Here is a 144,179-nt window from a genome sequence, read left to right on the forward strand (position 1 = left end):
GGACTCAGAAACATACTCAGGAATCCCAAAATAGCTGCTGGCTGGCTAGCTGGCTGGCCGGCTGGCTGGATGGATGGATAAAACTATGAACAAGTCAGTCAATTCCAGGGACCTGCCTATTTTCCCAGACTGAGCTTAAGTATCATTTCCTTGGGGAAGCTACCTTCATCCCAAGCTACACACATTTTCTCACTTAATAGTGTAGGTTTCCTACCAAAGGCAATGAGAGTAGCACAATTATATATGTATTTTTCCCCCAAATTAAGAACAGGGCCTTGCATATAGTATATGCACAACAGATGACTGTTGACTAAAGAAATGAATGGAGATGATCAGATGGAAAGTGATTTCTGACCACTAACAGTACTACATCAAAGGGGCAAAAAGAAGAGATTTAGGAATATTCCAGTTTATAAACTTTTTATTTAAAAAATAAAATTATAAACAAAGTACAGAAAAATATTGACACCTGTGATAACAAGGAAATGACTCCTAATCTTTTAGGGCAGCTGTTATCCTGGAAGAGCAAAATCATGAGTTTTACAAAGAAATTTTGTGCAAAGGAGGAATGTACTTTTAAAGGTTCATTTGTAATAGGTATTTGGCATTGACAAAAAAAGTATTTCTATCTATATAAACATTCTGCAGCATATTTACATTCAAGTTACATTTCCAAACTCTATGCCAAATACAGTCTAACTCACCATCAAAAATTCCTAAGATATTACTAAAATTCTGTTTATTTGGTGGGAGTGCAGTATGACTTTAATAGAAAATAATTTTATGTTCCTTCTAGATCAATTATATTTTAACTACTTCAACAAAATTCACTGGCCCTTTCTTCCCAGTTGAAGCCAAGCCTCTTCCAGACAAATTAAACACAAATTGAAACTTGGCTAGAAATGAAGTTATATAGTAATGTTTTTCTTTCTTCCTTATTTAAACTTCCAATGGAAGGACATTGGCTCTGATAAATTTCTTTTCCAGTAGTTAGGACATATTATGGATACAACTTGCAGAATTTTAACTTCTTTTTCAAAGACGGCAAAAGCAATTTTCCCTTTCAGTTGTTACCAAATTCCTCATCAAAATATTAAGAAACCCACATAGTTTTCTGAAAACTTTTCTCCATTTTCCCCATACATTCCTCGAATCAGATGACTTACTCATTAACAATTTGTTCAATTTCTTGCTTAGTTTCTCTAAATTACACTAGGATAGCTATCCTAACTTCCCGATATTCTTACCATTTCAATTTTCTAAATTATGATTTTATTAAAATCAACATAAATTATACATAGCTTCCACCTTTACTACAGTTCTCAGAGAAGTTTATCTGAACTTCCTGGGGGGGAGGTGTGGTCAAGGCTCCACGGGGCCTGTCCGTCTAGGCTGGCCAAACTAAAATGTCAAGATTTGAACATTCTCAGGCCTCCAAGTGATCCCAGATAAATCGAATATACTCATAATGTATCAATTCTTCCTCAATTCTCTCAAGTTCATTTTTTACGTCTAGTAAGATAAATGAATGACAAAACAAAGGAGACCCATGAATGTCATTTAGTGAAGCTCATTCTAACTGACTTCAGGTTGTAACTTCTCCTCCAGTACATGAGGGCTGGCAGTTGGCAGCAGGTTGCTGAGTTGACACCACTTCTAATTCAGATTCACGAACAAAAACCACTGCATCACCACTTACGTTTATAAGACACTGTGCCTATAAGAACAACAGGACATGTTCAGTCACAAACTCAACAACACGCTCATACTCTTCTGGCTACCCTGGGGGCAGTGCCGTAGAGCTGAAAAAGCGTACAACCCAAGAGAAAAATGAGCAAAGGATAAGAAGGCAATTCACAGGAAACAAAGAAACTCATTAATATAGTTATTTAATTTTTTAAAGGGATCTTTAACAATTGTGAGTGAGTTATTAACAAACTGATAAAAGAAATTTATTCTAAGATTTAACCTAAGCAACATTCCCTTGTCCCCATTAACAGAATTATATTACTTATTAGAAATAAACAAACAGTGTGGCCCCATCATGATGTACTCTTCACCAGCACGGCAGTTAGAACTGGACAGCATCATTCCAAACCAGACGGCGTCTTTAATTGTCCTGCATTAGCCATCACTGGATCCCAAAGACCCACCAAGAAGGTGGAGGAAACAGTAATTTAGGAGCAAAGCTTCCAGAGGTATTTAAGACTAATAACTAGTCACTGGGGATGTGAAAACAGCATCTGACCTGTGCAGGACCATGGTTACCAACATATTCATTAAAACATGTTTTAAGCCTCTAGAATCAAAGAGCTTTGAAGAGCAATTCTCTTTTTCGGGGGAGGGTGGGAGGTGAAAAGGCCATGGGATACATTCACAGGTTCCCGCCATCAGAGGTTTTTAACCCCATCTCACCTGGTTTTTATTTGGATTCTCCATGAAGACACACTGCTTCATTATGTAGGAGACAACAGCATTCCCTCCCAGTGCAGCCACGTGAGCTCTCACCATCGCAAACACTTCAGCAATAAAAGCATGGAGAAAACCACTGACACCTCCTTCCTAAATGATGACGCGCAAAAAACCAAACTGGATACATGTGTAAACTAACGTACATAAAACATCAAAGAATACATATTAAAACATCTTAAGTGATCTTAATATAACGGACAATCATTTTAATTCCCTCCATAATGGGGATTTGTTCCATGAATGAACAAACAAACCTTTACTGAGCACATGTCTACGACAGGGATTACTATCTTCATTTTACAGATGATGAAACTGAAGCTCAGAGAATCTGTGACGTGCCCATGACGAGCCAAGACCACAGAGCTAGCGGACAGATGGCAGAGCAAGAGTTCTAACTGTCCCTCCATCTTCAGCACCTCCCTCTATCAAGTCGTTCCCATCATCATTCAAATAAATTGATGGTAAATATAAACAACGAGACTTCCCTGCTATCCATATCTCCTATTCTGAAAATGAACCAGGTTCCAGTCGCACTTGTCTTTTTCAGTTTCTCAAAGGTGTGACATCTTTTCCTGCCTCGGGGTCATTGCACATGAAGGTTCCACACCCAATTTTCCACCAGGGTAACTTTTACTCAATTCTTCAGGTCCTGGTTTCCATGTGACTTCCTCAGAGAAACCTTCCTTATCAGATCTAAATTAAGTTCTCCCATTATATTCTCTGACAGGCCCTGTTGTATTTCTTTAAATGACTTACTATTACTAGGAGTTACCTATTAATCACATGATTATTTATTTACTGTCCACCATGCCCAAGTTCCACTAGACTAAATCCCATCAGGTCAGGAACTGACTCTGCTGTGCTCACAACTACATATGCTAACACCTACTTCAACAGATGCACGTACTAAGTGGTCCATACATATTACTTAGGGAATGAAATCCAATAGTTTGGGGAACTTTTTCAGTGTTCAAAAACAAACAAAACAGAAACCAAAGGCTAAATGAGAGCTTAAAATGCTTTTCAACCTAAGTTTTCCACAAATTTTACTGGATGTTATTTATAGTCTAGGAAGAAATTTCCAACTTTAAACTGGAGGTTAAGGGCAAAATTTAATACACTGTTAGAAGAACCATTCATCCAGGTCACATCTTTCTGAAAAGTCACAGGATCCTATATAAAGTTTTGTACAGGTATCTCTCTTTGTAATTAAGGAATTAAGTGAGTTTTGTCAGCCTGCCTCTGACTCAATCATCACCTGGGACAGATTTTTCTTTTACTTTTATCAGTTTTCCTCCTCCATCTCAAATCAAGGAGTTCTGATAGCAGAGTAAAAGAGACTACAGAGGGGTAATTTTTAAAAGATTATATAATTGTAAGCAAATAATTCATCAAACAATGAATAAATTTGGGCTATTATACCATACAGTTAATATTACAAATCTCTGTTGAAAGGAGGTCTACTGTGGAGTAACATTTTGGGGTATGGTTGCTTAAGCAGTAGAGAAGGCACTTAAGAAATAAAATTTTATGGATTCAATAGTACAATCTCCATGTGCTAGTAAGAGCAACCGGAAAAGGTCAATTCACCAATCTATGCCAGCTTCTCACACCCAAATTTCTTTGTCAAACTTAAATGGACTTAAAAGTGTCTCCTATTTTAATTCTACACTAAAAGGTTTTTGAGAGTATCTTAAGATAGTTTCTTTCCGGGGCTTCCCTGGTGGCGCAGTGGTTGAGAGTCCGCCTGCCAATGCAGGGGACACGGGTTTCTGCCCCAGTCGGGGAAGATCCCACATGCCACGAAGCGGCTGGGCCCGTGAGCCATGGCCGCTGAGCCTGCGCGTCCGGAGCCTGCGCTCTGCAACAGGAGAGGCCACAACAGTAAGAGGCCCATGTACCACACACACACACAAAAAAAAGATAGTTTCTTTCCCATCTCAACACAATTAGAATATGATTTTTAAAAGTAATTTATCTTAAAGGAAACATCTATCTAATTAGTTAATCTATCAGAAGTCACTCCCTCATTTATACAAAAACAACTTATGTTTACTCTGCACCAGGCACTGTACTAGGTGCAGGAGGGTGAGCATGATATCAAAAATTAATAAGCAAGCTGTTATTTCCAAGAAAGTACAGAAACACTGCTAGTGAAGCAATGGGGAAAAAGCATAGTTAAGTCATGTTTATAATGAAAATACTTTTGAAAAATACAAAGTACCGCTGAAGTAAATTTTGAAGAGTTTATTGGGTTTCACACCTAAATAATTAAAAATTTTCCCCATTCACAATAATTTGCTTAGCAGTCCTGCTCCAAAACATGACAAATAGAAATATAATCTTTTCTTGAGTTTAAACTCCTCTGTAATGCAAAATATAATAAGCTGACTCTGATTCTTAACTTTGACTACATCAAGTAGAGATTAGAACTGCTGTTACTTAAAAAACAAATTAAAGTTTAATGATACCCAGCCAGTGTGAGGTAAGAACTTGAACATTTTTACACACTGACGGCGAGAGGGGAAGAAAACAAGTGGCCTCAGTCTTTTTCAGAGGAAGAAAATGATAGAGCTAAATGACATAAACAATCCCCAAGACATCTCTCCATGATACAGTCCCTTACTATTTCTAAATGTAAACCCTTAAAAATTGCTATTTAAATATATCTCAGGCAAATACCTACTGAGAAGACTAAGCTGTTCTTTCAGGGCTGTTTTAAACCTCTAATCAAACACGATACATTTATTTGTTTTTCTTACCACATGATAAGGACCTGGAGTTTCTAATAACAAATGGGATTAAACCCAACACAACTCTTGTGATAATATTAGCTGCTAGAGACAATCCAGACAGGTTATGAAAAAAAGGGTGTGTGTGTGTGTGTTACTTCTGGCAAATAACCAATTTGAAACTTGTTTGGTTTTGGTACTAATATCTTCAACCACAGAAAACGCACAAAAACAATGAAATAACAACTATAAAATTACCTCACGAAGAGAAGTGGTTTCTCGAATAAAAAACATGTTAATTATCCCAAGATATTTCGTTATTTTTGCCCCCGGAATGAAGGAAAGAGGTGTCATCTTAACTACGCCAACTGTAGAATTTGCACAAGGTGGAGAAGAACGATTCCGGAAATTTCCTTCACCCACTGGACTTGCTTTTTCGACTGTCACAGCTAAAATTGGAGAAAGAAGAGAAAGCATCAAGATCATATGCTGGTGACTCAATTATTCCCTAAGGTTTCCAAATAAGTGGTGACAACATTCAGCTGTCTGTGAGGCTAAGCCATGTCATGAAAGAAATTATCATGCACTGCATGCAATTAAAAATAGAGAGAGAAAGAAAAACATAAGAGGAAATGCTGGAATGGAATCTTTTGGAAGAAAAATGGCATTCCTGCAAAAGAAAATGTTGATGAGGTGGAGCTACACACACAATGATCGTTATAAAGTGAAGAAAAAGCGGTAGAGCATTAAAAATTAATCTGCTGTAGGAACAAATTATTATAAGGAGAGTGTGAAAGTTGTTACATTTCCCAGTGCAGTTTTTTCCATCTTTTTTTCAGTCGACTTCATCATTGTCAACTTGTAGATAAACCATATCTTAACTAGTTGTAGTAGGTTTCTTTTCCAAACCTTCTCGATCAAACTCGTAATTTAAAAAATTCAACAAATGACCTTGGCTGTCTAAAAGTTGTTTAACAAATAATAGCTACCACTTATCAAATAACTACTATAAACCAGACATATATACATATACACACACACACACACATATATGTATATATATAATCCTTAAAACAACCCAGCAACGTAGGTGTTATCTCCATTTTACACGAGGAAACTGAGGCTCACAAAACTTAAATAACTTGCCCAAGGTCACACAGCTATTAAAATGGCACTACCAGGATTCAAAACCAGATCTGGCTGGTTCCATATCTTGTGATCTTCACCCTCAAACACAGTTCCTTCCCTTTAATGTAAAATCTTTCACTCAAATACCTCAAAGTCTACCAAAACACATGGAGTATAGACAAAGAACATGTAAGTACTGATCCTGAGTCTAGCAGTGAGATAAGAGTTGACCACTTTCTCTATGGAAATACCTCATTCTTTTATCACTCTGGATATCGCTCTTAGTAAACTGACAAATACCATACATTACCTAGTACCTTGGGTCCTGGAAGTGTCTCTTCAGTAAGAGAGCTCATCATTTCCTTACACTAGATTATATAATATCTATTTATAAACTTTCAAGAATACCTTCACAGAAATAAAATACTAAAAACACAACCCTACATTTAAAGTTAAAAAAATCTAAAGGCTCTTCAGTAGCTTTTGCTAAATGACCTTTAGAGTCTGCAGCTTTCACACTCCAATACATGATTGATTGGCAGTTATAACTGAGTAGTCAGGTCTAGCCTTCACCACTGGGAAATCAAGGATATGCTTCTCAGATTGTAACATGGTAGAAACATCCGCCTACTTGTCTTAATTGATCCACGCCTTATGGTCTGAGCTTTCAGTTTAATGAGCTCTATCCAGCTGCTGCATCTGTCTGCAAAGGAACTGTAATCAACTGACGTTGCTGAAAACACAGACAGAAAAGAAAAGAAAAAACAAAGAAAAAATATGGATGACGTCTCTTACTCGTCATAACACTCCTTCTGATGACGTAATTTAACTGTAACTTAGGGGAAAAAGTGGTCCTTTTCAAGTCAGGTAAGAGAGATAGTAAAGAGTCAAGCTTTAGACAATGATTTGTACAAAACCAATTTCTCGGCTGGCTGAGCATCTTTGGTGATGTCACAGCTGTGTGGTCCTCTTAGGGGGAATGGAAGCAGGTCTAACAGAGAGATCAGGGAAAGGACCATACGCTGTGTTTTAACTAACTTCATTTCCCATTCTTTTTACTTCACACTGTTTTAGCTGTTTAGATTCAGGACTTTAATTTACAATCAGAACTTTGTGAATAATTCCTTGCCCTACTTTTACCCTGAAATCAAAAATAAAAATAATGAGAATCAAACGGTGAAGAATACATGAAAAAAAATCACTAGTTAATCTATCTTTTATTAAAATATCTTCTTTCTACCAATAGTAACAGGAAAGCCAAAGGGTCATTTTTGTCAATATTCTATTTCCACGTCTGATTTTGGCGACAAAGCTTCTGATAACGTGGGTTGAGGGGCAAGTGTGAGCCTAACAAGTTCTCATTTGAAAAAGAATAACTTTTACTACTGCTGAGCTAAAAAACAATGTTAAAAAGCTAAAGCCTTATTTTTAGAAAGTGGGACCCTATTAAAATTCTAAAAATGTAAATATTCGTTTAATTACTATTTTGTAAGACACATTCTAACTACAATAAAGCCACATTTTGGTGTCTATTCCATCGTCCAGTGCATTTCTCTGATGTCTGTATGGTTATGAATCACCACACTAGAATTTCACACCTTTGGAGACTATTTGCTTAATTAGACAAACTCACCTCTCTGTGCAGCTGGTATACCTGAGTTAGAACTTGCACTCTCCAGGTGTTCTAATAAGACAATATGAACAACATTAGCTTGGGTGCTAAGTATAAGCCAGTATCTCTTCTTTGCTCTTGGTTAATACTCTCTAAAAGTCAGACTAATAGGAGGAAATCTTTATGGCTTCATTATAAAAGTAAACCAAATAGAAGTATTTAGGTTTAAAACACAGTTTCTATAGATATATGAAAACTAGCTCCATTAATAAATACCATGCCAAGAAAGATTACTTGTTACTATAACACAAAAAAAGTTTCAGAAACTCTGCACACAAAATATCAACACAGTAACAAATGTTAGTGGGATGGAAGCAGGACGTGAGAAAACTGGACAGAGAAAAGGGTCAACCTACTGGGAAGAAAATCTGAAATGAAAAAAAGAAGGGAAATGTTTGTGGCGGAAGAGCCAGTAAGATTAAAAATTACAGACAAGGCAATGACCTATGTCTCACAGATAAACACAAACCTCAGCCTGACCTGCCAACTCACCACCAACCCCTTCATTCAAGGCCTTCGCTTTCAACAGCTCCTTCTGGAGCTATCAAGACTTTGTGGAACTAAAAGGTGACTACTCTCCACAGAAATAACTAGGAATCCCAAACTAGAATCCCCTTTAAAGTAAGCTCATAAAAGCAGCATCCTGCATTCTCCCTGATAGTTTATATTTTTACTATAGATATTTAAGTCATTGTACAAATTTAAACAGTACTATAAAAAAAAGAAAAATTCATAATCTATTTCTAATGTTCAGGCTCTATCCACACTACCATTATTTGAATTTTTGTTTCAAAGAATTTCAGAACTGAGAATATAGTGTGGCCAAGATAGAAATAACACATAAAAACACTAAGAATAATTTGGGTCAGCCAGTCTTTTTTAAAATTATAAACTAAGTAAATATATGTATTTTTGTCTCCGCTTAATGCGTTGATCTTCTGGTAATATTCTTAAATTAGCAGAAGCTATACTTTTCAAAAATCGGATTTATATAGAATGCTTCTAATTGGGTGCAATGGAAGTATCTCCCACACCCACCCCACCCCCCAATTTTTCAGGCAATGACCACAAGCTAATACTGGAGAGTGTACAGTGGCTGACAAGCCTCTTACAATACAGAACTGCCCAATAAAAGGGATCACTAGGTGAGGTCCATAAAATGGCTATGAGGAGATCACGCTGGATGCGCCCTGACCATCATGCCCTCAAACTGTAGTTCTAGAGGGAGTATCCTCCTGATTCAGGATCCTGAGGGGCAATGGAAGCCCAGGAAGCGATGGGACCACCTGTAGGAGGAAGACCAGAACAGAACTGACATTCAGAGGCTTACTAGATCTCTAGGGACAGCTCAGCCTGGAAACAGACCCAGTGCAGAACCTGGGACAGTAAATAGCCCACCCCAGGCTCATACATCCCAGGAGGGTCCCAGAGCTCTCGTATGCCCTGTGCAGTATAGCCTCGGTAAGTAGAGACACAGAAAATATAGTCGGCATTAGGTATTCTGTGAAAGTTTTTAAAATGTGGGGATGGCAAGGAGGGGGAGGAAACTAAAAGAAAAAGTGAAAATTACTAAAATTGTCCTCTATACCTTGATATTATCTTGGTAATATGGAATTCTCTAGTAGCAACTGTATATAATTTAATGGCAAGTACCCATGAAAAGAGCTTAAACATGTAGAAGGTATCTGTTCCCATCTCTAAATATGTCAGGTGGCAAAAAACAAAGGTATACAATGATCTATAGAATATTTGTGTTTTTAAAAAAGGATAGAGTATCTTTGCAAAGACAGACAATAAGTTGTTAAAGAGTATCTGCCTCTTGGGAAGGAAAACGAAGGGAGAAGGAAGCTTTATTTTGGACAATGTGATATTTTTTTTGTAGTATTTGAATTTTTCACCATGTACACTTACTACTTTTCCAAAAAAAAATTTACGAAAGGTAGAGAAGAGGAGAAACAAGTGAGGGAAAATATTTATTCCCTGCCCTCAAACATGTGTTTGAATTAAAATTTGAAAAGAACAAAACTTTTAAATTAGAGACATGGAGGGAAAGGCTGAGCCACGAGATTTTTGACCTCACTGAAGGAGAGCACGTTCATCTCCTCACAGGCCTGCCAGGATGCTCATTTCTTCTCTCAGAGAAAAGGCCCAAGAGGAGCTAGTCCTGGCAGCAGCTGGACATCAGCACCTCGGACCGGTCTGAACACCTCAAATACCTAATGACCTCAGACTCTCAGTCACTCTGCTCCTTCTGATTAGAGTTTGGCTTCCCAGGTAATAACAGGCTTTTCAAAAGAGAAGGTACTGCAGATATTAGCTGTCTGGCTCACTGACAAAGCAGTAATTCTGCTTAAGAAGAAATAAATTCGTACGCAATCTCTAAGCCAATACTTTCTGGGTATTTGTACATCTCTGTGGAAGAGTCTGACACAAATACTTCGTATGCGAGGTCCCCACTGTAGCTGCAAAGACAGTCTACATCAAGCCGCCCAGCAGCCCACTTCTCTTAGCATTTCCTTTCCCACTGAATACAATTTTGCTTTGTTAAAAAGCCACTGGTTACTGATAATCCCGCTATCCCTCAAAAAACAACCCTAGAAAGTTACTGAGGCAAACAGAAAATGCAGATTGACTACTTTCTTACTACACTTGAGCAATTTTTAACAGGCCTTAGTGGAGTGGGGAGGGGAATTAACCTAGATTAAAGCAGTTTAGTGGAAATGAGCATATAGATGAAAAACAGAAAACAAAATGTGGCAAGAATTCCTCCTCCCTCAATGATACACCTGCCAGTGCTTCCAAAGTTTGAGATGCTTCCATTCTCCTAAATAACCAATGACAAAGGTATGGGTTAGCTACGATAAAGCTTTACACTGACTACTCTTCTGACAACTTACTTTCTAGCATTAAAATTTACAGATCATCTTTGCTTTGAATAACTAAAAAGTATTTATGTCCTTTTACGCATTTCCATCAATCTATAATGCATTGATCAGCTATGTCTTCTAACTATAAAATCTGGCTTAATGACTGAGTTAAACAAATGGTGTATGTAAACATTCAGTATAAATCTGGTCCATAATGGTCTTTAAATATTGGTGGATTGATGATGAAATTGCCATATTATAGGTAAAAATTACTAAGGCATAGAGAAAGACACAAATTGCTTCGATCTGGATATTCCATTAGTTAAAAAAAAAAAAATTCAACTACACAGCTACACAGGTAATACACAGGTAATACATACAGTAGATGACAAAAGATATATTTGAGTCATTAAAGCTTCCAACCCCGGATGTGCAACATTCTAACTCACTTCCTTTTCTTCTTCAATCCCCATCATTCACTCTTCCTCTCACTCCCATCCTTTGTATCCTTGTTTTGGGTCAGTAACCCAATTCAATTTTCTTTGCTTTTCACTCCCTCTTCCTCTGACTCTGGATTTCACTGCTCTCAAGCTCTTGGAGAAGCTAAGATTCCTTATCTCTACTTCTCCATCAACTCTTTCTTTCCTTCCCACTTCTTGGATGAGGTTTTCACTTTTTCCACTCTTTAGTTTCTGTTTTCCTCTCATTCTCCTTCCCCTCAGCATTTTTCTCCTTTCAGGAGCCCTCACTCACTGCTGTAGCCATGGATAACATGAAGAAGTTTAGCTTTTTTTATAGTTGCTACCATTTGGTCACAGTGACAAAATATATCTTAAAAAAATAAGAGAGAAAACAGACATGCAATGAACTCTTAATACATAAAAACATTTTTAGTTAGCATAAAGAATTATATATACTTGTAAGAATTCAGAACCATTAGTTGGCAGGAAAAAGGAAAAGCTAACTTTTGTAGCTCTTACAGATTTATATTGCTAATTACAAGTTTAAAATAATGTGAGGCAAGTCATTTAAGTTTAAAAAATTAAACTATCTTTTAAAATCAAATTTGGTTTAACAAAAAGTAATTCTGATAGCCTACCATAAAAATAAAGAAAAAAGCTTCATATGTGGATACTTAATTATGGAGTATAATATATTGAGGGTGTAAGCAAACTTGTTTTCTTTTTTACTGAAATCCAGAATTTGACCTATATTTATCTTATTCGTCAGCAACTGCTCAGTGAAAAGAGAACTTCTCCCAGGCTATAGCTAATGCCACTGAACATGAGGATACCACCCCAGCATAAAGCAAAATGAACACAGAAACAAGGGTGGTATAAAAAACTTTTCCTCTATACAGTTTCATCCAACAGTATATAAACACTAAAACTGACTTAATTAAACCCTTTTATAGCCTTAATCTCTCAGAATTTTAATAAAGATTAAATTTAATGAAGATTAATTACAGTTCATGAGAAATATCTTATTTTTAAAACATTTTTACCCAGATTACATTCACTCAGATGCCCTATTTTTACTATATTTGCTCCATCTTTTTTCATTTTCATTTCATAAAAATATATATCATTTTTAAAGTCTCTTAAAAAACCATTTCAGAGTGAAGTGACAGATATTCAGAAAGCTGACATGTAGATATTAACGAGGAGGAAAACACATTATGAAGGTGATATAAAAAATTTGCTATAGTCATCTTTTTTCTTAACACAGTTTCATATTTTAAAAAAAGTAATTTATGGTGATGCCACATCATCTCTGTTCCTCACAGTATCCATCAAAGAATTTTGATGACCTTCACATGATAATGTCCTTTAAGAAATTACTTAGGCTCAGCACATTTTAATATTTCAAATCAGAAAAATCATGATAACTATCAAGGTAACACCAAATCAACCACAAATTTGAGACGTACATCAAACTATTCTGTTACCTTGAGAAACAAAATATGTAACAAATATAACAAAAGATGGAAGGAAAAAAAATTAAGCATGGATGGACAATTCAGGCCCAAGCTTACTCTACACTGTCAATTAGGAAACATGTTATTGAAGCATCTTTTCTTCACATAATACTCACTCATTTTCAATAACACAAAAAGATAAGGAAAGGTTTATCTACAAGTGAAAAGATGGAAGTATTAATAAACATACTGTGCATAGCTCTTGAGACTACTCTGTCAACATAAAAGGAAATAAAAAATTTTAATAAATTATCCCATTTGCGATAAGAACATGAAAATAAAATAGTATTCAAAGTTTTCAGAATTAAAAAAGATAAATCTCGACTGACCTAACAAAACTATAAAAACTATATATTTATTTACGTATCAGTACTAGTAGTTAACTTTTAAACCTCTTGTGGTTGCAGATAAGAAAGTAGAGAAGTTCTCTGAGCATTTTATTCCTCACCCTCACCTTTCTCTCTCCCACCTATTTCCTCTAAACTGCTAAGCTTAATTTTCCCCCAATATTTCTATTCTCTATTCAAAGCCTTCCTTCATGTTACAATGTTCAATTACTACATTCATGATATAACACTCTATTATTACACTTTTCAGACCTTTTCAAAACCCATTCTATCCTCAAATTTTCCAAAATACTTTGAGATAACTTTTTCTAATATAAACATCACAGCCCATGTTCTCCTGGCAAGACATGAGGAAGCAAAGACAATACATAAGCATGCAACATAAACCACAATTTACACAACTTTAAAAAAAAATAAACAGATAAACTTTTTAGTGTTCATTGATGATTTTAAAATGTAACATTCAAGGAAAGGCACATAGGTTTTATAGTTAAGCACTTAGTATTAAAGTTTTACATATATTAGTAATAGATGTGATGATATTGATCATTATGAAGCTGACAATGGTGATGATGATAAGGGTGGCATGATTTGATTCAGTGATTTTCAAACTTTTTGAAACCCTTCCTTCCAAAATCATATATAGAAAGCTGATACATAAAGCGTAGTGCATTGAAGCTGCTCTAGTTCAGAAGTAGGGGGTCTAGAGACCTATCTTCTCACCCCTCCAGCACCTTGCCTCCTGGAAGGCCATGAGGCACCTCTGAAGAAACTCTATGGTTTGGAGGAACAGAGTTTAAAAATCACTGGTTTAACTGATTTGAAGTTATTTGGAAAATTAATTAACAGAAGCTCAGTGTCACCTCAGGCATAATTTAGCTTTTATGTTTTTAATAATAGGGACATGTTAATAATTGAAGAACCATAAACTATAGAAACTCAAGAAATCAGAGAATTTTAAAGGCTAGAGAGAATCTTAATGCTTTCACATTTTACAAATGAGGAACTAAGACTTAAGTGGCTTAATTAGAGGTTACCTGGCCCAAGTTCTCAAACTTTATCAGTAGCAGAACTGAGAAGAAAAGCCAGGTCTCTTGATTTATTACTCCACCTATGGCCCCTCTCCATGCTCCTTAAAATAAATTGCAAATATTTTAGGAACTGTTCAGATATGACTTATTCTACTCAAATTCTTCTTTCCTTGTTTTTAAGTTCAGAGTATCATTTGTGCAAAATACACTAATGACTTCAAAAAGCACTAGTTCTCATTACCTTTGAAAATATTTTGAAACTATTGCAGAAACTGTAAGTTATCAATATAGATATGGTCAATTACAGAGTTTAAATCTAATCTTCTGCAGAATTCAGTAGCTATTAACAACATGGTAAAGTTGAGCTAACAGGGACCCCAAATCCACAAATAAATATTTGTATAGGTTAGCAACTGACCTTTTTGTCGTTGCTGATTGGGTTTTTGGTTTTGGTTTCCCCCTCACCACCACTGCTGGGTAAGGATAAATGAAGTGATATTTAAAAGTGGTTTGGAACAAACCCTGTGTTAAATATAAGTTTCTGTGGAAAATACGTATTTTTAAAAAATCCTATCTAGTCAGTTCAAGGAAGATTCTAGACTGTTCTGCTTTTTGTTCTGAAAGCTATGTTTAAGTTATAAATCTGAACTCAGATTGTCTTTGGATTTGATTTTTCCTCTTTATTCTTTCAAGAAATTCTCTATGGAGTTCTAAATTAGAATTTTAATTTAGACAAAAAGGAAAAAGAACCACAGTTACCATGTAAGAAAGTTCAGAATCTGAAAGTAGCTTCTTTTAAGCTTCAAAATATGAGACAAGATCTATTTATCTACACAGGCCTTGCACTGATTTAGTAAAGACTCCATTGACATATAGGCAATGTGAATATAAAACTATGCTGTATTATAACTAACACGGTATCAGATAAAGTAACTGACAAGTAGAAACCATAAAATAATGTCACTTGTATTATAAAACGGAAAAATTAGAAAAGCCAATTTGGTTTTAAATAACAAAAGCATCAATTCTAAGAATAAAAAATTTAGGAAAAAACACAAACTACATTTACTGTGTATGTAATGCTAAAAGGTACAGTAATTCTGAAATTTTTATAATAAAAATCACACTGAAATCAGAAGAGAAATGGAAAATACCACCTCCCACTTTTCTCCAAAGATTGTACAGATCTAAGTAGATCTACTGCTATTGAATTAAGGGACAATAATTTTGCATTTGAAAAGATGTTCCTCAAATATAACCAAGACACCCAAAAGACAGAAAGCTCATCCCTTTCTCACTTGTACTAACCTCCACCCAAAACCTCTCCACATAGCTTCTGAAGAAAATAAATATTCTGTTTGTCTATAAAAAAATCTAAAAATTTTTGCACGTTAGTGTTGCTAGAAGAAAATTTACCAGATATAATATAAATATCAAAATATACCATATGTGAATAGTTACTTTGGGAAATCCAAATCTCTGAAAATAAAACTTTAATACATTTGAGTTACAAGAATGGAATATCATACAAAAAATTACCTTAATAAGTTATGATGAGATTACTTGAGAAATTAAAATAAAAGGAACATTACTCTCTCCCCTTTCTGAACATGAAGAAACATACAATGAGGAAATGAAGAATAAATCTCCATCTCAAAATTAAGTTAAGATTACCTACAGTGAAGAAGCAAGCGAAAGGATCTAGAAAGTAGTATTTGTGCTTGCATTTCCCTTACTTAACCAACCTTTAGCCGGTGGAAAAGGATGAGAAGGAAGTGAATCTGAACAGAGTTCGAGGGGAAACTGCAGAAGCTCTTCATTATCTGTAGAGGCTTGAGAGGCAGGAAAAACACAAGTTAATTAGTAATGATCTCTTACTAATTTTTAAAAAATTACTCTGGGATAACATATAAATTTCCCCCCAACTCAGTTAATTCTGGTTGTTTTGTCCTTGCTTTCTTCCATGGGGGTCCTTCACCTGCAGACATTGAGAGTGGTTGATATCTTCTCTGGTGGGGCGGTTGTGAGATTTAGAAAGAGTAATGTATATAAATCTCTTAGCACAGTGCCTGGCAAAGAATAAGCACTCACTAATGATTATTATTATCCTACTTTTTGTACTATACTAGTTCTATGACACTTAAACCAGTTATTATCTATCTTTTTTGATAAATATCTGAACATATAATCATTTAATACATCTATATGACATTAATTCAATGCTAAAGATGTAGGATATATTCAACTTAAAATATTTTAGATTAATCATGAATATTTATTTAGCCAGTAAGTCATTAAACTTTAGAAAGTATACCATTTCCCTCTTCTTTTTTTTCAGAACACACAAATGGTTTCTAAGATTTTGCATTTCTTTGGAATATATTAAGCATGGTACTTCCTAAATTTTACTGGATAAAGAACAACTCTGAGAATCTGCTGAACACTATGGGACCTTTCCTGAGAAAAATCCATGGTGCTTGCTACATCAGTTGGTTCTCAGATGCCTTGAGGACCTCCCCAGAGTTCCTAGAATAGGAGCCTCTAAATTACTGCAGAACTAATGTTATAAGCTAACTCTAAAAAACAGCAGCATTTTCTATGTAAATAGCAGCCAACCACCTATTCATGTGTAAAAAATATCATCAGCCATATGCTTATCCACACAGTTATCTTGATAAAGAAAACAGAAAAACTGACAGTATCGTGTCAAGAAACAGGTCATTTATTTATTCTACCTATCCTCTATATTTTATCACTGAACTATAACACAGACAAACATGAACTATGCTCCCATCTACCATAGGTTTACCTCTTTGCAATGACTTCTCAGCATGTGTTTTTGTGGTCTGTAAAGCCTGATTTTTGTCAAAAGTTATTGCAACTGCTGTGACTGTAACCTAGAATCACAGAAACAATATGATTAGCAAAATAATCATTCCCCAAATAAGCTTCTTATAATTATTTTTCAGTACCATGGAACAACTTATACAAACTGGCTAATCTGCCTTTCCTGGTTAAGATTCTCAACCAGAACTGCACATAAACTCAGACATTCAGACTACAACTAAGCCCAACATGTATACCTAAACGTAGGTATTCCAGAAAGAGCTCAAAAACCTTCTCTAAGAGATGGGGCCTAGAGAAGTCGCACAGAAGCACACCTTCTAGTGTACATACGCTGGAACACACATTATGAGTACACCTTCAGATAACTAGAGTTCACAAAAGTGAAACAGACAGACAAGGTCTGACTCATACTAGTACGTTTAAAAATATTTTGAAGTAAAGCAGCTTATACTTCTTTAATTATGGCAAATGTATAATATTAAAACAGACCAAAGTTAGAACTCTTCTTTAATAACAGACTGAACCTTAGTTACCTGAATTAATTCATCTTCAGGGAGAGATACTGTAAAATTTACATGGCAAAGGCAGCAGGGTATCATAGACCGTAGTTTAAAATACAGGCTCTACACAAAAGAAAATATTAGTAATATCATTTCTTTTAATTTAAAAATTTATAAAAACTGATCTTTTAATGTACATTATACTATGGCAAATAAAGGTGAGAAGATTAAAACACTTGTTTCGTCTATTCTTTCATTAAGAATACATTTTTAATATCTAAGCAGACAATAAGATTTAATCATATTTCTAAGTAATAAAAAATAAGGAGTTTTTTAAATTTACAAATACAGATTTTTATGAAGTTTAACGCTATGAAATAACTTAAAATATATTCCTTTTATAGTGTGGCATATTAAGATGGAGAGGACATCTTTAGCATTTTACTTGATGGCAGGTTAAGACTGATAAGTAAATAAAAATAATTCGGCCTACAACTGTGTAAGGTATTCCAGAAAATATAAATACTTTTCTTCTTTAATTTCATGATCTTGAGGAGTTTTAGCTAAAGTATAGTTAGTCAAAAGGTTCCTACCTTGAGCAAGTTTTCACAGAGATCATTAAAATTCTTATTGAGGGCTTGATTAGTTAGATTAAGGCTGCTTAATCGGATTACTCTTACTGATGTGAACATCTAAATATAGGGAGATATAATGGCATGTCATTTCATTATTTTGAACTAAATACTGTAACAGAAAATAAACAATTATAACTACTGTGGTATTTTTTTAAAAGATAAGATTTTAACTTCAGTAAAGAGGCCGAAAAGAAAACATATATTAAGAAAAAACTTGCTAAAATCACATATGCTATATTTGCTTAAAATAAAGAATAAAAGGCTTACCTGTATTTCAGATGTCCAATTATTTATACCAGGCATAATTTCTGTATTACAACTATAAAAGCCTGTCAAAATAAATTACAGGGAAAACATATGATAACATTTCATTTATTTTTGTGTTAAAGCATAACATTTTTCGGGGCTTCCCTGATGAGGCAGTGGTTAAGAGTCTGCCTGACAATGTAGGGACACAGGTTCGAGCCCTGGTCTGAGAAGATCCTATATGCTGTGGAACAACTAAGCCCGTGCACCACAACTATTGAGTCTGCACTCTAGAGACCACAAGCCACAACTACTGAGCCCACGTGCCACAACTACTGTAGCCCACACGCCTAAAGCCCGAGCTCTGCAACAAGAGAAGCCACCGCAATGAGAACCCCATGCACTGCAGCGAGTAGCCCCCACTCGCTGCAACTAGAGAAAGCTGCATGCAGCAACGAAGATCCAATGCAGCTAAAAATGAGTAATAAATAAATTTTTTTAAAAAAATAACATTTTTCAATCATTACATGAAGTTCTAACTAAGATCCATTCATTCTTTTTCTCTAAAACTCTATACCTCTGGGAAACTTTAGACCATGTTAGTAAATTATCATGGTTTTTTTGTAATGCATAAACATAAAAGGATTAAAAATCAGTTCACCTAAGTGTTAATGTAAATTTGTTTTTAATAAATTTATTTATTTCTTTATGGCTGTGTTGGGTCTTCGTTGCTGTGCGAGGGCCTTCTCCAGTTGTGGCAAGCGGGGGTCACTCTTCATCGCGGTGCGCGGGCCTCTCACTATCGCTGCCTCTCTTGTTGCGGAGCACAGGCTGCAGACGCGCAGGCTCAGTAATTGTGGCTCACAGGCCCAGTTGCTCCTCGGCATGTGGGATCCTCCCAGACCAGGGCTCAAACCCGTGTGCCCTGCACTGGCAGGAAGATTCTCAACCACTGCGCCACCAGGGAAGCCCATGTAAATATTTTTAAACGATGTGTTTTCAGTCTTGGAGCAGCAAAGAACGTGACAGAAGGCAACAATGATAAAGCCGTTAAAATAAAGTTAGTGCTATAATAATTATGAACTGAAATACTGATATGCAAAACTCGTCTCATCTCCAGGTAATTTTTCTCTGTTCACCTGAAGGAGGTGGAACATCAGTGAGTAGAGAATGTACGTCTTCCATAGCATCTGTGTCATCAATCTGAAAATGAAAAGGTTGAACCTATCACATAAGTAGTAAATATATAATTGTTTCAAATTTTTTAAAATTGTTTTTATTATTTATTAAATAGAAAGCATAAGAGTCAAGGAAAAGTAGGGCCATTTTTCCCTAAGTTAAAATATAAAACTTGAAAAAATTTTTCTAGTATCTATAAATTTTTCCACAATAATTATAAATACTTCTAAATGAAATATTTTACATTATAAAGTATATTGAGTTTACAAAGAATCGAGCCTTTTCTCAAGTCTTTATGAGGGCATGTTTCAAAAGATTTACAAAGATGACAAGCAATCATTATCTCTTATTTGTTTAAATTAATAAAGTGCAATTAAAAAAATCTTTTGACTAAATACAGAACTGCTTTAAAATAAAATTACATAGGGGTAAATTTAAAGGCATGTCTTAAAAGAATAAGTACAAATTCCATTTTTCCTACATCACAATATTCTGTCGTGAATTATAAGTAATGAACATATCCAACTGGACATATACTGGCATTCATCTGTACATTGGGGATCTAAGTCCTGACTTACACCCAAGATGTCAAGAACCACTTTCACTTCCACTTTGCTTTAGCCACTCACAGTCATGGCCATAACTCAATTGGGGTATTACCCAAAACATTCTACACTCAGATCTCCAGCATTTTCCAACTATAACCCCCATCTCTCTTACTGAATCTACATCTTGCCCTCTTCTTCCCAGACTCCAAGCACTTCTGTTCTCTACTTAGCCAGGATCCCTGGATCAGAAAATATGAAAAATGCTCTGGATCAAAGTAAAAGTAATCCTCATCTGGAGGGTTTGTTAAACAGATTCCTGGGCCCCACCCTGAAATTTTCATTTACTAGGTCTGAAGTAGGGGCCCCAGAGTTTGCATTTCTTACAAGTTCCCAGCTGTTGCTGATGCCACCATCACAGGGCACTTTGAGTACAACTGCTCTAAACTGTACCCTGGAACTTTTTACTCCTTAACCTTTAATCGACCTCCTTTTTTTTTTTTTCTCCATTCTCAGACTGCAGAGATTATGAGAAAGAGGCACAAATTCATACAGTTTGAGTTTTCTACAAGGTAACACTCTCACCTCAGTTAAGCCTTGAGCATCTCCCACAGCTGACATCCTGATCACATCCAAGGGCACTATTCTAGACTCTTCAAACCTCCAGTCCCATCCCAATACAATTCTACTGTCACCTTCCTGCTTTACTGAGATCCAGGCATCTGATAGTTTTCTCTCAACTGGCACCTTACCAGAAAACATTCCTAAGTATCCTCATTTATTTTCCTTTCCTTCAATATCAAAGGAAGATCGTCTATCCTTTCAAAGCTAACCATTCTACAGGGGAGTGCATGGGAAGATCATCTGTGAGGGCACAGGCTCCATAAACCTTTCATGTCACATTTATTCTCCAAGAAACTTAGTTCATCCTGGATGCATTTTTACAATGAAAGTTCAATTACACCCTCTGAATTCAGTAAAAAAACATTACACTCAGAATTCACAGTGCTTGTGGGAGGGAGGGAGACGCAAGAGGGAAGAGATATGGGAACATATGTATATGTATAACTGATTCACTTTGTTGTAAAGCAGAAACTAACACACCATTGTAAAACAGTTATGCTCCAATAAAGATGTTAAAAAAAAAAAAAGAGTGGTGAGTGATTAAAAACATGGCCATGTTCATGCACAATCATTCCCACTAACAGTAGACAGAAAAAAAAAAAAGAATTCACAGTGCTTATATTATTGTGTTACATGTAAAAATGTTATAATTATAGTAACATGTTATGACATATAAAGCAGGTAAAAATTATAGTAAGTGAAAGAAGAGAACCTTCTTATTGAAATTAATCCAAGTTTACAAAAAAAGCTCCAAAAGTTTAATATTTTGATTATATTTCAACCCAAACACTAATTTTTCCAAAACAAAGTTTTCCAAAACTTTTTTAACTTTTGTTAAAAAAAAGATATGTTACCAAGTTTGTTGTAATTTCTATAATAAAATATTCTTTTGATATTTTTAACAGTTGTAACAATACAAAAATATCACACCAATTTAGCATCTGACTGTAAAAATATATATCTTATCTTCCAAAAACTTTAAGAAATTTGTCCAATGCAATAATACCTCCAAAACAAATGCATCTTTTTTCCCATGTGAAAGGTCCAATTCTGTAACTTCATCAGAGCTTTCTGATTGAGATCTCAAAAGTCTTGAGCGTTGTCTAGGTTCTGGAATGGGTGATCCTATAATCTCTTCAGATATCTCCTAAAAGAAATATAATTGCTTTATATCATACGACTGTCTTTTTCTGTTTGGGAATTTTTTTGTAAACTGCAGTCTTTTTTTTTTTTTTTTTTTTTTTTTTTTAACTGAGGTACAACTGACATGTAACATATTAGTTTCAGGTGTTCAACATAATGATTTGATATTTGTGTATGCTTCAGTCTGGTTTTACATTTTTATATTAACAGAAAACTACCAGGGAGGAGGGGAGTGTGTAAAATGTATTCATAGTCCATATTTAATTATAACCTTTATGACTAATTAACCTTTTATAGAGTACATAGCTATTTCCTTTAATTGATACTAGCAACCTTCATACACTAATCCAGAAACTGTCACAGATACAGCAAGGCAACACTGACATCTAGTGTACAAAGAGGACACTACAATTAGTAGGGAATTGGCGGTCCTTTCAGCTCAGAAGGTATTTTCTATTCAGCATTTAAAAGTCCTAATAACCTATAATGAATTAAAGATTTATTCACCCAAATAAGATTCTAATCTTTTGTATCTTATGCAGTGGTAATTTTTCAAAGCCTCACATAGTAAAATGTGGACTATGATATATGTATCTATGTATGTGTATATTTATATAATACACATATTATACATGTATTTGCTATGCAACTTATTTAGCTAAATAAACTTTGATAGTTACAATAATTATCTTTTTGAGGTCAGTGTAGGCTACAATCTTATATGGGTTAGTAAACTTTCACCCATTTTTTAGCCAAAGATCACAGCTGGGCTTCCCTGGTGGCGCAGTGGTTGAGAGTCCGCCTGCCAATGCAGGGGACGCGGGTTCGTGCCCCGGTCCGGGAAGATCCCACATGCCGCCGCGGAGCGGCTGGGCCCGTGAGCCATGGCCGCTGAGCCTGCGCGTCCGGAGCCCGTGCTCCGCAACGGGAGAGGCCACAACAGTGAGAGGCCCGCGTACCACAAAAAAAAAAAAAAAAAAAAAAAAAAAGATCACAGCTAATCAGAGGTTCTAAATATCTGCTGGCCACAAGGAATATCAAGAGAATGTGGGTATGTAAGCACAAATGTAAAAGACACAGCCTGTTGTTGGTGTAACAGAACTATCTTAAAAAAAAAAAAAGGATTATTTTTAAAAAGTTTTTTCAAAAATGTTTTCAATGTTCATTGCTAGGACATACCTTGCATAAGACGACTGCAACCACACAGTTTCATAACACAGCTACCTCTGCAGCACCTTCGCATCCCTTTATCTTACTTACACTCCACATTAACCTGCCCTAGATAAATCTGACAGGGTACCTATTACAGTGACTACAAAATGAGAAAGAAAAGACTCTATATTCTTGAACATTTTTACCACAGATAAGCAATCTTTCTTTTTACTAAAAAAGAACATTTAAGCCATTTCTTTAGTCATTCAACAAGTATTTATCAGGTGGCTACTACCAGAAGGAACTGGTTTAGCCATTAGGAATACAGCCCTGATGGAGCTTCATGCTATTGGGAGTATCAAGCAACAGACAAAAATCAAAAACGTATTTCACATACAAAAGACACACAGAGGTAAGAGAAACAGAAAATAATAAACACAGAAGTTGGATAGGAAGTACCAAAAATTGAGAGGAGAGTTAATTTTTTAAATAGGGTGGTCAAAGTCAGCCTCCCTAAACAATAAGACATTTGAGCACGGATGTAAGGGGAGGTGAGAAGAATGAGCAATGAGGAGAGCAAATCTAGATGAGTGGCAGAAGAATCTTTAAGAGAACCTAAAAATATACTAAAATCTAAATAGCAACCTATATATTCACAGTGGAGATTTCTTTCACTTACCGGAGGATTGATTTCATATAATTCTTTATTCTTAGCAATCGTGTCATTTATCTTCTTCTGCATATGTGATATATGCTGCTCATACGAGCCATCATTAGGAGTCTTCCCAGCAATCTGAATACCACCAGGCGTTGGTAAAGCTGCTAAATACACACCTGTGGCTGACTGGTAAAAAGAATGGGGAAAGAATCAGAAAAAATTATCTAAAGAATAATAGTCCTTAAGTTTTCATATTCAGGAATGTGGTCCCTGCCCTGAAGGAAAAAGATAATTAGCACCAGTGCTTGCATAGGACATACGTGGAAGGGCACAGAAAATCAGAACTGGTAACGGGTTGATTACTTCCAGCAAGAACTCTGGGTAGGTCGGGGACAGCAGTGAAAGGATGATTGACTTTTCACTGCACACCCAACTGGACTTTAAAGTTTTTTGTTATGATTGTAAAAAACTGCACTGAAAAAACAGCTTATAAAAATATGACTGAAAGTTGCTAAAAAGAAAATTTTTCATGAATGAGGAGTTTACATTTCAAGTGGCAAAAGTAAAAGGGAAACATGCAAAGCAAGTAAAGAAACAGTTCAGAAAGGATAGGAAACTTACTCAAGATCACACTGTCAATAAATGTGGGGAAGAGACTTGAATCTGTTTCCGACTCCAAATACCAAGAACTTTCCACTATACCATCCTGCCTCCATAATCACCAAGAGAGAAAACTTGATACAGACTTATTTTAAATATTTAATTAAATTACTACTAAACTGTGACTTTGTAACAGTACTACATGCCATTAGTACTGAAAAATTATTAGGGGAAATACAAAACAAGATAAAACACACACATGCACACACACACCTATGTGCATTTATGTTTAAATATGCTTCTGTAAGTAAAGCAAAGCAAAAAAAAAATGTATAAAAGTACAAACATCAAATTGTTAACATCAAAGGAGTGGAATGGAGAAAAGAATTCTTTTAACTCTGGATATTTGCATATTTTGAATTGTAAGAGTTGTTGTTGTTATTGTTATTACACAGTTGCCAATTTTGTAAAAGTCTTTCCTAGAAAGGGTATAGTACTCTATGATGAAGTCTGTGCAGCAGATGAAATTGATCCCCAGAAGCTCTTTCTCCCGGGTTGTTCATGTGTCCATGACTGCACTCACCACCCAGTCTCTGATGCTCAAGCTCAGAACGCCTTCTGCGCCATAGGGCCCCATCTCTTAACACTTTCTTAACTGCATTCACTAATGAGGCAACAGCCCAGGATGGCTGAGAACACAAACTCCGGAATTAGACAGGCCTGGGTTTGAAACTGAGTTCCGGTACATATAACCATATCACTCTGGACAAGTCTCAACCTATCACAGCATCCGTTTCCTCGTCTTATAAAGTGAAGATAATATTACATTCTTTCTGGAGCAGCCCAGTGCCGGACACGCAGGAGGCACTCGTCAGAGATTAGCTATCATGGAGGCTACTCTTGGGACCCTGAGATTTAACTGCACAGGCTAAAACAGCACAAAGATCAAAAGCTCAAACAGTTATAATGAGTGTCACTAGTGATCAAGAAGAAAAGATTAGTAAGAATCAAAAAAGGCGGTATTTGAGGCAGGCATTGAAGAATTATACCAGGGTCACAAACTAGTTTCCTGGGGCTCAACCATCAAAAGTGTTTGCTACAATTGGCACAATGTTCTTTAAACTTCTGAATCTAAACCAAGCTTAGTTCCCAAGACACACACCAATAACTACAGTTCTGTATTCAGCCTGACTACACATTTATGTTATGCCCTCGCTAAGCTTGTGAGTTTTTAGATGGATGAATTATAAAGAACACTCTTTTCCCCAAGTTAATCTAAATATCAAGTATTTTAATATGAATCATATTACCTTTATTAATCACTGCAAATTCCTCTTGTTAAAAAAGTGAGATTTCCTAATTAATCATCAACACACAATTATCCCCTACATACAGAAATTTGCATATTTGCCTTTATAGAAAGAACAGGTGAAGCAGGAAACAATTTAGTATTTTATCTACAAATGCATACTGAGAAAAAGAAACCAAATTCCATAAATTTCTTTTATTTATTTATTTATTTTGGCTGCAGTTGAGTCTTCGTTGCGGCATGCTGACATCTTAGTGTGGCACATGGGATCTAGTTCCCCAACCAGGGATCAAACCTGGGCCCCGTGCATTGGGAGTGCGGAGTCTTACCCACTGAAGCACCCCGGAAGTCCGCCATAAATTTCTTAAAATTAAATTTCTATGCATGTCTCAGAAAGATGACAGAGAATTCCAATTTGAAAAGTACTGGTGACATAGACAAAAATTCTGGCTGGCAAAGTGTGGAGAATATGGGAGAATTTCCATAAATATTTTGCAGGTATCTAGTTCTCTGGGTCTCAGGCTACTTAAAAAGGCAGTTCTCACTTTCCCCACTGATAACTTTCTAGTCAGAACTTATTTTCTAATAAGCCAAGGTGAACATGAAGCTAAGATCTTTATCTTAGCTTTCAATGCCTCACAATTTATTAGCACTTCAGAAACACACGTATTTTATTGCACATTCCACTGCTAAGCACTGGTGCACATGTCTCTCATGTATTGATTTTCTCCATTAAAACTAAAGATTCGGGCTTCCCTGGTGGCGCAGTGGTTGGGAATCCACCTGCCGATGCAGGGGACACGGGTTTGTGCCCTGGTCCGGGAGGATCCCACGTGCCGCGGAGCGGCTGGGCCCGTGAGCCATGGCCGCTGAGCCTGCGCATCCGGAGCCTGTGCTCCGCAACGGGAGAGGCCACAACAGTGAGAGGCCCGCGTACCACACAAAAAAAAACAAAAACAAAAAACTAAAGATTCTTTTAGCACAGTGGTCCTCCCCACTCAGGAGTGATTTTGTCCCCCAAAGGACATCTGGTAACGTCTGGGGACAGTTTTGGTTGTCACACTGCAGGGAAGCTGTTAGCATCTAGTGGACAGAGGCCAGGGATGCTGCTAAACATCCTACAATGAACAAGACAGCTCCATATAACAGAGTTATCCAGCCCCAAATGTCAACAGTGCCAAGAAGGAGAAACCGTGTTTTAGCAATGTACAAACAATAATAAAGTCCAGAACGGTGGTGGCCAACTTACAAACAAGCTAAACATGGCAATTCTTAGAAATGTGACCATAGGAATTATGATCAGAATACAAAAATATAATAATAGTATAAATATAAATAAATTTATATAATAGTTTATTAATTTAATTTCAAATAATAATCTTATAAAAACATTTGAAAGCCTATCACTAGATATTTTTTTTTACTTCTTATAATGTCCCTAAAGTCTTAAAAGCCTTAATGCCAGATCTTTAGATAAGTCTTTTTAGGAGACTCTTTGAATCACATAAAACAGAATCTACAGCTACAGGAATCACAAAACAAAACCAAAACATCAAAACTCACCGCTAAGCCCATCAACATATTTTCACCCACTGAGATCTGAATTCTCAGTCCAAATAAAGCATTCATTCCTTTGAGTTTTAGTTTATTCATTAGCTGAGTATGCACTTCATATTCCATAAATGGCAACAGATTACTGATAGCTGTGGCATTTGCTTCTGCTTGTGCCTTCTTTTTTAAGCGACACAACCTGTCAAGGAAAATAATTTAGTCAGTGGAGAGTGTTCTTGGTACAATCTTAAGAAATGTCCAATTTTTTAAAAGTTTCTAAAAGTGTGCTTGATAAAACATTTACTTGTTTCAAACAGCCTTCTTAAGTTTTAACAATAATCTTTCCTGCCATTTTTTTCACTGCATATACTTTTGCTAAAAGTCCTATTTGAATAAAAAGGAAAAAAAAATCTCAAAATCTCTAGAAATGAAATACTGATCAAAATCACTAGAGAATATAATTTTGCATCTTAGGTTTCATAACTCCCTGTGATCATATAATGGGTGGATAGCAAAGGAAAAAACTTAATTTACTCATTAGAAGAATACAAAGCCTACTTGAGTATACACCATGTGCCAGGCACTGTTCTAGGTGGTGAGCTCTGATCAATGAATAAAACTAAGTCCCTGTTCATGCTTATATTCCAGTGGGGGCAGAGGGGAGGGGAGTAGGAATAAACAAAGAAACAAAGCAACCACAGATAATGCTTAAGAATCCAGTCTGGGGCTTCCCTGGTGGCGCAGTGGTTGAGAGTCTGCCTGCCGATGCAGGGGACACAGGAAGATCCCACATACCACAGAGGGGCTAGGTCTGTGAGCCATGGCTGCTGAGCTGCTGAGCCTGTGCTCTGCAACGGGAGAGGCCACAACAGTGAGAGGCCCGCATACCGCAAAAAAAAAAAAAAAAAAAAAAAAAAAAAGAATCCAGTCTGTGCAGAAAATAAACCAGGTGAAGAAAAGTGAGAATAACTCGACATAAGGCCTCACAGCAGAGATGACACCTGAACTGGCTGGGATCTTAAAAGCACAATGGAATTGGGAACGCTGGAAAAAGACAATGACGGAATGGAGCTGGCATATTAGAAGAAACAAAAGAAGACCAGTGTAGGCCAAGTGAAGTGAGCAAGGGTGAGGGTAGCACAGATGAGGGTGCAGTGAATCATGGGCATGAGCATGTTAGGGGCTTCAGGTCATGGTGAGGAGTCTGATTTTATTCTGCCAGCATTGGGAACCCCCACATAGGTTTTACGTAGTAACACGACCCAAAGTATATTCTAGGACATCGTTTATACTGCTACACAGAGAATGGAGTAAAGATAAGAGAACCGATGTGGGGATGGCAGACAAGAGGCTTAAATTTAGGTAAGAGACAATGAGAGCTTGGACTAAAAAAGGTAGCTGTGAAGATGAAGGAAATTTCCCCAAACTGGCAAGCCAGGCTATTTAGGCCAATAGTTCTCAAACTCTGCCTTGCATCAGAACCACCTGGAGGGCTTGTTAAAAAAACAATTACCATCCCCAGAGTTTCCGATTCAACAGGTCTGGCATGTGACCTGAGAATTTGCATTTCTATACAGTCCCCCAAAGATGGTGATGCTGTTGGTCTAGGTACCACACTCTGAGAACTGCTGATGAAGACTAATCCCCTCTTACCTAAAACAGAAAAAAAAAACCTGAATAAACTATATATTTAAAAATCTTCCTAAAAACATCACAGGACCAGGGCAAGGAGCAATGCAGGGTACAAACATAAGGAGGTAGCATAAAGAAATTCTTTTGTGGTGGTGGGACAGTTCTGTATCTTGACTGCGGTGGTGGTTTACACAAATCTATTCATGGGATAAAACTGCACAGACCTATATATATATATATATATATATATATATATATATATATATATATATATATATATATACACACACACACACACACACACAAATACATAAATGAATGCAAGTTTTAAAAAGTGTAAAACTGAATAAGGTCTGTAGCATAGTTAACAGTATTATAACAATGTCAATTTCCTAGCTGATACTATACTACAGCTGTATGAGATGTCACCAATGGGGGAAGCTCACTGAAGGTTACACAGGACTCTATACAATTTTTGCAACTTTCTGTGAGTCAAAGCAAGTAAAAGACAATGAACAATAGCCAGCAGAAACAACAGAAAAAAAAGATTTTAGATATTAAAATCATCAGTTACAGAATCAATCATAGACTATAGTATATGATATATTTGAAAAAGAACAAAATAAAACTTCTGGGAATAAAAATAGATGATCAAAAATTTTAAAACCCTATTAGGTGTAATAGCATATTAAAGACAGCTGAAGAGAAAATTAAAGAATTGAAAGATAAATAAGAAAATATCCAAAATATAACATAAAGAAACAAAAAGATTAAAAAACATAAGACAAGAAAATAACAAAGAGGAGGCAGTGAAAAGGTCTAACATAATTTAATTGGAGTATGAAGAAGAGAGAACAGATGAAACACAGAACTAATCTAAATTTTTTTTTAAATTCATGAAAGACACCAATCTACAGATTCAAGAAGCCCAAGATATAACAATTAGGATAAAGAAAACTCCATACCTAACACTTCATAGGGAAACTGCATAAAACCAAAGACAAATAAAATAGCTCACACACAGCCTGAGGGGAAAAAATAGACAAAGTTCAAAGGAACAACATTTTGCCTAATAGGTTATTTCTCAACAGTCGCAATGAAAGCCAGAAGGCAGTGGAAGGGTATCTTCAGTGTGCTTAAAGAAAATAACTGCCAGCCCAAAATATCTTTTAAAGATAAAATAGACTCATTTTCAGACAAGTAAAAATAGACAGTTCACCACCAGCAGATCCACCAAAAAAAATACTCAAGGAGATAACTCAAGCAAAAGAAAAACAATCCTAAATGGAAGGTCTAAGAGGCAACAGGGAATGAAAGCAAAAGTAAATGGATTAGAAACATACTTTAGAAGAAGATGTAACATGCCTTTGTAATAACTTTGATATGGGGAGTAGAATACCATATCTGGAAGAAAGAACTAGACAGAGCAAGTATCACTTATTAAAACAGAAAAGACCAATATGAAAGAAATGGAGAAAATCAGCAGTTCAACTTGGAACAAGTATGAGAAGCCTAAGAAAATGATGTGTAAAGCAGACAGGAAAGTATATGGGTCTGAAACTCAGAAGAAAGTTCTGGACTAGAGCTATAAATTTTGGAGTCCTAGACTTACAGACAGCATACAGACCTATAGGAGTTGATGAGTTCAACTAGGGAGAGAGCTTTGAAAGGGGGTCCAAACTCACGGCTCTCAGGGAACAAGAAATGAGGAGGAATCAACAAGGAAACTGAAGACTATACATAAAGGTAGGAAAAAGGAGGAGGTGTGGCACTGTCAAGTCAAAAGTTTCAAGAAGGAGAAAATGATCAAGTGTGTGATTATTGCTGAGATGTTAAGTAAAATGAGGACAGAAATGCTCAATGGATTTGGTAGCCTGGCAGTTGTTGGTGACATAGATAGCTGCAGCTGTTTCCTGTGTGCCAACCACAATTTAGCATTTCCTATTCCAGTACACTTTAAAAGGAACTCTTAACAGCTAACTGAAGTTGTAAAGGAAACACCACAGAGCACTGTTCTTAAAAAGACGAAAAAGTCAATTTCCACAATGTATTAGATATTTAATGTCATTAAAGCATACTGAGTCACACTCCCAGCCTGCAACAGGTTTATTAATAATCCTCATAATAATACACACTTGTACAGAATTTCACTGTTTAAAATTGCTTTTGGGGCTTCCCTGGTGGCGCAGTGGTTGAGAGTATGCCTGCCAATGCAGGGGACAGGGTTCGTTCCCTGGTCTGGGAAGATCCCACATGCCGCGGAGCGGCTGGGCCCGTGAGCCATGGCCGCTGAGCCTGCACGTCCGGAGCCTGTGCTCCACAACGGGAGAGGCCACAACAGTGAGAGGCCCACGTACCACAAAAAAAAAAACCCAAACAACAACAACAAAAAAACTGCTTTTGCATACAAACTTATGTGAGTTTCATAAACAGGATATTTTTCCTCCATATTTTCCATACAGTAAAATAAGAGGTTCAGATAGAATTGCCAAGCCCACCCAGGATCACACAGGTAGGAAGGAGCAGATATTTGAAAATACGTCTATTTGACTCCATACCCTATACTCCTTCAAGGACGCCAAATACCGTCTTCACAAACATACCTTGCTTGAATGAGACAACCTTTTCCAATAACTGCTGCATCCACTGGGAGGTCTATAGTTGTAAAGAGAACATCAGGAACTTTTTGTTTCCTGCAGTTATAGCAATATGTGAGATGAGCTGGAAATGGCATATTCAGTTCATCATATGGTATATGGCAAAATCCACAGCCTGCAGGCAAATTTTCTTCTAGCCTATTAAGAATACATTAAGGGAAAAAAAAAAAGGTATTCTTGAAAATTCTATGCATTTTTTCAAAAACATATATTACATATCCAATACTTGTATACAAACTACACCACAAGTTCAACCATAGTAAGTACCACTATGACTGATAAGAAATGACCAGGAAATCAGAACCATGCACTGTGCTATGAAAGAAGAGGCTTATACAAGTAGAGTCATTTTGCATCAATTCTTATGTTTGATGACTTATCACCTGACAAAAACCACTATCATTCCAATGGTTTTTCCTTTGGGATACAACATAAAAACAAATGGCTAGACAATAAGCATGACGTTTTTCTACTGTGTGACAAAGATAACACAAATAAAATCACAAAATAATTCCTAAGAAAACTTTTTAACCAACCTAACAATTTGAAAAAAAATCTATGGTTAAAAACAAATCTATTTAAGAGGAAATAATGTAAGTTAAAGCTAGGCATACTCTAAAGTTTCTAATTTATGATGTCTGTTTTAGCATTTCTGCGAAACCAAAACACCTGTGTTTCAGAAATGAATATCCATCATACATAAAGCACAAATGAACAACCCACAACCTCCCCATTCATTGTAAAATGTCTGTTGTACTGTGCTGTTTATGAAATCATTTTAGAATGATTATATATTCAGTCATTAAATATGAGGAAATGAGGAGAACAGCAAGGGAAACAGAGGGAAGCTCCATGGAGAAATCCCAGCTTTCACACAGCCATATCTTCTATGGCTCTGGTAAGATGTGGGTCCTCAAATCCCTTTCATCTAAAGCAACCCTTTAAAAGTTGAAATTTGGCAAGTAGACACATTAAAAAGGGAAAAGAAAACTCATACAACACCTACCAGGAGTCAGGCTTTCTGTAGATTCTTTGTACTAATTATTTCACTGAATTTTCACAATAACCCTCTAAATCAAATTAAGTTTCTCCCAGATATTATTCTTTTACTGTTGAGATGGCATTCTCGCCTATCAGAAGTAACAGGGGAATCAGAGAGCTCTGGGCAGAGCCGTGTGACTCTGAGCAAGTCATTTAACCTCTCAGAGCCTCCTCTATAAAAGTGCAACAACAATATCTACCTAGAAAGGGTCTTTTTTGTTTTTTTTGAAGATTAAGTAAGAAAACTATAGCTAAATACTCACCCCCTGTAATATAACACCCAACAGAGAGCAACAAAAACTAGTTCCACTTGGCCTGAAACCAAGCTGAGATATTAAGTAACTTACTCAGTCACACGAAGTACTAAGTAGCAGACCTCAGATTTTTATGCCAGTTTGTTTGAATCCAAAGCCCATGTGTTACAAGGGGACACAGAATGAAAACGGGCAATTTTTAACTAAAACACCTCACAGAAATTTGAAGATAAGTGGTGTAACATCATAAGGCATAAAAAATAAAAGTGCTAAAATTTATGAAAGCATTTGAAATATGAAATGTACAAAAGGTATTATCTATGAATACTCATACCCTAGGGAATTTTTTTCTTCCTTCTACTCTCCTAAATTTTTCAAATTTTCTCTAGTAAGCACTAATAATTTCACAGCAGAAAGAAAAAGACATTTTCCTCTTTTACAAGTAGGGATGGTTATCTGTTGCATCAGACTGCCATTTGAGAGAGCTCACTGTGTCCATCCAAGCCACAATACTGAAACCACCAAGCTGGATGGGAAAGGTTGTTTGTTTAATTAGGCTTCTATCTAGTGAAGAATGGAATCTATTGACACGGGTGAGAACTATATGACAGGACTGGGACAACTCACTGGCAAAGTCAGTTTTCTCAAAGGAATATTCCAATTGTTCAATATACTTCACAATGTCCCACCTCCACTTTCCTATTTACCATGACTTTTAATGCTCAGAAATATATTATGGTCAAAACCCATTTTTAATACTAACAAAAGAAGAAACTGCCAAGGTCTTCTGTGTGCCTACCAGAGCTAGCATATCTTTCTTTGCTACACAGAGACTTGCAAATTTATACTAAATTTGATCATATACAGAATGTTTTTTGTTTTCTTCCTTAATATACACTAATACATTAATACTAGGGGAAAATAAATATGCATAGTGTAGGGAAAGGGGTATTTAAAATTTATATTATTTGGGCAAACTCTGGTACCAAACTAATAGCTTTTTGTATATATATTTGATAACTTCATCGTTCTTATGACGTTTATGGAAGCTAACATTAAAGAGACCAATAATCAAATAAACCAAAAAGTAATCTCATTTTATCTAATGCTATCATTTTTACTTTCTTTTCCACATATATTAGTTATATTTCATGAAGCTTTTATAACATAATTGAAGCTTTTATACATAATTTTCGGATAACATAGTGTTTTGTTTGTTTTGTAAATTAAGAATTTTATGAAAATTGTTTCATGACCTTTTCCTGTTTTGGAGGTTAGAGAAAGGAAAAGGAAAGGAAGAGAAAACTCAAATAAAATAAATTATTTCTACACTATAGCAAACAAAAAAATGTATACTTGAAATCCTTCAATTGGTAATCATATGTGTCATTATCACAATATTAGAAATAATGATGTGTCATACAGTGCAGAGCCCAACACTTCTTTGTTGCTATGGATTAAGTAAAAATCAGTAAAGTGCCTGGTCCTGATTTCAAAATTGCACGGCTATAACCCACCCTCATAGAGAAGGACTAGCCCAGCTCTGAGAGGAAGAAAGTCAACCTCTCCCTTCTCTGCCCTTAAGGAAAATAAACCAGGCTGTCATGACAACCTCTGTTCCAAACAGCCCTCCACGGTGCCATCCTGCAGAAATCTAGGGTTCAGTACAGCTGCTGTGCCGGATGCAGATAAAATACAGACCTCTTCACTACAAAAGAAAAAAACATAAACAAGTTAACATTTTCAGGGAATCTAACTTTGGAAAAAGTTAAATATCAAAGTGATTACAAGGGTGACAATTTAAATTTAAAGTTAGACTCTACTAAATATTAATATCACAGGATTACCTCCTAAACCTAGAATAGAAAACAGAGGTAATATTGTTAAAATGGAAAGGATAAGAATTCTTTCTTATTTAAAAATTGTAAAAGATAAAGCATAATATTAATGACAATTGATTCCTTTATTTTGTTTGTTTTTTATTTTTCCATGGAAAGGAATTTTATTTTAAATATAGCAGTGTGATTACTTTAAAATATGGTAAAGCTGATAAAGACTGGAATGTTTCAAAATAAAGGTGGTAATAAACTATATTGCTGAATCCAGCAATAACCCATCAAACTGTATTAAAATACTCTTTAATGTATATTGAATTTTATTAAAATTATTCTAAAAGCACAACTATGTAAATATCTATATTGTTATAGCTTAATTCAAACTTAATAAAAAGATATCTGAAACAAATAACATACAAAATAAACAGAGCTTATGCTACATCATTATATGTATGATAAAAACTGATTTTCAAAAGAATTCTTTGAAACTCTTGATTACATACCACCCAGCTTTAAAGCCAAAAAATTAAACAGTCAACATAATTCTGGAATGAGATCACCCAAAGCTAATGAGAAAAGTAGCAGCCTAGGGACGAAATGCTGGAAACAAAGAGTAAATGGACCAGAAGAAAGGATATAAAAGAAATGGTCACTTGATCTGTAAGAGGCCAGGCTTACAATGTTTAAGTGGGCACTGAGAATGTCAGAAAAAGTAACGGGGAGCCACAGAAGGCGCCAAATCAAGGAGCTACAAGAGCAGGCACGCATTTCAAGGTATGTGTTTCAGGGAACTGAATCCAATAATAGTAAGTAGGACGGGTTAGAACAGAAAAAACTAGTAAAGACAGGATTAAAGACAAAGATATTTTGAGGTCTAGAGGGAAAGGAGAAGTTTGTATCAGGTAAATGCAAACTTCTAAGTAAATTAATTGACCTCATTTCTATAGACTCCTGCAACTGTGATTTATCTCCAGCCACTGATCTACACCTCCGGCCTTCTCCACATGCTAGTCTTTTCGCCTTGAAAACCCTCCCTATGCCTTTTCTCTTCATTGATATAACTCATGCTCATCTCCCAAGATTCAGTTCAAGCTTCAGTTACTTCATTAACACTTTCTTCCAATCCTACTTCTAACCTCCAGCCTTCTGAGATCCTAAAGCATCCTAGGATATCTCTATCATAAAACATATTATACTTGTCATAATTCTCCAGGAGAATGTGAATCTGATGGCAAGAACTATGTCTTTTAAAACCATATCCCTATGACCGGAGAGTGCATGACATGAAATCCATGAATAAGCAAGACTACCTCCTGGGGAGTAAGGCAGGATAAGCATAACAAAGTTAGCAGTTTAACAGAAGTAGAACAGCTACTATGGGAATACAGCAGTTCAAGGGTATAATACGTGGTCTGCAAAGGAAAAGAAAGGGTCCTCAGAAAATGAAACAGCATGGCTCTGTGACATCCTCATTTACTACAGTCTAATCATTTTTTCTCCAACAAAAATGACCACCACCACCACAAGAGAGTTATCCATGTAATAGCTGGCAGTAAGAATTATCCAACACAAGGTGGAAAAATAAGACAGCAGAAGGTCAAAAAGTTTCTAGATGATATCCACTACAAACTTCTGAACGAGTGGAAAGTAGGGGTTCAAGGATGGCAGATAGCAAGTAAAGTAAGAACCTATGTAAGGAACTGGGAAAACTCTTGGTTAGGATAAGGGTCAAAACAAGCTAGGTGTAAATGAGCAAATGGGATCCGTGGGAAAATATTTGGGTGGAAAAATATTAAGTTGTGATCCAAGAGGGAAATTTTATGGTTTCAAATTTTTAAAGAGAAGCAGTTTCAAGCGACAATGAGGTCCAAAGTAAGGCTGAAAGTCACGTGAGGATAGAGGATTTGAGAATGAGAAAGTACAATGCCAGGCTGTTAGAAGGGAGATAACCTTGTTTAACTGGAGGAGATGGGCCAAGCAGTAATGAACAAGGCAGAAGAAAGTTTTGGAGGTAGAAAATTCTGAACTGTGGAATGGCATGGACTTTAGGGAGGAGAGCCTGCCCAAATGAAAGGCAGGAGAAACGTGGAGTGAGAACTAAGAATATGGAAGTCCCTTCCTAACTGGGTAGAGTTAGAAGGGATGATTTGTTGGCAGGAGAAAGTTAAGTTACAGTTAGTAAAAGAAGGCAGAAAGAGTTTACAATGAACTTTAAAGACACATGGCAAGTTCATTTACAATAGATCAAGGGTTCCAAAATCCCAGAGGAAGGAGTTAGTGGAGCCACGAACTAGAATAAAGTAGACCTAGAGTTAATACTTGCTATGTGCCAGTATTATATTCTCACTTAATCCCTCAATAACCTTAACTGATAGGCAGTTATTATCTCCACTTCAGTGTACAAACTGAGGCTCACAGGAGGAGAGTAACTTTCCCAAAGTTTCACATTAATTAAGTAGCAAAAATGGCGTATGAACCTCTGTGTGATGTACTCTAAAAAAGCCCGTGCTCCTGGACCACTCCACTATTTTTCTTTTCCCTGTATCTGCATAAAGCTTTCCCCCTTGACAATCTGTAACTGACAGCATCTAGAAAATCAAGTTGTTTTCATTTACCAGATGCTAGTTGATTCACTGTAGCCCACTACAGCATGACAGCCTAATGCTTTGGCATGTGATTTTATTTCTTGTCTGATTTCTGCCCACCACGCATCTCGAGTTTCTGGTTCATCTGAAAAATAAATTTTAAATCAGTTCACTACTCAATAGCACGTTGTCTATTTGAACAAGAAATGTTTAAAATAAGCATACTTTGGAAGGCAAAGAAGTACTATTCTACAACAGTTTTTAAAACTTCACATCTTTAAAATGCTACTTCTCAAAAAACTTATTAACATTTTAATTTAATGCTACTTCTCAAAAAGTTTAACCTTTTAAACTCGATTGCTAGAAAATAAACCACGTAGTTCTATTTGCTTTATTACTTTAAGGGACATCTTTAGGGATGTATTTTATTTGATACAACTTGAAAGGTAGACCCAGAGTTTCCAGATTCCAATCTTAACCTAAAAGGACATCCTATGTCTCACCTCACTGAGTGGATACATTTATGAGTCATATCCATAAATTTAACTTAAATTCTGATTTCACTTCCTGGTACCTATTTTTTATAATGCGCTATATTCTGGGTTTTTTCCAAGGCAAAGATTTGTCAATGTTAAAAAGCAGAAAGCCATCTGTAGCCATTCTTCTAAAGAGATGTGGGTCCTGAAGCAAAGTGGCAAGAAATAAAGGGCCTGGCCAATGCAAAATAAGGAAAGCAAATACATTTAAAAGATTAATACAAAGAATCTGGTTAATGTATATAAGGACAAATTTCAAATAAACACTATAACTCCATAAATGGCTCTGTCATTAAGAAAATGCTTTAGAATCACAGAATTGCATTTTATTACCATACAGGAGTCCAATATTGCTTGTAATGGAGCATTATAGATGGAGCATCTGTCACACATACTTCTTAATCACTTGCATTTAGCTGCAAACTACTGGCAAACAGCAGCTGCATATATAGTAACTTTTTAAGTGCAAAGACGTTAAAAACAGAAACGGTCTATAATCAGCATATCCTAATTTGTTTCTTTTTGTGGCAATTCCGTTTGGGAACAACTTGGAATAGAAAAAACAACTCTAAATAATATTCTAAGTTCTTACTGTAAATTTTTCACATAAAAGAAACTATTAAGACTGAAAATCAAACAATCCAAAAGCCTTCTTTTTTGAATTTCAGTACTTATGCAGTTTTCAAATACATTTTTCAAACTAAGTAGAATAAGTAGAATCCTACTCACTAGAGAAATACTGAAGACAGCAAAGTAAAGAAAGGTTAAAAGGCTTCGTATAGCTCACATTCCTATGATCTCCTCCACAGGGAGGAGATCAGCAAAGGGGAGAAATGAGGGAGATAAAAGCCAGAACTACAAATGATGCCAGCCAGTTCTTGATTTAAAGTTTTGGATCCAATACAGAGCTACCCTAAAACTTTCTTTCAGAAGAAAAGAAAGAAATGCAAACTCCAGGAAACTCAGGAAAAGACCAGAGTACGAAATAAAATAAGGAAGGAAAAGAAACAGAAAATACTACCATATGGTGTTAGCAATCAATATTATGAATTAAGAAGTGTGTGAGACAATTAGGTGGCCCTATTTTGCACATACACTACTATGTTAAAGAAATTCTTCATATTCCTAACTGACATGTAGACGTCAACAGCACAAATACACTTTCAAATCCATTCTTTTTAGGACATACATGTTTTCAGACCAATTTGGATATCTATTTAACATCATCCTTTCCTAATAGGGAAATTTTATATCATAAGATGAACTATTATTCAAGTAGTTGCTCAATCTATCAAAGTACTTATGATTCTTTGAAAATAGATATCACAAATAAGAGAAATATATCTCAGTTTAGAAAATAATTATTTTCCTGAAAAACTATGTAAAATAAAAAGCCTAATCTTTCTAAAATTTAATAGAACATGCTATTTACTTTTTAAATCGTTCCAGAAGTTTACAATATTACTTGCTAAACCAAATAATCGTATACTACATTTTTAGGTTTCTCACATTAGGTTTGCCTACATCTTGCTGCAAGTAATACATGGTAGCTTTTCTGTTTTAAAAAGGAATTTTACAGGAAGTAATCCACAATATTGTCGTTTAAATTAATGAAAAATGGAGGAAGTTACTTATTTTAAGTTCAAGATCTATTTATTTAGAAAGGCCAGCATGCCTAAATGGAAAAATATGTAATAATAATTACTATGAGATACATGTAACCACACAGAATACAAAGTTTTTTTACATCAAACTTACCTTGGTATAATACATAAAATAATCAGATAATTAAACCAAACACTATGAAAGAATAAGTGGCTGATTTTAAAAAACAAACAAACAAACAAGAAAAAATGCTGAATGCAGCGCAAGTAGAGCATTCATTCTCTTCCGACAAGTTCACAAGCAGCCTTTATTTTGACACATGAGCCACACAATTACACACGGGGATGCCACTGTTGTACTTAATAAAGTATTTACAAGCTTAATAAAAGCTAAAGAGTTACATAACAGGGGGGCTAACGAAGCAAATGGCATATGTCCACACTCCGAAGAATTTCTTAAATTTGGTTTTTGGCTAAAGCAAAAGCTCAAAGAACGAAAGGTTTTGCAAAGCAGATTCAGCAGACAAGAGCCAGAAACAGTGGATGTTTTGGCGCATGCTTGGATCAGGTGACAATACAGACTGAAAACTATGGCAGCTCACTGAAATGGTTACAGAAAGTAATGGCCCTAGATTCTAGGTGAAAGCAAGGCAAGCATACAGTAGGGAGCACTTAATCACAAACTAGTAATTGGATTAATAATAATTACCGACAACTGTAAGCAAGAAGTCAAAGGAACTTTTTGACTATTAAATTTAGGGGTTAATTAAGATAAAATTAGGATAAATCAATTTACTTAACATTACAGAAAAATTATATTTATCTTCAAAGCCTATTTTATACTTAATGCCAGAGATGAGCCAGAGAAAATTCAAGTAGTAATCATAACTCAGCCTAACTTATTACCACTGAAAATTCAGAAATATCATAGTATTTAATCCCTATTAACGGAATTTTTAAAGCTTAGAAACAGCTAATTACATTTCTTACAGGAAACACACTAGTGAATCTGAAGTGTTTTAGTCACCCTACAAAAGTAAAAACTAAGGATTTACCATACTTATATAAAAGGCAAAACAAAGAGTCTGGCTTAAAAATTTACTGGCAACTATACATGCCATATATGAAACTGGATACAATCTGGTCACTTGAAGGATATACAGCTGAGATGCGAGGGTTGCAAATAAACATTTCAGAGATGTCAAGAAAAAAATATTTTCACTTTAAATACCATGCTCCTCCCAATAATCTATAGAATTATTTATAATTATAAAAAGATTATCACTTTAGGAGATATTATACGTTATTTATTTATACAAACTATATTTCATACTATTTTATGTTTTTCTTCTAAGGGTCGAAACTCTTCATTGCTAGTATCACAAATCTTTTACTATATCCTTTTAATTGTAGGCATGAACTGAGCTCTAGATCAATACCTCACTGATGCCTTTTTTAGGGGTAATGTCTTCACGCCTGGGTTGACACCACAGTCAATTCATTTTACTACTGTTACTTGTCTAGAGCATGGCCATAGCTTGATATCTTGCCATCGTTTTAGCATTTTATCTTGTTTTTGAAGTACAGGTGACACTGGTAAAGATTCCTAAAATGACAGTAATAGTTTACATCTCAAAAAGTAAAGAAGTGAACAACTCAACATAACATGCTTTTATAAAACTGAATCCCTTTGAGATTTTAGGCAATTACACACTTGCAACTAAGAAACACTGACTACCTAAAGTGTTCAATTTAGTTCTATTTTTATATAGCTCTACAAGAGAATAACTCTGTCCTTGGGAATCTTTTAATCTAGTTGAAAGAAAAACAGGAAATGGATACTTATTCAATCTAAATTTTAAATAAGCAAGAGAAGATGAAGTGTTAGGATTTTCAGTACAATGATAGTGTATCTTGTTAATGGACAGCACAAAAAGCTACATTCTCAAATACCTGAAATTAATATTCCAACCCAAAACAACCTTTTGAAGAAGACATATTTCCCCTAATGAAATAGAAATTAGAGAGTTCAGGTTCAAGGGAGTATACAACCTTAAACTGGGTGGTGATTCAATACAGACTAAAAAGAAGAGTCTCATTATAGAAGAAGTGATGTGCAAAGTCAGAGCAAACTTCAAGACATAGTAATTTAGAATGTTAGGATGGTGGCTGGGATACAATCCATGTTGGATCAAACTGGAGTCTTTACTATTTGTTAAAAAAAAAAAAAAAAAAAAAAAAGGTCAAACATGTAATCTACTCCTTGATTGTGAAATTTCACTCTTTCTATATAATGTAACTGGAGACCAGTTACATTATTTTACACAGAGAGAGAATGATATATTACATTTACATGTTACATTATAATAATGTAACGGAATATCCAGTTACACTTTACATATACATATATATGAAAAGAGTGAAATTTCACACTTAAGGAGATTACCCATCTGACTTTTTTTTAACAGATAATAAAGAATGAAAAGTAATGAATATCGTTACATTATGTATAGAGAGAAAATTATGTATTACAGTTATATGTCACATTATAAAGAAAAGCTCACATATCACGCATGCTGTATTTATGCCTTCTTGAACTCTATACCTGAAAACCTTACTAAAATACTGAAAACCAAAAGCTGCTTAACTACTTTAGGCTTAGTTTTGCACAGCTGCTCATGAGTGTCTCTCAGACGTAGAAAAATAATAATTGCTGAGATCATCAGCAGAATTCAAGTTCCAAGAAAGCCTATCTCCATTTAACACACACACACACACACACACACAGCAAAATAGTATAAGAAAAAGCCTAGACCAGGTATGTAAAAAGGATGAGGATTTACACTGGATGAACACTGGTGTTCCCAATCCCCGGCATTGTGCTCAAGACATGGTGGGCACTCCACAAACAACCACAGAAGAAAAATTTGCATGATCAGACTGATATGTATATTCTATAAATATTTCCTTATATAACAGCTGACTCATATTTTGTTAAAATTAAATATTTTTAAAGCAGTAACTATACATTTCTTAGATTTTAACTATTAATTTTTGCCCCCAAAATAAAGTGAAATTTCTAAACTACAGTTCTAAAAACTAACAAAAAAGAGTAATATTTTCTAAATTCAGACCACTAATCTAGAGCTTGCATTATCACTAGCCAAAGTTCATTTACTATAAGATTGAGAAAATCTTCAGTCTAATATGTCTTAAAATCTACAATCTGTCTAAAACTTAAAAAAAAAAACTTTTTAGAATATTCTCAGGACTTTCCTGGTGGCGCAGTGGTTGGGAGTCCGCCTGCCGATGCAGGGGACATGGGTTCAAGCCCCGGTCCACAACAGTGAGAGGCCCGCGTACCACAAAAAAAAAAAAAAAAAAAAAAAAAGAATATTCTCAGAAACAAAAGAAAAGTTACTTAGTTTCAAACACCTTGTTTTACTAACTCAGGACTTAAAAACACTCTTAAAAATATTGTCTAAGTTTATAAGCTATTTCAAACTAGTACTTTTCAAACCACACTGTATAACTACTTTATATTTCCTCTTGTCACTTCCTGAAAAAATTATCTAAGCTGACATGCATCCTACACAAGAAAGAGGAACAAATTTTCCTCAACTCACTGAGATTACTAATTAAGAAACATGTATGTGTGAGCTATTCAAAAATACTTTTAGTGGTAAACTCAGAAGAAAAAAAAAGATCATAGCCATCTGAGAAACAATAAGCTAGGGCTATGAAAATTTACTCTTAAAAGTTTACAACTGAACTTTCAAATAGACTTGAGTTTCCACATGCCCCCTGGGATGTCAGACTTGTAGACATGTGGAATAACCATAATCTATCTTTCTCTCTCAGCTGAAAGTTGCCAAGAACCTGTTTCACTCACCACATCCTACTAATCACCAAGTCCTGTGGATTTTACATTATAAATAGTTTGTAAATTTATGGTTACGAGTGTAAGTCCTGAAGCCAAAGTAGTAAGGTTGAAACTGTGGCTCAGTCACTTTCTATTTTACTTTGGGGAAACTGCTGTTTCATATTGCTCATCTACAAAATAGGAATAATGCCTATGTCAGGGTTGTGTTTTGAGGATTAAATGACCTACTACCATAAAGCACTTAGAAGAGTATGTAGTACATAGTAAGTGCACTATAAACCTTTAGCTCTCCTATTACCACCAAATCCTAGGTCACTTATCTGGCCAGTACCACTGCAGTCTACTAACTGGGCTCCCTGCCTCTAGTCTTGCTGCTGCTTTTAAATCCATTCTCCAACCTCTAGTCAATGATTTAATGCAAATGTGGCCATGGGCTACCCTGTCTTATTCCTATGCACCTCCTGTTCCTGGCATGTTACATACAGATCTGCAAATGTTACATCCTCCTTCCTAGCAGGAAGATTCATCTTGTCTTTCTCAAAGTCTAGTACCAGGCCAAAAAAATGAGAAACAAGGTAAGAAAAGGTAATAATTTTAAAATAAATTCTCAGATACTGAATTCCCTTCTTCCTGCTCTATGAAAATATTTTCTATCACTTGTAGTTAACACAAACTAAGACAACAAAGCAGGAGAAAAGGGGGCAGGAAAAAAGAAAGGTAAGCTAACCAAGACATTCTGTATTAATGGCAAAAAACTTAAAATAAGTATGAAGTAGCTATGTAATAAACATCATCGAATGAGTAATGGCTAGGAAATTGTTTTGCAAATGCTTGAAGTTTCAGAACTACATTCAAAGAATGTATTAACATGGCTCTGAATACACTGTCTGAAATATAAATCTGCATGAATCTCCCATATACCATCCAACACTGAGCTAAAGAATTACCACCTCTATAAGCTTCCCTGCCACATAGAGTTAATCCTGCCTTCCTCTTTAACTCTGTATCTTGTATCACTCCATAACACACAGTAAGCCATTTACATATTCTTCTATCCTCCCAGAATATGAGCTTCCTGAAAATAGGAGGACTGGCACCTTTGCACACCTATTATCTAGTGAACTGCATGGTACAAAATAAATTCTAATAAATGTGTGCATGATATATCGTATTTCATGAAATACTACTGTGTGATATAAAATGTTTTCCTATATCTTTCCACATTTTAATGTTTCTGAAATAGGAATGTCTAATAATTAGTAAATATGTTTGACTACCATGTGTTCCCTTCTCTTTTCTCTTGGAAGGCATCTAACACCTGGTATTCAGAGTCCAGAAAATACAATATTGATGAACAGTTTCTAGCATTAATAGAAACTGTATCAACAACTACTTTTCTTACTGATGTGGTCCATTCTTGATTTTCTATGGTAATACAGGACAGGAGTGGCTAAATATTCCCTAATGATGGAGAAAAATATATAAATGATTTGAATATATTTACCAAATAAATCACTTTTTTTCAGAATTATCAAGTTATTTTTCTGAAACCAGTATCCGAAAAAACCTGGTTTCTGAATATGTGCCAACTATTATCAAAATATTCTAACACCTCAATTAGAATCAAAAGATTCTAACACCTCAATCAAAAGCATACAACTATGAGCACATTAAACTAAAAGCATCATCTTTTAATATGCTTTAACATATCCAACCTTTTCTTTCTTATACTTACTACTGGACTTTATTTTAAATGATGGCAAGATATACTGCTTCCTCAACCATGTTTTTCCTCACCAAATTCTGTAATTCTGCTTACATGGGACAAAGTCTTTATTATGTCTACAAGATTTAACTTTTGCCTTTTTCACTTTTCCAGAACTGTTCTATCATTTAATACATCTCTCATTCTAAACATCTTTGCCCTCACAAGGTTTCAGGCTCCTTAAATTATTAATGATTGACCCTCAATGTCCTGTTCTTATGTAATTAGCCTTTTTCTCTGCCCACTACCCTAATCTGCCTATGTTTTAAAACTATATTCTTATTTTTATTAAATGAATCCAGCAGGATATTTTTAATTTCTCACTAAAAATCAAGTATAAAGCATGACATTACAAATGATTAATTCTAATCAATGTGATAACATGCTGGCAAAAACTTGGATAGGAAATAGAGGTAATTTCCCCAAAGATTTACCAATTGATGTTGGTCTAAATCTGCAAAGGTTGGACTTGATCAGACTGTGTACTAGACAGACTTTAGGTAAATCTACACGATGAACATGAGTTACTTCATAGTCAAACATGCACTACTTACATCAGAACTTACATCTTGGACTCCTAAGAACAAAAAAAGTTTACAATATTGAAAAGATTATGGGATGTTATCTCAAATGCTAAGCCTCCTGGTGTTTCTGTTTTTGTTTTTCTGTAAACAGATGTACTTTCTGACACAATTAACTGAAAAAGTTCTATAGGAAAATACCAGTTTCTGATACTAAATCAAAATGGCTCTATTATTTAATTTAAATCTAAAATAGAAATCACATAAAAATGTAGATATTTATATTAAGAGAACATGCTTTTATCAAAAAGAAAAATTGGCTTTGACTCTAAACCACATCATCAGCTGTAAAGCTATCTTAGTTTAGTTTCTTTAAAAGCTACAAACTATATTCATATGTAAAATTACTTAAAAAGAAAAAATATATTCTCACATCAAAGGGGAAGGAGGAAAGCTTATGAAAGCTGTTAATCTCCCCAAAATCTGCTCTTACTTACCAAATTTTGGAACACTCTAGAATTATAAATAAAAATTCTAAGTTATACTTTTATAATATTTATAGAACACTAAATATATTATAATCAAATCTCAACTGAAGTTTAAATATACTTTACGATTATTAAACTAGTCATTTAATACTTATATATTTAACAATTAATATTTCCTTAATCACAAAGGTAATACCACTGTCATTTACCTGATATGCAAAAACTGTCCAAAATGTAATAAATATAACTTAAAATTATCATCTGAAAGTTAATTGCCTAACAGAAGTCATTCATAATTTATGGTATTTCTATGGTTTTGATTAATTCATTTTAGTTAACATATTTTTATGTTTGCCATTTCCATGGAAATTACAGAAGTTATCACATATCTATTACAAAATGTATCTGTATAACTGAATTGACATTAAGCCTATCTAATCTAGAACATTTCTAAAAACTTCACTGAGCTGCCATAATTTTTGTCAGCATATGTAGTACTGAATGACCATTAAAATACCTGAATTGAAACTATTCCAGTCTAGCAGTTTGTAAGATCTTGTGTTACCCATAATTCCGACAAAGGCTGAGTTCAAAACAGCAAATTAGTAGATCAATTTTAGGTGCAGAATAGTAAGAAAAAAACAAAAAACACTACAAATAAGAACACAATTGACAACACCACTTGACAGGAACTAGAAAGACACAGACAGCAGAGTTAATAAGAAGTAGAAATAGAGAAGAAGGAACATGCTATCATAATCTAACATTAACTAAAGCCTAATTAAAGATAATTACCTTTTCAAAACCACCCCATTCTTTCCCTCATTGTATGACCCTGTTTGCTTAATATTTAAAAAGAGGAAGTACTAAAAGAAATAACTCGAAAATAACAACCCACAGAGTTAGTAAGTGGTTGTGATTTTAAAATAAGACAGTGTGAAAAGAAAACTTCCCATATTCACTAGTCAAAAAATAGCTGCAAGATTCATCTGAGAGTCCAATACAGCACTTTTAACATTAGCACATGCACCTCATCCATCATAATTTTCTCTCGGCAGAGTAACTCAGTGTCATAAAATTAATACATCATCATTATGGTAGATGCCGAGTTTCGTTTTAACAGTCAGCTCTTTTCAAAATTAAATTTTTTTCATAAATAATTATTTAAGGGGCCTGGAGATTAAGAAAATGTTAAGCAAATGTTCCTTATTAATGCATAATACACATACAAAAAAAAATCCAAAGAATGTGATAACTATATCAAAATAATATAGTAACTTGACCATTAGACTATGTAATTGATTTGTGTTTAACTGAAAATAAAACAAAACTGAAATACAACTTATATAACTTAAATAAAGTATTTATATGTATATGCCCACAATCTTCTGGGAACTAAAACATTAGTAACTGAGAATTTGTCCATGTGAATTGAAAAAATATTCTGATAGAGAAGGAAAGGAAGAGAATGGATGAGCTGTAGTTACAATACACAAAACATATTCTGTAACAAAGAATCCCTGGGTCTGGATTCTTACATTTCTAACACAGCTAGAATAAACTGGCAAGTATGGAAAACCCCCCAAAGCAGTTGTTGTTGTTTTTAAGTAATGCCATGTAAAATATGGCTCTCTACTTAAACTTAACTAAGTAACCTTCATTTGTTCTCCCAGACTCTACAGCTTACTCAGAGTATGTGGAAGCAACGATGACATCAAAATATTTTCAATAAACAGAAGACATCACCAACAACTGAATATATTCCTGCATTTCTGGAGCTATTAGATCCATGGGTGGGTGCCATCTATCAAAATATTTGAGTCAAGGGTCCACAGAAACACAGGTAACTGGCCTCGGGTCACCCAATTAATGTCAAGTATTAACTCAGTATTTCCTTGAACTTTTCAAATAACTCAAGTTCCTAAACACATAAATATGAAACTTGGCATAGTCCTCAAGGTCTCAATCCAGTAAACTGGCCTCAGTCTAAACGTGCCTTTTAATTATTGCAGAATACACAAATACTACATGAAGATAAGATCTTAGATTGACCCAAAAAGTAAGGAACAGGGGAAAAAAAATAAACCAGAGAAGAAAAAGAGAAGACTGGTGCTTAAAAGATGTATTTGCTCAGCTTTAGAGTTAAATAATCCTAGCTAGTCTTGCTTTTCTGAAATCCTGTTCAGGGTCTAGAAAAATTCCATTCTGCTTAACTGAAATGACATCAAACCATGGGACACAGATTAAATTTCTTAAAAATCTAAAAGAATGGTAATGCTCTGTATCCTCAAAATTACTATTTGTGTTTTGCATACAATAATTTCAAAGCATTTTTCTCTTTTATATAGCTGTCGGTACAAGCCCCAGGAAGAGGTTACTGGAAGTGACAATTTAAAATTGTCAAAAACATATCTGTATATGTGCCAAGTAAGAATATTAATATAACTTCAGGTTTAAGGTATGTCATCAAAATAATAAGTGATTTGAGCAAGTTATTGGGCATCTAGTCAATGAGAGATGTGAGAACAGATTCCATAGGAAAGTTCCTACCATACTTATCATGCTTATTTTAGGTTTAGAAAAGTTATCAAAGCATTTTTAATCCAAGGGCTTGAAATTACTAGGATTTCCATGCCTCTTCTCTTTTATAATCAAGACCCCGTGTTTTAAAGAAGTGAGCTATTATTTTTTTCTTGTTCACTTATATGGAACAAATAGCTACATAAAAGAAACCAAGGACCCAAAGAGAATAGTTGCCTTTTTTAAACTCTTAGGTACTCTACACAATGTTTACAATTACATTTTAAAAGAATACTTCTTTTATGAATAAGGAAATTACTCAAAATCCATAAAGAGTTATTGCTAGTGAAAAGAATTAACATCTTAAGCTAATGGCCACAATGATCAAATTGTAAAATTTGTTATCTGCATGGGTCAAAGAAAATAGCTGCCTCAAAAGTGACTTAAGGATTCCCTGAAAGTGATACACCTTGGTCAAAGATGAATCAAGATTTGTTGTGTATACAAAAGTAACTAAAATATATACTTAGTTTAATTATTTTTAATTAAGATTACTGCAAATATTTTAGAGCAATGTGCGTCAGTTCATACTTTGTCATTTTTCTTTCTGGATAGATTTGGCTTAAAAAATTATAAAAATCAATGTTAATAATCACAATATAAGTAAATGAAACATCGAAAATAAACTTCTAAAGAACATACCAGGATTGTGGATACGATCCAAAAGCTTCACAGAGCGTGCACTAACAACTCCCCCAACATGCACAAGGAATCCAGGAGGAAACGCCGTCAAGGTAAAAAATGGAAATTCCTAGTAGAAAGAACGGGGGAAGAAAACAACTGACCATGTGTGAAGTACAAAAAATGTGCTTGTTAAAAAGCTTGTCATAAGGAAATGAATTCTACCCCTTAAAAAAGGCTACCATTATGCATTACAGATGCTTTGTAATTAAAGTTTTCTTGGATGTTAGAGTTCCAAATCCATTTTCCCACATGTTATACAAAGTCCGAACACTCTTTTTATCAATTCTAAATGAGAAAAAAAAACGTTATCAGAGTTCCAAATTAAGATATTTGAACACCGGACTTCCGTGGCGACCCAGTGGGTAGGACTCCGCAATCTCACTGCCGAGGGCCCGGGTTCAATCCCTCGTCGGGGAACTAAGATCCCACAAGCCACATGGCATGCCCCCCCCCCCAAAAAAAGATATTTGAACACACTCTTCCTTCCTCTCAATCTCCTATTCTGATGCAAGGTGGCAATGAGACGGGAGGGCAGCGGGGAATCTGCCTGTCCCGCTACCCCACATCTACTTCTCAGTGGGCACAGACTCTCCCTCAACACACATACCTTATACCGGGCTACCGGTAAAGACTCTGAAGGTCTGGGGCAGGAGATGGAAAAGAATGTGGGACTCAGGGAGGAGGAGACAGAGATGAGGAGAGCAGGTTAAGAGCTACATAGAAAGGTGAAGAGAAGAGCCAATGTCAAGTTCAGGTGGGCAGAGAATCACTGTGTGAGATTATTTACTCTATCAACATGGGGGCAGCAGGAAAAAAATGTAAAAACATAAATGCATACTAAGAAAGGGGAGAGGTATGCAGATGACAGCAAGGGGGGCAATAAAATTCTACAAGTTCATTTAGGCTTTTTTCTCCCCTTCTCTCTCAAGGATATCAAACTTGTCAATTTAGAGACAAAGAGAAGCATGTAAGAGAGAAATGGTAAATCAGAGAAAGGAAAGTCATTGAAACAACACCCAGAAAGAAAGGGGAGTCCCTGTGGTTGCCCAAATACAGAAGCCTCTCACGTTGTACAGATTGGATGCAAGTAAGGGAAACTTAATATCCAACCTGTCTAGCTGCAAGATTAATGTAGCTCACTTAACCAGAAGTCATTTACCAGTAGCCTCAGCTATTCAGAACATAACTGAGAACTGGAAAATAAGTAAACAGAGCTCTCAACAGTCAGAAGAACCGTTACAGGTCCAGGTACTGAACTTCAGGTACTTCATTCATAAGAGATCCCCACAGACCATATTCATACGATGATATATGGTAATTATAAATGGATAATGTTAGGAACATATTCTAAAACCTATTGGTATCTTTTTTTCTGGACCCACAGCAGATTAAATGCAGCAAATAAAAGCTGGGAGATAAAGAGATACAGAATACTACTAGAAGCAGGCACATTAAACACAGCAAGATTACTGATTGTCTGCTTAAAGCATGGAGAATACGAACTGACCAAAGCATAATTCACACAGCATGGCAACTTGGAGCCATTTACCACAGAGGCAAACAGTCCTGCACACCTCAATAACCCATGAGATACGGTATTAAAAAATATGTGTGTGGGGCTTCCCTGGTGACGCAGTGGTTGAGAATCCACCTGCCAATGCAGGGGACACGGGTTCGTGCCCTGGTCCGGGAGGATCCCACATGCCACGGAGCGGCTGGGCCCGTGAGCCATGGCTGCTGAGCCTGTGCTCCGCAACGGGAGAGGCCACAACAGTGAGGCCCGCGTACCACCAAAAAAAAAAAAAAAAAAATGTGTGTGCATGTGTGTGTATACATATACACACATACATATTTAGAAGTAAATTCATTAGAATTTAAAAGTAATCTTTAATGAGGGTAAGAAAAACCTAGGCTATATAAAAAAGGAGTAAAAAAGTAGTCAGTGGAGGTGGACAGGTTTGGCCCAGCTGATAGGAAGAGGAAAAGGAAGAGAAGGGAGAGGACGGGAGGAGAATTTTACTTAAAAGTGTTATAAAATGGTTAGTCAAGATAGCTCCTTATTTCCATCTAAATTTTTTAAAATATAAGTTTTAAATGAGAAATGTACAGGTAAGCTTATGTTACTGGAAACTTTAGTATTTTACCTAATACGTTAGATCTTTAAGATTTTTCAATTTTAAGAATACGGGGGCTTCCCTGGTGGCGCAGTGGTTGAGAGCCCGCCTACTTATGCAGGGGACACGGGTTCGTGCCCCAGTCCGGGAAGATCCCACGTGCTTTGGAGCGGCTAGGCCCGTGAGCCATGGCCGCTGAGCCTGCGCTCCGCAACGGGAGAGGCCACAACAGTGAGAGGCCCGCATACCGCCAAAAAAAAAAAAAAAAAAAAAAAAAAGAATACCGAAGTTTTAAAATTTCTTCAAACTACTGTGGCCAAGTATAAAAAAGCACTTTACACTTAATCTTGATAGTTAATATTTTAAATATTCTGGGTAAGAGACACTGAAAATGAAAATTTTGTAAGCTAAATGGAAAACAGTACTTCCACCAAAAATTGAGAAATAAATTAGGTAAATTCCATGCTAGAAACCATTTGCATATAAGATTTCAGATAAGTATGAAAAAAATGAACCTAAATGATTTCTCTATTCAGGATTCTTTGACTCTTCTCTCCAGATTTCAGAAGATGGGATAAAGGGACAGGAGGGAAAGCATCACTCTAGAGCCGGTCACAGCAGAAAATGTAGGGGAATGGCTGCCTGAAGAGGTGGAGACCCACCCTACCAACTTAAACTCTGTCCTAACTGTCCCCAGTTCATCCAGCACACTTCCTCAGTTTAACACACAAAATTTAACCTACAATTAAAATGGCATCATTAATCAACCCAAACTAGCATCTTCAGACAATTCTCTCAGAAGAGCTACTGCCAGTATCTCAGCTGACTGTTAGATACCTATCCTCCCACTACCATCACCAGTGACTACTATGGAGCACTTACAGCGTGCCAGTCCTATGCACAGTAGCTTAAAACTATGCTTCACAATATTTCCCACAATCTGAGATAGAGGTACTATCATCTCCATGTTTCAGGTCAAAAACTGAGATGAAGAGGGCCCAGGTTCTTTCTGAACCACAGACTTTATCACCTGGCTTCTTGCCATTTCTGGTTAAAACACTGAGTTAAAGAATTGATTTTAATCTCTAGTCTGTTACTATACCTGATGAATCTATAGGTTCTCTTTCACTGAAAAGGACAGCTTCCTTACGATCAGCCCAAGCACACCCTGCTTTCAATGTCCAGATGGGAATGCCAGGGACTACAGAAGACATTTTCTCTGGAAAGCCCTTACATTAAAAATATACTGGACTTCCCTGGTGGCGCAGTGGTTAAGAATCTGCCTGCCAACGGAGGGGACACAGGTTCGAGTCCTGGTCAGGGAAGATCCCACGTGCCGCGGAGCAACTAAGCCTGTGCACCGCAACTACTGAGCCTGTGCTCTAGAGCCCGTGAGCCACAACTACTGAGCCTGCGTGCCACAACTACTGAAGCCCACGTGCCTAGAGCCCGTGCTCCACAACAAGAGAAGCCACCGCAATGAGAAGCCCACGCACCGCAACAAAGAGTAGCCCTGCTCACTGCAACTAGAGAAAGCCCATGTGCAGCAACGAAGACCCAACACAGCCAAAAATAAATAAATAAATACATTTTTTAAAAAAAATCTTGCCCTGTGGAGCCTAGATAAGACTTCATATGTTGATACTTTGACATAAGCCAAGTACATGCAGCATAAATCATTTAATAGCATGTGCTCAAAGACAGGCTAGTTGAAAATTCTGAGAACAAAATTGATTTTTTTTAAGATTTAAATAGGATTTTTCTTAGAAGATATTTAAGCAATTTGTTTTGAAATCAGAGATTCTTTTTATTATCTCAAGACACCAGAGTAAACTTTCTAGATGTAAAACTCCATGCCAGGTTCCTACTATGATTTATTATTTAATTTTATCCCCACTTCTAAAAAGATAATTTGTCAAAAGACTTTGCTTTATATTTAAGTTTCCCAAAGTTAAACAAAGTTTCTTTCTTTAAATGGAAGACTCCATGGTAAAATATATTTGGGAAATACTAGGTTAAACTAAGTCAATTATGTTTCCTTATTGAAGAAAAATATACATACCGGAATCTAAAAAGTAACTTCATTTTTCTTACAAGTGAAAAAAAAAACATATTGAAAAAATAAATCTATTTGCTTTACAGCAAATAGTTCATAGGCAGAACCTAAATCTAAATAAAAGTTTTATCTCTGTTTCTCATCTCCCAATAATCTGATACCTATTACCACTTGTCAACTTATTTTTTAATGCTTTTGTGAGAGAAGAAAAATAACGCTTTTATTTTTGAGAACTGCTACTTGACTAACTCATAAAATAAAAGATGATGGACAAATAAAGCTTCTCTTTTCCGTAAGAAAAAAAGCCATATAATTTATTAAAGGTATCAAGGGGTAGAAATGAGTATTTTTAAATATATAAAATGATAAGTAGATCATGTGTTCAACTTGATCGAGTGTTCAACTTGGCAAAGTTAAGGCATATCTGTACACATACAGGGAGAATTCTTCATACTTCTGTACATACTTTTCCCATACTAATGGCAACCACAGGTAAATGGGAAAGCCAAACAAGATAATGCTTTTTCTATTTATTACGTACACAGGGTAGCGAGGAAGGCTCACAAATTCAAGTAACTGCCACTGCAAGGTTCGGTAATGTAAATATATTGCCAACTGAGGTTTTATAAAGTTGTAAATGAAAACTGTAGTTCTCCACACCTTTGCTGTTAATGCCACAAGGATTATCTAGTAATGTATGCCCAATGTGTTAATGTGTCCAAAATTTTAAGAATTTTTGAAAGCATATATGAAAACATAAATATTATCCAAACTAAATCCAAAACAATTTTCATTGATTAGTAATTTTTTTCTTTTAAAGCTAGGTGCTTTTCAAACTTCTTAGTACAGAGGGTAAAGTCACAGGCTTAACATACAAGCAAAATCTCATTATAGCAAATGTCAAGGCAACTCAAGTTTTTCTGTTCCTATGAATTCTAGAATGGTAATTAGATTACAGGAAATATTCTGAGTGTACGGGACTCGAGAGAGTGTAAAACTGGGAGTGGGGAGGCGGTAAGAGCTCTCCGGCCTAAAAACTGTAAGTGACACGCACACCTTTACCTGACCCTCTTCCCCATTCTGTTAGTCTATGTTTGGTTTCAATGCACATTCTGAATGTTTAGGTGGGCTACTTGATGGCAGTAGTTGGTATGTCTGCCAGATGTGAGAGTAGCTGAAAGGCAACTGCTGCCTGACAGAGCATAAGGCAAAGAACTAGGTACTGCTAAAGTCCCATCGCTCTGTTTGTTCAGCTCTGTTCTCTCCAGCCTCGTCTAAAAGGCAAACAGTGCATACACAGATACTTTCAGCACCGGGAAAGAAAGTCTAAAAAAATTACTTATTGTACTGTTTATAATAATAGGATCTGAAAAACACTCTTCTCAAAAGTCAACCTCTAGAAAAGAAATACCTTTGGTTTATAAAATACATCCTTTTACGGGCATTCACTATGTTTCATGCTTTTTTAACTTAATGCTAGTATAAAATGGAACATGTAAAAGAAAATTCTGTAAATGCTTATAACTTCCAAATCAGACATAATGAAAGCTACAGAACTGTGCCTTAAAATAACTGACATGACATATAAAATCATGCACTATATTAGTTAAGTAGGAAAAAAAATGAGCCTCATAGTGCTATTAAATTAAAAAACAAAAGCTTTGCATTATGAAAAGAAAAAAAGCTGGCAACCTTTGTTAACAGCTTAAATAAAATTTAAATGATCAAGATTAAAACTACAAAAGCTACCGATACATGAAATAGGTTCACACAGGTTCAGAAACATACCCGCCTCCTACAGAACCTATGAGGTGATCCTCCCTTAGCAATAAAGTTTACACAAAAAAATTAAAAATAAAAAGAGGAAATCATCCCCAAACTTTATATTCATTGTTCCATACAACATATTTAATAAAACAAATTTATAGTAATTAAAAGTGACGTATTCACATAATGAACAACCACTTTATCTATGTTAATCTGTAGAAATATGGAATCTGCACTTCTTAACCCCAAGGTCATTGGCCAGTGATAAAAATCTCAGAAAATAAATATATTAATATACTAAAAAATTATTTTTAATAACATCAATAAAATTACTTCTAGAAAATTATCTATTTTCTTTTACATATTATAACTTTAATGTAAAATCAGAAATGATTTCATCATTTAATGGATATTTCCAAACAGATTATTTCTAATATAATACTGGAAGATAAAACAAAAATATTTATAGAATTATTCCAAATTAAAAGTAATTATTCATAAATGAATTGCTCTGATACGTTAAATATATTTTGGATTGAAATTACAGTATTACAGATACATGACCAAAACTAGTTTATAAAAATAAGTTATAAGTACATGGAAGCATGATAATAAAATCATATTAACAGTGTAAGAATAAAGAATGTTGAGTGACTCTTACCCTCTGTTCCAGTGCTGACTGAGTCTGTTGTCTTAAAAGAGCTTTAAAGGGCCCCCCTTCTTTTCCAGCACTACCACTTCCCATTCCTACAGAACATCAGTACATAAATAACAACCAAAAAACAACTAGAGAAGCAGACAGTTTAATTGCATTCATCTTCATAAATATCATGAGTCAAAATCTGTTAAAAACAATCCAAATATCTAAAGTATTTGTGATGGCAACTAAGCACATATTTTACTTATTTTATTCACAAAGTTTTCTTTAGAAGCAAGATGCCACAGTCCTACTGATCACAGCAAGCTTTGGACTTAATTTGTTCTAAAAATCATTTATAAAATTATATTAAGGTGATCAATTTTTATATAATATTCAATTTTAAACGTTGAATCTTCTGATAAAAAATAATCAATATAATACCAATTATTTATACCATGCTAACAATTTAAGAGTACTAAAAGAAATAAGAGAAAATTAAATGTTTGTTGAAAAGTAAATATATATAGAGAAAAAGCACTAATTGGGCTTATTTAAAATATTCTAAAATTCTCTAAAGAGCATAAATAATTTCAGGCAATTTTGAAATACAGTCACATCTATTCCCTGATAATTTCCCATTACTAAACATAACATTCATGACAAAACAGTATTAATATTCATATCATAGTTTTCAACACTCGTTTGCAAAAATTAAAGTTTTTTTAAAAAACCAGACATATAATAGACATCTCACAAATGTACACAGTCATGGATGAAAGAATTACATTTCCCAAGCTCTTAGATGTATTTTTATTAAGGCTTAATTTTAAATTTCTTTCCCTATCTTAGTTTATTCTTTTGATAATACTAATCAAAGAATTATAGAAAGCAGGGGACAGGTGAGAAGCCAGTACTCTACAAACTAGAGTTAATAGTTTAGTCCCACCTTTTAAAACTGAAGATAAATGCAGGCAGATTTACAACGATGACTTAAAAAAGGAACTAATTTACTTTTATATTTTTAGCTGTTCTTGGATAAGGAAACAAAAGTTAGCATGTGTATAGTCCCATTCTGTTCTTTAAAAATAAAAAAGAAATTTATTTTTCTTGTAGTAACCTAAACGTAATTTTTAGAGACTATACAATACTAAACACAGAAATGAAACTAAGATCTTTATATGAAGCATATTGACAGTCATAAAATAAAACATAATTTTGTAGAGATAAATGAAATATCAGAAAATAGAGCAGAATAACTTGAAAATTAATGCAATGGACAGAAAAAAATGGATAATTAAAGAATATCACCAAAATGAGACTTAAACTGATTCAAACAGAATAATTTACTAATGTAACCATATGGTTTAGCAACATGATGGTATAGGTCCAACATGAATGGAGTTGGTGTGAAGGGAAAGAAAGTAAAGCATCTAAAACAGAAACTCTGGTAATGAGAATCTAATAATTATTGGAAATATGCAGATCTATGTGTCCTTAGACATATAATTTTTAATACATAAAATTCTTTTAACAGAATATTCATAATTATCCATCAAGTAATCCTCAATCATGTCCTCATAATAATTCTAACCATTAAACTCTGTCTGCCAATAAGAAAAGTAAGAGTACATCCTGTGTAAAATACCCAATACTTCTATATGGTATGAAATAATTAATTTTTTTCAAAGATGATTTAAAATAAAGGGATTAAAAAGCTGACATAATATGATCCTACCAGAAGCAGCCAGGAACAGCTCTTCACTGAAAGAAACACTTTTCCTCAGAACTGGGCTGACAAGGCTAGAAAGATGAGGGGGAAGGCTAGATTCCGAGAGGAGAAGACAGGACTTTTTAAGATGAAGGGAACCACAAGAGAGAGAGGGGGAGCTGGGACACAGGTAAATCCTAGCCCCCTGTGGGTAAGGTGCTGTGGAGGAAAGTAGCAGAGAAAAGTTGCAGATTCAGAAGATGACCAGAAAATACAGGATAAGGAAAGCAATGATGAAGCAAAACATAACAGTAGAAATGAACTGTAAAATGCATACACAAATCAAGTAAGCATATGAAGTCATCAGCAAGATCATCTATTCAACATAATATAAATAAAAGGCAGAGGCTAAAACTCAACAAAACCTTTACAAACTCTGCACTCATTAAAATTTTTTAAATCACTAACATAGGATTTTATGCCATTCTAATTACTTTTAGCTGACTTTCCTGCCATTTTTTGCTTCAGACTGTGTAAAGGTAAAATGTACCACATTTTTTAAAGCCAGAAATCTGTTGTCTAAAATATAAAAACTTATTTAAAGTGGTAAAAGTATAGTTCTTCAAATGTTATTAACTAAAACATACCACTTATGAGTATTTTAATTGAATGCCCATTCAAAAAAAAATCAACACTTGCTACCACATTAAGCAGATAGTCGCCATTATTAAGTTTAAATAAATAAAATATTAATTTCCTTCTGTCCATCTTTGAGATGTACATTAATGATTTTCTTTTTCCTCTAAAATTTTAAATATGCAAATCCTATCACAGTACTGTTTATATTTACAAAGATTTGAGTACCTAAGAGTCAAAGAAATACCCTCTGGATCACAAGAAACATACATGGCAAAAAGCCTGACCAAAAAAAGTGAAAACTGGCTTGAGTCAGGTGTCACATCAATATCCTAACACTAGCATTCTAAAATTCCACTCTTACTAGTTGAATACTTGAAAAAAAAAAAAAAAAGAAAAGAAAACCTTGTAAAATGTCAAAAATTAGACTCTACAAAAATATTTAAATCAATATGAAATTTTTAAAAAACCCATCTGAAGACCCATCTGAAGGTGGGTAATAGCTTTAACTACAAACAGAAAAACAACTTTCTCAGTCTAAGTTTTATTAACTTTATTCTATTCTCTTTTTGGCTCTCCAATTTACCTATAATAAATCAATCATAAACAACTAATCTATCATGAAATACATGCTGAACTACAGCTCTAGAAATTTTAGAACATTCATAATTTTGCCACTTTAAATCTCCATGAGAAATAGGAATGCTCCTCAGGAGTATTTGAAGATTTTTTGGGGACCCATGATAAGGCCAAACAACTAAAAATTGTTAATATCCTATAATTATGCGATTGAGGTATTGAATAGTTATAGGAAAACAAAATGATTAATTTAGCGACAGCTAATAAATATAGAAATACATGAGAATAATACCTCTTTTGTAAGTTAATTTTTAAAAACTAAAAATTTGGAGCTAGAAAATAAAATGCAAAAAAGTTTTCATTGATAGTACAATTGATTGCCTACTAGAAAGCTAAGGGAAGAGAAGTCTCGTTCAGTTAATTTATTACTTGACAATCTTCTTTAGACTTGGCTTTTCTGGTGAATGAAAAAAAAAAGAAACAGAAAGACCAAGGAATACTTTCAAAAATGTGTCTGTAGTGTGGCAAAAAAAAAGGAAGATAAGAAATACTGAAAAGTGACCTGGAATACACAAATAAACAACCAGTGGACAAAGCCTCAAAAATATTTTTAAGAAAACTTACTCTTCAAATGCTATCCTAGGTCTTTACTGTTTTCATTGTTATGAATTTCAAGGCCAGAATCTCAGTCTTTATTTAAAAATAAAACAAACAAACAAAAAAACCCACTTCACTACAATTTCAGTAGTTCAGTTTTTAGGACACAAATGGTGAAGATGCCATATTCCAAAGCATCCATTACTATCAAATATCACATTATTTTAAGTTATTTATAATTATACATGTAAAAATAAAGCAATTATTTTCCAAGAATTAGGTGTTAATAATTATCTTTACATTTTGTAAAATAGATATTTTACAAAATAGATATTTATCTATTTATAAAAATAGATATTATGTCTATAGGATTTTTTTAAATACCCTTTACTTTGGAAGTAGTGCTGGTTCTTTTCATTGTTTTCATAAAATCTGGGGTCATTTTCTAAATCTCTTGTCTAACACAAAAATAAAGTTATTAAAGATGACAAATTAAAAATAATGCAAATAAACTAGGCAAAATGTTTTCATCAATCTGGCAAGGAAACTCCCAGACAAAAATGCTATTTGCAAAAATTGCAAACTATTAACTTTTAAATGTTTTATTTATTTTTTATTTTCTTAAGAATAATAATTCAATGATTTAAATAAGCTATTCTATTTTAAGGAGTAAGAAACTAATTTGATTTTTTAATCAGTTTTGATCATAAAACATATTCACAAAAACTCAGAGATTAACAAAATACAAATAGGAGAGGGAAAAATTATAAATTTCATATACTGGCAAATATGCAAGAATAAGTAAAGCAAAAATGCTATTTTCTAACCTAGAGAGTAAGACTAGCAAAACCAAATATTTTAAATAATAAGCTAATAAATAAATATATGTACTCCAAAATAACCATATCGGCTATAAGATTTTTTTCTTAATAAAATCTTAGAATTAAATTCCAAAATAGAAACAATGAATTCAAAAATGCTTATACTGCATGAGGAATTAGATTGCAAGCTACTAGTGTTACTTTCTATCCAAATGCTTTATGATGTTATTCCTCTTAATTTGAGCATGAAATGGAAAATGACTACATGCAAAAATAAATCCTGGCCTTCTTATCTATGCTATGATTAAATCAACAAAATGTCACTCTCTGAACAAGATAACTTCTGAACTACACAAAATTTTCATATTTTAACTGAAAATGTAGTAACTGAAATGTAGTAACTGAAAATGAACAGTATTCACATTATCTTTTAACTTAAATGCCAAAAACAGGAAGAAAGGCTTGGATGGAAAGCTACTAAGGAACATAAACAAATTTGGAAAAAAAAAGAAAAAGAGAAAAAGTGAGTGGAAGTGCCTTACCAGTTTTGGGTGTCAAACTCAAATCTGTGTCAGAAGAAGAGGACTGTCGACTGTAGGACTTGGAAGGTGAAAAGGAATAAGTTTGGTTTTTCAGAGGGGTTGAGGGTCCTGATGAGTGAGTATTGGGATTGGGATCTTCATTGAAGGGAATCCTGCCAGAAGAAGGTGGAGAAATATTAAGTAATCATGTGCCAAAGGACTTGACGGAGGCAGCATGATCTAAACACCAGGAAAGTACTGGGGCAGGGCGAGCAGTCATTTCTTAAGTGTGGAGCTGGGTATGAGGTCAAAGACATCCGATTGCTGTTTAACCATTCATCATTCTCCAGATAATTACTTATCTGCCTTGAAACAGTTAATAAGCCAAGTAAAAAAGCAAAAAAGCATGAAATGGCAGACTAAGGGGGTAAGAAAACATTAAAAGAAGAAATAAACAAAAAGAATAAATACATGAATAAAAATATTTTCAAACAAACAATGCTTTTTTAAGTTACGAAAAAAAATGATGACTGCAAATGGTGTGTGTAAATATTCACAATATTTTTTATATTTGCACACACAGGTATCTTGAAAAGAAAAACATGTTTCCTTATCCTATAGCATCAAGAGTGCCACAGCTAAAAACACAGCAGAGTGGAAAATGAATATAGGCTACACAGAAACATTGCATTTTGTGCAGAGTCGCTTACCTGTTTTCCAACAGCTCTCTTCCACAGAATGAAACAGACCCTACTGTAACAAGTTTTGTATATAAAGAAAATAAGCAAATCAGAAGCTTTGGCAGCTATTTCACTTAGAGTCCAATCATCAATTTTATTTCTAACCAAATGCAGAAATAATGGCAAAAATACATACTGGAGGATTCTCCTAAAAACTCACAGTATACATATACAAGATAGGGTTCTTAGAGGATCTATGGAAGAGACTTTGGAAGCTGGAAGAACACTTTCACTTCCATGTAGTCAGAGCCTCTGCGGCGGCTAAATACAGGATTTCTTCAGTGCCCCTGGACTATGAGTGAGAAAAGGAGGAAGCAAAGACTTGTGGTACCTGCCTACGCTACCTGCCTGCCTGCCCTCTGCAGCCACTCTGCCTGTGGCCTGCTTCCCCAGCTCTGGAGTCTGAGCAGTCTCGTACCAGTATAGATGAGAGTGGGAACAGACACAGAGAAGTTCTGAGTAAGTCGTGAGCCAGTAGCAGTGTGAATTGGGCTGTTGTGAGTCGAGCGGCATCCATGGCTTGGAGGATGAACCAGCGGAGACCTGAGGGAATTTGTGGTCAAAGTGGAAGAAAAGAAAACAATACATACAAGAGATAGCAAAGTTATGTTAAAGTAATTTCAAAGGAGCTTTTAGTTAGGGGAGAGGAATTATTTTTTAATCCCTAGCATGCACAAAACAAGTTGAGATAAAAAAGAAGAGCTAAATATTAATTTGTTAAGAAATAGTTACAAAGAATCAGATTAATAAATTAGGAATGTGAATAAGAAAAATAGCAAGCAGAACTACCAGCGGAATTAAATAAGAAAAAGATTAAAATTTGGATTTTCAGTTACTTTAAAATGTTTGCTATTATTTTGATCACCACAGAGCTTACTAAACAATATTTCAGAAAGAAAACACACATAAAAATGAAAACCAAATATGATGTTCTCATAGTACTTTGAAACTGAGATATGAATAACTGCTGATATAATTATATTTTTCTACAAAGGAAGTTTAACTAACAGAACTGTTTCTGTCTAGCATATCAAGACAGAGTTACATAAGATAATGAAAAATGACAGCATAAAGAGAAATGAGTGAATTGAATTAATATAAGTAGATCCAATTATTCCATATTTCAGCACCCCAAGTATATAGCTTAAAACCAGGTTACACTGGGAACAAAACAAAGGGACACCGCTCTAAAAAAAAACATTAATTAAGCAATATAATGACTTTTGTGTAGCTTTCAAACAGAACAGATTATTAAACTTAAACAGAATTTAATTAAACTACATTCTAAATTGTGTAAGATATCAACTAATATCCTGCAATAGATCACATCTATGCACATGTAAAGGATACTTGACCATATACACAGATATATATTCATCTATGGCACTTAAAATTTGCACAAAGAAATTTAGCTGAAAGAGCATAGTTATAGTGGATGGGGAAAAAAAGGTATATTATATAATTAAGAATCCTGGACTTCATATTAGCAACTACTTCATTGTGCAATGCCTTCCCTTATGCACAATGAGGGGAAATGAATTAAGTCACTACACTCTGAAAAACTACCATACTCCCATTTTTTGGAATTCAAATTAAAAGTAATCGAGAGCCCAACTTTTCCTGGTCTTTTTTCCTTTTCTGCTGCCCAGTGAGCATTCCCAATAATCACAATTTATCAAGATCCAAACATGAGTTTTCGTTAACTGGCAATAATGGTCTTTTAAAGACCATCTACTTTCTGAAAATATCACTGCTTTTTACTGTAGGACAAATGTTTCTGCTTTTGTTGCTAATTTAAACTTTTAAAGTGTTTAACTGGTAAAAATCAAATATCTCATTGGTTACCAATTTCTACACAAGCAACTGGGTGAGGTTTTTTGTTTTTTCTTTCTCTATTGAAGTAAGTGGCTAACGGAGTTAAAAAGTCTAAGAATCGGTGCCATACAGAGGAGAAACTATGACTAATGTCTCTTAGAAAGTACTTTTTTTTTTAAAGTAGAGAATCAATAAACCATATTTAAATGCACTTTCTACCATCAAGATAGTTCAGCTAGGAAACACCAAAGAGCTTTATACTCCATAATATACTAAATATCTAAAAGGAAAACACAAACTGATGGAGCAGAACACACCATTAATAAAAGTAAAATAAAATGATCATTAAATGTTCAAATTATGACATCAAATTAAAATCCAAGTACAATGGACAGAGCATCACCATAATGTATTCTTTGAGTCCTAATTCTTATCAATCTCCTTGCATGAAAGGTTGCCTTACAAGAATACCCTAGTGGTATTTCTAACATTAAATCTATTCAGGCAGGAACATAATCCAAACTACCTTTATCAAATCCCTGTCTAGAATCAACAATGTTAAAATTAAATACCAAAATAATTATAATCAGGTGACTCATAAAACAATTTTAAACTAGCGCCCAAATTGATTATTAACAAAAATACAAAGAAGCTGGTTGAAATAAAGCAGCCTGAGGTTTTTGTTTTTATAAATAACATGACTTATGCAGTAATATGCCATTAGAAAATCTTAATGAAGCCACTTAAATTCTTCATGGTGTGAACAGCTGACAATTTAAGGCAAATGGCTACAACAAAATTAGAAAAAGAAAACTTAGACAAGCTCAGATTTACATTAATGGAGCTCTTCCTGAATGAAGGCAAAATGTATTCCCCTACCATCCATATATCACTTTAAGGCACCAACAGGTACTGCAGCTTTCTTTCCACTAAGTAATTCAGTGAAAAGAGGAAAACTTCAGACATCACAGTTGCAAAGCCCAGGCCCCTTCAGGCAGTACAGATAAAGCTGAAGGGTGGCAGAAGGAAGAGGGACCCAGCTCTTTACTTAAATTCGCTACGGAAAAAGAAAAAAAATCTAAATCCCTCAAAAAGTTATACCTACAATCTGACTTTACCTGTAGCAGAAGGCAGTTCACATGTTTTTTAAGACAGATTTTAAATGGAAGATAAAGCAAATTCACTCAATAAATCATTTAAAACAATTATTTCACTTATCAATGTCTTTCCAAATAAAATTAGGCAATATATGTAATACTGTGCTCCCTCTTGTGACTAAAAGTTAACCCCAATAACTAAAGGCCAGCAGAAAGAAACAATTAAATAAAAAGAAAAAGATGAGATAAAGAATCTCACTTTTACATAGACTGTTTGAAAAAAAAAAAATGTGATTGCTTTCTAGGCAACCTCTCTTGACTACTGCGGAACTGGGAAACATTTTGGGTTTTCTGACTAGAGAACTCTGACCTCCTGATGACAAAAGACAGAGGTTAGCACACTGTACAGTACAGGCCAAATCCATCCTGCCATCTGTTTTGAAAATAAATAAGTTTTATTGGAACAAAGACACACTCATTTATTTGCATACTCTTGACAGCTGCTTTCATGCAACATCTGCAAAGTTGAGTCCTTGCTATTTCCATTCCCGTCATTTACCAAAAAAGTTTGTTGACCCTTGATCTAGAAGAATCTCTAGAGCAATGGTTCTCAATGGAAGTACTATTGGCATTTAGTAGGGAACAAGTCTTTGTTGTACAGAGTTGTCCCTAGCTGTGTGGGACAGTCAGCATTTCTGGTCCCCAACAGAAACATCCCCCTCACCCCAAGCATTACGATAGAAAATTTTCATTTCAAGCATTCTTTGTTGATAGTACCACCAACACCATGTTGAGAATCTCCGCCTTAGGCACAAAGGATGACACATTAGCCAAATGGAGCCAACAGAAGTGTTCTGTTGGATCACAAATACTTTTTTAAAAAAATGTAAGAGTTTAAATTCCTTTAGATCAAGATTAGCAAACTCCTTTTTTCTTTTTTTGGTAAACAAACATAAAAACTATATGGTCAGTGCTTGAAATATTAACTATCTGGCCTTTTACAGAAAAAGTTTGCCAACATCTGTTTTATGCAGTCCCCAATATTCTCCATACCCAATTATTTTATTTATATAAACTGCTTGGCCTCTGTAGACACTGGAGTTTGAGACCCCTGCACAGGTCAATCTTTCCTGCTTTCTACACTATGTTGCTAACAATAGGCATAATTGGATTATCAGATATAGGGTATTAAGCATTCCCCAGACAACAAGTAAAATTCTTCAGAACGCATAAACATTCATTCTGTGCTTTAGACATACAGTGTCTAAAGATGTGGAACAAGTTTAATTTTACATTACTTAATTTGAATTTCATGATTGTATAAATAAAATATTAGGAATATCTAAATAGTTTTAAGCTTCAAATTTTGATAGTCATCTCTGATAAGAAAACTGCTGCAGGAAAAAATGTATGTTGAACAACTCTACTAAAATGTTTCCAATCAAATGAAAATATGTAGCGAAAGATAAAACGCTCCATAAGAACAATTCATCGATTCATACTTACTCCTTCATTTCTTTGGATGGGGAATTACATGCAGGAAGGAATGCTGCTGGGCTACTTAATTTATCCAGTGTACACGCTGTTCCTATGGCTCGTACCACTAAACCAGATTCGCCTTCCAGATCAAAACACTGTAAGTACCCAACAACTGCATTTCCTCTCATTTCAAGTACTTTCAAGCCAATCTTCCTCTGCAGTTCACCTACGAAAAAAGGAAGAAAACACAGTCAGCCTCTTATCTGCACGTTGCATAATACAAAGCTGGACATGGTGGTAATAGGAAAGAGTCCAGAAAATCATAGATTATTTAATATATTAAGTATAACATTATGTTAAATATAACATTTGTATGTATTTATAAATATTAAATATAATTAACATGTTAATATAAGTATAAATATATTTCTATTTTCTATTTAAATACATAAATTTATTATAAATATAACATTTGTACTTATTAAATATAACATTTATTATCTGATATATCTGTGTGAGAGTATGTGTGTGTGTGTGTGTGTATGTATGTATGCGTGAGTGTATATATACACTCACGCATACACACATAATAAACACAAACTTAGATGGAAATAAGTTCTTCAAAGGAAAATAAAGAAAAGTAATGGGGTAAGAGTGGTGGGGGAGTAGGGGTAAAAGGAGGTACAAGTTGTCAGAGAAGGACTATGAAAAGGCAACATTTAAACAAAACACCTTAGAGAGATTACCTGAGCTCTGACTACAAATAAACACTCCAAAGAGGAAAACCAGAACTCAGTTTCCTACCTCCTTGTTCAGGGCACTTTCTACTATGCCACTTCATAAGCACAATTTCCTTTTACTACCTAGTTAAGAAGTAACTATAAGCTTCTGATTCAGATTTTGTCTTGTTATAAGATGACAATGCACATGTGTTCAGGAGGACGGGACCAGGGATAGGGAATCAGTCAGTTAACAATTCATAGTCTTCATTGTAAAGTTTTAGTAGCATGTCAAAAGGAAGTGAAGAATTTTGGAGGACTAAGTCAATAAGCCATGAAGTTATTATTATTATTTTTTAAATACCTGACATTAAAGAAATGAGTCTCTGTCTGGCCTCATTTGATGCCCTTGGTGTACGAATTCGATCAATCCACTGATATTCTGGGTCTTCGTTGACCACAAGTTCTTCTACAAATCCATGAATTATTACAGCTCTATAGCACTTTGGAATAGATGTCGCTGTTAAAAAAATTATCTATTATGCTTCTATTTATCACAAGGCTAAATTTAACTTTTAAAAAATGTACAACTAAGTTCTTACCTTTTGGATACATAGTACAAGAACATCTTTTACTGTGATAACCTCAATGTAATCATAATAATACTTGCAATCAGTCTTCTAAGTTCCATTTTATTCTTAGAAATAATCATTGTCCTTCATGAGGCCTCTTGCCTTTCTCAAGTAAGCATAGTAGATATAAACTGTATTTTTATAATTTAGAAAACAGCTGAAGACCATCTTCAATAGCGGTCAATACAAAGTGTAAAAAAGTCAAAATTAAAGTGAGCTAGCTGATATTATAAAAAAAATCAGAAAGCAGATAATGAATACCAAAACACTCTAATTATTGGAAGCCCTCTGAAAAAGTTCTGCACACCACATACTGCAGCCTTAAAAACCAAACCATTACCTTTCTGACATAATCTGAGAAGTCATACAGGCCTGTAGTTTCTAATAATCCATGGTTATAAGGCCAATTGGTTCAGTAGTCACTATACTACTTAACAGACTCATTCAATACATAGAACAAATGTCACTGGATTTATTAAAAAGGGGAGAATGGGAGAACATCTATACCAAACTATATTCATGCCTTGAAACTAACTCAACTATTAGGAGTTTTCAACCCTATTAGTCCAGGCTGGCTATGAATTGCCCAGATCTGGTAATTGTGACCCATACTTCATGGCATCCGCAGGGCTCCACACCTGTAGATGCTTATGTCATTGTGGACAGTACCACAGGGCCGCCTCTAGTGCTCCACTCCTACATTTCAGCAGCCTATACCAGCATAAGACGCCACTGGCTTTTTCTTTTTTTGACAGTTATTCAAAGCTTAATTATAGTCAGATCTTTTACACATTTGACAAAAGTAATTCGTTCTAACTTTTGAAAGAAATGTAATAGGCAATAAAATATTAACCTTTATAAAGTAAGACAAATACGTGAAAATTATTTTAACCTTTTGTTGACCTACTGGTACAAGAGTAAAACCTGTATTAGATGAGTAGCTTGCAATCTTCTCTATAAATTAGTGTCCAGTAATTACGCTTTTAAAATAATTCTGCTTTTTAAAGCCATTTGAGACTTCTGCAAGATATACACATCCATCCACCACAAACGGCTCCACGTCTGTATTGCCTGGTTTTGAAGAGCCCATTTGAATTAAGTCTGAATATGCCACACGTGTAGCCTCATCAAATTTGTTTCTCAAATGTAGACATTAATGGGATTTGTTTTCATTGGCTAAGAAAGTGTGACAAGTCCTCTCCCTCTATTGTTGTTGCTAACCTCTGACAACCGGCTGACATCAAAGTAGCATAGGCTACTGTTCAGATACAGTGCATCACCTGTTTCACATCACAATATTTTATATTATGCAGACAGATACCTAGTTTAACAATGCAGTGATTTTCTTTCAACATGTGGCCTAAAATGAATTGTGGACTCTTTCTGTATAGGTCCGTTTGGGTTTATTCCCTTAATTGTTGGGTTTTGAGTTAGGACTGCAGCAAATACACAGTTCACCTACAAATGCACACTTTGCATTCCCATATCTAATTTCTCTAAGGATGAATTAATTTGTTGCATTGCAGGAAAAAACATTCCACCTTTATTTTCAATCTTGTTTCTAGTCATTCTTAAGAATTTCAGAGCTGTAATCTTATGTAGTGCTTTAACAATCAATTCTCCACCTCACACCCAATATCACTAAACATAAGGTTTATGTAAATATTGTCTCATTCATATATGGATTCTTCTTTAAAAATTCTGAAAAGGATCCAAAAATCTTCACCTGTTACTCTTTCTACTGGAGCTAAGTGACTGTAACCAGCAATGATTAATGTGGTTCCTTCGAATCACACTCTTGTGGGCAGAGGCTGGCCCAGAGACTAGAGAAGGGGGGATGTGGGGACAGCCAGAGGCAGCCTCCCTGTGGGCCACAGTGTCACTGTCATGACGACCGCATGCACACACATGCCCCACTGGAGTTTTCTAAAAAAACTTCTCTGAACTTGTGAAAAATCAGGTATCATTTACTTTAAAATCAGATAAACAGTTCCCAGAGCTACAGTAATTACTTCTGAAAAATTCACAATTTTCTCTTTGGCATTAAGACCAAGGTATAATAGGTTTTCCATTAGACTTCTGAAACATTAACTTGATTTCTCATATTTAACAATTATTAAATTTCCTGTCAAATGAGTAGTAAAATATATTTACTTACTGCAAAAGAATTTGACTCCACATGACGACTGCCTAAATCGATTTAAATCATTGAAGAGGTCTACTTTGACAACTACATTGATTTCCCCACGGATACCTATAATTTCAAAAGGAAAAACAAGTTTCTACCTTAAGAAAATAAAGTATAATTAAATAATCAGGCAAATAATTAATGATTTAAAAATAACGTATCAATCATAACAGCAATGCTAACTTTGTTTCCTAATTATTTTCATTCTATAGATGCTCTAATTTATTTAAGTAAATCCTGTTTTCCCATTTATTTTACCATTTTAAACACCAATAAATAATATAGAATATGAATAATGTCACAATACACATAAATCTCATCAAACATCATAGCTTCTTATAATAAACTACTATCAATGGAATTGCCAGGTAAAAATGTAAAATAGACAGAAAAATGCAAGACTGTAGGCAGAAGCATCTGCCAGTTCCTTATGCCCATAATGGTCCATCTGCCATTTTAAAGAGATGACGTATTTTTAGGCTAGTGGTTCTCAGACTTTTTGATTGCAGGACCCCTCTACAATCTCAAAACTTATTGAAGATCTCAAAGAATCTTTGTCTACGTGGGTCAGAACCTTCAATATTTACCGTATTATAAATTTAAATTGAGAATTTAGACAAATATTTACTTATTACTCCATTTAAAGTAGCAGTAAATCGATTTATGTCAAAATAAACACTTCTTATAAAAATAAATATTTTGAAAAACAAAAAAAAATTTTAGTGATAAGGTAAAAAAAATTTGTGATAATTTAGTGATTATATTTTTGCCAATCTCTATCGTGTGTAGCTTAATGAAATAGTTAGATTCTAATTTCTGCTCTACATTCAATGTGTGGTAACATCATACATCATAAAACCTCTGAAAACTCCATTGTACAACTTGTAAGAAAGTGAGACTAAAAATGGCAAATGTCATATAAGTATTATCCTGAAAACAGTTCTCATCTCACTTCACAGAGCCTGTGAAAGTATCTCATGGACCCACAGATGTCCCCAGACCATGCTTTGAGAACTTTGCTTTAGGCAACAAAAAGCCTTTGAAGAATTTTTTTTCCTTTCAAGAATTTTTAAGCAGAAAAGTTTCAAGATTATTCATTTTAAAATGTGTTTTAGAAACAGAGTAGCAATATTAGATGATTTTCAAATGATGCATTTGCTTACTATCTTGTACAAATTTAGAAGGCATTATTTCAAATTATGGTCAGAAAAGTTACAATTCTACCAACAATACATACTACCACATGTCTATTAAAAGAGAAGACATCTTTTGAAGATACGTATTTTAAAAACACCAGGCACAGCACAAAAGTCTTTAAGGATAAATTAAAAGACTGTGACTTATTTTCTTAAAACGAACTGCTTACCATGAATGGTATCATAAATTGGAAACCATCCTGAGATGACTGTCGCAGCCTCACTGTAGAGTAAAGGATCAATGTCAATGTACACTTTACCAATGGCATCATTTGCACTATATGTATCATGGTCAAGAACTGTGATCTGGAGAGGTTCATCTTGTAAATCTTCATCATCCACCTAAAAAAGTATATCTTAAAAATTAAATCTTATAATTTAAAAATCTTCATTACCATAAATGTATACATATACCAAATGTAAAAGATTACTTATTTCCAGGAAAAGAAATCTTACAGATTTATCTCTAAGCAAAGGTAGAGAGATTAGTCATTAGGGAAATGCAAATCAAAACCGATTAGATAACACCTCACATCTACATTCTTTGTATTAAACTGGTCATCAAGTCTGGTGAAGTCAACCTCCGAAACCTAAATACCTTCTTCAGGTGGTTTAAATATGAGACAGTTCAAAGTAAAAGAATGCAGATGGTCCTTAGCCATAGGAAATCAAACTCACCTCATTCATAATAAAAATGCACATTAAAATTATACTGTGAATACCACTTCAGACCTACTAGGATGGCTTACATTTTAAAAATAAAATAAAATAAAATAACAAGTATTGACAAGGATATGGAAAAACCAAAACTCTCACACATGCTGGTAGGAATGTAAGATGGTGCAACCACCGTGGAAAAGTTTGGCAGTTCCTTAAGAAGTTTAACACAGAAATTACCATGTGACTCAGCCATTCCACTTCTAGGTATAGACCCAAAAGAACTGAAAACAGGGAGTCAAACAGATACTGGTACACCAATGTTCACTGCAGCATTATTCACCATAGCCAAACGGCAGAAACAAACCCAAGTGTGCATCAACAGATTGAGGATAAACAAAATATGGTATATTCATACAATGGACTATTATTCGGCCATAAAAAGGAATGAAATTCTGATACATGCTACACAACATGGATGAACCTTGAAAACATGATGCTAAATGATAGATACCATACACAAGAGGACAAATACTTATGATTCTACTTATATGAAATGCTTATATAGGCAAATTCAGAGTCAGAAAGCAGATTAGAGGTTACGAGGGGATGGAGAGAGGGGGGCATGGGGAGTCATTGCTGAATGAGTATTTTCTCTTTGGAGTGATGAAAAACTTTTGGAAATAATGGTGATGGTTGCACACTGTATGCATGTGAATGCAATTAATGCTACTGTATTGTACACTTAAAAATGGCTAAAATGGCAATATTTATGATATGTATTTTTATCACAATTCAAAAAAATGTTTAATCTGTACATTATTCTTAAGTGATTTTTGGTATATGCTAAAATCCAGAGAAAATTACTATATAATAATATAATACCTTTTAAATCTGGGTTCTCCTATTCATATACGATATTTTCTGAACTGTAACATAATTTTTCGAAAACTCAATATTCTTGGGAAATATTTTTATGGTGTAGGAAAACTACTATACCTGAAATAAAACGTAGTCCAATCATTCCTGGAAAAAAAGGGTCACCTCAAAAATACACACGCAAAAATGCTGACACTGAAAAACTTACCTCAAATTTAAACCATTCTGAGTTCCACTGAGGGTTGAGGGACTTGAGATACACATCTGTTTTAAAGGTGGTATTACCAAATTTTACCTAAAAACAAGTAAGAACAGTTCAAATAAAAATATAAAAAATGTGAATAAAATTAAAATTTAACATTAGCTCAACAATAGGAGGATTAACCATGAAGGGGAAAAAAGACAACTATCCCCTGAAACAAAAGGAAAGAAAGTATGGATGGGTCCAGGCAAGTTTAAAAACTACACCTGGAACAAGGGATCACCCACTGTTCTGCTTGACTAGCTCTACAGGGAAATTAAAATCAGACCATTATGTCAGTGTGGAGAGAGTAATCACATGGCCTTCACTAAACAGCTCAGACAAAAGGGGAAAGTCTTAAGGGTGGAGGACCAGCAAAATATAATCAGAAGGTAGAAAGGACAGCTGACTCTTACCATCTCATCAAGGGAATCCAGAACTACAGCCCATTATTATAAGAACTTAGTAACTTATCCTCATATTTTCTCACTTCCTCAGTATTTGTTACTTTTTAAATCCTTACCGGTGCATACACAGTGGTCAGCAATAAACTATGGTCATTAAGGGTTTTATGTTTCTTTCTTCAGGGACAATAAAAGGGGTTGGAATGGGGAGACTACCCTATTTCACAGCCAGTCTTCGCAGACACTAAATCAAAATGCAAAAGTAAATAAGAAGAAAAGGAAGAAGGCAAAAAGGAGGCTAAATTCCTGGGACTTGCGTCGAAGAAAGAATGGAGATTGTGAAACCTCAGGCTGGAATTCAGAAGCGGTCAGGAAGCTTAAGAGCAAAACAGTTAAGAAACTACTTCGTAGATTGTCTCACCTTTCCTAAATTAGATCTCTCTAAGCTCTTCCCTAATTCTATCAGTTATCACCATTAAGTATCTTTTCTAAACTCAAAATTCATTAAAGGTTTATCCCGATACCCAGTAAAGAGTTTTGCATGTTGTAGATACTTAGGAAATGCTGGTTCAATCAGATAATCTATGAAATCTCCTTTCCTTCTTGACCTACAACCCTACTATTGGTACTATAATACTTGTAGATATTAATGTTTAATCAGTCCAGAAAATGTTCTAAAAGCAAAATACCCAAACCTATAGTTATTATCTTCTGTACATTTTTTCTAGTTATTTTATCATGCAATCTGAATTATCAAGGAATGATACCAACCATTTGGTACCTAGGCAGTTTGGTCAGAGGGTTGAAAAGGTTTAAGAAATTACATAAAAATAATGAGTTCCTGCATGGTAAGGAATATGATAAAGTCAAAGATAAATAAGAAAGTGAGAAAAAGGATTTGCCAAATATGTCACAAACAGCTAATTTCTTCAATTTCTAACAAGTTCCTACAAAGCAATAAGAAAAAGATCAACAAACCAACCAAAAAAAGGAAATTCAAAGAAATGGAAATATAGATGTCTTTTAAGTGTTTCAACAGCTGAAAACCCCATTCATACTCAGAGAAATCAAACTAAACCGACATTTTTACTACTCAGGTTGGCAAAGACCATAAAGTTTGAAAACACTGTGTGAATGAGGCACTCTCATACTGTGTTGCTGTGACTGCAAATTAGAACAATCTTCACAAAGTGCAGTCTGACAACACTTATCGAAATTTTAAAGGCCCATACCCTTTAAATTCATACATAGGTGCACAATGACATATATAAGCAGCATTATAGTAGCAAAAGATTGAAAATAACCTAGAAGTCCATCAATCAGGAACTGGCTAAATGAAGTATGGGAAAGCCACACAATACAGTGCTATACAGAAGATTGAAGCAGTTCTCCGTGCACTAGTAGGGAACAATGTCCAAGATACATCCCTCTACTGCAGAGCAGTGTGTACGGCATTCTTTGTGGAGGAAAAAATATGACAAAATGTTATAAAGCATATGATATATGCCTATATATGCACAGATTATTCCTGGAAGGATATACAACAAATGTTAACAGTGGCCACTAAACGAAACAAGACAGATCGGTTAAAGGAAAGGCAATGAGAGGCTGACTCATTCTGTACCTTTTGAATTCTGAGCCATGCACATATATTACCTATTTTTTAAATGGATTATTTAAAATTCAAAAATTAAAATAAAATTCAAATGGCAAAAACTGTTTTGATTCAGTTATAAAATTCTGGATTCACTGCCAGGAATTTATCCTGAAGTACTTTCACATATGGCCCCTTCCCAAAAGATATACAAAAACCTAGTGACAACAAGAAAATGACTAAATAAATCACATGCTCCCTACTAAAGAATAGAGTTGATTACATGTACTGTCAGGGGACGATGTCAATAGCATAATAACTGAAAAAAACAAGTAGTAGAATATAAAAAGTATGATTACGTTTTCAAAAATATGATGTGTAAAAGTTTTTGTTTTTGGTTTTTTTTAAAGCAGGGGAGAAGGAATAGATGAATACAAGCCAAAGAAGTGACAGCAATTATCTGTGAAGAAGGGACTGATAAGGGTATAGACAACACAGTATAGTGTTGTAAGTAAGAAGGGGCTTTCAAGTTTTACTTGAGTATTTGAATCTTTTCTAACAGGAGCTATTCATGTACGGTCATCCCTCAGTACCCATGCGTACTGGTTCCAGGACCCCTCCCACCCATCCCCCGACCCCACAGATACCCAAATCTGTGGATGCTCAAGTCCCTCATATAAAATGGCACAGTACCTGCACGTAACCTATGCACAACCTCCCATACACTTTAAATCATCTCTTTAGTACCTAACACAATGTAAATGCTATGTAAACAGTTGTAAATACCATGTGAATACTATGTAAATAGCGACCACACACAACAAATTCCAGTTTTGCTTTTTGGAACTTTCTGGAATTTTTTTCCAAATATTTCCTACCTACCTACCTCGGTTGAATCCGAGGAAGTGGAACCCAGGGATATGAAGGGCCAACTGTATTCTTTGCATAATTTTTTTTTTTTTTTTTTTACTTTTAAATCACAAATGTTAAAGAAATGAAACAAGGAAAAAGAAACCTGGGAAGAAATCTGCTCATTTACTTACCTAGTTTTCATTACATTTCAATATTCAAAATATCAAAGAAATACTTGTTTAATTTACCTAAAAACTGCTTTATTTGAAGTAAAATGTCCTTAGGATTCATAAAAGCATTCAAAACCATTCAAAAGTCAAACGTACTTAAGGAGTTTGGCTCAACTGCCAAAAACAGCATATCATTTCTTAAGCTATGATTTCAGAGCCCTCTTCAGTTTTGTTCCATTATAATGTAGTGCTACACTGTGATTTCTTTTGGTCAACTGTCCATTCTAGATATAGTAAAAATCTGATAGTCCCCACACTATACTAAACAAACAAGCAAAAGACAAGATTTTAGAAGAAAAGGCTAGAGTGTATGTTTTGCCAACATTGTGGTGATTCCCCTTTTACTAAAGAAGAATCAGAGGTCATTTGGCCTTATTTAATTCAAAGGAGATTTTATTACTCAGCAATTAAATGAATGCCTTACAATTTAGTTAAAGAACATCAGGGATTTTAACAAGATTCCCTAGTAAGGTAAACGCATTCTCTTTCCCCACTCATTAGCTAAATTACCTTGAGAAAGTTATTTAACCTGTCATTTAAAACTGCTTCCTCCTCTGAAAACGGGAGCTGCTGTGAGCATTAAACAGGATAATGTATGTAGAGAGTTAGCAAAATGTCTGATAGAAAATGCTCATTAAATATTAATTTCTTTTCCTCTCCCTGTTCCCTCAAAGGCTCCTGGATAAACACAAAATGATAATGCAGTTTAGCGGAACAGTTTGTAACATGCACATTAATATTGGGATATATTTTGATTAATACTTCCCTTGTACAGAATCCCATCCTGTTCATCCTGGAGATTCCCACCATAATCATCCTTAAGTATTACTTGGTCTTCACTGGCTTCCTAAACTCCTCACATTATATAAAGTAGAAATTCCCTCAACCCCAATGCAATCAGGACCAATATCTGATTAGTCAATCAAATAATCTGGTTAGATCAGATAATCATTAAAAATGATACAAACAGTAAACATTTTCAGATAAAACATAAATAAATATTCATTCCTCTATCTTTTATCGTAAGACTGAAGCATCTTCTTTGAGTAAGGGTCCACCGTTGACAGTTCTGGGTCATCTTTTTTGCATAAACCACACTCATAACATATCATCTGTGTTTGCCAGTCTGGGTTTCTTTAAAAAGTGGTAAAACTTAAAATCACTGGCAAAATAACTATGGATAGAGAATCCTAGATTTTTTACAATCTTCATCTAATTCAAGAGCAATTTTTAGCAACTCTATCCATAATGCTTTACACAGCATTATCAACTTCATTATCCCACTTATTTCACTGATTTGTATAAGATTTAAATAAATAACAATAACAAATAGTGTTGGCATAAGTAGGTTAGAGAATAAACGCAACTGCCTCTTGGTAAAGCATATCAGCCAACTGATGGGAGAAGCAGGCACACTGGAGTATAATCCAATGGTATAGGGTATCCAAGAATGTGTTTATGGCAGAAATGCAGAGCATTGGGCACTGGAATTAGGAATAACAGAAACTGGTTAAGAGAGCATCTGCTGTACAGACTTCTCCCCATCATTTTCAGACTGCTTAGTAATCCGCATCCTCTCTACCCAGCCAAATTTTATTTCCTACTTCTATTCAACAAGAACCCTCCCTTCAATTACATGTGCTATATTCCCTCCTTTTGCTTTTATCGTTTATCCTCTTCATCCAAAAAATGCCCCCTTTTCCTCTCTGCCTATGGAAATGGCCCAATCTTTCAAGCCCAGCACAAAGATTTCTCATCAACAGCTTGGGCTTCATTATGTCCCTTTCCTATGAGCTTATATAGTACTTAGAGTCCATATCACAAAATTTATCCCTTTATTATATTGTAATCCGTCATTATCCCCTTTTTCCTGCATTAATCTTTCCCTTTCTGCTGGGTTATTCCTATCAGCACACAAATATGTTCTAATATCTTCCAACTTTTTTTTTTTTTTAAGTACTAAAAGCTCCATACTCCCCACGAATACCATACTATTTCTCCTCTCCCTTCACAGCCGTATTTCCTGAAACAATTGCCTGTTCATGCCTCTCCTACTTCCTTACTCCCGTGTACTTTAACCCTCAAAATCACTACAGTATGAGCTTCTGTCCTTGCCACTCCTCAAGCCAGGACCCTTAACATCCTTATGTTGTCCAATCCAGTGATTTCTCTGTCCCCTTACTTGACCTTTCAGTGCCATTTGACAGTTGCAGATTTCCTCTTTCTAGAAACTTCCTCTCTTGCCTTCTGAGACATTACTTTCTGGATTTGTCTCCCACCCACTGGCTAACAATCTCAGTTTCCTTCCCCTAGTCCTCCACCTCTAATAAATTCCTAAGGTCATGTTTGTTCATTCAAGGGTCCTGCCCTCTTCTCTCCCCTAAGTCAATGTTTGCAAAAGGGACAGAACCAACTTCTAAAGAAACTTTACAAATTTAGGGACGAATAATTTCTAAATTTCAAAAATTTCGTTTTGGGGATGAATAATAATAGTACTTAGTAAGGAAGGCCAGAGATGCTAGGTGTCCTGCAATTCAAGAGACAGTCCCCAACAATGAAGACTTGTCTCATGTCATGACTTTCAAATATCCACACCAGATAGCCACATGGGCGAAAAATCTACCTAGACCCTAACTCAGGTTTATAGATAGAATACTATGATGGGTTTTAATACACATTAACTGTCAAGAAATGCAACCAATGTGAAAATTAATGGACAACTCTTTTTCCCACGAGTTGACTATGGTGTATTTTGGGAAATCAGATAACCAATGGCAGTGAAGGCCCATCCGAGATGCCAAAACTATACAACTGTCTCATTCTGTGAGAGGAGCAGTCATGTTCACATGATTTTACATGGAGGTGAGGTACTTCCTATCCTGAATTCTGCTTTATTTTCTCCACATGGGGAGCTTCTCACCATCTAGCATACTTTATCTCTTACTTATTTTTTTGATTAACTCCTTCCTCCCACTAGAACCTAAGTTCCGTGACTACAGAAACTTTCATTTTGCTCACTGCTCTATCCCCACCATGCTGTACAACAGCCAGTATAGAATCTGATACATACAAAGGTTCAGTAAATATCATGGGCGCAACCTGATTACTTCATGTCTTCTGTGGTCATTAACAAGCACTTCCATATTGAAACATGTTAAAAAATACTTTTATTTCTCTATCATATTACAGTTAGAGCATTATATTGATTTTTTTTAAACTGTGAGCATAGATAGGTTATATTAGCTATAGATATCATGCCAAGATAGTAAAGGGAAGATTTCAAAATACCTGCTATATATTAAGGCAGGACCCGGTCTCACAGTGAGAAGCACTGGCCTGCGTGAGCTTATTTTTTAACTCATACCTCTCTTCGGAACACCATACTCACAAATCCAACTTTCTCCTTGACAACTCCAATTAAAGGAACCAAAGACATCTCAAATTTAACATGCCCAAATAGAAGCTGATTCTCAACCCACTCAATCTCTCTCATCCCTATGGAGACTGAGAAAATCGCCCCAGTGACTCCAGAAAGCTAGGAACAACCTTTCAGTCTCCCTTTCCCTCATCCCTACTCCAGTCTACCAACAAATCCTCTACTGTCTATCTTCAAAGCATATCTGGAATCCATCCACTTCTACTAGCAAAACCATCACCTTGACCCTCACTGCCTCTTTTTTGAACTATAATGGAATCTCCTAACTAGTTGCCCGCTTCAGCTCTTTCCCCTCCGCAGTCCATTCTCCAAACAGCAACAAGAGTGCTCATCTCAACAAGTGCTTCCCTCTGACTTGAGAATAAAATCCAACCTTCAGTCATGGCCTCTAGGATCCTGCACAACTGGCTCCCTGATTAACTCTCCAACGTTACCTTATAGCACTCTCCCACGTTACCTTATAGCACTCTCCCCTTCACTTACTACGTGCCAGCACACACATCTTCCTTCACTTCCTAAAACAAAGCAAACCCTCAGGATCTTCCCTCTGCTGAGACTCTCCTATCCTCCAGCCTCTTTTGCCCGGCCCCTCCCCTACACAGACAGACTGACAGACACACACACAAACATAAACACACCCTGAGCAGCTAGCTCCTTCTCGTCCACAGGTCTCTGCCTAACTGGCACTTCCTCGGAGGCCTGCCCTGATAATTCAACCTAAAAAGTTCCTGAGATTCTCTATTGCTTTCTTTCATGGCACTCATCACAACTTGTAATTATAAATGTACTCTTGGGACTTCCCTGGTGGTGCAGTGGTTAAGAATCCACCTGCCAATGCAGGGGACACGGGTTCAATCCCTGGCCCAGGAAGATCCTAGGTGCTGCGGGAACAACAAAGCCCATGCACCACAACTGCTGAGCCCCGCACTCTATAGAGCCCACGAGCCACAACTACTGATAGTGAAGCCCGCGCTCCCTAGAGCCTGTGCTCCGCAACAAGAGAAGCCACTGCAATGAGAAGCCCGTGCACCACGAAGAAGAGTAGCCCCCGCTCTCCACAACTAAAGAAAGCCTGCACGCAGCAACGAAGACCCAATGCAGCCAATAAATAAAAAATATAAATATAAATAAATAAATGTACTCTTTCTTTACTTTTTAATGTCTGGCTTTCCCACCAAAATATAAACTCCATAAAAACAGGAACCAAGTCTATTTTGTTCACCATCACATATGCATCAGCTAGATTGGTGACTAGCACGGGGCTTGGCAAAGACGAGGCACTCAGTAACTATTTGTTGAAAGAAGGAATTAATGAGTCACCCTTTGATCCAATTCCTCCCTCACCAGCAAAAGCCATTTGTTACCAAGGTCTGAGAATTTTCCCTACGAAATGTCCCTCAAATCTTTCCCTTTAATCCATCCCCACTGCCATTCTAAACGTGCACATATTGTCTGGGTAATTTTACCACCTTCTTAACTGATCTCCTTGCCTCATCTCTCATCTATCCAGTCCATCGATAACATCACCATTCAAGTCATCCTACAAAGAAACAACCTAATCCAAACATGATCTTATCTCATTTCTGCTTGAAGAACTTCCCCCGTTTACCCTCTATTTACAAAAAACACAGAAAAGGGCACTGGCGCCAACCTACCTTCCCAGCCTTATCCCTCACAACCTCCACTACGTACACATCCGCTTTGACTCCGGACACATCCCAAACTAAGATGGCTTCCTAACACACCATGTATCCCACTCTGTGCCTCTGCTGTTCCTTCTGCCTGGTAAAATCCTGGGTACCCTACAAGGCCCAGTTCAAATGTCACTTTTTTTTTTTAGGAAGCCTCCCTAAACCTTCAGAGACAGAATTAAGTTTCCACAGTCTACAGAATCACTCATCATCTTGTCTGGAGAGGCAGTATTTGCACCGTGGATAAACAAACCCCTAGGCTTTGGAGATTTACAAGGTGAAAGCACCTTGGGCAAATTATTTACTGTTCCTAGGCTTTTTTTAAGTTATAAAATATTTTTAATTGTAAAAACAGTCAATAGAGGTTGACAACGCAAATGTTATCTCAGAACATTTTCCCTTGGTTCCTGAATTTGCTAGGTTCCTATGTACCAGCAAGTCCCCATCGCGGTTCTCAGGTTTCGTGGTTCCTTTCAGATATGTTTTAATTGATTACATGTATATATTTCTCGGAAGCAAAAGTCCATGTGATATTAAAACAAACAAACAAACAACTCGTGTCTTTCAGGTACTTCAATTACAATATGGGAAAGTAATACAATAGCAGGACTGTTATAAGGACTGAGAATTGAAAAAAACTTAGCACAGACCTGGCAATAATGAGACAACACATATTAGCTATTATTTATTAACCTAAACTGTGTGGGTCTCTGAGATACCGGAAAGCAAAGACTAGGCTTTGGCAATCTGTGTATCCTCATGACCTATCAGATGGCCCAAGAACACACCCAGTAACTGTTTCTCACATAAAAATGAAGTTGAGCTTGAGAATTGCAATGGCAATGTCTGACTAGGTCAGAGAATCTTTAGGGAACATCAACACTATTTTATATTGATATGGAATCAGGCTGTATATTATCATGTATCTATAACCTCTAAACATTAATAGCCCAAATGATTATCGTTCTAATGCGCTGGCTCATCGTGACAATTTTTATTACAATCTTACTTGGCTTCTTCCTCTGGATTATTACTTTCCGGGGCCTGTGCTAATTAGCATGAGTTTTAAACTAATCATTAGATTTAAAAAGCAATTTTGCAATTTAAATCCTTGGCACTTAATTGGCTTCCTACCACAAGGCACTAAATTACCCTGAAACAGCTCCTCAGACCTAGCAGTCTATACGAGAGAAGAAAACTGTTACACTTGTATTTTAGCACTTACACTCATGATTCAGAAAATACTATGTTAAAGGGTAGATCGCCTTGCAGCTCCCCCAGTGCCCATAACGGACCGTAACTACATTCTTAAACATCATCTCCATCACTCTAGCATTAAAAGCTAGCTACCCCCCCCACCCCCAAAGAAGGGTGTGTGTGTGTGTGTGTGTGTGTGTGTGTGTGTGTGTGTGTGTGTGTGTTTCAGTGGCCGCGTGGTCACACCTTGGGATGTCTAAGGGTGTGTGTGTGGGGGGTGTGGGTGTGGGTGGGTGTGTGCGTGTTTCAGTGGCCGCGTGGTCACACCCTGGCATGTCTAAGGGTGTGTGTGTGTGTTTCAGTGGCCGCGTGGTCACACCTTGGGATGTCCTGACTGGCAGGTGGCCTGTTAGGAGTCCTGACATCAGGGTCACCCTGCAGGCAGGGCAGTAACAGCCTCCCCGCGCGGCAGAGCGCGCCGCGGACGCCTGCGAGCAGTGCTCTCATCACATGGGCTGCAGTCTCGGCAGTCAGCCCTCCAGGGAGGGCTGGACAACCACGGCACCCAGCAGGGCGGTCCACAGGGGAATAGGCTGAGAGGCTGCGGGAGAGGTGACTAAGACCCTTCACAGGGCTCGGCGCTCCCTGTGTTTGGAGGGGCAGGACCTTGCACCAACCTCCACGAAGGCATCAGTCAGGTCACTAGCTCGGTCCATCACCGGCAAATGGCGCCCGGCCACGATTTTCACCTTCAGCTTCCCAGGCATCGTCTCGGCTTCGGCCTCTCCTCGGGCTCCTGCAAAAATAAACAAGCGAGTCTGCGCCCAGCGGGGCGGGGGAGGGACGGGGGCGCGCGGGGTAACTGACAGCGGAGGGCGCGCGGGGGCGCGCGGCGCTGCCGGCCGCCACTTACTCTCGTAAGAAAAAGGGAGCCGTCCTGCGCGGGAACTGAGGCCTCATTCCGGAGAGGCAGCCGGAGGATGGGCCCCGGTAGAGGCTTCTGCCCCGGCTCCACAGCGCTGGCAAGAAAAGCAGAAGCCAGTCAACATCCCATCGACCCGCAGCCGCCCTACGCGTGTTTCTCCTCCCCCCAAAATGGCGGCTCCCAGCGCGGGGAGGAGGCATCGATTGGTCGGCGCTCGGCCCACTTCTCCCGGGAGGCACTAAATTCACGGAGAGCAGATGAAGGAGGCGGGACGGACTTCGAGGAAGCTGGTAGGCAGGGAAACGGGTCGAGCCCCGCATCATCCACCGAGTCTGGGGCTGTAGGTTGGCGCCCTGCTTCCCAGGAAGAAAACCGGCGCACCCTCTAGGAACGAACCGCAGCTGCGGCTCGGTAACTTCTGCAATGCATTTCCAAAAGGCTGGGACAGAAAGAGCAGCAGCGGAGACTGCTAGAGGAGCAAATTTCAGTCTGCCTTTAACGACCCACTAGTAGTTCGTGAAATCAGCTTAACTGGTTTCCCCCTGGAAAGGGTACAGTTTTTCTTATATCTGAAACAGAATGAAAAATTTCAGGAACCTCTCGGATAGTCGAATAAGTATTCTGCAGTAACACTCTTTATTCTGCCATATACACGTGTACTGGGTGACAGATGTTAAGGTAGATCTTGGGGGAAAAACAAAAACAAAAAATTTCGAAATCCAAAGCCACTGCTTGAAAGAAATTGCCCTGCACTCTTAGATCATCTCAGTGTGGTTATTAAACATCTGCAAACCTAAAGATAAGACCTACAGTGCTGGCAGTAGTTCGGGACCTCCTACCATAGGAAATTGTGTTCAACTAATTGGACCAGATAAGCTTGATTAAACATCTTGAAGAATCGACCCAATTGAATATATACATAAACATGCTAAAATGAGGCCTAATTTATAAGCTCAGACCATCAGAAAAAAATTACGGAAGCTGAAACACACACACGCAAGAGGTAACACAAATCACTCCATACCATGCATCAAAAGTAGCAATAGCAATACATGCCATATCAAATACTAAAATCAGCATTAACCATTTCAGTAAAAAGATTATACCACTGGATTCATCAGGAGTAGAAAATTCCCAAATGAAGATATCAAGATGATATTTTTAACTTTAAAAATACTCAAAAATAGGGCTTCCCTGGTGGCGCAGTGGTTGAGAGTCCGCCTGCCGATGCAGGGGACACGGGTTCGTGCCCCAGTCCAGGAAGATCCCACATGCCGCGGAGCGGCCGAGCCCGTGAGCCATGGCCGCTGGGCTTGCGCGTCCGGAGCCTGTGCTCCGCAACAGGAGAGGCCACAACAGTGAGAGGCCCGCGTACCGTAAAAAGAAAAAAAAAAATACTCAAAAATAAAGGCATCCAAATTGGAAGGAAAGAAGTAAAACTGTCACTATTTACAGATGACATAATACTGTATAAAGAAAGACTCCATGGAAAAATAGTTAGAACCAATAAATGAATTCACTATAGTTGCAGGATACAAAATCAATGTATAGAAACCTGTTGCTTTCTTTAAACTAATAACCAACTATCAGAAGGAGAAATTGAGAAAACAATCCCATTTATAATTGTATCAAAAAGAATAAAATACCTAGGAATAAATTAATACAAGGTGAAAGACTTGTATACTGAAAGCTATAAGACATTGGTGAAAGAAATAAGACACAAAATATTGAAAAATATTCCATGCTCCTGGATTGGAAGAATTAATATTGTTGAAATGTCCATATTACCCAAAGCATCTACAGATTCAATGCAATCCCTATCAAAAATTACAATGCCATTTTTCAAGGACTAGAACAAACAATACTAAAATTTGTATGAAACCACAAAAGACCACAAATTGCCAAAGCAATCCTGAGGAAGAAGGACAAAACTGGAGGTATCACAGTCCATGATTTCAAACTATACTGCAAAGCTATAGTATCAAAACAGTATGATATTGTCATAAAAATAGGCACACAGATAAGTGGAACAGAATAGGGAGCCCAGAAATAGACCCACAAATATATGGTCAATTAACTAACAACAAGGGAGCCAAGAATATACAGTGGGAAACTGGATAGCTACATCAAAAGAATGAAACTAGACTACTATCTTATACCATAGGCAAAAATTAGCTCAAAATGGATTAAAGACTTGAATGTAAGACCTGAAACCATAAAATTCCTAGAAGAAAACATAGGCAGTAAGATCCTTGACATTGGTCTTGGCATTGACATTTTGGACTGAATCCAAAAGCAAAGGTAACCAAAGCAAAAATAAGTGGGACTACATCAAACTTAAAAGCTTCTGCATAGCAAAGGAAACCATCAACAATTAAAAGACAACTTACTGAATGGGAATACAAATCATATATCTGATAAGGGGTTAATACCCAAAATGTATAAAGAATTCAAACAACTCAACAGCAAAAAATCAAACAATCTAATTTTAAAATGGGCTGAGGATCTAAATAGACATTTTTCTAGAGAAGGCATACAGATGACCAACAGACACATGAAAAGATGTTCAGCATCACTAATTATCATGGAAATACAAATCAAAACTGCAATGAGATAGCAACTCACACCCATTAGGATGACTACTATCAAAAAGACAAAATTTAACAAGTGTTGGAAAGGATGTGGAGAAAAGAGAACACTTGTACATTGTTGGTGGGAGTGTAAATTGGTGCAACCACTATGGAAAACATTATGGAGCTTCCTCAAAAAATTAAAAATAGAACTACTGTATGGTCCAGCTCTTCCACTTGTTGGTATTTGCTGAACACAAAAACACTAATTTGAAAAGATGTATGCATTTGAATTGCAACATAATTTACAAAATAGCCAAGATATGGAAGCAACCTAAGTGTCCCTTGATAGGTGAATGGATAAAGAAGATGTGGTGTATGTATATACAGTGGAATACTACTTAGCCATAAAAAAACAAGGAAATCTCTCCATTTGTGACAACATGGATGGAACTTGAGGGTATCATGATAAGTGAAAAAGTCAGAGAAAGACAAATATCATATGATTTCACTTACATGTGGAATCTAAAGAAGAAAACAAATGAACAGACAAAACAAAACTAAACTCATAGATACAGAGAAAAGATTGGTGGTTACCAGAGGAGAAGACAGTTGGGGGTGGGCAAAAATGGGTGAAAGTGGTCAATTGTATGGATGGTTACTAGACTTACTGTGTTGATCACTTTGTGGTGTATACATATATCAAATCATTATGTCGTACACCTGAAATTAATGTAATGTTACATACCAATCTTACCTCGATTAAAAAAAAATTACTCAACAGGTTAAATTAAGTACTCTAGGCAGTGGTGACCCAGAATTATCTTTTCAAAGCAAAAATTTCTTCTACAGAAGGAATATTGCTTACATAAGTGAGAAGTTGAACTACCTCAAAATAAAAATCTCAAAGAGAAACCACTGACTTTTTGGACTAGAGAAACCTTTATCCGCCCAAACTATGACAAAAGGACAGAGACCACAGTTACAATGCAAATTTCCTTAGATCTACCTGCAGTTTTTTTTATGGAGTCTAACTCTACACTTAAAAATGCCCTTACCATACTCTCAAGGTCAGCTATAGTACATGATCAGCTAATCATAGTGTGTTTTGTTTTGTTTTGGTGGTAGAGGTGAAAGAGGTTTTTTACTGAAATCAAAGCATTGCCATACTACCAGTTTTTCTCTTTAAATACCAAAAAATATAAAGAGAAGAATTAGAAAACTGAAGTTTAGCAACAACCTTAATGAAAAATAATGCATTGTGTTACAGGATGTTGTAATGTAAAAAAAAAAAAAAAAATTGCAGATTGCACAGTTAGAGGTTAGCAGTTCAGCCTCCTAATTAGTGGCCTGAGAGGTACTTGTACATAGCTGTTGCCTTAGGCTTCATCAACAGGAGATTATAATTAAGTTGCTTCCTGAAGATTTTTTTTTTTTTTGGTAGAATTAAGCCTGACTTCAGTTTGTCTTCTAATAATTGCACCAGTTTCTTTTCATTAGTGCTGGGAACAATGCTGAATTTCCTGACAAATCCATCATGATCTGGTTCCTGATTACCTTCTTAAGCTTCATACCCTGCCACACTTTTTGCATTTTAGATCCTACAGTAATAACAAGAACTAATGTATATTGAATATTTACTGTGTACCAGCTGTAGCTGAATTCAGTGCATCTCAGCTTTTATGCCTCCCTAAAAATCTGACAAAGGAATTATCAGCTTTCATTTTAATTAATTAATTTATTTTTATTTTTGGCTGTGTTGGGTCTTCGTTTCTGTGCGAGGGCCTTCTCCAGTTGCGGCGAGTGGGAGCCACTCTTCATTGTGGTGCACGGGCCTCCCACTGTCACGCCCTCTCCCGTTGTGGAGCACAGGCTCCAGACATGCAGGCTCAGTAGTTATGGCTCACGGGCCCAGTTGCTCCGTGGCATGTGGGATCCTCCCAGACCAGGGCTCGAACCCGTGTCCCCTGCATTGGCAGGCAGATTCTCAACCACTGCACCACCAGGGAAGCCCCCAGCTTTCATTTTATACATGGGGAAGTTGAGGCTTGGCAAAGGTATGGTCATTACCCAAAGTCACAGAGCTGGTAATTTTGGAGGCAGGATTTATATCTAGACAATGCCATTCCAAGAACCCATGTTCTTTAAAGGCTGTATGCAGTTTTCTGGTAAATGATGCTTTTCTCTCTGCCTGGAATACCTTTCTCATAATCATCCGAGAAAACAACTAAGAATTCAAAACTCAGTTTAAACGTGACTTCAAATGTCTTCCCTGTTCTCCATCGTAATAAACATACTATGCTACCACTGTGCCTAGCACGTGTGTTACTGCACTGTCCTTATACATAATTATTTATCTGTCTCTCCCCTATTCAACTTTGAGCACCTTGAGGGGAAGGACTGCTTTCTAGTCTCTCATCTTGCAATTCTCAGTTCCCTGCCCTGTGCCCCGCATGTGATCAACAAATATTTGTGGAATTAAAGTTACATAACATTTAGCACATATACTATTACTACTGTGCTCTCTCTTCTTTCCTGGCTTCCTAAAATCTGTTCATCTCTCTCCATCCCCTCAAAGTTAAGTTTCTCAAGGGTTGTCTGTATTTGGTGTCCTCTCCTCACCTCCCAGGCACTCCTAAAACTATTTCTATCTGGCTTTAGCTACCGCCGCTATACCAAAACAGCTTTCACTTAAGGCCATCAAACTTTGCACACTAAATCCAGTGGACAGTTTGCATTTTACATGACTCTTAATAGCATTTGACAGTTGATCACGTTCCCCGTTCTTGCTCCTCTTCTGACTATACTCTCTCCCTAGCTGATCTCATTCACGTTCATAATTTCCATTTCTATCTGTTTGGCTAAGGATTCTCACATTTTTATCTTCAGCCCACAACTTTCTTCTGGGATCTGGACCCATATATACAACTGCCTAGTTCCTATTTCCATTTGGAATATCAAAGCGACCTTCAAGTCAACATATCCAAAAGGGAATTTATTTTCTTTACCTCTCACACAGCTGCAGCAACAGCAGTTACAACAACAGCAGCAAAATAAAAGACCCAGTTCTCCTCCACTATGGTCCCCATCTCAAACAGTAGCCTAGTCAAACGCCTAGTCAGGTGCTCCAGCCAGAGACTCGCTGGTTTCGATTGAGGGTAGATACAAATGACAACTTGAACTCGGTTCAGTTACTTTTGCATTGATTTACTTCTAAAGCAGCAAATCAGCTGCATAAAGGATAAAAATGAGCCAAATAGGCATCTAGGTAGGCCCATCTTCCCATTGGTTTCCTTGAATCTCATAGAGCCAAGCCCAGCGGATGGTGGGCCTCCTCAGCACATTGAGTAAGATGTTCTCCACATTGTTAGATTATTAAAGCGGAACACATTGCTTTGTGTCAGTAACCAACAACGCACTCAGTGAGCCAGGCCACGCAAGTGTAATAAGCAGGCTAAAGGCCTTGACTTTCTTTTTTTTTGTGGTACTCGGGCCTCTCACTGTTGTGGCCTCTCCCGCTGTGGAGCACAGGCTCTGGACGCGCAGGCTAAGCGGCCATGGCTCACGGGCCACGGGCCCAGCCGCTCCGCGGCATGTGGGACCTTCCCGGACCGGGGCACGAACCCGTGTCCCCTGCATCGGCAGGCGGACTCTCAACCACTGCGCCACCACGGAAACCCAAACCTCAACGTTCTTTTTTTTTTTTTTTTGGAGCACAGGCTCCGGACGCGCAGGCCCAGTGGCCATGGCTCACGGACCCGGACCGGGGCACGAACCCGTGTCCCCTGCATCGGCAGGCGGACTCTCAACCACTGAGCCACCAGGGAAGGCCAAGGCCTTGACTTTCTTATCGTGCCAGCACCAGGACAAGCTCCCTTTAGTAGTGTCTGTACTGCAAAGCTGAGAGATTTTCCATTTATGTGTACTTAAGGTCTATCTGGGAAAGTCTAGCCACAGTTGACAATTACCTTTGACTCTTCCTCTTCCTTACCCTTGACATCCAGTGAATCATCAAGTCCTATGGTTTATAACTCCTAAACATCTCTCAAATCCATCTACTTTCCTCCATTGTTTATCACCTGGATGACTGGTATCCCCACTTCCACTCTTGCTTTCCTCTAATCCATTCACCATGAAGCAGCCAAAGTGATGTTTTTAAGTAGCGAATATATTTGCATCACTCTATTTTAGGGCACTTTTTTGCCAAAGACCAGGTGACTCCCCTTTATTCTTGTCAGACCCTTTTCTTCATAAGAAAGTAAAAATGTTCAGAACTTAAAGAGAAGGGCATCAGTCAGAAGTGGGTTTTTTATTTAATTTTTGCCTTGTTGGGTTTGTTTAAAGTCAAACCATGATTCTCCACCTGTGTTAACCCTATCACCTAGTGCTAGATTGTTCCATTTCAAGGGGATCGTTTTTCGAATGAAATGTTTCATTTCAGTATATACAAACTGAAATAGATCACAATTCACCTCAGTTCATTACAAGTTATAAACCTGACCCTTAAAAGTTTTAACTCAACACTGTGCCGCCAGCCGCGGCGGGTCCTCAAAGTGCAGCAACAATCGACGAGAGGGGGTAGGGAACTGAACGCACCAAGGTATGGGATCAGAAGGGCACAAGCAACTGATGGTTGCAAGGCAAGTTTAATCACAAAGCATAGCCGTATATATACCCCTAAAGCAGGGAATTTGCTTAGTCATGCCTTATCGGCATCAGCTGGTTGATTGGCTTCTCAGCTTCTCCCTCAAAGGCACCAATTTCCCCTCCAGGATTGCTTTTCCTAGCTTTAGGGAACAACCAGGGACTCCCAGTAACTGAGCAGGTCCCTGGAGCGATTTGGCCAAAGGCTATCTCCTTTTTTACGTTCATCCCATAAAGTCCAGGATGCATACCAAGGAGAGTACAATCGGGCCCTGAGGCTTATGAGGGTCTTAATGGCGCCTTCCTCAGAGGGCAATGCTCGCCACATTTCCCCCTCTTTTATTTTTTAAAGCTTGATAATGGAATTTCAACCCATACACCTCCTGACGAAGAGCAGCGAGACGGCCAACAATAAAGCGTAATAAACAAGGTAAGGCAATTAACATCAACAATACACATGACCCCACGGAAATCAATCCTGTGAGTCCATTTTGAAACCAATGCATTGGGTTCAACCATTGAAGCTGATCCAAGAGTCCTTGAATTAATTGTTGGGGCCCGTCTTCTTGTAGATGAGCTTCTTGAATTGCTTGTATTTCCGCATTAAGTTTTTGTATGTCCAAACTAATGTGTCCATCAGTCCATACACTTAAAAAGTGCATTTTTACTTTGTTCCAATCCCAGTCAGTTTCATTATAAGCGTGTTGAGTCACACAAATCCAAGTATATTTAGCATGGCAAATCAAACGCATTTTCAATTTTAAAGCCATAATTTGGTCTCCTAAACCTATGAGAGCATTTTTTAACTCATCAACCCCAGTTTTTAGTTGAGTATCAATATGACTTTGTAATGCTAATGCAATACTGGTATTTTTAGACAATTGATTAACAATGTGCTTGTTGTACAGTTTTACTTAATGCTAAACCGGCGGTAGCGGCTGTGGCTGTTAAAGCGGCTAAGGCTAATATGATTCCAGTGAATCGTTTAGGTCTTTTTAAAGCTTCAGATAATTCTAGCCAAGCTTGCATGCTAGTACTATGATACCATGGTTCAGAAATATTTACAGGCAGCATTACATAGGAAAGTTGTTTTAACATCATAACAGAAAAAGTTCCTTTCATAGGCAGAATGCAAGTACTAAAAATACAATTCTGACAAGTTATATTATATCCTAAGGAACCAGAAGTAAACTCAATCTGTAAATCTATTAGCAAGGCATATGAGGGTGTAACACAAGTAATAACCGGTTGATAAGAATAAGACAATGCAAACTTCCCCAAATCCCAATGCTTATAAAAAACCAAACTATTATTAGTAACAGAAACTGAAGAAATTTAAATGGTACCATTATTATAATTTAAGGTGCCCCAGATTTGAGAATTCAAAATCAGATTGGGGAAAATCAGAAGGAAAACAGGAGGGAAACTTCAAACTTGTAACAGCTTTAACTACCTTTAAACTATGGCCGGACAGTGAAGTCCCTTGTCCTCCTACATATACTTCAACACAAAAATAGTATCTTTGACTTTGCAGCTTCTATTAGAGCTCCACTTTCAGCTTTATGATTAGACCCATCTTTGTTGCTGTAATTACCAGTCTCATTCTTTCCATTTTTGTTATTGTTGCCCTGTGAAATCATTTTTTCTAGAACAGCAAGAAGATGTAAAGCTTTCTCAGCTTGGTAGGTTAATATATACAGGTCTACGAGCAAAAAACACACTGCTTGGGCAAATTTTTCTTCAAAAGGTTCTATGAACTGATAAAGTTTTTCACCAACGGATATGGCTTCTGTATACTGTCGGACATGATACAGGATGAGTGCTTGATTGTAATACAACATACTATTTTCAAGATACTATTGCCCCGAGTTACTATCAACTTTTACTATGTGGCCACACTTTCACTCTTCACTCCGGGGATTCACCTACCGAGATTCAGATGTCCCTCTCGTCCGGTCCCTGTTCGGGCGCCACTTGCCGCCAGCCGCGGCGGGTCCTCAAAGTGCAGCAACAATCGACGAGAGGAGGTAGGGAACTGAACGCACCAAGGTATGGGATCAGAAGGGCACAGACAACTGATGGTTGCAAGGCAAGTTTAATCACAAATCGTAGCCGTCTATATCCCCCTAAAGCAGGGAATTTGCTTAGTCATGCCTTATCGGCATCAGCTGGTTGATTGGCTTCTCGGCTTCTCCCTCAAAGGCACCAATTTCCCCTCCAGGGTTGCTTTTCCTAGCTTTAGGGAACAACCAGGGACTCCCAGTAACTGAGCAGGTCCCTGGAGCGATTTGGCCAAAGGCCATCTCCCTTTTTACGTTCATTCCATAAAGTCCAGGATGCATACCAAGGAGAGTACAATCGGGCCCTGAGGCTTATGAGGGTCTTAATGGCGCCTTCCTCAGAGGGCAATGCTCGCCACAACACTGTATTTACATTATTTTTCCTTTGCCAGTTAGGTGGCACTAAGAGAGTTTTTAGGATCCTATAGGCCAGGCATCCCCAACCCCCGGGGCTGCAGACCTGTACCGGTGGGAGGCCTGTTAGGAACCCAGCCGCACAGCGGGAGGTGAGCGGCAGGCCAGCGAGCGAAGCTTCATCTGCGGCCCCCCATCGCTCCCCATCGCTCACATTGCAGCCTGAACCATCCCACCCCGCCATCCCCTGTCTGTGGAAAAACTGTCTTCCACGAAACCGGTCCCTGGTGCCAAAAAGTTTGGGGACCGCTGCTATAGGCCATTATCTTCACAAAGACACTGACTGTAACATTGACTGGATTACACTGATACCTAATTTCCCAACCCCTTTGTTAACTTCCTAATATTTTCCTTTTGTTAGAGGGGCTGTCCAATAATGTATCCAATGTACCTCGAAAAGTAAAGCTAAAGATATATATTTACTAAATGTGTCTTGAGCAACAAGATTCAGCTTCCAAGCTGAACTCACCGTCGACTATTTAGAGGAGGGGTGTAGTTACTGCAATTGATGAGAAGAACAGAAGTGAGCCGAATCTATGGCTACTATCCCTGTACAGCCCACTGTGATACGATGCCTATACAGTCTGTTCCAGACTGTTGCATGAGGGTTTTCTAGACCTCCTGTAGGTTGAGTTGCTTCCCACAGGAGGGAGTAGCTTCACACATTACAGGCACCATCCATGCAGACAGCTACTACAATTCAGATGCGGCCAGTTGAAATTTTAGCAATACCTATGGGAACCATACTGGAATAAGAAAAGTCAACTACATGTCTTTTAATACTAAAGATGTTGGGATTTGGATAAATATTTCAAGTATAAATTCAGCTACATACCTTGGGACCCTTGCTACTACTTAACTTCTGTGGCTTGCCTTGCTTCCAGTTTGGGTAAAGAAATTGACCCACTGCCACCTCCCCCAGCCAAGGGAAGCTTGCTCAAACACCCCCTGACATATACTACTCCTCAGTGTCTATCTACTGCTACCAAGATAAAAATGAAAATTTCTAATCTGTACTGTAAAATTTTATATAATCTACCCCTTACCAACTTTATTAGCTTCATTTTCATGACTCTCCCACTGACCTATTCCAACTACCTTGGTCCCCTTTCAGCTGCAAAACAATGCCATGTTCCATTCCTTAATGACTGATGTTGGAATAACTGAATAGCTGTATGGAAAAGGAAAAATTGTACATGTTCCTCACATAATAATAGTTGGAACTTGTATCACAAAAGAACACTATCCCTGATGTATAAAGAACACCTAAAAGAGTGTTTGAAAAATGGTTAAGAAATATAAACAGATGGTTCACAGAAAAAAAAAAGCACATGATCCTTGACCATATAAAAAGCTGCTCATAATTTTAAAAAGCGATGCAAATTAATACCATTATGAGTTGCCATTTCTTGTACATCAGATGGAGAAAAACCCACAAGCTTGACAACATACTCTGTTGGCAAGGCTGTGGGGAAACAGATATTACCATACATTGCTGGTGGGAGTGCAAAATTACATAACCGACATGGAGGAGAACATGGTGATATTCAGGACAAGTACAAATGGATTTGTGTTGACCCAAAACTCTCACTTCCAGAAACCTATCCCAAAGAAACACTAACAAAACCACAGAAAGTTGAATGCACAAAGCTATAAATGATAGCACTCTTTGTAACAGCAAAAGACTAAGAACAACATATATTCCCATCATGAAAAGACAGGCTGAATAAACTACTATGTTATTTTGCATATTTAAATAGTACACAACTGTAAAATGAATAAAGACAGTTTCTGTATACTACTGTGGAGTAATTACCAAGATATACTGGCTAAGCATGAAAAGCAAGAATGTTTAGAAAACAAACATGTTTAAGAATAAAACACCAGGTATCTTTTATCTAAGGAAGGGGAGGAATAAACATATAGAGAAATGTATTCACATATATTATTTTTAAACGAAGAATAAATGAAAACTAATAAAAATGGCTAACCTTTTCAAAAAAGTACCTTGTTTTGTAGCATAGACTTTGGAAATATGTAAGTTTAAAGCAAAGTAAAATTTAAAAAATAATTGAAATCGAAATAAAATAAATAAACCTAATTATGTAGAAAGATGGCAGATTAATCACATAGAAAAAAATTATTCCAAATGTCTTTACAACATAGGAATTTATCTATATATCCCTACTGGGAACTACCCTAAGAACAAAAATAACTGCAAAGAAATCTTAATCTGTTTTCTGTGATCAAGTTGTTAGTAATAATATTGGTGTTGTATACATGTATGTAATATACATACATTTATTCTTGGACCACATCAATGTATGTATACTTTTATTGGAACATTTCAAATTTGTAAAAGTCATTGTGATATTTACAACAATAGAATAAAAAGCCTCATTGTTCCCTTTGGAGAATGCTAGGAAACCAACACATTATTCTGAAGACAGAAACTAAACAAAGAATGAAGCATTTATCTTTCCTTTCCTAGAAGAATTGCACCTCAGGATAACCTGAGGGAATGGTTTATAAGGGAAAGTTTCTCTATATAGATGTATTCCAGTTCATAATTGAAGAAGGAATAATAATATTAAAATATTACCAGTCTGCACTGTATAGCACAGGGAACTATATTCAATGTCTTGTAATAAACTATAATGGAAAATAATATATATATTATTTATATATATATTATTCATATGTATATATTCTTTTCCATTATAGTTTATATATATATAAATTGTATATGAATTACTTTGCTGAACACCAGAAACTAATACAACATTGTAAATCAACTATATTTCAATTTAAAAAAAACCACAATGAGATATCACCTCACACCTGTCAGAATGTGTATCAACAAATAGAACACAAATAACAAATGTAGATGAGGTAGTGGAGAAGGGGAAGCCTTGTACAATGTTGGTGGGAATGTATCAATAAATTGGTATAGCCACTGTGGAAAACAGTATGGAAGTTTCTCAAAAAACTAAAAATTGAACTGTCAATATGATCCAGCAATTCCACTCTTTGGTATATACCACAAAAAAACAAAAACTCTAATTTGAAAAGATACATGCACCCCAATGTTCATAACAATATTTACAATTGCCAAGATATGGAATCAATCTAAGCGTCCAACAGATGCATGGATAAAGAAGATGTGGTGTGTGTGTGTGTGTGTGTGTGTGTGTGTATACAATGGAAAACTACGTAGCCATAAAAAGAATGAAATTTGCAGCAACATGGATGGACTTGGAGGGCATTGTGCTAAGTGAAATAAGTCAGACAGAGAAAGACAAATGCTGTATGATAACTCTTATATGTGGAATCTAAAAAATACAACAAACTAGTGAATATGACCAAAAAGAAGCAGACTCACAGATATAGAGAACAAACTGGTGGTTACCAGTGGGGAGAGGAAAGGGAGGAAGAACAATATAAGGGTAGAGGATTAAGAGGTACACACTACTAGGTATAAAGTAATCTACAAGAATATATTCTACAACATGGGGAATATAGCCAATATTTTATAATAAATATAAATGGAGTATAACTTTAAAAATTGTGAATCACTATATTGTACACATGTAACATACAGTATTTTACATCAACTATACTTCAATTTTAAAAAGTTAAAAAACAACAACAAAAATATTACCAGACTGCAAACCCTAATGAAATCCTGGATTTATGCAATGGTGATCAATGGCTCCTGACATCACAAAAGAAGAGACAATTAGGCTTATGTCTCCTGATTTGATACCATAGGATGTGTACAACACCTATGAAGTGTTCCTGCCAAAAGAAATTGAACCTGAATCTGATCAAATTTCTATACCTAATTACCAGTTTTACAGAAAATACAGGGGACAACAGAACATGTTAAATAACATCATGGGGCTGCAATCAGGAAAATCCGAAATTAAGGGCAAGTCTATAGAACAATTTCTCCAACAAACATATTGTTTAAAAAAAAAAAGGTGACAAAATGTTACATACTTTAAACGATTGAAGAAGCAATTCTAGCAAATGTAGTGTATGAATGTTAATTGGATACTTATGTTAACAAGTCAACTGGAAGAACATTTCTGAAACAATCAGGAAAATTTTAACTTTGACCGGAAATTTGATAATATTATCAAGTTTCTTAGGCATGATAACAGTGTCATAGCTATTTTAACTCTTTGTATATTGGAGTGAAGGGAAGCAGAATGCACCACCCCAAAATATGTCCCTCTGCATATGTGGATTATTTTGAGCTGAAGGCAATCAAGACCCAGCAGATTCAAGAAAAACTTTTCCCTCTCTTAACTGTCTTAAAGAATTTAGATAGGGGGCCTGACCCAGAGAGAGAGCTATTACCAGAGATAACTTTTCTATCTGAAAAATTTACCTTCATGGTGGGGCAAATATCTGATTACCAAACATCCACTCTTCTCACCTTCCTGTGACTTGTCTTCCTCCCCTTTGAAACCCCAGACCCCTACCCACTTCTCCTCAGCTCAGGATGGTATATAAGCCTCAATTTCCTGACCTCCTTTGAGTCTCATTGTCTCTGAGGGGCTCCTGTACATATGTATTTAAATGTATTTTTCTCCTGTTATTCTATCTTAAGTATTAGACCAGCCAAAGAACCTAGAAGAGAAGAGAAATTTATTTTGCCCTTACAAGAAATACATACAATTAATAAAAGTTTTCTTTTAAAGTTTCTTCTACCATGAATTATCATCCTGTGTCTGGGGTGCTCATGACATCTAGGTTGAACCTGGAAAGATGAGTAGGAATCAGTTTCACACTAAATGTCACTTCCTCAGAGAAACCTTCCCTGAATTGCCAGAATAGGTTACTATCTCCTGTGGTATAGTGTCATAGTACTTTAAGTTACCCCTTCTGATACTGAAATAACTGTAACTAAATAATTAATTATGCAAGTAGTTGTTTAAAGTCTTTGCCCTAATACTACATAAGCCCTGCGAAATCAAACACTGTCCATTTCTGCCTCATAATTGCATATCTGGTACATTACTCACAGTAGGCAATTCAACACATTTTTATTGAATGAATAAATTGTTGTACCACTGTGTAAGAAGTGCTTTTGGTGGATTCCCAAGTTCAATGGACTGCCAAGGACTTGCAAGAAGACAATATCCCTGGATTCAAATCTTAACTCTGGGACTTCCCTGGTGGCACAATTGTTAAGAATCCACCTACCAATGCAGGGGACACAGGTTCGAGCCATGGTTCAGGAAGATCCAACATGCTGTGGAAAAACTAAGCCCATATGCCACAACTACTGAGCCTGAGTGCCACAACTACTGGAGTTTGCACACCTAGAGCCCATGCTCTGCAAAAAGACAAGCCACCTCAGTGAGAAGGTCATGCATTTCAACAAAGACCAACACAGCCAATAAATAAATAAATACGTAATTTTTTTAATTAAAAAAATCTTAACTCTGTCATTTACTAACTGTGTGAGAAGGAGTAAATTACTCACTCAGTGAGAATTAAGGATGTCTGTAAAATTAAGGATTGTTGGGAGAATTAAAATAACACATTTAAAGTTCCTAGAACACAGAAGTATCCAACAATTGTTAACTGTTGTTTAGTTATTCCTTTATTCAGCAAATATTTTTATGTGGCAGAAACCGTTTAGGGAACCAGAGATTTCATGGTGAAAGAGAAACAAATCTTTGCCCTCATGGGATACATTTCAGTAGTGGAGAAATTAATAAGTAAATAAATGAATTCTGTAAACTCAGACAGCTATATATACAACAAAGAATAATAGGGAGGGGCAGAGTAGAAGGACGTGGTTTCACTCCCTCTTGTGAGAACACCAGAATCACAACTAGCTGCTGGACAATCATTGACAAGAAGACACTGGAACTCACCAAAAAGCACACCACACATCCAAAGACAAAGGAGAAGCCACAGTGAGATGGTAGGAGGGGCGCAATCACAGCAAAATCAAATCCCATAACTGCTGGGTAGGTGACTCACAGACTGGAGAACACTTATATCACAGAAGTCCACCCACTGGAGTGAAGGTTCTGAGCCCCACGTCAGGCTTCCCAACCTGCGAGTCTGGCAATGGGAGGAGGAATTCCTAGAGAATCAGACTTTAGAAGGCTAGTGGGATTTGACTACAGGACTTTAACAGGACTGGTGGAAACAGAGACTCCACCCTTGGAGGGCACACACAAAGTAGTGTGCGCATCGGGACCCAGGGGAAGGAGCAGTGACCCCATAGGAGACTGAACCACACTTACCTGCTAGTGTTGGAGGGTCTCCTGCAGAGGCAGGGGGTGGCTGTGGCTCACCATGGTGACAAGGACACTGACAGCAGAAGTTCTGGAAAGTACTCCTTGGGGTGAGCCCTCCCAGAGTCTGCCATTAGCCCCACCAAAGAGCCCAGGTAGGTTCCAGTGTTGGGTTGCCTCAGGCCAAACAACCAACAGGGAGGGAACCTAGCCCCACCCATCAGCAGTCAAGCAGATTAAAGTTTTACTGAGCTCTGCCCACCAGAGCAACACCCAGCTCTACCCACCACCAGTCCCTCTCATCAGGAAACTTGCACAAGCTCTTAGATAACCTCATCCACCAGAGGAAAGACAGCAGAGGCAAGAAGAACTACAATCCTGCAGCCTGTGGAACAAAAACTACATTCACAGAAAGAAAAAGATGAAAAGGCAGAGAGCTACGTACCAGATGAAGGAACAACATAAAACCCCAGAAAAACAACTAAATGAAGTGGAGATAGGCAACCTTCCAGAAAAAGAGTTCAGAATAATGATAGTGAAGATGATCCAGGACCTCAGAAAAACAATGCAGGCAAAGATCGAGAAGATGCAAGAAATGTTTAACAAAGACCTAGAAGAATTAAAGAACAAACAGAGATGAACAATACAATAACTGAAATGAAAACTACACTAGAAGGAATCAATAGCAGAATAACTGAGGCAGAAGAATGGATACGTGACCTGGAAGACAGAATGATGGAATAACAAAATAAAGAAAAAGAATGATAAGAAATGAAGACAGCCTAAGAGACCCCTGGGACAACATTAAACACAACAACATCCGCATTATAGGGATCCCAGAAGGAGAAGAGACAGAGAAAGGACCAGAGAAAATATTTGAAGAGATTAGAGTCAAAAACTTCCCTAACATGGGAAAGGAAGTAGCCACCCAAGTCCAGGAAGTGCAGAGAGTCTCATACAGTATAAACTCAAAGAGAAACACACCAAGACACATAGTAATCAAATTGGCAAAAATTAAAGACAAAGAATTATTGAAAGTAGAAAGGGAAAAATGACAAATAACATACAAGGGAACTCCCATAAGGTTAATAGCTGATTTCTCAGCAGAAACTCTACAAGTCGGAAGGGAGTGGCATGACATATTTAAAGTGATGAAAGGGAAGAACCTACAACCAAGATTACTCTACCTGGCAAGGATCTCATTCAGATTCGATGGAGAAATCAAAAGCTTTACAGACAAGCAAAAGCTAAGAGAATTCAGCACCACCAAACCAGCTCTACAACAAATGCTAAAGGAACTTCTCTAAGTAGGAAACACAAGAGAAGAAAAGGACCTACAAAAATAAACCCAAAACAATTAAGAAAATGGTCATAGAAACATACATATATATAATTACCTTAAACTTGAATGGATTAAATGCTCCAACCAAAAGACACAGGCTTGCTGAATGGATACAAAAACAAGACCCATATATATGCTGTCTACAAGAGACCCACTTCAGACGTAGGGACACATACAGACTGAAAGTGAGGAGATGGAAAAAGATATTCTAGGCAAATGCAAATCAAAAAAAAGCTGGAATAGCAATACTCATATCAGATAAAATAGACTTAAAAATAAAGAATGTTACAAGAGACAAGGAAGGACACTACATAATGAACAAGGGATCAATCCAAGAAGAAAATATAACAATTATAAATATATATGCACCCAACATAGGGGCACCTCAATACATAAGGCAACTGCTAACAGCTGTAAAAGAGGAAATCAACAGTAACACAATAAGAGTGGGGGACTTTAACACCTCACATATACCAATGGACACATCATCCAAAATGAAAATAAATAATGAAACACAAGCTTTAAATGACACAATAGACCAGATAGATTTAATTGATATTTATAGGACATTCCAGCCAAAAACAGCAGATTACAATTTCTTCTCAAGTGCACACGGAATATTCTCCAGGATAGATCACATCCTGGGTCACAAATCAAGCCTCAGTGAATTTAAGAAAATTGGAATCCTATCAAGCATCTTTTCTGACCACAATGCTATGAGATTAGAAATGAACTACAGGGAAAAAACGTAAAAGACACAAACACAAGGAGGCTAAACAATACGTTACTAAATAACCAAGAGATCACTGAAGAAATCAAAGAGGAAATCAAAAAATACCTAGAGACAAATGACAATGAAAACACAATTCTCCAAAACCTATGGGATGCAGCAAAAGCAATTCTAAGAGGGCAGTTTATAGCTATACAAGCCTACCTCAAGAAACAAGAAAACTCTCAAATAAATAATCTAACCTTACACCTAAAGTAACTAGAGAAAGAAGAGCAAACAAAACCCAAAGTTAGCAGAAGGAAAGAAAACATAAAGATCAGAGCAGAAATAAATGAAATAGAAACGAAGAAAACAATAGCAAAGATCAATAAAACTAAAAGCTGGTTCTTTGAAAAGATAAACAAAATTGATAAACCATTAGCCAGACTCATCAAGAAAAAGAGGGAGAGTACTCAAATCAATAAAATTAGAAATGAAAAAGGAGAAGTTACAACAGACACCACAGAAATACAAAGCATCCTAAGAGACTACCTGAAGCAACTCTATGCCAATAACATGGACAACCTGGAAGAAATGGACAAATTCTTAGAAAGGTATAACCTTCCAAGACTGAACCAGGAAGAAACAGAAAATAGGAACAGACCAATCACAAGTAACTAAATTGAAACTGTGATGAAGAATCTTCCAACAAACAAAATTCCAGGACCAGATGGCTTCACAGGTGAATTCTATCAAACATTTAGAGAAGAGCTAACATCGATACTTCTCAAACTCTTCCAAAATATAGCAGAGGAAGAAACACTCCCAAACCATTCTATGAGGCCACCATCACCCTGATACCAAAACCAGACAAAGGTACTACAAAAAAAAAAATTACAGACCAATATCACTGATGAATATAGATGCAAAAATCCTCAACAAAATACTAGCAAACAGAATCCAACAACACATTAAAAGGATCATACACCATGATCAAGTGGGATTTATCCCAGGGATTCAAGCATTCTTCAATATACGCAAATCAATCAATGTGATACAACATATTAACGAACTGAAGAGTAAAAACCATATGATCATCTGAATAAATGCAGAAAAAGCTTTTGACAAAATTCAACACCCATTTATGATAAAAACTCTCCAGAAAGTGGGCATAGGGGGAACCTACCTCAACATAATAAAGGCCATATACGACAAACCCACAGCACACAACATTTTCAATGGTGAAAAACTGAAAGCATTTCCTCTAAGATCAGGAACAAGACAAGGATTTCCACTCTCATGACTATTATTCAACATAGTTTTGGAAGTCCTAGCCTCAGCAATCAGAGAAGAAAAAGAAAGAAAAGGGATACAAATTGGAAAAGAAGGAGTAAAACTGTCACTGTTTGCAGATGACATGATACTATACATAGAGAATCCTAAAGATGTCACCAGAAAACTACTAGAGCTAATCAATAAATCTGGTAAAGTTGTATGATACAAAATTAATGCACAGAAATTTCTTGCATACCTATACACTAATGATGAAAAATCTGAAAGAGAAATTAAGGAAACACTCCCATTTACCACTGCAACAAAAAGAATAAAATACCTAGGAATTAACCTACCTAGAGAGACAAAAGACCTGTATACAAAAAACTATAAGACACTGATGAAAGAAATTAAAGATGATACCAACATTTGGAGGGATATACCAAGTTCTTGGATTGGAAGAATCAATATTGTGAAAATGACTATACTACCCAAAGCAATCTACAGATTCAGTGCAATCCCTATCAAATTACCAATGGCATTTTTTACAGAACTAGAACAAAAAATCTTAAAATTTGTATGGAGACACAAAAGACCCCGAATAGCCAAAGCAGTCTTGCGGGAAAAAAACGGAGCTGGAGGAATCAGACTCCTGACTTCAGACTATGCTACAAGTCTATAGTAATAAAGACAGTATGGTACTACCACAAAAACAGAAACATAGATCAATGGAACAAGATAGAAAGCCCAGAGATAAACCCATGCACCTATGGTCAATTAATCTATGACAAAGGAGGCAAGGATATACAATGGGGGAAAAACAGTCTCTTCAATAAGTGGTACTGGGAAAACTGGACAGCTATATGTAAAAGAATGAAATCAGAACACTCCCTAACACCATACACAAAAATAAACTCAAAATGAATTTGAGACCTAAATGTAAGACCAGACACTATAAAACTCTTAGAGGAAAACATAGGAAGAACACTCTTTGACATAAATCACAGCAAGATGTTTTTTGATCCACCTCCTAGAGTTATGGAAATAACAACAAAAATAAACAAATGGGACCTAATGAAACTTCAAAGCTTTTGCACAGCAAAGGAAACCATAAACAAGATGAAAAGACAACCCTCAGAATGGGAGAAAATATTTGCAAACAAATCAACGTACAGAGGATTAATCTCCAAAATATATAATCAGCTCATGCAACTCAATATTAAAAAAACAAACAACTCAATCCCAAAATGGGCAGAAGACCTAAATAGACATTTCTCCAAAGAAGACATACACATGGCCAAGAAGCACATGAAAATCTGCTCAACGTCACTAATTAATAGAGAAATGCAAATCAAAACTACAATGAGGTATCACCTCACACCAGTTAGAATGGGCTTCATCAGAAAATCTACAAACAACAAATGCTGGAGAGGGTGTGGAGGAAAGGGAACCCTCTTGCACTGTTGGTGGGAATGTAAACTGATACTTCCACTATGGAAAACAGTATGCAGTTTCCTTAAAAAACTAAATAGAATTACCATATGATCCAGCAATCCCACTCCCGGGCATATACCCAGAGAAAACCACAATACAAAAAGACACATGCACCCCAGTGTTCATTGCAGCACTGTTTACAATAGCCAGGTCAGGGAAGCAACCTAAATATCCACTGACAGAGGAATGGATAAAGAAGTTGTGGTACATATATACAATGGAATATTACTCAGCCATAAAAAGGAACGAAATTGGTTCATTTGTTGAGACGTGGATGGATCTAGAGACTGTCATACAGAGTGAGGTAAGGCAGAAAGAGAAAAACAAATATCGTATATTAATGCATATATGTGACACCTAGAAAAATGGTACAGATGAACTGGTTTGCAGGGCAGAAATTGAGACACAGATGTAGAGAACAAACATATGGACACCAAGCGGGGAAAGTGGCGGGGGCTGTGGGTGGTGGTGTGATGAATTGGGCGATTGGGATTGACATGTATACACTGATGTGGATAAAATTGATGACTATGAAGAACCTGCTATATTTAAAAAATGTGATCAAATGTATTCTATTGGAAAGAAGCAAAAATAGACCGTATTTCCTGTCTAAATTATAGAATAATTTAATGAAGAAAAGAATAATAGGGAGGCATTATTTTAAATAGAATAACTTGAAACTAACTCTCTAAGAAGATAATATCAGGAAAAAAGGAGAGGAATACACAATACAAAGATTTAGGGAGAGAAGGGATGGTAAAGAAATTAGCTTCTCCACAATAATCTATTAAGAATGTGGAATTATTTATTTTCCATTACAGTTCGGTCAACTTTTTTGCTTTATATGTATTGAGGCTGTTATTCAGAGGATACAGAAACAAAATTGTGATATGTCTTCCTGATGATCATTTCAACATTACAAGTGAACTGCTATTAATATTTTTTTGTATGAAAGTGTATTTCATTTATATTAATATTGCTAGTATTAATATACTTTCTTTTGGTCAGTATTCTCATGGTATATATATTTCCCTACTCTTTCATAAAACTTCTGCGTATATGATTCTTGTATATTGTTTATTGTGAAGCATGTTTCCTCTAGAACAGTGTTTATCTCAAATATTCTCTAGTACTCAGAGAATATTTGTTGAATAAATGAGTTTGTTGAATGGTTACAGCACTACGTATCAGTTGTTAGAGAAGTTAAGGGCTTGTGTAAATGGTGGTTCCTGAGTGTTTTACTGGACCAGCTGTGTGACCCTCTCGAATATATGCAGATAGGGACTTCCCTGGAGGTCCAGTGGTTAGGACTCTGCCCTTCCACTGCAGGGGGCATGGGTTCGATCCCTGGTTGGGGAACTAGGATCCCTCATGCTGCGCAGCGTGGCCAAAAATTTTTTAAATTTTTAAAAATTAAAAAAACCCTCAAACGCATGCAAACAGCACCTGTTTTAAAGAGCTCTCAGGAACTTTTGACAACAGGGCCCTCCCTTCCCCCACCCTGCCTGGTGTAGGAGGCATTTCCCCCCTGCTAGCCACAAGGCAACTCTGGGGGATGGCAGGGGCGGAGGGGTTGGGTAAAATAGATCCTGTAATTTTATATGTTAAGGAACTGGGGTACGGTGGTAATTTGCCTACAGTTAGTGAACCCTCCCCCTCTTTCCTTCCTGTAACAGGGCTCTTGCAAACAACAAAGTAATTTAAAAATTCTATTTTGGTGATTATATTTTCCACAACAAGTGTAAAAGTGTAAAAGTCCTGAGGCGAAAATGACCACCCTTGTGCCTTGGAGGAAAGTAAGCAAGGGGAAGAAGAATAGCTGAGCCCTGCTTTTGTTGTTGCTGTTAAGGAATTAAATGCTGTTAAGTTCAGGATAAACTGAACTGCTAAAGATCAAAAACAAAGACTCATTGCTGTGCTTTAGTTATTACATTAACATAAACATGGTAACAGTGTTAAAAGAAGCGAAAATGGAGAAGGAAATATTAAGGAAGAATTAATGAGACTTACACACTGTACGTTAGAGAGGGGAATAAAGAAAATGAAGGAAAAAGCATGCCTCTGTTTCAAGACACAATGGAATAGAAATGAAGAAGGCACTATTACTAGAAAAAGTGGACTCCGAAAGTCAAGAAAATTGAGTCTAGTTTTGTACATGCTGTTAAACAACAAAAATTCAATGGAGTCAATTTAAGGATGAAATTGGCTTTATTAAACAGTTCGTAATCAGGGAGCATCCACCTAGCAAATAGATAGGAGCTCCCACGAGTTACAGAAAATGAAAGGTTATTAAAGGCAAAAAGAGGGGCAGAAACAGAAAATTATTAACAAAGAATGCAGTTTCAGGCAGGGTCACCTTCCTAAGGGGAAAGAAGTACCTATGGGGCAAGTTACCTCAATTAGTGCTGACAGGCAATTCCAGGTTGACTGGTTAAAGGTCACATTCTGAGGGGGTTGAGATAGCAATTAGGTTAGGTATTAAGTCTTGGTTTGGTGATGTGGACTTAGCATAAATGACTCCATCTGGGGCCTGTTGTTTCTTTTTGGTTGAGTTTCATGATGTCTTCCTCAACTGTTCCAATCTGTTCAAACCACCCCAAACCTTGGTGACTTAACAGCAAGGATTCCTTATGCCAGTTCTGGGCGTTGGTTGGATGACTCCTCTGTCGGTTTTGCTGGGCCCACTCATGTAGCTGCATATAGGTTGGCCGGGGGGAATGTGGCCTTACAAGATGAGCAGTTTGGCACTGGCTGTCAGTGACAGGTCTCAGGTCTCCTGAGACCTGAGAGGGTCTCAGGAGACCCTATGGAGGGTCTATGGAGGGTTAAATTAGCTCTAACATGGTAGTCTCAGGCAGAATTCCAGGAGGGCAAAAGCTACCTGCTGCTGAAATTTCTTGCCTTAATTGTCTCCAAAGTTTGAAAAGTCCATTTACGGTCAGGACCCATTGTCATGACCTAGTTGCCTCTTTCCTTGTAAACTGACCTGGATGCCTAAAGTGACACCAAATTAAAACATTTTATTTTTTTATATTTAGGGCCTTGAAAGGTGGGCTCCTTTGAACTGAAGCATTACATGTGTTGGGGTTCAGAGTAGGCCGCCCCAAAATGTACCTCAGTGGCATATTGATTATTTTGAATTAAAGTTACTTAAGAAACAGCCAATGCAATAGGGCCACTCTGACCCTCCTCTCTGTCTCCCCGAAAGCAGGAAATAAATGGCTCATACGAAAGGTGCCCTCTTTTCATCTGGAGGTAGAAGGACACCCTTATCACCAGAGACAGGGAATTGGGGCTGAGAAGCCTGTATAAACAAACCTGGCAATGTCTTTAATTTACTACCCCCAGCCCAAATTCTGTTTAGACTACTAATTGGACACCCCAAACCTAAGTTTCTTTGTCCAGTCAATTCCTCACAAATTCATTGTTTCTTTGTCTAAACAATACAAAAGCTGCCTCCTTTGGTCACTTCTTAGGTCCCATTTCTATGGGTCTGCCATATGCATGAATTAAGTTTTGTTTCCTTTTCTCCTATTAATCAGTCTTGTGTCAACTTTATTATTAGTCCAGCCACAAGAATGCAAAAAGGGTAGAGGGGGAAATTTCCCCCTCCTCAATACATGTACACAAAAATTCTCATAACAAGGAGAAAGATACAAAGACAAAAACATCCTTCATACTCTTTCCTTAGATCTTGTTTTAGTTTTTAAAAGTTATGTATTGAGAATAAAATAATCCTAGCTTTGGGGCACCTTGAATTTCCAATGACAGTGTATCAGATGTATCTCTTTCCAGGTAAAGGAGAGATTGTCACATGGCCCATGTTAAAGTCTAATGTTCCAAGGGTCCTTGTCATCCATATCTTTCTCCACTTTTTGTTTTTCTGACTCAGACATAGAAATGATGGTTTGAGATATTCCCTGAAGGTTAGTGATTTGGGAAAAAATTAGTGGGGATTAGCAGAGTGAGGACACCTTCGTCAACGACCTCAATTATTACAGGCTTGGAGTAATGAGGCATGAGGATTTAATAACGAAGATGTGAGGAGAAAATAGCTGGTGAACAGCATCTGGAACTTGCCTGGAAAATTTTTGCTTGGGGTCAAATTAAATAAATAAGTTAGAGATTGATGTCAATGTCAGAATATGATGCTTTTGTTTAGCTGTTTCATTAAGTAACAAGCTAAAACTTAATAGTTCTTTGAAATACTCTTTACAGTAGCGATCATAATTAACTGAATCAAAGACTCATTTCAGGGCTTCCCTGGTGGTGCAGTGGTTGAGAATCCGCCTGCCGATGCAGGGGACACGAGTTCGTGCCCCGGTCCGGGAGGATCCCACATGCTGTGGAGCGGCTGGGCCCGTGAGCCATGGCCGCTGAGCCTGTGCTTTCGGAGCCTGTGCTCCGCAACGGGAGAGGCCACAGCAGTGAGAGGCCCGCGTACCACCAAAAAAAGGGCTCATTTCGGGTCTCTTCTCTTCTCTTCTCACCTAGAGTGTAGCCTATCTACAGAGAAGAATACATTTATGGGCTCATCACATGGTGATGGTAACTGAAACCACAGAAACAGTATCTAGGAGAAAATAGGTACCTTGCTCTTTGGGTGCTTTACACTTTTTTTATATCGTTCTCTATTACGTGGTCACAAAAGTCACAATGGTTTTGCTTAAAAATTCTGGTTCTCTGCATAACATAAAGGAAACTTTGGGAAACCTTTGTATTTCTAATCTTCTAAACAATGCACAAATTCCAAAGCATGAACAGATAATTTACCCACTCTGTGAAATCTAGAAACTCAGCTGACGTGAGCTGAGGAAGAGCCCATATAGAGCTTTGCTCATGTCTCATTGAGCTCTTATCAGGTTCTTCACGTTGGGTGAAGAACACTTTGCTTCACTTTAGTTATCTGAGAGGCTGTCTCCCAGGCTATTGTCTTCAGTAAGTTCCCCAAATAAAGCTTAACTCACAATTTTTATGTTTTATTTTATTTTCTTTTCTTGAAGTATAGTTGATTTATAATGTGTTAATTTCTGTTGTACAGAAAAGTGATTCAGTTATACATATATACATACATATATTCCATATTCTTTTCCATTATGTTTTATCACAGGATATTGAACATAGTTCCCTGTGCTATACAGTAGGACCTTGTTTATCCAGTGGTGCGTGTTTTTATTTCAGTTGACACGTAATCTCAGCCCTCTTTGATTGAGAAGTCACATTCATCCATTCACTCAACAAATCTCTTGAGCTGCAGTTGTGTATCTGTAAGTTAGGCTCTGGGGATACAAAGGAGTGGCATGATCTCTTTTGAAGGAACTTACAGTCTAGAGTTAGAGATGGTCCCCTGTGGGGCAGGAAGAAAATTTTCCTCTACTCTTCTAGGTTCTTCTGGCTGGTCCAAGAATTAAATTGACATGAGACAGATTAACAGGAGAAAAATCAAACAAAAGTTTAATAACATGTATATGAGGGTGAAACCCAGAAAAACAGAGTAACCCACCCAAATGTCTGAAACCCTCACCTGAAATGTCATCTTCAGCTGAAGACAAAAGAGGATGTTGCTGGGAGTGGTTTGGGACCTCAAAGTGGAGGAAGGCAATTTACACAGAGATGGAAAAGCAAATGTTTGGTAAACAAATGTTTGCTGGGTCATGCAGAGACAATGACACCCAGAGAGAAATTTTAACAAACAGACTTTGCTACTTTCCTCTCTGTCTACACAAATAGTTCATACCATAGTTATCTAGGAGGATAGCTCCCTTCCTGAAACAGGTTCTCTATCTAATTCTTTTAGGCAGTTGGGGGGGGAGGTCAAAGTTTCTTCCTGAGTCTTGTGGGCCTTGATTGTTTTCATGCCAAAGAGACATTTGTGGATAGCAAGGCTTGCTCCTCTATACTCCTAGCCCAGAAATGCAATGCAGCAAAGCAAGTACTATGAGAAAGGCAAGGCCAGGGAGGGGAGCGAACACTGAGGAGGAACATCTAACTCATTTTGGGGGCATCAAAAAAGGCTTCCCTGTGGAAGTGTTTCCTATTGCTGCTGTAACAAGTTGCCACAAACTTAGTACCTTAAAACCACACACATTTGTACAGCATGGCAACAATAGTTAATGATACCGTATTGCATATTTGGAAATTGTTAAGAAAGTAAATCTTAAAAGCTCTCATCACAGGAAAAAAGACTGTAACGTGGTGATAGATGTTAACTAGAGTTACTGTGGTGATCATTTTGCATTATATACAAATATTGAATCATTATATATATATATATTTTTTTTTTTACTGGAGTATAGTTGATTTACAATGTTGTGTTAGTTTCTGGTGTACAGCAAAGTGGTTCAGTTATACATATATATCTATTCTTTTTCAGATCCTTTTCCTTTAAAGGTTATTACAAAATATTGAGTGGAATTCCCTGTGCTCTACAGTAGGTCCTTGTTGGTTATCTATTTTACATATAGTAGTGTATATATGTTAATCCCAAATTCCTAATTTATCCCTCCCCCACTTTCCCTTTGGTAACCATAAGTTTGTTTTCTATGTCTGTGGGTCTATTTGTGTTTTGTGTATAATTTCATTTCTATCACTTTTTTTAGATTCCACATACAAGTAGTATCATATGATATTTGTCTTTCTCTTTCTGACTTGCTTCACTTAATATGATAATCTCCAGATGCATCCACGTTTTTACAAATGGCATTATTTCATTCTTTTTAATGGCTGAATAATAGTCCATTGTATAAATATACCACATCTTCTTTATTGTACACCTGAAACGAATACAATGTTCTATGTCAATTACATCTCAGTTTTAAAAACCCATGATTTTATTATCTTGCAGTTCTGGACACTGGAGGTCCAAAGTCAAGGTGTCAGCAGAACTGTATTCTTTCTAGATGCTCTATGGGAGAATTGGTTCCTTGTCCTTTCCTATATCTGTAGCCCACCTGCATTGCTTGGCTCATGTCCCCCTTCTAGCAGCGGCATCACTTTGACCTCTACTTCTATGTCACATTCTCTCCCACTCTGATCCTCCTGCCTCCTTCTTGTAAGGGCCTTTGTGATTCCATTGGAGCCACCCAGATAATCCAGGATAATTTCCCCACCTCAAAATTCTTAATATAGTCACATCCTCAGAGTGTCTTCTCTTTTCTTCTTTATTCATTTATTTATTTTATTTATTTATTTTTGGGTGCATTGGCTCTCTTGCTGGGTGCAGGTGTTCTCTAGTTGTGGCAAGCGGGACCTACTCTTTGTTGTGGTGTGTGGGCTTCTCATTGCAGTGGCTTGTCTTGTCACAGAGCACGGGCTCTGGGCACGTGGGTTTCAGTAGTTGTGGCACGTGAGCTCACTAGTTGCGGCTCACAGGCTCTAGAGCACAGCCTCAGTAGTTGTGGTGCACGGGCTTAGTTGCCCCATGGCATGTGAGATCTTCCTGGACCTGGGGTTGAACCCGTGTCTCCTGTATTGGCAGGCAGATTCTTAACCACTGAACCACCAGGGAAGCCCATCAGAGTGTCTTTTGCCATGTCAGGTAACATGGGGGTTGGGCTGTGGATGTCTTTGGGAGGCCATTATTTAGTCTACCACAGGAAGTAACCATAAAAGGAGATTGGAGAGCCTTCCAGGCAGTAGAAACATGTGGAAAAGTCTTTAAAAAACCTAGAGGAAGGGAGGTGTGGAAGTTAATAGCTCAGTGTCTTTGGGTATAATATAATATATAAATAAATAATATAATATAAAAGTATTTACCCTAGCTCATCATATAGAGTGAGATAATACATGGAAAGCTTTAAGAACAACTTGTTCATTCCATACTGAGACATAATGTTAGCCATCCTGATGATGAGAAAAGGAGGAGGAAATCTAGAAAAGAGGCTAAAATAGTAAGCGGGAATTGGAAAAAGACTGAGCTTATTGAGGTCTTGTCGAATTAGCCTGAGAGGAATCCCTTGAAGAACTTTAAGCAGAAATGTGACATGATTACATATGTATTTTAGTTGGCTGCCCTCGCTAAATGGAAAACAGATTGTGGGAGACAAGAACAGAGATACTAAGTAGGGCTGGGACAAGGGTGAAGTGAGTGAATCACTTGCTTTGTGTGCACAATTTAAGGAGGCCCCCAAAAACTCAGTCAACAAGATCAATGATATTTTAATGCAATATTTTCAAATATCAAAAACAATGCAAAAAATCCATGATGAACAATATATGAGAATTTTAAATAAAGGCAGAGTTATTAGGGAGATCATTGAAAGGATGTTGTCATCATCCAGGTAAGAGACGATGAGAGCCTAAAGCAGAAGAAGAGCAATGGATCTCAACACAGTTGGGGATTAAGGAGAACCAAGAAAGGAGCTGTGGCAGGGGAGGGTTGGTAATGTCTTTCACTAGTAGAGTAAACTCAAGGGGAGGCAAATTTTAGGTAGGGGGAGCAGGGAGACTGTGTCAAGGAGAAAATTAAATTCTGTTTGGGCATATACTTAGTTTAAGAAGCCTCTGATACTTTCAGCTGGAGTACCAGTAGGAATTGAAATATATGAATATAATGAAGCAAAAAATGTTACCCAGGTTTCCCACTCCCTCACCTTTTAGCCTCTAAGTTTCTTCACTGCTGTTTTTCTGCTAGACCAATTCTTGGGGAGGAAAGAAATGGATCTTGAAGGACTTAATTCCTTGGAATGTTGGAACAAAAAGTTGGGAGCTAATTTTTGGAAGGAAGACAGTCAGGGACTATCAGGCATACGATAGAGCAACTGATGGATTTCTCTTTGCCTCTGAACCATTTTCAGATCATTATACTTTCACCCTCACTATTCCTTTATGGTTCATGTCATCAGCTGTAGCAACCTCTAACCTTTGTACATTCACTTATTGATAACTTAGTCATTCCTTCTTTCTCATCACAGACTTTGACCCCTGGATGAGCCACATACATCGTTATTATCTGAAAACCTTTCACTCTAAAATCTTGAACTCAAACACACCACTTTAGGACTTTCATCTTCCTTCCAACTCTTCCTTTCACCATTCCTAGTACATCAGTTCCTTGGGTTCATCAAGACTTAAGGGCCCTTGACCCACTTGCCTGGGTGTCTGTCAGCCCCTTTCCACCTTCACTTCCACTCCTATCCAGCTTACACTGCAGTGACACATCACTTCAGCCATTGTTGTTCTGATATCCTTAATTCCCATGCTTTGTTTCCTGTTGTCATGTCATTGGATAGACTCTAACTCTGTGAGCACCATCACATACATAGGTGCATTTGTGTACTGTACAAGTGCACCCTACAAATGAAAGCCAACTCTGGCTCTACTCAAAGTTCTGGGGCAGTTCTTCGAAGGTACAACTTTTTTCTAATCTGTCACATTGTCTAGCCTCTACACATTGAGTGTAGAGGCTCACAAACTCTGGTCCCTACAGACCAAATCCACTTGTTGCCTGTTTTTGTATGGCCCACAAGCTAATATTTACTTGTACAGTTTAAAGCAGTTAAAAAAAATCAAAAGAAGAATAATAGTTTTCAATATATAAAAACTAATTTAGGGACTTCACTGGTGGACCAGTGGTTAAGACTCTGTGCTTCCACTGCAGGGGGTGCAGGTTCGATCCCTGGTCAGGGAACTAAGATCCCACATGCTACATGGTGCAGCAAGAAAAAAAATTTTAATTAAAAAAAACTAATTTAAATAAATACCATAAAAAAACTATATTAAATTCAAATTTTAGTGTCCATAAATAGTTTTGTGGGAACACAACAATGCTCATTCATTTATATATTGTCTATGACAGATTTCACAATACAAAGACACAGTTGCATAGCTGTGATGGAGACCATATGACCCAAACTCCTAAAATATGTACTATCAGACTCTTTACAGAAAAAGTTTACCTATCACTGATCCAGCCATTCTGTTGTCTGTCTTCTCTGTCCCAACACCTGAGCTGTTAAATATTTGCTAGAGAAAATCCATCAATTACATCAATTGGTGAATTAGATGATACATTCATATCTCTAACTCCACGTGGAAATTCAACATTACCTGCTTAGCCTTCTCATTTCTCTAGTCAGCTATCTTCTCACCTTTCACTTGTTCCACTCTCTAAGTCTCCAAACACATCACACCCTCATCCTAACAGATGTCTCACTTCTAACCTCTAGGTGAAAATAGAAGCCCTTTGATTGGCATTCCCTCAGTTTCCTGCTCCTGCATCTACAAATTTGCCAGTAGTTGCCCTCATCCTTCATATACTACCTCTTTCTGTAGAAGTGGGGACTTTTCACTCATTTAAGGCAAATTCTTCAACCAGTGCTCTGGATGCCATCACCTTCTTCTTCTTCAGTTTTGTTCCACAAATAATTGGCCCTCCTTTCCCTTGCAACTCCACAATTCCTTGTCTATTGTGTCCTTATCATTAGAATTTTGACAATCATTTGGCACAATTACCCTCACCCTCCTCCTTGAAACAATTTCTTCACTTGGCTTCCACATCACATTTCTGGTTTCTCTCTTTCCTCATGAGCTGGTCCTCTTTGGTCCCATTTTCTTTTCTTTTTTTTTTTTCGCGGTACGCGGGCCTCTCACTGTTGTGGCCTCTCCCGTTGCGGAGCACAGGCTCCGGACACTCAGGCTCAGCGGCCATGGCTCACGGGCCTAGCCGCTCCACGGCATGTGGGATCCTCCCGGATTGGGGCACGAACCCATGTCCCCTGCATTGGCAGGCGGACTCTCAACCACCGCGCCACCAGGGAAGCCCCTCTTTGGTCCCATTTTCTGGTTCCTACTCAAGTCCCCAACTTCTAAACCAGCATTTTAGTCAAACATTGTGGACTCCCTTTATACTCTTCAAAATTATTGAGAACCTCAAAGAGATTTTGGTTATGTGGCTTATATCTATTAATATTTACTACCCTAAAAATTAAAGCCGAGAGTTAGAAAATCTATTAATTCATTTAAAAGTGATAATTAAAAACCCATTACATGTTAACATAAATACTTAAAAATTATTTTTATTAAAATTTTTATTGAGGTATAATTGACATATATTAGTTTCAGGTATACAACATAATCATTTAATGTTTGTATATATTGCAAAATGATCACCACAATAAGTCTAGTTACTAGGTATGTAACCTCACATAGTTACAAAAATTTTTTTCTTGTGATAAGAACTTTTAAGAATCTACTGCCTTAACAACTTTGAAATATGCAATACTGTATTGTTAACTACAGTTGCCATGCTGTATGTTACATCCCCATGACATGTATTTTATGACTAGAGGTTTGTACCTTTCCCCCCTTCACTCATTTCATCAAACTCCACCCCCTGCCTCTGGCAACCATCAATCTATTCTCTGTATCTATGAGCTCATTTTTTTTAAGATTATATAGAATTTGTCTTTCTTGTTCTGACTTATTTCACTTAACATAATGCCTTCAAGGGCCATTCATATTGGCAAGATTTTCTTCTTTTTTATTGCTGAATAATATTCCACTGTGTGTGTGTGTGTGTGTGTGTGTGTGTGTGTGTGTGTGTGTGTGTATCACATCTTCATTATTCATTTATCCACCAATGGACACTTACGTTGTTTCTTTGTCTTGGCTATTATAGATAATGTGGCAGTGAACATGGTGGTACATATGGCCTTCAAGTTAATGTTTTCATTTTCTTCAGATAAATACCTGGAAGTGGTATTGCTGGATCACATCATACTGTTTTCCATAGTGACTGCACCAATTTACATTCCCATCAACAGTGTACAAGGGCATGTTTTTAATGAAAGAAAAACAAAACAAAACTGTATTTTTCAAAACAAATTAGTGAGAAAACTGACATTGTTTTACACTTTTGAAAATCTCTTTACTGTCCAGTTTAGAGGTCCAGAAGTCCACAAACTATGCCCTATAAGCCAAATTCAGCCCACTGCTTATTTTTGTAAATACAAATTTATTGGAACATCGCCATGCTCATTCACTTTCATACTGTTTATGGCAGCTTTCCCACTACAATGGAAGAGTTGCATTTTTGTGACAGAGACCATATGGCCTGCAAATCCTAAAATATTAACTATCTGGACTTTTATAGAAAAAGTTTGCCCATTCCTGGTCTAGTTTGTCTAGCTTAATAGGAGCCAGCTGGATTCTGATTTCTGCTTCTTACTCAATCCTTTGGAATTATGTTGTTTTGGTTGAAGAGTTACCAAATCTAAGCTCATACTGCTTGCCGCATGATAGGCCAATAAATTGAGAGACTAGCTGTTGGGACAAGGAATAGTGATTTTATTCAGAAAGCCAGCAGACCGAGAAGATAGCAGATTAATGTCCCAAAGAACCATCTTACCCGAGTTAGAATTCAGGCTTCTTTTATACTAAAACAGGAAGAAGTGTGGCTGGTTGTTGCAAACTTCTTGGTGCCTGAATCCTTTGTTTTTACAGTTGTCCACATAAGTCTGGTCACAACGTTCTTACAAACCTCCAACAAGACAAATGTTATTCTCTGTTCTGCAACTTTTTATATCTATATGGAAAATTGTTATACCTTTCAAGGTCAGAGCCTTAAGGATAGGCTATCCTGCGTATTTCAGGCTATAGGCAACATTCTTTTACAAAAGGTGCAGAGCCAGCATGATAAGCACAGGTAACAGAGCACAAGGGTTAGAACTCAAGCAATAGAGCACAAGCAATAGATTCAATATGGAGTCAGATTTGTTCTTCTATGTTACATCATGACTTTAAAAATTATGTAAATGCTCACAACTCCTAAATTTATATTACAGCCTGAATCATTCTCCTGCAGATTGGATGTGTATAGGTACTTCAAACTTAACATTCTCAGATAGAATTCCTGATCTTGCTAGTAAGTCTTCACCTAAATTACTGCTTGCATTCTTCCCTATCTCATTAATTGTTCTCATCATCTGTCCACTTGCTCAGGCAAAATATTTTTGAGCCACCCTTGATTCCCTCTTTCTTTTGTACATCACATTTAATTTTTCAGCATGCTTTGTAGCTTCAGAAACCAGATTCTTACCATTTCTCACCATCTGCTAGCTACTATCCAAGTGGTTCAAGCCCCTATCATATCTCATGTATATTATTCCACCACATTTCTAACTGGTTTTCCTGTTTCTTCCCTTAGCTACTTATGGTTGTCTAGGTTTTCTCAACATAGCAGCCAGAATAGTCCCTATAAAAGGTCAGATTATGTCACTCCTTGTCTCAAAACCTTCTAGTGTCCTCCTATCTGTATTAGCTTGGGCAATCTTTTTTTTTTGTGTGTGTGGTATGTGGGCCTCTCACTGTTGTGGCCTCTCCCGTTGTGGAGCACAGGCTCCGGACACACAGGCTCAGTGGCCATGGCTCATGGGCCCAGCTGCTCCACGGCATGTGGGATCTTCCCGGATCGGTGCACAAACCCGTGTCCCCTGCATCGGCAGGCGGATTCTCAACCACTGCGCCACCAGGGAAGCCCAGCTTGGGCAATCTTAACAAAATACTATAAATGGTGTAACTTAACAGAAATTTATTTTTTTCACAATTCTGGAGACTAGAAGTCCAAGATCAGGGTGCCAACATAACTGGGTTCTGGTGAGAGCACTTTGGTGACAGCTACCTTCTCATTGTGTCCTCACATGTTGAAGAGAAAGTAAGCATGCTCTCTGGCATTTCTTCTTATAAGGACACTAATCCTATTGGATCAGAGCCCCACCCTTATGATCTCATTGATCTCATGATCTTATAGCTCCATAAAGGCCCTATCTCCGATACAGTCATACAGGGAATTAGGATGTCAACATATATGAATTTTAAGGAAAACAATACAATTCAACCCATAACATGCATGTTTAATGAAAAATTAAGTACTGTGTTTCCATTTCTTAAGAACATTGATGATAGAAGTGTTACTTGCACAATATATTTGCCACTATTTATATCTACCATGGGGTCAACAGTAATAACTACTAAATGACTGCTAAAAATCCAGAAGACACAAATCAATGGAAGAAGCATTGGTGTATACTTGAAAAGTAAGTACTTATTTTAAAAAGACTATGCCCAAAGACCAAAAATGTAACATGTGTAGATGTAGAAAACCCATTAACATATCACTTTGTGATGCATTAGGTCAAATGACTGTTTCCATTAATTTCACTCATTTTTATTGAATGTTTTCTTGTGCTCTTATGAAAAGTGGAATAAGAGCTGTTAATGTGTTGGCTCCATTAGCAGAATAAGAGATTTGCAAATAGTTAAATGGTGCCTGTTTTTATGTCAGTGTTATCAGATACTTCAAATTAAAAAATCAGTTCATTTTAATTTTTTAATACAATTCATACAATCAAAATTAAGTTTTTAAAAGTCATTCTGTCTAAGGTAAAACATCTAAACGTCTAACATGATTGTGAAGGTTACTGTAAATTCAATTTAAAGATATCAGCATTGAAACTTAATTTTCGCCAAGATTATTCAAATACAAAATACTGATGAATCACAGCATCACGGTAAAAACAATGATCCTAACAAACTAAGAAATCTGTGGAGCAAAAATTGGTTTTGTATACTAATATTCATAATTGTGTGCAAATGCATACTTCACAAGAAGACCTAAAGGTGTCAAATAAGTCCATGAAAAGAAGTTCAATATCATTAATCACTAGGGAAATACAAATAAAAACCACATGAAAGGGACTTCCCTGGTGGTGCAGAGGTTAAGAATCCGCCTGCCAATGCAGGGGACACGGGGTTTGAGCCCTGGTCCGGGAAGATCCCACATGACGTGGAGCAACTAAACTCGTGCTCCACAACTACTGAGCCTGCGCTCTAGAGCCTGCGAGCCGCAGCTACTGAAGCCTGCGAGCCTAGAACCTGTGTTCTGCAACAAGAGAAGCCACCGCAGTGAGAAGCCCAGGCACCGCAACGAAGAGTAGCCCGCACTCACTGCAGCTAGAGAAAGCCCGTGGGCAGGAACGAAGACCCAACGCAGCCAAAAATAAATAAATAAATTTTAACCACTCAAGCGGATGGGGAGAGGTGTCTTACTGTGGTTTTAATTTGTATTTCCCTCATGACTTATGACACTGAGTAATTTTTTTTTCGGTGTTCGTTTTTTTAAAATAGACTTTTTGAAAGAGCAGTTTTAGGCTCACATCCTTCCCAGGACTCTCAGTATTCTCTCCTGATGTCTTAGATATTGAATCTCTGAGGCTCTCTCCCGTAGGCTATCTTCTCTCTAAAATCTTTTCAGATCAAGCTCCTTTACTCCTAGGGCTTCAGATACCGTCTAGATGTTAATGATTTTATAGTGTTCAGTGGTAATAAATATGAATATTTAATAAGCAAAATGTCTCATCTCTACTACTACATTATGATACTCCTAGAAAGAGGAAGAATGTTCACCTTAGAATCGTCACATTGCCTAGCAAAAAATAGGTAGACATCCGTTCAGCCTGTGAAGTTGAATACTGCACGCTTCCTACCTTCAATACGTGACATTACACTCCATTAGAAAAATACAATTGGGAATTCCCCGGCGGTCCAGTGGTTAGGACTCCACACTTTCACTGCCGAGGGTGAGGGTTCAATCCCTGGTAGGGGAACTAAGACCCCACAAGCCACACAGCGTGGCCAAATTAAAAAATATATATACAATAATTCAAGGAGGGCTTCCCTGGTGGCGCAGTGGTTGAGAATCCGCCTGCCGATGCAGGGGACACGGGTTCGTGCCCTGGTCCGGGAAGATCCCACATGCCGCCGAGCGGCTGGGCCCGTGAGCCATGGCCGCTGAGCCTGCGCGTCCGGAGCCTGTGCTCCGCAACGGGAGAGGCCACAACAGTGAGAGGCCCGCGTATCACAAAAAGAAAATAATAATAATAATAATAATAATAATAATAATTCGAGGAAATAACAAAAAGTATGAGCTAAATAATCCGATGATCAGTGAATGCTTTCAGACTAAAGAAGACTTCAGACGAAGTTGAACACCCACATGGAAGCTCTAGGAGGTGAGAGCTCTTGAACATGGACTTAAAGGGGAAGTGCCCTTCCGATACGCAAGAGGGGAGAGCAGTGTATTCCAGGCACGGGGCAGGCCGTGTGCTCATGATTATGGAGCAATGACTAAGTGATGGGTACAATAGCACCTCTCTTCTGAACTTTAAAGATCCTTTCATGTCCACTTGGCTAAACGACAAAATACCTTTGTCAGGTTGGCAGAGTAAGCTGTATGATCTCTGCTTTACCTGGGATCTCAAGTGAAGTCACATGGCAGGAAAAAGGCAGAGCAGAGCCAGAACCAAAACCCCAATCTCTAGAGTCTTCTTTCTGAAACTACTTATCACTCGGGAGCATGTGCAGAAACCAAAGCTCATATACTTAGATGTTTTTTTCTTTCAAGATAGGTTTTCTCTTGAAGATCTTGTATTTACTAAAAAAGGCACATTAACCGCATAGATGAAAAAGGGTTGTATAGTGCGAAAAAACACATAATATACAGCAATATCCACTTTTTTTTTTTTTTTTGCGGTACACAGGCCTCTCACTGTTGTGGCCTCTCCCGTTGCGGAGCACAGGCTCCAGAGGCGCAGGCTCAGCGGCCGTGGCTCACGGGCCCAGCTGCTCCGTGGCGTGTGGGATCTTCCCGGACCGGGGCACGAACCCGTGTCCCCTGCATCGGCAGGCAGACTCTCAACCACTGCGCCACCAGGGAAGCCCGCCATATCCACTTTTATTCCTAAAACATTTTTCACATCTGTTGTAATTTGCTCATACGAATGACACTTTCTAATTTAATTATTTTAAGTGTCTTTCTAAGCTTTCTTACATTCCACTTGCACGTAATTGTGACTGCAGGGCTATATCTTACACTTCCTTTGTATTTGAGCAGGATAAAATTTCAAATTAATTTCTTCCATTGCTGCATGTGAAACAGATGTAAAGTAATAGCACCGAATCAGCACACAAACAGCAGAACTTAAGAAGAGGGTCAAAGTGAATTCCACAGTGTCACATGATATGGTTAAGGAGTAAGATTTATTGGGGAAATAAAAATGAAAGTTATCAAAAGGAGACTGTAAACTTCAGGCCCCACAAATCCTAGATCCAACCCTTTCTGGAGATCTTTCGACCCATGGAAAATTGTAACCCTCTGGCTAGGTAGAAGAAGCCACCAGCTGATGGATAGCTGAGGTCAATGGCAGTCCCACCCCCTGGGAGATAGCTGCTTTTTGTCTGGAAAAACTGCAGTGAGTTGTCTGGGCCATTTTTAAACAGTTCTGCTCCCCTCGGTGTAGTACTCAAAAAAAGAAAATAAAAATCTCTTTCTTAGCAGTTTATTACTTGAAATACTTAAACATTCAAACTAAATTTTAGAAATGTAAATTTTAGCCATTAAACAAATAGAAAAACAAAGCAAAAGAACGCACATACATGGTAGCATTTATTCCTTTTCAACAAAAACTGCACCTAACATTGATGAACTCTCTATCTGCATTACGTCAATGAGAATATTTTTGGTGTCCTTGACAATGACTCCAAAAGATTACTTGAGGTTATTAAAATTAATGTTTGATTTATTAAAGTTTTAAGTTAAAAAGCTTATTTGTTCTTAAGCTTTTAATTTCACTTACCAAATTAGTAATTTATAAATCTGAAAAACTTTAACAATTAGTTTTAAGAGGGTTTTGATTAATATTTGGTCACATTTATAGTTTTAGTTAAATAGTTCAATTGTCTGATTGGCAAAACTCCTCAAGTATGTAAATAACTCCTAAATCTAGAAAATTAAATATGTATATATATTTATATTGAATCTTAAGTAATTTAAAAAGTTATAATGCTATTTATAAAGCCTAATAACTTTGTCTTATGCCTTTCAACTTGAAACTGCAAACATAAATCAATGAAATTTTTATATTGGAATCATAAAGATAATCTGTAAAATATTAAATATGCCATACTCCTGAAGGCAGCAAAACATAAAACATTAAAATATACCAATGACAAACAACTTATTCTCAAACCTACCATGAAAATATTAATACTGGAATTTTGGTTCCCTTTATCACTTTAATATGCGTTTCTTAAATAGAATTCTGCTTTCTCATCATGGAAGGGCCATAATTTTCATATATATTAAAATGATATTTTCTAATAAATCTTAGTATATCTGTCAGAATTTGGCCTATGGCTTATCTTTCTTGTAAGATACTACTGATATCAAGGCTGTTGGGATTGGAGAGACAATACAGAAATAGACCTATCTACCTTTGCTAGAAGCTACAAATACATACAAAAATATTCTCAAAATTGCTAACTGGGGCTTCCCTGGTGGCTCAGTGGTTGAGAGTCCGCCTGCCTATGCAGGGGACACGGGTTCGTACCCCGGTCCAGGAAGATCCCACATGCCACGGAGCGGCTGGGCCCGTGAGCCATGGCCGCTGAGCCTGCGCGTCCAGAGCCTGTGCTCCACAACGGGAGAGGTCACAACAGTGAGAGGCCTGCATACCACAAAAAAAAAAAAAAAAAATTGTTAACTGGCTAAGCTAACTTAAGACATCTTGAAACATTTAGTGTCTTTCAACCCCTAGCAGAATGCCTGGAACATAATAGATATCAGTAAATAGTTGTTAAACCAATCAGTACTTAAATTATTTTATAAATATATAATCCTGTTTTATTCTTCTTTAAGATGTTATGAATTTGACAGCAGAACATTTCTGTTTCTATATCCCACTCTGATCTCAAATTCAACATATTTGAATCCCTAACTATTAAACCATTGTTTCCCTAAATGTGATCCACCATCCCCAAAAATGTTCTTAGGCACCCTGTTTTAGTTATTTATTGTTGCATAACAAATCAGTCCAATAATTTAGTGGCTTTTAAAAACGATCACTTATTTGTTCATGATTCTGCAGTTTGAGCAGAGCTCAGTGGCAATGGCTTATCTCTGTTTCATATAGTGCCAGCTGAAGTCGTTCATGCATCTAAGAGCTAAGCTGGATGGAAATGCCCAGGACGACTTCCCTTATAAGTCTGGGGCCTTAGCAGGGACCACTGGCAGCCAGCGCTTTTCTCTTGAAGTGCATGGTCTCTCACTATTCAGTGGCCTAGCCCAAGCTTATTTATATTGCTGCTGGATCCCCAAAAAGTAGAAACCTCTTTGTGTGTATGTGTGTGTTTGTGTGTGTTTTTCCAGCATCATGATTTAGTTAAGGGAGCATATTCACTGTAGAGAATATATTGATGATTGTAAATGTGACTCCTCATTATAGCCTTAAAATTTTTGAAACACCAAAGCACAAAGCTGTCAATTATATATCCAAACTACAGGTCCAAAACAAGTACATGTATTTTCCATGCTCCAAAATTGAGTGCACATTGTACTGTCATAGGGAAGGGGTTTACCAATGAAGACCTGACAATAAAGTACTCAAGATTGATAAACCAAAATAAAATATAAGATAGGAGTTTATAGAAACAAGTTTGACAATAGCAGAGAGGACCCTTTTCATTTCTGAGCAAAACTGCATTTTGTTATTCATACTTTCTCCTAAAATGAATAAACCGGTCCCTTGAGAATGCTCTGTTTATTTCCTCTAGTATACTGCAACATTCTCCATGTCTTTGGAAAAAAAAATATTGTGCAGGAACTGTGGGATAAGCGTGCATGTAGATGGAACAGCACAATTGCACTGGATCTTACAACTCACTTCTAGATAAGGAGAAAGTGTTATTCATTAGTATGGCCCAGTCTTAGCCAATATTCAGTTTGGAAAGACACTGCGGTAAGATCAGAATGATCTGAAATTCCAAGCTCTAGAATTGATGATTTTATATGCCATTGTATTAGTCAGGCTTCTTTTCTTTTCTTTTTAAATTTTTATTGGAGTATAGTTCATCCACAATGTTGTGTTAGTTTCTACTGTACAGAAAAGTGAATTGGTCACACATACACACATATCTACTCTTTACATTTCCCTCCCATACAGGTCATTATAGAGTACTGAGAAGAGCTCCCCGAGCTACACAGCAGGTCCCTATTAGTTATCTACCCTTACATACAGTAGTATGTATATGTCAATCCCAATCTCCCAACCCATCTCCCCCCACCTGCCCCTTCCCCGCCCCCCGCCACTAGCAACCACAAGTTTGCCCTCCACATCTGTGACTCTACCTCTGCTCTTCAAACAAGCTCTAGTCAGACTTCTTCAGCCAGTAATTGGAACTCAATTCAAATAGGCTGCAACATATACACACTACTATACATAAACTAGATAACTAACAAGAACCTACAGTGCAGCACAGGGAACTATACTCAACATTTTGTAATAACCTATATATATACATATATATATATCACTTTGCTGTGCACCTGAAACTAACACAACATTGTAAATCAGCTACACTTCAATTAAAAAACTCAAAAAAGCCCTAAAAAATAGGCTGAAGAACAATTTTTATTAAGACTTAATAATGATATAATATATAACAATGAAAATAATAATCAAGAACTAATAATGTATCAAGAAAAAGGATTGTTACTGACTGATACACATAACTGAAAAGCCCAAGCATGGCTAGATTCCAAGACTCAGATGATGCTATCAGGATTCTGCTTCCCTCCATCCCTCAGTTTGGCTCTATTCCCTCTAGGATTCACTTTCATGCAGACTCTCCACAAATGTGGTAATAAAAGTGGCGTTCAGCAGCTCTAAGTTTAAATCCTACCAGCAGTAACTCTGAGACAAATAGCTTCTCTTTTTAAAGGGTTCCAATACATTGACTAATTGGCCTGATCCGGTTCATGCAGCAACCTCAGAATCAGTCTCTCTGGGCAGGGAAAGTGTGATGCGTCAAACCTGGGCAGTGTCACGTCCCACAGTAACCACACTGCCGATTTATAAAGGATTCATTTCCCCTAAGAAAATTTCAGATACTGTTGCCAGTTGAATAGGGTAGATTCTGGGAAGAAAACAGTAGCAGATATTCATTACCCTTACCTTAAGACCATAACCACTTAACCATATTTCTCCGATAAAGGGATTTACTGAAATAGCTATGAGTGTGGTAGTTAAACTATTACTTTAAAAAGGGACATCGAGTGATTAAGTCTACACCAATGTATTCATGAAGGTAGTCTCAAATGCCCACAAACAATACTGAACACAAGAACAAGTGCTCAACTTTGGCTTGTCACAATAATAATGACAATAAAAAATATACAAAGGACCAAGAGCAGAGATTTGAGGCCTAAAATCCATATCTGCACTATAATTTAAAAGTAGAAACCTCTTAACACCACCTGTACTTGGATGTTCTAGAATCTCAGTTTTTTTTTGAAGTATATTTGAATTACAATATTGTGTTAGTTTCAGGTATACAGTAAAGTGATTCAATTATATATAAATATATTTTTTCAGATTATTTTCCTTTATAGTTTATTATGAGATATTGAGTATAATTCCCTGTGCTACAAAGTAAATGAGTGTTACTTATCTATTTTATGTATAGTAGTTTGTATCTGTTAATCCTATACTCCCAATGTATCCTTCCTCTCCCTCTCTTTCCCCTTTGGTAACCACAAGTTTGTTTTCTATGTCTGTGAGTCTGTTTCTGTTTTGTATATAGATTCATTTGTATTATTTTTTAGATTCCACATTTAAGTGATATCATATATTTGTCTTTCGCTGACTTACTTCACTTAGCATGTTCTCTAGGTCCATCCGTGTTGCTGAAAATGGCAATATTTCATTCTTTTTTATGAATGAGTAATATTTCATTGTATATATATTCCACATCTTCTTAAACCAATCCTCTGTTGATGGGCACTTGTGTTGTTTCCATGTCTTGGCTATTTTAAATAGCACTGCTGTGCATGTATCTTTTTGAATTAGTGTTTTTGTTTTTTCTGGATATATACCCAGGAGTGAAATTACTAGATCATATGGTAGTCCTATTTTTAGTTTTTAAAGGAAACTCCATACTGTTTTCCACAGTGGCTGCACCAATTTACATTCCCACCAACAGTGCAGAAGGGTTCCCTTTTCTCCACATCCTCTCCAGCATTTATTATTTGTAGACTTTTTTATGTTGGCCATTCTGACAGGTGTGAGGTGACACCTCATTGTGGTTTTGATCTGCATTTCTCTAATAACTTAGAACCTCACTTCTAATACATTCTATAGGTCCTTGTAAATTACAATCCAGCCCATATTCTTGGGGAGGGAAATTAGAATCTACCTTTGGATTGGTGAAGTAACATGCCCATGTAGAGATGGGAGGAATTGTTGGCGCAGTTGTTTCTTTTTTTTTTTTTTTTTTTTTTTTGCGGTATGCGGGCCTCTCACTGTTGTGGCCTCTCCCATTGTGGAGCACAGGCTGCGGACACGCAGGCTCAGCGGCCATGGCTCACGGGCCCAGCCGCTCCGCGGCATGTGGGATCTTCCCGGACCGGGCCACGAACCCGCGTCCCCTGCATCGGCAGGCGGACTCTCAACCACTGCGCCACCAGGGAAGCCCAAGATAGCTATCTTGAGAAACAATCTACCACAGTCTATCCTCCAGCAACACAATTTACCTTCCATCCATATGCAAAATACATTCATCTCTTCCTCTCCCCCAAATCTCATCCCATTATGCTGCTAGCAAAAAGTCCAAGATCCTGTCATCTGTATGAGGTCCAGATGTGGATGAGATTCCTTAGGTTCATTTCATCTTTACCTGGAGACCTGTGAGTTTAAAATACCTGTCTACCCATCCCCACTCCCTACTCCCCAACATACCAGTATACATTGGTGAGAAAAGGATACGATAACTGCAAGAGGAACTCATGTTCTAAAAAAGGAAATGAAAAATACGTGTACGTCACTGGTCCGTAGCAACCTGAAATCAGCTTGTGACCCAGTCCTCGGACCCCATGGATGGGTCTGAGTTCTGATCCCTGGGAGTTTTCCAAATTCACTGTCTAATTGATTCTGGGTTTAGCCTCTGTGGGATCTTTGCTTCACCTAGGTTATCATTCCTTTTCCATAAGTCATTCTCGCAGCCTGCTTTCTGCCATTAGAATTTTGGGGCATGAGCTTCTATTTGGGGCATATTAGGCTGCCATGGTCAGATGCCCTTATGATTCTTAGAAGCCCTTCTGTGTAACTCGTAGGATCCACAACACACTTCCTTAATCATTCTGAGGTCTTAACAAAGGGTCTTACAGCTGCACCCCTGACTTGCTCTTGACTGTGTTTTACTGGCAGAACTCTGAATTTTAACTTTGCTCTGAGGATATTTCTTAGCTTGGAGAATTTTTTGCTTGGTGGAAGGACCATCCTGGGCCCTTTATATGTCCTCTAAATTCTGCTTGAAAACGGAACAATCCCCTTTTTAACTCTCTTGTAATACCTTATCATATGTTGTTGCCAGTAGAAACCAATTGGCACTTTCAATGTTCTGCCTGGAAAACTCCATAAAGAAATCTATAGGTTCTCTGAGTACTTTTTCTCTTCCAAGTTACTACAGCTATCAGGTTTGCTAATTGTTCTGCCACCAGGTACTTTGACTTCCTCTTTCCTAGTCCCCAATAGTAATTTCCTCATTGCCTTTCCAGTCTCCACGAAGTGTTATTCTTGCAATTTCTCCAGCCTTTACTGCCAGCTTCTTCCCTGATTCTCCAGCCTCCCCCAACAGTCTCCTTGCATCCTTCCCTTCCCTGCCCACCACCCAATCCCAAAGCCAATGCTGTGTATTTTAAGGTTTTTTGGGGGACTGCACTCCATGCTCAGTACCAATTTCTCTTTGAGTTATCTATTACTGAGTACCAAACTATCCCAAAACTTAATGGCTTAAAACAATAACGATAATTTCTCATGATTCTGTGACTCCGCTAGGTTCAGCTGAATGGTAACTCTGCCAACCTGGTGTTGACTAGGGTTGCCATTATAGCTACAGCCAGCTGGGAGCTCAGTTAGGGCTGAAAAGTTCAAGATCACTCCTTGAAGGAAAGGCCCATAATTGCCCGGTAAAACTGTACAATATACCTTTTGCCATATTTCATCAGTCAAAACAAGTCATAAGGCAGTCTGAATGAGAGGAGTAGTATGTGTTGTACAGGATGGACACGAATTGCTGGCAGTCATTTTTGGAGATCATCTCTCAAACCCCTCTCAACTTACTTGCTTTTTTTGACTGTACTATTCAAAAAGTCACGTAGGCTTGTGTACATAAGTATCTTACATTCTTCCATCTCCTTTAAACCTAATCCAATTATTGACTATCTTAATTTATGTAAAATAGTTTAAAATATATTTTACAATTTCTATTCTCTTAGTTTCTACCCTAGTTTAGATCATGCATACCTTTAATTATGAGCAAAAACTCAGATTACATGCCAAAAATAATACTCGTTCTATAAATTTTCTACTATAACTAAAATAACACAATTTGACTATTCAATGAGGTTTGTGATAGTTATTGTACATAAGGGTTGTGAATCATAAAGGCTAAGCAGCTCACACAAATAGCTATAATTCATCCTATACAATCAAAGTTAAATTTTATTTTTTGCCTCTTATTTCTGGATTCTTCCTCTCTCTCCCCAGCATCAGTGTCTATGATTTTTTTGTGGTACCTGTAGCATCATCATCATTTCATCACTATTATCATCATATGCAACGTCATAAGTCCTCCACATTAATTCTTGATATTTGGGGTCTGGGGAGCTGTTTCTCCTTTTCCATCTCCAATGTTGGGACCAGGGTAGGCTGTCCCAAAATATGTCTCAATGGCATATTGATTATTTTAAATTAAAGTTTTTTAAGAAACTGCCAATGAAAGAGGGAAACCCTGACCCTCCTTTCTGTCAAGCAAGAAATAAATGTCTCATGTGCGAGGTGCATTCCCTGCCTCTGCAGGAGGACACCCTTATCGCCAGAGGTAGGAAATTTAGGCTGAAAAGCCTCTATAAACCAACCTTGTTACTACTTTTTTTCCTTTTTTTAATTAATCCACTTCTATTAAGATATAATTGAAAACCTTGTTACTTATTTAATTAATTACCCCAAGACTAAACTCTATTTAGATTCTTCACCAATTAAGCACCCCAAACCTAAGTTTCTTTGTCTTGTCAATTCCTCACAGTTTTACTCTTTCTTTGTCTAAAAAGTATAAAAGCTGCCTCCTCTGTCCACTTCTAAGGTCACATTTCTATGAGACTTCTGTGAATTAACATTTGTTCCTTTTACTCCTGTTAATCTGACTTTTCTCAATTTTACTCTTAGTCCAGCCACGAGAACCCAAGAAGGGTAGAGGGTTAAATTTCCCCCTCCCAGATACCAGTCGTGGCCAGAGCTAAGCTTCTCTGGGTCCTGCCCTTTGAAGCCTATCCTTTCTACCCTCTTCTGTGTCCATATTCCTGGAAATCTTAGTTTAATAGATAAAACAATGTTTCACAAATATTCACTCTACCTCTCTTCTAACTTGGAGTGGACTCTATTTTCCTGCTCCACTGATTTGGGGCTTGGCCATGTGATTTGCTTTGGCCAACAGAATATAATATGATAGGAAATTATGTAAGCACACGCTTTATGTGTGCTCACAGTTTGTCTTGTCTTCTTGTGCTTTGGTGATTTGACCTGGGTAGCTGCTGTAGAAACACATAGAATACACCTGCACCCAACCTGCAACCTGGAGCATTTGCCTTTCCATCTCTATGTCAGTTGCCTTCCTTCTCTTTGAAGTCCCAAACCACTACCCGCAACATCCTCTTTCGTCTTTAGATGAAAATGGTATCTCAGGTGAGGATTTCAACCATTTTTGTGAGTTACTCAGTTTTCCTGGGTCTCTGGCATTTAAGCATGCTATTAAATTTTTGTTTAATTTCCTCCTGTTAATCTGTCCCATGACAATTTAATCCTTGGACCAGGAAGAAGAACTTAGAAGGACAGAGGAAAATTTCTTCCTCCCAGAAATCTGTGACTAACATTCAATTTGTTTAGAAAAAATATATATACATATATATACATATATAAAATATTAAATAAAGAAAGAAGGATTAAGGCAAATATTAACAATTATTGAATCTAGATGGAGGGTATACAGGTATTCATTTGCACTATTTTTTCAACTTTTCTGTACGTTTGAAAATTTTCAAAATAAAATATTGGAAATTAAGATTGAAAGATGAGATCATAAAATGGGAGAAAAGTGGAGAGAGTATTTGAAAAAAATGGATAAGAATGAGAATGGGGCTTCCCTGGTGGCGCAGTGGTTGAGAGTCCGCCTGCCGATGCAGGGGACACGGGTTCGTGCCCCGGTCCGGGAAGATCCCACGTGCCGTGGAGCGGCTGGGCCCGTGAGCTACGGCCGCTGAGCCTGCGCGTCTGGAGCCTGTGCTCCGCAACGGGAGAGGCCACGACAGTGAGAGGCCCGCGTACCGGAAAAAAAAAAAAAGAATGAGAATGTTCTCATGACTGAAATAAATCTTACCTAATTCACCACTTTGTGGTGAGCTAATTCCCTGGTTCTACCCTAACTGAGGTTATTTGCTATAGGTTTGCGATGTGAAACTATATTTCATCTAACTAAACTATACAAAAATACTTCGGAAGTTTATGCATGAAGAAATGATCAGCTAAACCCACTTTCTCATTTATCCGTCCTATAAGTCAAAATTTGTAAAAGCTATTTTTTTCTTACAAGAGCGTGGAGGAGATTGCTAGTTGCTTACTAAAATTCATGTAACGTAGTTATATTTGGACATGCAGCTACCCATCTGAAGACTGTATTTCCTACCTTCTGTTGTAGCTAAATGTGGCCACTGACTAAGTCCTTTTTTTTGTTTTTTTTTTTTGTTTGTTTTGTTTTGCGGTACACGGGCCTCTCACTGTAGTGGCCTCTCCCGTTGCGGAGCACAGGCTCCGCGGCCATGGCTCACGGGCCCAGCCGCTCTGCGGCATGTGGGATCTTCCCGGACCGGGGCACGAACCCGTGTCCCCCTGCATCGGCAGGCGGACTCTCAACCACTGCGCCACCAGGGAAGCCCTATTGTTGTGTTTTTTTTAATTTTTTAATTTTTTTATTTTTTTTGACTAAGTCCTTTTGAGAGGAAGTAATATATGCCACTTCCAGAGTAGAACTTTAAAACACTGAGTGTACCCTTACTTATTTGTACTCTTCCCCTTTCTGTAAGTGACAACACTGAGCTGCCCAGGACTCAGCTTCAAGCCACAGAGACACCCTAGATCAGGGGTTCTTAATCCTAGGTTCATGAACATGAATGGGAAAATATTACATCCTTGTCTTAACTAGCCATTAGCTAAAATTAATATTTTCAATTTTGAGTATAGACCACAAACCACAGTGTGATATTGATTCCTATGAATTTGCCACCCAAAAGAATATTTTCATATCACATTATCATTTTTTTAGATTTCTCTAAATGGCACTTAAACATCATAACTCAGTCCTACTTCAGAGTTACGGCTGTGATTAGACCCATTGATTATATTGGGTTAATGAACTAACAAGTATATGTTTTTGGAAATTCCCTGGTGGCCCGGGGGTTAGGACTCCACGCTTTCACTGCTGAGGACCTGTGTTCAATCCCTGGTTGAGAAACTAAGATCCTGCAAGCCGCGTAGCGGGAAAAAAAAAAACAAAACAAAACAGAACAAAAGTATGTTTTATTGTATCACAATTTAGGACACTATTTTGTTAACCGTAATCCAGTATAATTGGTTTCCTTTGAATCCAGGTGTATTTCATTTTATACACTAAAACCCATTATTCTGGGATTTCCCTGGAGGTCCAGTGGTTAAGACTCCATGTCTCCACTGCAGGGGGTGCAGGTTCGATCCCTGGTTGAGGAAATAAGATCCTGCGCGCCTTGTGGCTGACCAAGAAATAAAAAAACAAAAGAAAACGAACAAAAACAAAAAGCATTATTCTGAGAGAAAGTCCGTAGAATAGAATGCCAAAGGAGTTCACGGCACAAAAGTGATTAAGAACTCTCACCGTGGGCAATGGTGGCGATACAGGCTGAGGGAAACAGGTTCATTTAATGACTTGTTGTGGAGGAGAACCGGCCAGAAGACGTGGCCCCATCATCCCGGGGTTTTTACATATGAGAGCACTAAATAATGACATTTTAAAGCCACTGTATGTTGGGGTGTCTTTTTTTTTCTTTTTAACAAAAGCTTACCTTAAGAAAACACAGGGCATAGGTTTTGCTACTAACTGAAATGATACTTCTGCAGTTTTGATATCTATGTCATTAAATGGCATAATAAGTAATCAATAAGAGGAGTTTCAAAAAAAAGAGATGACATGGTGGGGACTAGTATTTGAAGAGATAATAAATAAGATACTCCAGACTTAAAGAAAGACATAAATCTTGAAAATCAGGGAGTATACCAAAGTCCAAAATAAAATATTATCAAATAAAATAATCTACACCTAGACCAATCATAATGAAAGCAAACTTAGATCATCTTAAAAGTAAAAAAGGAATTCAATGTATCTGTAAATAACAAAAGTTCTGTTAACATAGAACAATCTCCAAGATATATCATTAATGAAAAGTCAAGGTCAAAATAGTACATAAAAATGCTACCATTTTAAAAAAAATGCTACCATTTGTGTAGTATGTGTGTGTGTGTAAAATTGTATTTAACAACCAGCCGACAAATTTCATAGAAGTTAACAAATGGCTCTTCTGAGCCAGTATAAATTGGTGTCAGCACACCACTAATTATAACCTTTAAAATAAAATACAGGGGAATTCCTGGTGGCACAGTGGTTGAGAGTCCGCCTGCCGATGCAGGGGACACGGGTTCGTGCCCCGGTCCGGGAAGATCCCACGTGCCGCGGAGCGGCTGGGCCCGTGAGCCATGGCCGCTGAGCCTGCGCGTCCGGAGCCTGTGCTCCGCACCGGGAGAGGCCACAACAGGGAGAGGCCCGCGTACCGCAAAAAAAAAAAAACAAAACAAAAACCCAAAAAACAAAAACAAATCCACAATGATGACAAATACATGGTGTCTTTCCCATCATCACTTGTCCAACTCTACAACATCAACCAGGCGGCTACAATTCAACAATTCAATTTGGACAGTAACTACTTAGTACTAATGTTAGACTCCTCAGATTTAAGGGCTCGTTCCCACAAGACTGCCCTCACTGCAGATGTCAGTCACAAGTTATACCCAGGTTATCCACAGTTCTGTCCAATTTGGCCACAAAGTCAGTTTCTTCAAACCTTCCCTCTGTTTCAATAATTTGCTAGAACAACTTGCAGAACTCAAGAAATTGCTATACTTACTATCATAGTTTATTATAAAGGCTACAAATAAGTAGCTAGATGAAGAAGTACATAAGACAAGGTCCGGAAGTGTCCTGAACTCAGGAGACTGTGGAGCTGGGGTGCGCCACCCTCCTGGCACATGGATATATTCACCAACTTGGGAGCTCCCTGGGCCCTGTCATTTGGGAGATTTAATGGAAGTTTCACTGTGTAGGCATGATTTTGGCCACTGGTGACTAGCTCAGCCTTTAGCCCCTCTTCTCTCACCTGAGGTTAGTGATGAGTGGGGCTGAACATTCCAAGCTTCTAATCAAAGTTTGGTCTTTCTGAGGACCAGCTGTCATCCTGAAACTATCTATGGGCCTGCCAAAACTCAGTGTATTAGAACAAAAGATGCTCACAACACCCTTATCACTCAGGAAATTCCAGGGGTTTTAGGTGTGCTGTGCCAGGAACTGGGGACAAAGAACAAATACCTTTCTTCTTATTCCACAAGTGGAGAGGGAAAGCTCTTCTTTACAGGAGAACTTTAATTAACAAATGTAGAAAGAGTAGTGCAAATAGAAAATAACAACGTGGCAAACACCATGGTAATAATTATTTTAGACAAGTGTCATCGATGGATGTAGGCAAATGTATGTTGAGAAACAGGATATTTACAGTCTTAGAGTATCTTTCCATAAGATACGTATTAATTACAAAAGGAAAAATAGAAATTTTACAGTGGAGAAAGCTAGCAGACATTATCTTAACCTAGTGATTACAATCAACATCACTAGTTAGATATCAATATTATGCACTTCCTGATAGGATGCACTGAGGTGGACAAAACATCACTTATATTGTATTCTTGTCAAAAATACATAAACTGAATGTCATCATGAGGAAAAATGAGATCCAAGTTGACATTCTATGAAACAACTGTATAGTACTCCTGAAAAGTGTCAAGGTGATGAAATACCAGAAAACTGAAAAAATTTCAGAATTAAAGAAAGTTAATGTTCTAGATTGAATCCTGGGCTTAAAAATGACAGTGGGTAATTGGCAAAATTTAAATAAATTCTACTGCTTAGTTAGTAGTATTGTGTCAGGGTTAATTCTCTGATTTTGATAATTGTATTGTGATTTTTCAAAATGTAAACAGTTGAGGGTTTTGTGAAGGGTACATAAAAATTCTTTGTACTAGATTTTCAACTCTTTGCAAGTCCAAAATAATTTCAAAATAGAAATTCATAGAAATACAGTTGTATGCTGCCTATACAAGATATACTGATAACAAAACAACATGAAAATGTTGAAAATAAAATGATGGAAAAAGTTAAACAGGGAAAATACTATGCAAAAGACAGTTGATATAGAAATATTAACAGCATACAAAAACTTAAGGCAAAAAATTTAATTCTGTTACAAATGAATGCTGCATCATGAGAAGGAATTGACACATGAAAAGTTATAATAATGAAGATATTGGTATATGTATTCCTAGCAATACATTTCCAGAAAAAACTGTCAATGCTATTGGAAACTGATGAATCAAACAAATGTAATTCTAAAGGATATAGAATATTTGAGTAATACAAGTGAATGAGTTTGATTCATTTTTTAATAGACCTACTACACACAATAATCAGAAAAATGTATATTTTTAAGCACACATGGAATACTTACAAAAAGAATAATAAAGCAATGACAAAGAAAATAGAAATGATAATGAATAGAAAATAATGAGAAAAAAGAGAAAACAAGTAAATGGAGAAGCTTATTCTTTTTTTTTTTTTTTTTTTTTTTCCGGTATGCGGGCCTCTCACTGTTGTGGCCTCTCCCGTTGCGGAGCACAGGCTCCGGACGCGCAGGCCCCGCGGCGATGGCTCACAGGCGCAGCCGCTCCGCGGCATGTGGGGTCTTCCCCGACCGGGGCACGAACCCGTGTCCCCTGCATCGGCAGGCGGACTCGCAACCACTGCGCCACCAAGGAAGCCCGAAGCTTATTCTTTGAAGAAATTAATAAAATAGTATGTCTCTAGCAAAAATAAAAAAATAAAGAGAAGCCATAAATAAATAATATTTGGATGAAAAGAATATAACTATAGATACAGTTTAGACTGTTAAAACTATAAGAAAAATATTGTGAATCACCTCATCAATAAATATAAAAATATTGTTAAGGGTAATGTTCTGGAAAAGCTAACTTTCAATATTTATTGAAAAAGTATTCAAAACATATCAACAAAACATACTCCAGTGATTTTAAAATGTGAAATGAGTTCTGTTGTAATCAAACTGTTTTAGAAATAGTCATAGAAGGTAAGTTGCCCAAATCATCTTTTTAAATTAATTTATTTATTTTTGGCTGCGTTGCATCTTCATTGCCGTGAGAGGGCTTTCTCTAGTTGCGGCGAGCGGGGGCTACTCTGTTGTGGTGCGCGGGCTTCTCATTGCGGTGGCTTCTCTTGTTGCGGAGCATGGGCTCTAGGTGAGTGGGCTTCAGTAGTTGTGGCTCGCGGGCTTTAGAGCGCAGGCTCAGTAGTTGTGGCTCGCAGGCTTTAGAGCGCAGGCTCAGTAGTTGTGGCGCGCGGGCTTAGTTGCTGCGCAGCATGTGGGATCTTCCCAGACCAGGGCTCGAACCCATGTCCCCTGCATTGGCAGGCGGATTCTTAACCACTGTGCCACCAGGAAGGGCCCCAAATCATTTGATGAAGCTGTGTAACCTTGGTACCAAAATTAATTAAGTGTTCTACAAGAAAATAACATCATAGACAAACCTCACATATGAACTAGAGCCAAAGATCATAAACAAAATATGTTTCTAATCTAGTAATTGAAAAAAAGTTATGCCCAAATAAGGTTTACTCCATGAATACAATCATGGCCCAACCCCAGAAAATCTGTAACAATTTATCATATTAACGATTTTTTCATGTTCAAATATATATGCTAAAGGGATTCTCACACGTCCTTATGTAAAAGTTATTCCCTGTGTTGGCTTTTTTTGGTATAATTTCCAAAAAATTGGAAATAATCTAAATGCTTTTAGATAAGTAAGCAAATTGTATGTTATTCACTCTATGGAATCCTATGCAGCAATTAAAACGAATCTATTAAATAGATCTGCAGGCATCAATCTCAAATACAGGTATGCCCCGCTTTCCAAACGTTTGCTTTACGCCACTTCCCTTTCACCAAAGACCTACATTCGTATGTGTTTACACTAATCTAATGAAATCCAAAGAGGACTTTTACCTTTAGGAAAATGGCAAAAAGTGAAAATCGCCTTCAGCATTTGTTTTGCAGCCAACGATTATAGAGGCAGTGGGTGCCAGAGCAGTGAGAACGGCACGCCAAGCTCCTTCCCTGGGAATTACACTCAGCATCAAGTCGCCATAGCTTTTTTTAAAAAAAATTATTTATTTATTTATGGCTGTGTTGGGTCTTTGTTTCAGGGCGAGGGCTTTCTTTAGTTGTGCCAAGCGGGGGCCACTCTTCATCGCGGTGCGCGGGCCTCTCACTATCGCGGCCTCTCTTGTTGCGCAGCACAGGCTCCAGACGCGCAGGCTCAGTAATTGCGGCTCACGGGCCTAGTCGCTCCACGGCATGTGGGATCTTCTCAGACCAGGGCTCGAACCCTTAGTCCCCTGCATTGGTAGGCAGATTCTCAACCACTGCGCCACCGGTGAAGCCCCAAGCCGCCATAGCTTTGAACTGTGTGAGTATTGTGCTTTATCTCGACTTATTTTGTGCATTCCGTTAGCAGGATGTGTCCTAAGGAAATTGCTTCTTCGCTTTACAGAATTTTGACTTAAGAAAGTTTTCACAGGAACGCTCTATGAACTTTCAGACAGCGGGAGAAACCCGTATATAATTTTTAATGAAAAAGCGGTTTGCAGGATACAGTGTATTATATAATATTTGTGTAACATTTGTGCATTTGTAAACATGCAGAATAATACTATATAGTATATAATGGATATATACATACGCTAAAAAATATAAAAACATGTATAAGAAGAATATACATTTCAACTTCAGGATAGCTGTTCTTCCGGGGAAAGGAAAGAAAACCAGGTAAGAGGGCTTCAACTCAATAATTTTTATTTCTTGGGAAAAATGGCTAAATGCTAATGTTTGCTAAATCTGGCTTATTTGAACATGGTTGGTTGTAATATCGTTCTTGGTACTCCTCTATATGTCCTCATTATTTCATTTAAAAAATATTAGAGATGTTTGCTTTGATGTGACTGAAATAAAACGTTTGATTATAGAGAGGGCAATAATGGCTCCTCCTGTGACCAGAAAGCCACGGTTCATTATATAGTAGGTCTAATATTGACATGTGATTCCAATTTGTTGGAACTGTACTCTGTTTTAGGACTACCTCCTTTGTTTCATTCATTACCATATCAAAAGGGTATGTCTTCAGAGTTTGTATCCTTGGGAACCCTCCTGGTTGCTAGGTAAACCAATAACAGCCCTAAGATTCACATTCGATTGTCCGTGCCGGTTACTAAGCTAAAAGGAACCAAAGAGGGGTAGGGGAAGAACGCATGTGCTCTGACCAAAGCAGAGTTTTAGTCTGATGTTCAGCCTATGTACAAAACATCACATTCAGCCCCTTGAGAGCTCAGAGAGATCTAGAAAGCAGTCACTGCTCTCAGAAAAGTTCCACTTCAGTTCATATACTTAAATGAAACAATAGAGAAGAGTGTGAACATAAGTGGTAAATACGATAGGAATTTGGAGGCGGAAACACATCTCTGTGAAGGGAGATGCTTGGTGAGAGTTCAAGGCAAAAGTGCGACTTGAGGGGAAAATCAAGAGTGAGAACTATGCAGAACTATTCAGATAAGGAAACAAGGTTGGAATTAAGTCAGGTTTTAGGATGAGGAAAATCTGTGGCTGTGGACAGGTGGTATGGATTTAAATACCTCTTGCTTTGTCTACTGTAACTGCTCTAAGTTAATTTCCTTTAATTTTAAAATACAAGCAACACTATTTTATATACAGGTGATTTTCCTAAGAAAATAGAGGTATGGTGTAAAAAAATAATTGAGAGCTAAATTTCCAGAGGTACAAGAGCAAGAAGAGGGGTGATGTGGGAAGTGGCAGAGAGCTAGTGAAGAATCTTGGAATCAAGGAGCAGTTTGATTTTTCACTTGTAATAAGAAATGCGTTGGTGTTACTGTTAATGTCAAAATATCTTAAATCTGATATTTATGGTATACATGGTTTTTTTTTTCATCTTGGATGGTTACAACATTTTCAGATGTAAGAAATTTTCAATGCTATTCTGCATAAATCAAAAACATCTTCATCGATAGAATGTGAACTCTTATTCTTTAAAGCTAAGAGCTTGAAATTGCCTTCAATGTAACTACTGATTTTAATCTTATGAAAAATTACAAACACTCACAAAGGTGGGGCGGCTAGTATAATGAACCCTAATACATGCAACACAGAGATTTTAAAACTTATCAGTATTAGCCATCCTGGCTTTATCCACCCTCCTTTTCTTTCTTTTTATTGCTGAAGTATTTTAAAGTAAATCCAAGACCTCATGAGACTTCATCCCACCTACTTACAATTCTACTGAGTTTTAATTGAATTATTGATTAAGTAGTTAACAGAAAACAGGATATTACAGGAAGGATCTAGTGTGGTACAAAGTGCAGCAATTAATCTTTTCTCATTTAATCAAAGAGAGCAGCAGGGCTCTAGTGATATCAATTATGTTTAGAAATGGAAATTTTTAAAAAAATCAAAAACAAGGAAGCAATTTAAAGTAAGTAATTTTTAAGCCCCTACTTCTGTTTTACTTCCTCTTGACATATTCCCTATTAACAACTGGCTACTTCTCAGCACTCTGACCCCTCAGTGTACCTAGGATATATGTAAATCATACTTATGTGACTAAGCAAGAGATTGGCAGGATCCTAGGACATAGTTCCAATAAAAGTTTTCATTTGTACCACAAAATCCTTGCCCTTCTGGTGGGGAGAACTTTCTAGTGCTTTATATTTTAGTTCCTCCATTTATGTTACTATTCTTGTAACTGTGTATTTATCAGTATTTTAAAATATTTTTTCCTAGTTTCACATGAAAAAAGAGACAAGTAAAATATCCAATGTTGATAAAGGCTTATAGGATGGATTTCTGGTGCAAGTATTTATAAGTTGATACATTTAAACAAAAACAGTTTGCTAATCGTACTTGAATACCAAGTTTCAATATTTGGAACTTGATAACAAGTTTCAATATTTGATATCTTAAATTCTGTTAGCATGTTCATAATTGAACAGGATAAAAAAAATTCTTAATGTGGAAATGACACTCCCTCTGCTAAAAAAGAAAATGCTGCCTTTGTTTTTATTTTGCTTTGTTTTCTTTTGTCCTAGCCCCCACCCCCACCCCCCCAGCCACGGTCTTTTCCTCCAGAGAAAAGGTCACTCTGCTAGGCTGGATTGATGGACTTTTAAGATGCACAGTTCATGATTAGTAAGGGGTGGGAAGAAGAGAAAAGCTAACTGATGTAAGGTAATTTAAAAATAAATGACAGGGACTTCTCTGGTGGTGCAGTGGTTGGGAATATATGCCTGCCAATGCAGAGGACACGGGTTCGAGCCCTGGTCTGGGAAGATCCCACATGCTGCAGAGCAAGTAAGCCCATGCACCACAACTGCTGAGCCTGCACTCTAGAGCCCACGAGCCACAACTACTGAGCCCTCGTGCCACAACTACTGAAGCCCACTCACCTAGAGCCTGTGCTCGGAAACAAGAGAAGCCGTGGCAATGAGAAGGCTGCACACTGCAACTAAGCGTAGCCTCTGCTCGCCGCAACTAGAGAAAGCCCGCAAGCAGCATCAAGACCCAATGCAGCCAAAAAAAAAAAAAACAGTGACAAAGAGGCATGAACAGAAACGCAAAACAGTTGAGAAAAGGGGAAGTATATTGGAGTGTGGCTTGTAAATAAGAGGCTCCAGAGTAATATGGGTTTACAGAAAATTGAAAAGGAGAGAAAAAGAGATACAGAATTGTTACTGGGGTGTATCAAAGGGCAGTTATTAACAATTTTAGAGGAGAGCCAAGGAAATTATTCGAATTCCTTAAAAAATATTTGGCTACTTGAATTGTATTTCTTTGAGAGTGTTTCCCTTTATCAACAAACATATTTCTATACTGGTACACATTATTTGAAACATCTTTTTGATGACAGCATAAGGTTCTATCCAATGAATATACTGTGGTTAATGCATCATTATTCTACAATTGGATTGATATTATTTCTATTTTTCTACTATTTAAAAACCACTATGATGAATATATTGGTACTCACTGTTTCTTTCTTTTTTTTTTTTTTTGCCGTACGTGGGCCTCTCACTGTTGTGGCCTCTCCCGTTGCGGAGCACAGGCTCCGGACGCGCAGGCTCAGTGGCCATGGCTCATGGGCCCAGCCGCTCCGCGGCACGTGGGATCTTCCCGAACCGGGGCACAAACCCGCGTCCCCTGCATCGGCAGGCGGCCTCTCAACCACTGCGCCACCAGGGTAGCCCCACTGCTTTTTTCTTATTGAACATTTCACTAGGACAGATGCTCAGAAACAGAATTGAAACCTAGTCCACCTAAAACCGAGCTCTCCTGCTAAGTTTATGACTAACCTCTCTGTCCAAAACTTTATTCCCTTTCTTGTCCTACACCTGTTCCCCTCAGAACCCATGTCTCATCATGGTTCTCTTTCAGTGTTGGTGAAGGTTAATGATATTCACAAAGCATGCAGACCACTGGCTGGCATGGAGTAATGGTCAATAAATGTTAGTTCTATATTAGTAACTACCATTATTACTTTAGCTCCCAGGGAGCACAGATATAATCAGCCTAGATTTTCTGGTTATGTTTATCTACATACTCATTAAAGGAGTATTGGGGCTTCCCGGGTGGCGCAGTGGTTGAGAGTCCGCCTGCCGATGCAGGGGACGCGGGTTCGTGCCCTGGTCCGGGAAGATCCCACATGCCGCGGAGCGGCTGGGCCGCTGAGCCTGCGCGTCCGGGGCCTGTGCTCCTCAACGGGAGAGACCACGGCAGTGAGAGGCCCGCGTACCACAAAAAAAAAAAAAAAAAAGGAGTATTATTCTTTTGTCTTTATTTTAATGGCATTATAAATTAATAACAATCCTATAAAAGTCTGATTTGCACTCAGTTCAGTGGAACTCTTACTTTCCTTGTTCAAGATACCTATCTATGTGCGGGAAACATAGTTATGTACCAAAAAGAAAGAAAATCCTTTAATTTCAGCTCAGTTTAAGTACTCTTAAATTGTAAAATAATTAATTCAGGGGTTTGGGGTTTTGTTTGACAGACAAAAGATGAACAAACAGGAATAAATGTCTAGATTGTTGCTAAGCTTGGTTTTCACTTAGTACTACTTTGAAAATATTTCTCCTTTATTTGAGAAAATTTTATATTTACATTAGACACATTACCCAAGTCAACAGATATGAAGATAACCTGTAGCCAGACTTGTAAAGCTGAGTTAATAGCCATATTAATACCAATGTCACTTTTAGTTAGAATCTAAAAGATATACAACCATATATAAGAATCTGCACAAAACAATATTAAATTAGCGTTTTTAATAGAATGTTTTTCAAATTCGTCACTGTGTCACCATGTTTATTTCTTTGAAGAATGATTTCCGTGCACATATTTGAGTATGTGCCAAGTTGAAAGTTCCTTGTTACGAGAAATGAGTCACAAAACAAAGTTCAGATGAAGGCTTTACAGCCCTAACTGCACCACATTTGAAGTTTGGATAGTTACACACACAGTGAAATATTTGAGAGAATATCTCAGTGAATGAAAGACAACTCAAGCTGTGTAGCACTATAGCAGTGTAAAATTGTGAAGGATTTCCCATTTCCAGAAACGTTTATTAGTCTGCTTAGTTCTTTCAGAATCATCATGCCCTTTCTATTTGCAAGGCAAATAGTTAATGAGTTACTTGAAGAAGTTAAACACTCGTGTAGAATTGCAAACCTTAGGTCATATTCCACCATTGAGCTCACTCTCACGTTACTGGGAAATTAAGATCTCTTAGAACTGTTCGTTGACTTAGTAATAAGTTCGTCACAGCCCGAAGTAAACAGAGCAATCTTTAAAAAGTCAACACAGTTTAGATGTTTTTTATAATTTTAGCAGCTGTGTTACTGTCAGCAATTTGCTGAGTGATAAAGTCAATTATCAGCTCTGTTAGGTAAATCTCCTGTAATCTTATGAAAAAAGGTCTTAATAACCTAGCACATTCAGCACTTCATGATCACAAACATCAATGACTTTCCCAAAATGTGCTAGTTATCCAAAACTTAACTTCAACTTTCCAATGAGGGGAGATACATGTGACTTACTCAATTCAGTAATTACCTCAGTCATTTCTTAAATGCCTACTATTTGAGGCAGGGGGCTAGGTAAGGAATACAAAACAAATAAAATGCAGTTCCTCTCCTTAAGAACATAATCCAGTTAGGGAAGTAGAAACATAAACAGATAATTGTAATACAATATGATATGAAGGCATATTAGTTATAACTTTACCAAAGGTGACATTTTTACTGGTCTTTTTCTTTTTTTTATTGACATGAAATTGACATAACATAAAATTAACTATTTAAAACTGAACAGTTCAGTGGCATTCAGTACATTCACAATGTAACTTAATGTGTAAATGCACAACCCCCATCTCTATCTAGTTCCAAAACAATTGTTTCTTTTTTGTTTTTAGCTTTATTGAGATATAATTGACATATGACACTCTGTAAGTTTAATATGTACAATATGATGATTTGACGTAAGTATCTATTGTGAAATGAAGTTAATTAACCCAACCGTCACCTCACACAGCTACCATTTTTGTGTGTGTGATATGAATTTTTAGGTTTCACTTTCAGCAACTTTCAAGTATACAGTACAGTACCGTTCACTATACGCACCATGCTGTACATTAGATCCCCAGAACTTATAACTGGAAGCTTGTACTCTTTGACTATCTTCACTCATTCCTTTCTCTCACCAACCCCCCACAACCAATCTGCTCTGTTTCTATGACTTTGGGTTTTTTTTTAGATTCCACATTTAAGTGAGATCATACTATATTTGTCTTTGACTTATTTCACTTAGCATAATGCCCTCCGGTCTCATTCATGTTGTAACAAATGACATGATTTGTTTCTTTTTTTATGCTATATGATATATAAGTGTGTGTGTGTGGGTGTGTGTGTGTACACACACACCCACACACACACACACACACACACCAAATTTTCTTTACCCATGCATCCATCAATGGACACTTAGGTTATTTCCGTATCTTGGCTACTGTAAGTAATGCTGCAATAAACACGGGGATGCATATCTCTTTTTGAGTTAGTGTTTTCATTTTGTTCAGATAAATACCCAGAAGGGGCATTGCTGGATCATATGGTAGTTCTATTTTTAATTTTTGAGACCGCTCCATACTGTTTTCCGTAGTAGCTGCACCAATTTACATTTCCACCACGAGTGCCCAAGTGTTCCCTTTTCTCCACACACTCACTAGCACTTGTCACTTGTCTTTTTGATAATAGTGACTCTAACTGATGTGAGGTGATAGCTCAGTGTGCGTGTTTTTTAAAAAATAAAATCTATTTACTTGCTGCTTTGGTTCTTCGTTGCTGTGCAGGGGCTACTCTTCGTTGCAGTGTGTGGGCTTCTCACTGTGGTGGTTTCTACTGTTGTGGAGCACGGGCTCTAGGTACACGGGCTTCAGCAGTTGTAGCGCATGGGTTTACTTCCTCTGCGGCATGTGGGATCTTCTGGGACTAGGCCTCGAATCCATGTCCCCTGCATTAGGCAGGCAGATTCTTAACCTCTGCGCCACCAGGGAAGCCCCTCATTGTGGTTTTGATTTGCATTTTCCTGGTGATTCATGATGCTGAGTACCTTTTCTTGTACTGTTCACATTGTGTATGTCTTCTTTGGAAAAATGTCTATTCAGGTCCTTTGCCCATTTTAAAACCAGATTATTTCTTGTTTTGCTATTAAGTTGTATGAGTTTCTTACTTTTTTTTTTTTTTTTTTCCCGTGTGCGGGCCTCTCACTGTTGTGGCCTCTCCCGTTGCAGAGCACAGGCTCCGGACGCGCAGGCTCAGCGGCCATGGCTCACGGGCCCAGCCACTCCGCGGCATGTGGGATCTTCCCGGACTAGGGCACAAACCCGTGTCCCCTGCATTGGCAGGCGGACTCTCAACCACTGCGCCACCAGAGAAGCCCTTACATATTTTCAATAGTAATCACTTGTCAGATATTTGTTTTGCAAATATTTTCTCCCATTCCGTAAGTTGCCTTTTCATTTTGTTGATCTGTCCTGGTCTTGAACTATAAGTAGGAGCTTTTTTCAGGCACAA

At 37.0% G+C, this 144,179-nt stretch overlaps 1 protein-coding gene and 1 pseudogene across 23 annotated transcripts; both read right to left on the reverse strand.

Annotated features, from left to right (window-relative positions):
- Positions 1-403: 403 nt before the first annotated feature.
- Positions 404-82,901, reverse strand: C2CD5 (C2 calcium dependent domain containing 5). 23 transcript variants are annotated; one of them, XR_010835778.1, is made up of 29 exons: positions 82,681-82,901; positions 82,445-82,563; positions 72,331-72,417; positions 70,757-70,928; positions 69,361-69,456; positions 66,935-67,090; positions 65,879-66,077; positions 60,742-60,893; positions 57,594-57,785; positions 55,880-55,965; positions 49,240-49,348; positions 46,535-46,600; positions 37,251-37,365; positions 34,413-34,508; positions 31,452-31,643; positions 27,229-27,415; positions 23,778-23,942; positions 21,810-21,950; positions 19,595-19,658; positions 18,477-18,538; positions 18,168-18,266; positions 17,608-17,697; positions 17,037-17,124; positions 15,973-16,059; positions 7,966-8,016; positions 6,964-7,065; positions 5,463-5,653; positions 2,416-2,519; positions 404-1,717 (listed from the first exon to the last, which is right to left on the reverse strand). XR_010835778.1 is itself a non-coding variant. In XM_067008853.1 (29 exons), the coding sequence occupies exons 2-29, from the start codon at positions 82,532-82,534 to the stop codon at positions 1,586-1,588; spliced, it is 3,384 nt and encodes a 1,127-aa protein (XP_066864954.1). In that variant the 5' UTR covers positions 82,535-82,563; positions 82,681-82,901; the 3' UTR covers positions 404-1,585. The 23 variants fall into 23 exon arrangements, 20 of the variants coding, with proteins under 20 accessions (XP_066864954.1, XP_066864953.1, XP_066864959.1 ...); XM_067008853.1 differs by having other exon boundaries at positions 2,416-2,562; positions 6,964-7,035; XM_067008852.1 differs by having other exon boundaries at positions 2,416-2,562.
- LOC131766753 (leucine-rich repeat-containing protein 34-like) lies at positions 68,164-69,169 on the reverse strand (annotated as a pseudogene).
- Positions 82,902-144,179: the final 61,278 nt, after the last annotated feature.

This window comes from Kogia breviceps, chromosome 12 (assembly GCF_026419965.1).
Source record: "Kogia breviceps isolate mKogBre1 chromosome 12, mKogBre1 haplotype 1, whole genome shotgun sequence".
Lineage (NCBI taxonomy): Eukaryota > Metazoa > Chordata > Mammalia > Artiodactyla > Physeteridae > Kogia > Kogia breviceps.

What these genes read in the sequence shown, in the direction of transcription:
- C2CD5 (XM_067008852.1), bottom strand. Translation starts at nt 82,534, where the DNA reads ATGCCTGGGAAGCTGAAGGTGAAAATCGTGGCCGGGCGCCATTTGCCG. An exon ending in GGATCGTATCCACAATCCTG is followed by an intron (nt 46,601 to 49,239) that starts GTATGTTCTTTA and finishes TTTTGAACTCAG; the next exon opens with CCTTTGTCGGAATTATGGGT. An exon ending in GCGTGGATCAATTAAGACAA is followed by an intron (nt 5,654 to 6,963) that starts GTAGGCGGATGT and finishes CTCCAATTTTAG; the next exon opens with CTGTGACAGTCGAAAAAGCA.